This window comes from Oncorhynchus kisutch, unplaced genomic scaffold (assembly GCF_002021735.2).
Source record: "Oncorhynchus kisutch isolate 150728-3 unplaced genomic scaffold, Okis_V2 Okis05a-Okis16b_hom, whole genome shotgun sequence".
NCBI classification, from domain to species: domain Eukaryota; kingdom Metazoa; phylum Chordata; class Actinopteri; order Salmoniformes; family Salmonidae; genus Oncorhynchus; species Oncorhynchus kisutch.
In genome coordinates this window covers 6,497,855-6,621,057 of record NW_022261982.1, presented here as the reverse complement: position 1 = coordinate 6,621,057, position 123,203 = coordinate 6,497,855, and the positions used below count along the sequence as shown (strand labels likewise).

Here is a 123,203-nt window from a genome sequence, read left to right as displayed (position 1 = left end):
TAGCAGATGTCTTCATCTCCTTCCCTGGCCACAGAAGACTCTGCGACATCAAAGAGGAGTTCTATAGGATTGCAGGTAAGAGGATCTACAAATTACAGGACAACTGTTAACACATAGTAGGATACTCATTACTTTGTGTGACAGGTTTCCCCAATGTCATTGGTGCAGTGGACTGCACACACATAAGTATAAAAGCCCCCTCAGGTGCCCATGAGGCTGATTTTGTGAATAGGAAATCCTTTCACAGCATTAATGTTCAGGTGAACATAACTTTTTGATATTGTCCATTGACGAACACTCTGCATTGCCAGTGATGTGCATTGATTGGTGTAATATTCCTCATCTTATGATTTCAGATGGTCTGCAATGCTGACTGTGTGATCAGCAATGTTGTGGCAAAATGGCCAGTCCATGACTCCAGAATCTTTCGGGCCTCTGAAATCTATCAGTGCCTATCACAAGGTAAGCCACACAACCCCTATTTATAACCATCATGGCTGTGTCAAGAATATCACTGTGTTTATGAGGTAGTAATGATGAGATTTTGTGTTGACAGGTGAATTCTCTGGTGTGTTGCTGGGAGACAGGGGGTATGGCTGCCAGCCTTTTCTCCTGACACCTTTCACAGACCCCCAGGAAGCACAGCAGGCCTACAACCATGCCCATGCCAGGACCAGGGCCAGAGTTGAAATGACCTTTGGCCTCCTGAAGGCACGCTTTCACTGCCTTCACAAATTAAGGGTCAGCCCTGTTAGGGCATGTGATATTACTGTGGCTTGTGCTGTCCTCCACAATGTGGCCTGCCTGAGGAAGGAGAGGGCCCCCAGAGTGCCACCAGCCATGGACTGGGACAATCCGGCAATCTTCCCTGATGACGACAGTGGTCGGCTGCTGAGGGACCAATATGTGTTGAATTATTTTAGTTAGTATGTGTGCTTTCAATTTTGGTTAAATATGTCCTGCGGTGGCAGAGGGATTAGGTTTTTTTTGGGTTCGTTTTTTGACGAATTTGGCCTCTTATGATGTTTGTGCGGTATACTGTGTGTAATACAAGGCTGCAGGGAGGCTACTGCATCCATTCATTTGTCTGTTCAGTTGATGTGTATGGATTTGTCCTGCATTTATTTTAGTGTGCAGACATGCAGGGTGTGTTATATACAGACCTTTGAATGTGTATGTATCATTTTGTATAATATGCTTGGATTCTGTGCTTTCCATCTTGTAGAGTCACTGTGACTTCAGTTTCGAAAGGAGCTGATGGTTTACCTGCTTTGTTTTGTCCTTATTCAATAAAGGAACATAATGTTACACATTGTGTTTTTATATTCATATGGAATGTGCATTTGTTTATATGACAGAGTACTAGGGCCACACTGAAGAAAAAGGATAAAGTCATAAATTTATGAGGCTGGTTCTTTCTGCAGAAAAGCTACATATTGTTTTTACAGTTTTAATACTTATGACAATGTGATACTTAATATTCTGGCACATCAGCATGTCTTTGTTTATGAAACCATACACAAGTACAATTTCACGAAATGCCCCACATCTGTCATTTTAACTGTCCTCCTTTAAAACTGGTTACAATATTATGACTTGTGTTTTTTTCCCCTCTGTGGCCCTAATATTCTATCATTTTACATAGTCTATGGGAAACTGTAAATTATCTAATGATAGCAACATCTAAAAATCATTTTTTTATCCAAAATCATTGAAATTAATGATCACAAACGTTTAAATAATAACAGTGGGTCTAGTTATGTGATAACAATGTATAGTGAGCAGTGAAATAACTATTGGTTTCCATTTGTGGTGACTGCTGACTGACATTAGGGATGAGATTAAATAGATCCTGGAATTTAGCCTGGTCTGGAGCAGGCTAGCTCCACAGAATAAATCTCCATGGTAATTTATACCATAACATATCCTCCTGCCCCCTATCCATCTTTAGTGCAACCGGATTACGGATCAATTGAGCCAGGATCACCAAGATATCCTGGCTTAATCCCTTATCCTAGTTTTGTGCAACAGGCCCCAGGACAGCGAGAAAACCCAACAAAACACTACCACCTCTCACAAATACAGAAGAACAAGCCCGCACAAACAGAAGCGGGCTAAACGAACTTAAATAACCCCACCCTAACAACCAAACAATGAACAGGTGAAACCAATTAGACAAAACCAAACGAACACGGAACAAAGGATCGGTGGCAGCTAGTAGACTGGCGACGACGACCGCCGAGCGCCACCCGAACAAGAAGGGGAGCCACCTTCGGTAATATTCGTGACACAGACCCTTTCCTCTGAGACTCAAAATTCAGCTCAAGTGCATCCTGTTTCCATTGATCATCCTTGAGATGTTTCTACAACTTGATTGGAGTCCACCTGTGGCAAATTCAAATGTATGGACATGATTGAAGAAAAGAGAAGAATACACAAGAACTCACTACTGTAATGGTCCAGGTTACAAAGTGGCTCAGTGACTCGTGTTTGCATCTCAATGTGAAAAAAACTGTTTGCATGTTCTTCACAAAGAGGGCAACAGATGCTACAAACAGCGAGCTGAGCCAGTTGAAAGTATTGACAACAGGGATATATTGTTTGTGACTGTGTGCTCCTTCATTAGTTTTGTGTTTATTATTATTTTACTTCTGGTACCCTCCTACCTGAGAGGCATGAGGCCTGAGAGGCGTTGCACTGTTAAAATCATCCCAGTGTGGAGATGAAACACCTGTGTGTTACAAAGCCACATGCTCTGTCCTCTCTGCTCTACCTAGGAGTTTTAATGTTGGTAATACAGAGATAATACTAATACAGAGATAACCACTGCTCTACCTAGGTGTTGTAATGTTGGTAATACTAATACAGAGATAATACTAAGAGATAACTATTACTCCATCTAGGTGATTTAATGTTGATAATACTAATACAAAGATAAGCATTGGACATGCATTTTCCATCATGCCATTGTCTTTACCACTATAGATCCAGGTTAGGGAGGGCTTGGCCGGTACATAAGAACCATTCATACTGTCAGATCTAATATGAAGAACTGAATACTAAAGAGAAGAAGAGGTTGACCAGTACATATTCATGTAACTTCATTTCTCATTGGCAGATCAATAAAGTTTGCTTCAATGCAGTTATCCAAACACATTCATGATCAGTAACTAAAATAACTCATCTAGTTTTAAAGACAATTAATAAACACATGGATTAATTTCATAAACTGTGTATCATTAAATAAAGTTGTAAAATAATCCCCCCAAACTAGTGGTGAAAAGTGATCATCACACCATCTCTATCTGATACATGTTAGGGGCGGAAGGTAGACTTGTGGTTAGAGCTTTGGGCCAGTAACCAAAAGGTCCCCGAGCTGACAAGGTAAAACTCGGTTGTTCTGCCTCTGAACAAGGCAGTTAACACACTGTTCCTAAGCCATCATTGTAAATAAGAAATTATTCTTAACAGACTTGCCTAGTTAAATAAAGGTTCAAAAGAAGTGTCTACTAGCTCATTCCCACAGAATACTGCAGAGGGACAACCTGGTCTCAGAGCAAAACGTATTATGTATTACAAAAACATCTGTGTCATTCCATTTAGTATGTTAGGTTACATTACAATACCAATATAAACTGAACTGAAATATAAAGTAAACATGTAAAGTGTTGGTTTCATGAGCTGAAATAAAACATTCCAGCAATGTTCCATGTGCAGAAAAAGCTAATTTCTCTCAAATGTTGTGCACAGCTTTGTTACTATCCCTGTTCGTGAGCATTTCAGCCTTTGTCAAGATAATCCATCCACCTGACAGGTGTGGCATATCAAGATAAAACAGCATTATCATTACACAAGTGCACCTTGTGCTGGGGGACAATGAAAGGCCACACAACACAATGTCAGATATCTCAAGTTCAGGGAATGTGCAATTGTCATGATGACTGCAGGAGAGATTTCAATATTTCTATCTCTACCATAAGTCACCTCTAACGTTCTTTTAGAGAATTTGGCAGTACATCCAACCGGCCTCACAACTGCAGATCACATGTAACCACGGCAGCCCAGGACCTCTTCACCTGCAGGATTGTCTGGGAGGGGGCTGAGTAGTATTTCTGTCTGTAATAAAGACCTTTTGTGGGGAAAAACTCATGCTGATTGGCTGGGCCTGGCTCCCAAGTGGGCCGATGCCCTCCCAAGTCCCACCCATGGCTGAGCCCCTGCCCAGTCATGTGATATCCATAGATTAGGGCCTCGTTTATTTAAAATGACTGATTTTCTTATACGAACTATAAATATTTGAAATTGTTGCGTTTAGATTGTTGTTCAGTATAATACGACTTGTAGGACGTATCGTATGTTAAGAATTACAATTCTTATGTTATTTTACGCATTGCTATTCATACAATATGTTACGAACTTGTAATATGTATGATATATTACGAATTCCATTTTGTTGTTGCTAATGTTAGCTAGGTTAGGGGTGAGGGGTTAAATGGTTTTAGGGGAAAGGTTAGCTAACATACTAAGTAGTTGCATGCTAAGCTAACATGCTAAGTAATAGCAAAAAATTATTAAGTAGTTGCAAAGTTGCTAATTAGCTAAAATGCTACAGTTAACCTTGATGAGATTCTAAACACAGCAGCCTTTGGCTAGAAGTTTGAGTTACACGCCCACCCGTCCACAGAGCAGGAGTATGGCTTCTCTCCTTAATGTATATGTTGGTGTGTTTTTAAGGTATAAAGTCGAGAGAAACTCACCCCACAGTCAGAACGGGAGTAAGACTTTTCTTCTGCACATGTTCTCTGATGAACTTTTATCTTAGTAGATGTTTTGAAGCATTTTCCACAGTCAGAGCAGGAGTATGGCTTCTCCCCTGTATGTATACGTTCATGTGATTTTAAGTTGGAAAGTTGCGAGAAACTAGTTCCACAGTCAGAGCAGACGTAAGGCTTCTCTCCTGTGTGTGTCCTCTGATGAACTTTAAGCTTATTTGATGTTTTAAAACATTTTCCACAGTCAGAGCAGGAATAAAGCTTCTCTCCTGTGTGTGTCCTCTGATGAACTTTAAGCTTATTTGATGTTTTAAAATATTTTCCACAGTCAGAGCAGGAATAAGGCTCCTCGCCTGTGTGTGTTCTCTGATGAACTTTTAACTGAGTTGATGTTTTAAAACATTTTCCACAGTCAGAGCAGGAATAAGGCTTCTCTCCTGTGTGTGTTCTCTGATGAACTTTTAGATCAGTTAACGTTGTGAAGCATTTTCCACAGTCAGAGCAAGAGTAAGGCTTCTCTCCTGTGTGTATACGTTGGTGTGTTTTTAAGGTGTCCAGACGAGAGAAACTTGCCCCACAGTCAGAGCAGACGTAAGGCTTCTCTCCTGTATGTATACGTTCATGTGATTTTAAGTTAGACAGATGAGAGAAACTCGTTCCACAGTCAGGGCAGAAGAAAGGCTTCTCTCCTGTGTGTGTTCTCTGGTGAAATTTTAGCTCATTTGATGTTTTAAAACATTTTCCACAGTCAGAGCAGGAGTATGGCTTCTCTCCTGTATGTATACGTTCATGATATTTTAAGTGGGAAAGATGAGAGAAACTAGTTCCACAGTCAGGGCAGAAGAAAGGCTTCTCACCTGTGTGCGTCTTCTGATGAACTTTAAACTTATTTAATGTCTTAAAACATTTTCCACAGTCAGAGCAGACGTAAGGCTTCTCTCCTGTGTGCGTCTTCTGATGAACTTTTAGCTGAGTTGATGTTTTAAAATGTTTTCCACAGTCAGAGCAGGAGTAAGGCTTCTCTCCTGTGTGTATTTTTAGGTGTATTTTTAGCTTTGATAGAAATGGGAAAATCTCTTCACAATGTGGGCAGTGATGAGACCTCTTAGCTCTCTGATCTTCCTGCTGATGCTGCTCTCTGGATGTAGAGAATGTCTCAACATGGTCTCCTGTGTGAACATCAGAAGAACCAGTCAGTTGGTGTGATATACATGTCAATCAAATGTATTTTATGAAGCCCTTTTACATTCTTAGGGATGAGACGGGCTGAAATCCTGTTAACGGTATTGATTTGACAACAGCCAGTGAAAGTGCAGGGCGCCAAATTCAAACAGAAATAATTAAAATTCCTCAAACATACAAGCATTATACACCATTTTAAAGATGAACTTTTTGTTAATCCCACCACAGTGTCCGATTTCAAAAAGGCTTCACGACGAGAGCATACCATGAGATCATGTTAGGTCAGCACCTAACATGAAAAACATTTTTCCAGCCAAAGAGAGGAGTCACAAAAAGCAGAAATAGAGATCAAATTAATCACTAACCTTTGATGATCTTCATCAGATGACACTCATAGGACTTCATGTTACACGTACATGTTTTGTTTGATAAAGTTCATATTTATATCCCAAAATCTCAGAAGATACAGTGGGGCAAAAAAGTATTTAGTCAACCACCAATTGTGCAAGTTCTCCCACTTAAAAAGATGAGAGAGGCCTGTAATTTTCATCATAGGGACACTTTAACTATGACAGACAAAATGAGGGGGAAAAAATCCAGAAAAATCACATTGTAGGATTTTTAATGAATTTATTTGCAAATTATGGTGGAAAATAAGTATTTGGTCAATAACAAAAGTTTATCTCAATACTTTGTTATATACCCTTTGTTGGCAATGACAGAGGTCAAACGTTTTCTGTAAGTCTTCACAAGGTTTTCACACACTGTTGCTGGTATGTTGGCCCATTCCTCCATGCAGATCTCCTCTAGAGCAGTGATGTTTTGGGTCTGTTGCTGGGCAACACGGACTTTCAACTCCATCCAAAGATTTTCTATGGGGTTGAGATCTGGAGACTGGCTAGGCCACTCCAGGACCTTGAAATGCTTCTTACGAAGCCACTCCTTCGTTGCCCGGGCGGTGTGTTTGGGATCATTGTCATGCTGAAAGACCCAGCCACGTTTCATCTTCAATGCCCTTGCTGATGGAAGGAGGGTTTCACTCAAAATCTCACGATACATGGCCCCATTCACGGGTCAGTCATCCTGGTCCCTTTGCAGAAAAACAGCCCCAAAGCATGATGTTTCCAACCCCATGCTTCACAGTAGGTATGGTGTTCTTTGGATGCAACTCAGCATTCTTTGTCCTCCAAACACGACGAGTTTAGTTTTTACCAAAAAGTCATTTTGGTTTCATCTGACCATATGACATTCTCCCAATCTTCTTCTGGATCATCCAAATGTTCTCTAGCAAACTTCAGACGGGCCTGGACATGTACTGGCTTAAGCAGGGGGACACGTCTGGCACTGCAGGATTTGAGTCCCTGGCGGCGTAGCGTGTTACTAATGGTAGGCTTTGTTACTTTGGTCCCAGCTCTCTGCAGGTCATTCACTAGGTCCCCCTGTGTGGTTCTGGGATTTTTGCTCACCGTTCTTGTGATCATGTTGACCCCACGGGGTGAGATCTTGCGTGGAGCCCCAGATAGAGGGAGATTATCAGTGGTCTTGTATGTCTTACATTTCCTAATAATTGCTCCCACCGTTGATTTCTTCAAACCAAGCTGCTTACCTATTGCAGATTCAGTCTTCCCAGCCTGGTGCTGGTCTACAATTTTGTTTCTGGTGTCCTTTGACAGCTCTTTGGTCTTGGCCATAGTGGAGTTTGGAGTGTGACAGTTTGAGGTTGTGGACAGGTGTCTTTTATACTGATAACAAGTTCAAACAGGTGCCATTAATACAAGTAACGAGTCGAGGACAGAGGAGCCTCTTAAAGAAGTAGTTACAGGTCTGTGAGAGCCAGAAATCTTGCTTGTTTGTAGGTGACCAAATATTTATTTCCACCATAATTTGCAAATAAATTCATTAAAAATCCTACAATGTGATTTTCTGGATATTTTTTTCCTAATTTTGTCCGTCATAGTTGAAGTGTACCTATGATGAAAATTACAGGCATCTCTCATCTTCTTAAGTGGGAGAACTTGCACAATTGGTGGATGACTAAATACTTTTTTGCCCCACTGTATGTAGATATCCATTTATTTTTAAATTTTCTGCTTCCAGCTACAATAGTAATTTACAATATTAACAACATCTACACTGTATAAATGGTCAATTAGATTTTATTTTAATGGACAATTTTTGTAAAAACGTTTCTTTCAAAAACAAGGACATTTCTAAGTGACCCGAAATGTTTCAACGGTAGTGTATGTATTCATTTCAGTAGACTGTATGGGAAGGGGAATCAAACTATTCTAAAACTGGGTAGGAGTCAAAAACTGATAAGAGTCAAAAGTCATGAAAATGATGAGCTATATCATCCTACACTCAATATCACAAGGGTTAGAAACTACACAGACTCATTTCATAGAACTTTAAAACACTGGCAGTTTGTCTACTCCACTTCCTTAGTCTACTCTCTAATCACTCCAGACAGCCCAGTTAATAAAACAAATGCTGGCAATACTGGTATCATCAGTATACAAGTGTCGGTAGCATGAAATAACATCTACATTCATAAAGTATTCAGACCCCTTGCTTTTTTCCCACATCTTCTTAAATTACAGCCTTATGCTAAAATGGATTCATTCGGGTTTTTTCCGTCTTCTCATCAATCTACAAAAAAATACCCCAATAATGACATCACAATACCACATAATGACATCACAATACCACATAATGGCATCACAATACCCCATAATGGCATCACAATACCAGATAAAGACATCACAATACCCCATAATGACATCACAATACCCCATAATGACATCACAATACCCCATAATGGCATCACAATACCCCATAATGGCATCACAATACCAGATAAAGACATCACAATACCCCATAATGACAAGGGCAAAAACAGGTTTTTAGAAATAACTGAAATATTACATTTACGTAAGTATTCAGACCCTTAACACAATAGTTAGTTGAAGCACCATAGGCAGCGATTACAGCCTTGAGTCTTGTTGGGTATGAAGCTACAAGCTTGAAACACCTGTATTTGGGAAGTTTCTCCCATTCTTCTCTGCAGATCCTCTCAAGCTCTGCCAAGTTGGATGGGGAGCGTCTCTGCAAAGCTATTTTCCGGTCTCTCCAGAGATGTTTGATCGGGTTCAAGTCCGGGCTCTGGCTGGGCCACTCAATGACATTCAGAGACTTGTACCGAAGCCACTCCCACGTTGTCTTGGCTGTGTGCTTAGGGTCATTGTCCTGTTGGAAGGTGAACCTTCACCCCAGTCTGAGGTCCCGACAGCTCTCAAGTTGGTTTTCATAAAGGATCTCTCTATACTTTGCTACGTTCATCTGTCCCTTGATCCTGACTAGTCACACAGTCCCTGCCACTGAAAATATCCCCACAGCATGCTGCTGCCACCACCATGCTTCGCCATAGGGATGGTGCCAGGTTTGCTCCAGACATGACGCTTGGCATTCAGGCCAAAGAGTTCAATCTTGGTTTCATCGGACCAGAGAATCTTGTTTCTCATGGTCAGAATCCTTTAGGTGCAATTTGACAAACTCCAGGCGGACTGTCCTGTGCCTTTTACTGATGAGTGGCTTCTGTCTGGGCACTCTACCATAAAGGCATGATTAGTGGAGTCCTGCAGAGATGGTTGTCCTTCTGGAAGATTCTCTCATCTCCATAGAGGAACTCTGGAGCTCTGTCGGAGTGACCATCGGGTTCTTGGCCACCTCCCTGACCAAGGCCCTTCTCCCCCGATTGCTCAGATTGGCCGGGTGGCCAGCTCTAGGAAGAGTCTTGGTGGTTCCAAACTTCTTCCATTGAAGAATGATGGAGGCCTCTGTGTTCTTGGGGACCTTCAATGCTGCAGAAAGATTTTGGTATCGGTCCCCATTTCTGTGCCGACACAATCCTGTCCCGAAGCTCGACGGACAAATCCTTCCACCTCATGACTTGGTTTTTAATTTGACATCCACTGTCAACTGTGGGACCTTACATAGACAGGTGTGTGCCTGTCTAAATCATGTCCAATCAATTGAATTTACCACAGGTGGACTGCAAGTTGTAGAAACATCTCAAGGATCATCTCATAGCAAAGGGTCTGAAAACTCACGTAAATAAGCAATTCTTATCATTGTTTTAGTTTTTTACATTTGCAAGAATTTCTAAAAACCTGTTTTGGCTTTGTCATTATGGGGTATTTTGTGTAGATTGACGAGGAAAAACATCAATTTTAGAAGAAGGCTGTAACGTACCAAAATGGGAGAAATGGGAAGGGGTCTGACAGTGCCCTCGGAAAGTATTCAGACCCCTTGACTTTTTCCACATTGATATGTTACAGCCTTATTCTAAAATTAAATAAAAACATATCCTCTGCAGACTACACACAATACCCCATAATGACAAAGCTAAAACAGGTTTAGAAATTTTGAATTTAAAAAAACTGAAAAACAAGATAGACTCAAAATTCAGTTCAGATGCATCCTGTTTCCATTGATCATCCTTGAGATGTTTCTACAACTTGACATATTAAATATATATGTATCAGATATAAATCATCAGGATGTGGTAGTCTACTGGTTATGTTCAACACTTCTCCAATCGTTGTTGAGATCTGATATTCTGTGCAGCAAACAAATTATAATTCAATATTGACAGTGATGATGCCATGGCCTATTTTGAAATGAGGTATGCCTAACTTGGTGATTGAGGGTATTAAACATGTTCAACGTTCTTGAGACAATGTGTGGGCAAAGGCAGGCGTTACAAGTTTTTAAATGTTTTGCTTCGCTGTGAAGTCTTGAGTTGTTCAGGGATGTGTGATGTCAGAATTACAGAATTCAACCTAGCAATAGACAGACTGGTCATAACTTATGGAGGTCTAATATATGAAGATAACTTATAGATAGAACCAGCTCTTACCATGACTAACAGCTGTCCTAATCTTCTCCTCCTCTTCTTCATCTTTAATGTTGACATTCAGCTCCAGTGTCTGACTGCAGTCTTCCAGCTTCACTGATGCCATCTCTGGATCCTGCAGTGCAAACTGGACTCCACTGTCATAATCAGGACCCAGTAACTGTAGGTTTGGACGGAGGAGAGTGGCAGGCTGGGTTTGTCCTCACTGTTGTCCTCACTGTTGACGTCAACGGCCTCAGACTTAATCTGAGTCGGTCTGTGGTAATAAAGACAAACGGACACAAAAGTAATTTTCTTGACAGTTCTGGAACTTTATTCTGTAAAAATATTTTTTCATGTTCAATTATCTAATTTCAGTCGATCGATCAGGTAGCTAATCCTTGACAAAACATTTATTCACGTTAGACACAAAGTACACATTTTAAATTGCACAACATAAATGCACTTAATCTATAGTAGATTTCCTAAATTCACATAAATGCATAAATGACTCAAAAACCATTCAGTACAAGATCACAGTATGTTTCAGGCAGCACTATGTACTATTTTCCTGAATAACCTCGTCTTCTCTGTATTATTTCACTCACAAAAACCAAATGTATTTCCCGTTCACACCATATTAAGAATTATCAGGGGTCGTACAGTAGCAAGTCAAATTCAAGGACTTTCAGGCACTAATATTTATTTACTTGAAGTCCCGTGTGAAAACCCTGAATTATAGATAAATATAGAAACAACTGAATATGTCTGAATATTAGTACACATGTAAAGAACTGATAATCATTACATTCAGCTTCAGAACTGTAGAGCAACTGAAATGTTCTCTCTCTGATGAGGCACTACCTGCACTGAAGTCCGTTGATGCAGACCTCCTATGGTATCATGGAGGTCCACAAACAAACATTTAAGGTGCATGTCTGTCTAATTCTGTACTAAGAAAATGAAACAATAAATCCCTATTAACTTCTACCACACCCTCCCCTTCCCCAAAAACCCTCCCACACCCCCCAATAAACTATATCAATAGATCCCTTTCTGTGTTTGCAAACATTGGGGTCTTTATCATGCTGAGACAATCCACCCCCAGATTATCCAGTTTATCAAAAACCATACCAACAGTAACATCTGTTACCCCCAACAACTCTGCTGCAGTTTACAAGATAACTTTCAACCTGGTATTTCTGCTTTACACAATCCAAGTTGTTGATAAGCTTACCAATGAAAGCTATGAAGTACATATTATTCACTATTAAAGTATCCTTTGTCACAGCATATTTATGGGCACAATATTTCTGAACAGGCCTCGAAACCATGTCAGGACTAGTAGAAAGACCAGTTCTGACAGTAGGTCCTCTTAATACGGGACCAGCCATGGAAGCTCCATCAGTCTGACAGTAGGTCCTCTTACTACGGGACCAGCCATGGAAGCTTCATCAGTCTGACAGTAGGTCCTCTTACTACGGGACCAGCCACGGAAGCTCCATCAGTCTGACAGTAGGTCCTCTTACTACGGGACCAGCCATGGAAGCTTCATCAGTCTGACAGTAGGTCCTCTTACTACAGGACCAGCCATGGAAGCTCCATCAGTCTGACAGTAGGTCCTCTTACTACGGGACCAGCCATGGAAGCTTCATCAGTCTGACAGTAGGTCCTCTTATTACGGGACCAGCCATGGAAGCTCTGTCTGCATTGTAGTTCCACCAGTCTGCCTTACAGCCTCTGCATATGATACATCATGACGGATTCTATATCTCTGAGCATCTCTCTGGACTGGCCATCCCTCATAGCCTGGTTCCTCTCAAGGTTTCTTCCTAGGTTCTGGCCTTTCTAGGGAGTTTTTCCTAGCCACTGTGCTTCTACACCTGCATTGCTTTCTGTTTGGGGTTTTAGGCTGCGTTTCTGTACAGCAATTTGTGACATCAGCTGATGTAAGAAGGGCTTTATAAATACATTTGATTGGTTGATTGATGAGGTTGGGTCAAAATCACTGACATTGAAGCTAAGGAATCCTATTCTGTACTTTTCCAGACAAAACCTTCTAACACCTCAACAGCAATGCTAAGCTTTCACTTCTTTAACCCTCTTTCCTACTGATCAACCTTTAGGCTTCAACCACTCTGTCTCCCTTCACATGTTCTTTAACAATATCATCCATGGACATTGATATTGGGACCTCAGAGATTATTACTCCCTTCAGTGTAGCATCAGCTCCAGGGTCATGGCTTCTGAGCTTTGTCCCATTATGATTTTCCAATTGAAGAATCTTCCCTTGCTGAACCTGACCAGCACAAGATATTAACAATCTACAACTTTCAATGTTTTATTTCACCTTTATTTAACCAGGTAGGCTAGTTCAGAACAAGTTCTCATTTACACGGCTGCATCCCAGTTTAACTACACCTCTCTTTTTATGGCCTTGGTTAATCAGGGTGTGAATGAGGCCCTGTGGTCTCCTCAAACACCATCCCAACTTTCCACTCTAACACATTATTACTCTAGCTCCCTACCGTGCGCCTCTGGAGTTTCTATACTACATGCGCCTCTGCTTCCAGTATCATTATCTCTGTTCTTCCTATGTCTTTCCACTACAGACCACTCACATACTAGGCCCTCATCCTCCCGCTCCATATCATCAGAACTGTCCCCCACATTGATCGCATAAATAAACTCCTAGGAAAAACGACCCAAACCGTTCCCGCCATTTAACTTGCTTCGTCCGAACCATCATGTTCTCGCGAGCTTTCATTAACGAAACAGTGCATGTAAACTCGCGAGAACAGGATGGTTCGGACGAGGCTATTTAACAGCTCATAAACAACATTTTACACAAAACCAAGAACATGTAAAAACGACCTCAAATAAGTGGAATCTTTATGAAATTACTTTGACGAAATGATGTACATACACTCAGATAAACCCAAAGTCTAGTTATGTGACTTGTAAAATATGTTTTAAACACGTTAAACGCTCATTCGGATTGACTCCAAAATAACACATACAATTAAAACCATTACCAAACGTGATAATACCTTGACTGATTTGTTACCTATCGTATTATATATTCTCTCGACATTAGCAAGTTTAAACATGCTATTACATACCTACAATGATACATTTGAAATGGACACAACCACTATCGACAAAACAACACAGTTCTGTCGTTTCGACCCGGAACTTCCTGTTCCCAACTACGACGGCGCATCAGCGTCATCTTGTTCTCTGGTATACTGACATATACACAAATATAAGGCGTCTGCCGCCACCTACTGTAAGGTTAGTAAACTGTAGAAGAAAATACGTTTCCTTTACGGAAAAGGGGAGGGGGAACAACGACCTCAAAACAAAATACATAAATAGATAAAGAACAACATCCCACTCGTTCAGTCACAGTCCTATTCAAATCACATCCCTACACAGTCTCATGGGCCTCGTAGGGAAGAACATCTTCAGTCAGTATTCTCTGCAATTAGTGGTGTAAAGTACTTAAGTATAGATAACTAAGTGCTCCATCAGTAGTTTTTGGGGGTAGCTGTACTTTACGTTTGATATTTTTTGACAACTTCTACTTTTACTCCACTACATTCCTAAAGAAAATAATGTACTTTCAACTCCATACATTTTCCCTGACACCCAAACGTTCTCGTTACATTTTGAATGATCAGCAGAAATTGTTCAGTTCACGCATCCCTACTGTGTCTAATTTGGAGGACTCACCAAATACAAAATACTTTATTTTTAAATTATGGATGTGATCTTAAATTCAATCTGGAGTGCCAGAGTACGCTTGGTCGTTCGTAAATTCAGACTGTCAGTTCGTATCGCTCTCGGAGCGTTCAGAGCCACACTGGACGCTCTGGCGGAGGAGGAGGGTTGATTCAAGCGTTCTGACCTCACAACAGCAGTCAAGCATCCAAGATAACTGGTTAACATTGGCTAGCTTGCTAGCTACTTCCAGTACAAATGAGAGAACTCTGACCATTTTACTCGCCTTAGCAGAGCTGGTTAGGATGTGTTCATGTTATCCAGAGCAATGCCATAGTCAGATTTTTTCCATCACTCACAGCCAAGGTTAACCATTCAGGTTCATGATATGAGGTGGGTGAGACTATATCACATGCAGATGCTGAAGGGAAAACACACCTCTTGATCTGCGTGTTTGTAATGTAGGTCAAGGAGCAGCCTCGTCTCATAGACTAGATGTGACGTAGTAAATATAAATCCGGGACTCTCAAAATAGTGTGATATGTTACGTTATGGTTACATAAGACAGATGGTTACTTAATAAATGGAATTTGGTGGTGCTGTGCTGTAACAGCGAGCTGAGCCAGTTGAAAGTATTAACAGGGACATATTGTTGGTGACTGTGTGCTCCTTCATTAGTTTTGTGTTTATTATTATTTTACTTCTGGTACCCTCCTACCTGAGAGGCATGAGGCCTGAGAGGCGTTGCACTGTTAAAATCATCCCAGTGTGGAGATGAAACACCTGTGTGTTACAAAGATACATGCTCTGTCCTCTCTGCTCTCCCTAGGTGTTTTAATGTTGGTAATACTAATATAGAGATAATACTAATAGAGATAACCACGGCTCTACCTAGGTGTTTTAATGTTAGTAATACTAATATAGAGATAATACTAATAGAGATAACCACTGCTCTCCCAATTGGCCCAGCATCGGTTGGGATTGGCTGGGGTAGGCCTTCTTTGTAAATAAGAATTTGTTCTTAACTGACTTACAAAATAAAAAAGTGGACGCATGCCAGCAAAGCCACTAAACAATACATTAATTGCACTATAACAGTGAGAAACGGTGCTCACAAACTGTTAGGACCAACAGCATAGTCTCAACACTGCTTCACCTGGCTATCAGCGGAGCCTTGTCTGGCAACGAAACAGTTCATTCAGCCTCATTTACTGTCTTTTAAAGTAACATGGCTGACTTACTTAAACAAATGTGGTTTCTCCTGACATTTGAGATGTACAAACTATGGCATAAGGAGACGACAAGCAGATAAGATGCAATCCGTAATTTCGATTAATACATTAATGAGCGAGCTAGGATGGACATAGTCAATATAACTATTTGTTCAGCACTTTTGAAATGTACAGCGACAGAATTCAGAACATGGGCCGTTCTTACAGTGTTCTCCTTGTACGCCAAGTCAGAACCGGTGGATAAATTAAGGAGCATATAAGCAGACAATGAAAATTCTTACAATATTCAATGATTACATTTCTCAAAAACATGTTATAGGCTTCATGTCAACCACCAAGTCAGAACAGTAGGCAAAATTAAGAGGTGAAACAAGACCAAAATATTAGGGTGAGGCACATGGGTTTATTTTGTCATCAAACTTCATCAAAGTCTGCCATTCTCTGGATTTGTGGTGCTTCAAGACAACTGGGAACTCAGGAAAAAAATGATGACGTCAGTGATCTTCAGGTCGTAGCTGTAGAAAGAGGCCCGAGTTCCCAATTTACAATTCCGAGTTGGATGAAAGTTCAAAATGTATTTTCCCAGTCGTAGCTTGCTATTCCCTGAGTTCCCAGTTGTCTTGAACTCACACAAGTCAGATTTTCAGTGAAGCAGAGTCTCTGCCCATCTGCCCGAAATGGTCTGAAACACCTACGTCTTTAAAGAGTACCCCCCCCCCCTAAAAAACCCCACAAATAATACAAATAATAATAATAATAATAATAATAATGTGAAACTGACTAATTGAGGAGAAATGTGTTTACTGTGACATGTGGTTGTCTCACCTGGCTATCTTAAGACGAATGTACTTAATGTGCTGGTGAAGTCACAGGGTCAGAGAGAACTCCTGACTGTAGTCATACAAAAACACTCCAGGCACTCAGCCCATAAGAACCATTCATACTGTCAGATCTAATATGAAGAACTGAATACAACCATAAGAACCATTCATACTGTCAGATCTAATATGAAGAACTGAATACAACCATAAGAACCATTCATACTGTCAGATCTAATATGAAGAACTGAATACTAAAGAGAAGAAGAGGTTGACCAGTACATATTCATGTAACTTTATTTTTCATTGGCAGATCAATAAAGTTTGCTTCAATGCAGTTTTCCAAACACATTCATGATCAGTAACTAAAATAACTAATCTAGTTTTAAAGACAATTATTAAACACACATATTCATTGCATAAACTGTGTATCATTAAATAAAGTTGTAAAATAATCCCCCCAAACTAATGGTGAAAAGTGATCATCACACCATCTCTATCTGATACACGTTAGGGGCGGAAGGTAGACTTGTGGTTAGAACATTGGGCCAGTAACCAAAAGGTCCCCGAGCTGACAAGGTAAAACTCTGTTGTTCTGCCAAGGCAGTTAACCCACTGTTCCTAGGCCATCATTGTAAATAAGAATTTGTTCTTAACAGACTTGCCTAGTTAAATAAAGGTTCAAAAAATGTTTTTTTTTTTTAAAGAAGTGTCTACTAGCTCATTCCCACAGAATACCTCAGAGGGACAACTTGGTCTCAGAGCAAAACGTATTATGTATTACAAAAACATCCGTGCCACTCCATTTAGTATGTTAGGTTACATTACATTGGCCTACCAATATAACCTGAACTGAAATATAAACTAAACATTTAAAGTGTTGGTTTCATGAGCTGAACTAAAACATTCCAGCAATGTTCCATGTGCAGAAAAAGCTAATTTCTCTCAAATGTTGTGCACAACTTTGTTACTATCCCTGTTCGTGAGCATTTCAGCCTTTGTCAAGATAATCCATCCACCTGACAGGTGTGGCATATCAAGATGTTGATAAAACAGCATTATCATTACACAACTGCACCTTGTGCTGGGGGACAATAAAAGGCCACACAAGACTGCAGGAGAGAATTCAATATGTATATCTCTACCATAAGCCACCTCTAACGTCCTTTTAGAGAATTTGGCAGTATATCCAACCGGCCTCACAACTGCAGATCACATGTAACCACGGCAGCCCAGGACCTCTTCACCTGCAGGATTGTCTGGGAGGGGGCTGAGTAGTATTTCGGCTGTAATCAAGACCATTTGTGGGGAAAAACTTATGCCGATTGAATGGGCCTGGCTCCCAAGTGGGCCGATGCCCTCCCAAGTCCCACCCATGGCGGAGCCCCTGCCCAGTCATGTGAAATCCATAGATTATGGCCTCTTATTTAAAATGACTGATTTCCTTATACAAACTGTAAATCTTTGAAATTGATACGTTTAGATTGTTGTTCAGTATAATACGACTTGAAGGACTTATCGTATGTTAAGAATTACAATTGTTATGTTATTTTACACATTGCTATTCATACAATATGTTACGAACTTGTAATATGTATGATATGCTAACATACTAAGTAATAGCTAAAAAGTAGTAAGTAGTTGCAAAGTTGCTGATTAGCTAAAATGCTTCAGTCCTCCTTGATGAGATTCTAAACACAGCAGCCTTTGGCTAGAAGTTTGAGTTACACGCCCACCCTTCCACAGAGCAGGAGTAAGACTTCTCTCCTGTGTGACTACATTGGTGTGTTAAGTTGCTATGGTGAGAGAAACTCACCCAAAAGTCAGAGCAGATGTAAGCAGGCTTCTCTCCTTTATGTATATGTTGGTGTGTGTTTAAGGTATCCAGTCAAGAGAAACTCACCCCACAGTCAGAACAGGAGTAAGGATTTTCTCCTGTACGTGTTCTCCGATGAACTTTTAGCTTTTAGCTTAGCAGAGACAGGCTTCTCTCCTGTGTGTGTTCTCTGGTGAACTTTTAGCTCATTTGATGTTTTAAAACATTTTCCACAGTCAGAGCAGGAATAAGGCTTCGCTCCTGTGTGTATACGTTGGTGTTTTTTTAAGGCGCCCAGCTGAGAGAAACTCGCCCCACAGTCAGAGCAGAAGAAAGGCTTCTCTCCTGTATGTACACGTTCATGTGATTGTAAACTGGAAAGTTGAGAGAAACTAGTTCCACAGTTAGAGCAGACGTATGGCTTCTCTCCTGTGTGTGTTCTCTGGTGAACTTTTAGCTCATTTGATGTTTTAAAACGTTTTCCACAGTCAGAGCAGGAGTATGGCTTCTCCCCTGTGTGTGTTCTCTGATGAACTTTTAGATGAGTTGATGATGTGAAGCATTTTCCACAGTCAGAGCAGACGTAAGGCTTCTCTCCTGTATGCATACGTTCATGTGATTGTAAATTGGAAAGTTGCGAGAAACTAGTTCCACAGTCAGAGCAGTAATACGGCTTGTCTCCTGTGTGTGTTCTCTGATGAACTTTTAGCTCAGTTGATGTTTTGAAGCATTTTCCACAGTCAGAGCAGAAGTAAGGCTTCTCACCAGTGTGTATAAGTTGGTGTGTTTTTAAGGTGACCAGATAAGAGAAACTCGCCCCACAGTCAGAGCAGAAGAAAGGCTTCTCTCCTGTATGTATACGTTCATGTGATTTTAAGTGGGAAAGCCGAGAGAAACGAGTTCCACAGTCAGGGCAGAAGAAAGGCTTCTCTCCTGTGTGTGTTCTCTGATGACGTTTTAGCACCGTTGATGTTTTGAAGCATTTTACACAAACAGAGCAGGAGTATGGCTTCTCCCCTGTATGTATACGTTCATGTGATTTTAAGCTGGAAAGTTGCGAGAAACTAGTTCCACACTCAGAGCAGTAATACGGCTTCTCTCCTGTGTGTGTTCTCTGGTGAACTTTTAGCTCATTTGAGGTTTTAAAACATTTTCCACAGTCAGAGCAGGAATAAGGCTTCGCTCCTGTGTGTATACGTTGGTGTGTTTTTAAGGTGCCCAGCTGAGAGAAACTCGCCCCACAGTCAGAGCAGAAGAAAGGCTTCTCTCCTGTATGTATACGTTCATGTGATTGTAAATGGGAAAGTTGAGAGAAACTAGTTCCACAGTTAGAGCAGACGTAAGGCTTCTCTCCTGTGTGTGTTCTCTGGTGAACTTTTAGCGCATTTGATGTTTTAAAACGTTTTCCACAGTCAGAGCAGGAGTATGGCTTCTCCCCTGTGTGTGTTCTCTGATGAACTTTTAGCCCAGTTGATGTTTTGAAGCATTTTCCACAGTCAGAGCAGACGTAAGGCTTCTCTCCTGTATGTATACGTTCATGTGATTGTAAATGGGAAAGTTGAGAGAAACTAGTTCCACAGTTAGAGCAGACGTAAGGCTTCTCTCCTGTGTGTGTTCTCTGGTGAACTTTTAGCTCAGTTGATGTTTTGAAGCATTTTCCACAGTCAGAGCAGACGTAAGGCTTCTCTCCTGTATGTATACGTTCATGTGTTTGTAAGATGGAAAATTTAGAGAAACTAGTTCCACACTCAGAGCAGTAATACGGCTTCTCCCCTGTGTGTGTTCTCTGATGAACTTTTAGCTCAGTTGATGTTTTGAAGCATTTTCCACAGTCAGAGCAGACGTAAGGCTTCTCTCCTGTATGTATACGTTCATGTGTTTGTAAGATGGAAAATTTAGAGAAACTAGTTCCACACTCAGAGCAGTAATACGGCTTCTCTCCTGTGTGTGTTCTCTGATGAACTTTTAGCTCAGTTGATGTTTTGAAGCATTTTCCACAGTCCAAGCAGAAGTAAGGCTTCACTCCTGTGTGTATAAGTTGGTGTGTTTTTAAGGTGCCCAGATGAGAGAAACTCGCCCCACAGTCAGAGCAGAAGAAAGGCTTCTCTCCTGTGTGAGTCTTCTGGTGAACCTTTAGCTCATTTGATGTTTTAAAACTTTTTCCACAGTCAGAGCAGTAATAAGGCTTCTCTCCTGAGTGTGTTCTCTGATGAACTTTTAGATGAGTTGATGATGTGAAGCATTTTTCACAGTCAGAGCAGACGTAAGGCTTCTCTCCTGTGTGTGTTCTCTGATGAACTTTTAGCTCATGTAATGTTTTAAAACATTTCCCACAGTCAGAGCAGGAGTATGGCTTCTCCCCTGTATGTATACGTTCATGTGATTTTAAGTGGGAAAGCTGAGAGAAACTAGTTCCACAGTCAGGGCAGAAGAAAGGCTTCTCTCCTGTGTGTGTTCTCTTATGAAGTTTTAGCACCGTTGATGTTTTGAAGCATTTTCCACAGTCAGAGCAGGAGTAAGGCTTCTCTCCTGTGTGTATTTTTAGGTGTATTCTTAGCTTTGATAGAAATGGGAAAATCTCTTTACAATGTGGGCAGTGATGAGACCTCTTAGCTCTCTGATCTTCCTGCTGTTGCTCTCTGGATGTGGAGAATGTCTCAACATGGTATCCTGTGTGAACATCAGAAAAAACAGTCAGTTGGTGTGATATACATGTTAATCAAATGTATTTTATGAAGCACTTTTTACATCAGTAGTTGTCACAAAGTGCTTAAATTGTGGTTAAAATGGTGTAAAATTATTTTACACCATTTTAAAAGATAAACTTCTTGTAAATCCAGCCACAGTGTTCGATTTCAAATAGGCTTTACGGCGAAAGCACACCAAACGATTATGTTAGGTCAGCACCTAGTCACAGAAAACCATACAGTCATTTTCCAGCCAAGGAGAGGTCTCATAAAAGTCAGAAATAGCGATTAAATTTATCACTAACCTTTGATGATCTTCATCTGGTGGCACTCCCAGGTCTCCATGTTAGACAACAAATGTTTGTTTTCTTCGATAAAGTTCATCTTTATGTCCAAATACCTCCGTTTTGTTGGTGCGTTTAGTTCAGAAATCCAAAGGCACAATAAGCACTCTCGAAAAGTCAAAAAACACAATAAAAGATAGTAGAAACATGTCAAACGATGTTTAAAATCAATCTTCAGGTTGCTTTAGTCATAAATAATCAATAATATTTCAACCGGACAAAAGCTTCGTCAATGGAAAAAGGTAAACAAGAAATGCGCGCTCCCGATCATGTGCCTGGCTCATGGATGGAAATGTCCACTGTCCTCTCATTGAAAGCGGTGTATCTCCCTCTTTTTTCAGAGTAAAACCCTCAAACAATGCCTAAAGACTGGTCACATGTTGAGGAAGACAGATTTCCACGGGGTCCTAAGTCTTTGTATGGTGGATAGGCTTTCAATGGAAAAACAGCCTTTCAAAATAATAGTACTCCTGGTTGGATTTTCCTTGGGTTTTCGCCTGCCATATCAGTTCTGTTATACTCAGACATTATTTTAACAGTGTTTTCTATCCAAATCGAGTAATTATATGCATATCCTAGCTTATGGGCCCAAGTAGCAGGCAGTTGAATTTGGGCACGCTTTTCATCCAAAATTCCAAATGCTGCCCCCTACCCTAGTGAAGTTAACTTCTTTGGGGTAGGGGGCAGTATTGGGTAGCTTGGATGAAAAAAGTGCCCAAATTAAGCTGCCTGCTACTCAGCCGAAAAAGCTAGAATATGCATATAAATAGAACATTTGGATAGAAAACAATCTGAAGTTTCTAAAACTGTTTGAATGATGTCTGTGAGTATAACAGAACTCATATGGCAGGTAAAATCCTGAGAAAAATCCTACCAGGAAGTGGGAAATCTGAGGTTTGTAGTTATTCAACTCAGCTCCTATTGAAGATACCGTGTGATGTTAGTTATTTTTAACTTCCCAAGGCTTCCACTAGATGTCAACAGTATTTAGAACCTGTTTTGAGGATTCTACTCTAAAGGAGGGGCTCATAAGGGCTCTATGAGTGAGTGGTCTGGCAGAGTGCCACAGCCTCGGTCTGGCGCGCTCACGTGAAAGGTAGCTACGTTCCACTTAATTTGTACAGACAAAGGAATTGTCCGGTTGGAAGATTTATGTTAAAAGCGCCCTAAAGATTGATTCTAAACATCGTTTGACATGTTGCTACGGACTGTAACTGAACTTTTTTCTAGTTAACGCGCTTGGTGAGTTTAGATTGTGTACTGAACGCGCCAACAAAAGGAGCTATTTTGAAATAAATGATGTACATTATCGAACAAAACAAGCACTTATTGTGGACCTGGGATTCCTGGGAGTGGCCACAAAATAAACTCCCTAGAAAGCAGGAAGAAACCGAGAGAGGAACCAGGCTCAGAGTGGTGACCAGTCCTCTTCTGGCCATACCGGGGGACAGAGCAGAGTGGTTTGAGCAACCGAAAGGTTGCAAGATCGAATCCCCGAGCTGACAAGGTAAAAATCTGTCGTTATGCCCCTGAACAAGGAAGTTAACCCAATGTTCCGAGGCCATCATTGAAAATAAGAATTTGTTCTTAACTGACTTGCCTATGTACAAACGCTAGCAGGACACCGACGACAACATCCGGTGAAATTGCAGAGCGCGAAATTCGAAATACAAAAATCGGAATATTAAAAATTCATGAAAATACAAGTGTCTTACATAATTTAAGAGTCTTATTAATCCAACTGCGTTGTCAAATTTGAAAAAGGATTTACGGAGAAAGCATACCAAGCGATTATCTGAGGACAGCTCCCCACATCAAAATACTTTTTCAACCAGCACAGGCGTCACAAAATCACAGACAGCAATTAAATAAATCACTTACCTTTGAAGATCTTCCTCTGATTGCAATCCCAAGGGCCCCAGCTACACAATGAATGGTCGTTTTGTTCGATAATGTCCTTCATTATTTCCCAAAAATATCAGTTCAGATGGCGCGCTTGATTCAGTAGGTCACTCGTTCAACATGCACACAAACGAATCCTAAAGATTACCGGTAAAGATCGGCCAAAAAATTCAAACGAAGTTTCCAATTAATCCTCAGGTATTCTAATATGTAAATAAACAATAATATTTAAGACGGAGAATAGTGTGTTCAATAGCAAAGATAAATAACGAAGAGCGTATTCTCGTTGATGCGTGCAACATGACTACTTTTCTAATGGGGGACATCTTGGAAAAACTACAATTACTAATTTTTCAAAAAACAAGCATGAAACCCTTAAAGACTGTTGACATCTAGTGGAAGCCAAAGGTACTGCAAAATGGGTCCTATCAATTTGAATATCCCATAGGCAAGCATTGAAATATTCCGGATCGATTTTACTCAAGGTTTTCGCCTGTCATATCAGTTCTGTTATATCCACAGACATTATTTTTACAGTTTTAGAAACTTCAGAGTGTTTTCTATCCAATGCTACCAAGTATATGCATATCCTAGCTTCTGGGCAGTTTACTTTGGGCACGTCAGTCATCGGAAATTCCGGACAATAACCAGTATGCTCAGAAAGTTAAAGGTTAAAAAAATATATATATTTTTTAAATACACTACCATTAGTGGTGAAATAAATGAATAAATTCTAAAGTTACAAATGTCCATGTTTTTGAAAGAATAGCACATTTTTTGTCCAATCAAATAATGTCAAAGTGATCAGAAATACAGTGTAAACATTGTTAATGTTGTAAATGACTATTGTAGCTGGAAACGGCTGAAGATCTCGTACAACGCTGTGTACTACTCTTCACAGAACAATGCAAACAGTCTCTAACCAGAATAGTGTCTAGAAGGCCAGCATCCCGGAGTTGCCTCTTCACTGTTGACATTGAGATTGGTGTTTTGCGGGTACTATTTAATGAAGCTGCCAGTTGAGGACTTGTGAGAAGTCTGTTTCTCTAGACACTCTAAAATACTTGTCCTCTTGCCCAGTTGTGCACAGGGGCTTCCCACTCCTCTTTATATTCTGGTTAGAGCCAGTTTGCACTGTTCTGTGAAGGGAGTAGGACACAGAACTGCACGAGATCTTCAGTTTCTTGGAAATTTCTCACATGGAATAGCCTTCATTTGTCAGAACAAGAATAGACTGACGACTTTCAGAAGAAAGGTCTTTGTTTCTGGCCATTTTGAGCCTGTAATCGAACCGACAAATGACCCAGATACTCAACTAATCTAAAAAAGGACCGTTTTATTGCTTCTTTAATCAGCACCACAGTTTTCAGCTGTGCTAACATAATTGCAAAAGGGTTTTGTAATGATCAATTAGCCCTTTAAAATGATAAACTTGTATTAGCTAACACAACATGCCATTGGATCACAGGAGTGATGGTTGCTGATAATGGGCCTCTGTACACCTATGTAGATATTCCATTTAAATCATCCGTTTCCAGCTACAAGTCATTTACAACATTAACAACGTCTCCACTGTATTAATGGTCAATTTGAGGTTATTTTAATGGACAAATAAACATACTTTTCTTTCAAAAACAAGGACATTTCTAAGTGACCCTAAACTTTTCAACGGTAGTGTATGTATTCATTTCAGTAGGCTTTATGGGAAGGGGAATAAAACTATTCTAAAACTGGGGTGGAGTCAAAAACTAAGAGGAAAAGTGGTGAAAATGATGAGCTATATCATCTTCCACTCAACATCACAAGGGTTATAGTAGAATTTGTGTTTAAAGTAATGACAAAAATATTTCACCCTGAAACTGTATCACTGTGTGAAATCCATTAGACACATAAGACTATACGTTGGTAATATGTGCAGCGTTGGCAGGATAGAATTACAACATTATGTTCCTTACAGGACATTCTGTCCCCACCCGGAGTGGAGAAACTGTTAGACTTGTCTATCATGAAACATGTTGCAGAATATGATAAACAATGTAAGTGTACAGTGGAACAATACAGCCATCCTAAAGCAGGGTGGGGTTCTCGACTGATGTGTGTATAAAAGATGGGCTCTGAACTTGAGAGGGCAGAGCTCTCTGAATAAAGAACTGATCATTTGTATGCTGGGACTCTGTTTATTAAACCTTAGAGCCTTACAACCTCTAGGATACAGATGGAGTTATAAAATAGTTCAGGTGGAACATTGGGATAGAAATTCTCGTGACAAAGGGGGTTAGTAACTACACAGACTCATTTCATAGAACTTCAAAAACACTGGCAGTTTGTCTCCTTCACTTCTTTAGTCTACACTCTGATCACTCCAGATAGCCCAGTGAATAAAACAAATGCTGACAATACTGGAGTCATCCATACAAGTCTTAGCAGCATGAAATAACGTCTATAATGCATTCCAAAAGTATTCAGACCCCTTGGCTTTTTGGTTTTGTTACATTACAGTCTTATTCTAATTCTCATCAGTCGACACACAATACCCATAATGGCAAGGGCAAAAACAGGTTTTTAGAAATAACATGAAATTTATGTAAGTATTCAGACCCTTTACACAATAGTCAGTTGAAGCACCTTTGGCATCGATTACAGCCTTGAGTCTTGTTGGGTATGAAGCTACAAGCTTGGCACAATTGTATTTGGGGAGTTTCTCCCATTCTTCTCTGCAGATCCTCTCAAGCTCATGGTCAGAGTCCTTTAGGTACCTTTTGGCAAATTACAAGTGGACTGTCATGTGCCTTTTACTGAGGAGTGGCTTCCGTCTGGGCACTCGACCATAAAGACATGATTAGTGGAGTCCTGCCGAGATGATTGTCCTTCTGGAAGATTCTCTCGTCTCCATAGAGGAACTCTGGAGCTCTGTCAGAGTGACCATCAGGGTTCTTGGCCACCTCCCTGACCAAGGCCCTTCTCCCCCGATTGCTCAGTTTGGCCAGGTGGACAGCTCTCGGAAGAGTCTTGGTGGTTACAAACTTCTTCCATTGAAGAATAATGGAGGCCTCTGTGTTCTTGGGACCTTTAATGCTGCAGAAATGTTTTGGTACCGGTCTCCAGATCTGTGCCGACACAATCCTGTCACGGAGCTCCACGGACAAATCATTCCACCTCATGACTTGGTTTTAACTCTGACATGCAGTGTCAAATGTGGGACCTGACATAGACAGGTGTGTGCCTGTCCAAATCATGTCCAATCAATTTAATTTACCACAGGTGGACTCCAAGTTGAAAAAACATCTCAAGGATAATCTCATAGCAAAGGGTCTGAAAACGTATGTAAATAAGCAAAACAATTTTTTTTTTAAATTGCATTTGCAAGACTTTCTAAAAACCTGTTTTGGCTTTGTCATTATGGGGTATTGTGTGTAGATTGACGAGGAAAAACATGGAATCAATTTTAGAAGAAGGCTGTAACGTACCAAAATGGGAGAAATGGGAAGGGGTCTGACAGTGCCCTCGGAAAGTATTCAGACCCCTTGACTTTTCCACATTGTTATGTTCAAGCCTAATTCTATAATTAAATAAAAATATATCCTCAGCAATTTACACACAATACCCCATATTGACAAAGTGAAAACAGGATTAGACATTTTTGCAAATGTATAAAAATAAAAATTTAAACAAGAGACTCAAAATTGAGTTCAGATGCTTCCTGTTTCCAATGATCATCCTTGAGATATTTCTACAACTTGATATATACAAAATATTAAATATCCACTACTGTTCAAATGTTTGGGGTCACTTAGAAATGTCCTTGTTTTGAAAGAAAAGCACATTGTTTGTCCATTAAAATAACATAAAATTGATCAGAAATACAGTGAAGACATTGTTATTGTTGTAAATGACTATTGTAGCTGGAAACGGCAGATATTTTATGGAATATCTACATAGGTGTACAGAGGCCCATTATCAGCAACCATCACTCCTGTGATCCAATGGCACGTTGTGTTAGCTAATCCAAGTTGATCATTTTAAAAGGCAGTGGTTAAGGGCGCTGTACTGCAGCGCCAGCTGTGCCACAAGAGACTCTGTGTTAAGAAGCAGTGCGGCTTGTTTGGGTTGTGTATAGGAGGACGCATGACGTTCAACTGTGGTTCAGACTAAAGAAGCAATAAAACTGGCCTTTACAACTCTGCCTAGAAGGCCAGCATCCCGGAGTCGCTTCTTCACTGTTGACGTTGAGACTGGTGTTAAGTGACCCCAAACTTTTGAATTGAACTCAGGTGCATCCTGTTTCCATTGATCATCCTTGATATGTTTCTACAACTTGACATATTAAATATATATGTATCAGATATAAATCACCAGGATGTGGTAGTCTACTGGTTATGTTCAACACTTCTCCAATCGTTGTTGAGATCTGATATTCTGTGCAGCAAACAAATCAAAATTCAATATTGACAGTGATGATGCCATGGCCTATTTTGAAATGAGGTATGCCTAACTTGCTGATTGAGGGTATTAAACATTTTCAACGTTCTTGAGACAATGTGTGGGCAAAGGCAGGCGTTACAAGTTTAAAGTGTTTTTGCTTCACTGTGAAGTCTTGAGTTGTTCAGGGATGTGAGATGTCAGAATTACAGAATTCAACCTAGCAATAGACTGGTCATAACTTATGGAGGTCTAATATATGAAGATAACTTATAGATAGAAACAGCTCTTACCATGACTAACAGTTGTCCTAATCTTCTCCTCTTCTTCATCTTTAAGGTTGACATTCAGCTCCAGTGTTTGACTGCAGTCTTCCAGCTTCACGGATGCCATCTCTGGATCCTGCAGAGCAAACTGGGCTCCACTGTCACAATCAGGACCCAGTGACTGTAGGTTTCTACTCAGTGTGGAAGGAGAGAGGCAGGCTGTGTTTGTCCTCACTGTTGATGTTACTGGCCTCAGACTTAATCTGAGTCGGTCTGTAGTAATAAAGACAAAAGGACGCAAAAGTTATTTTCTTGACAGTTCTGGCACTTTATTCTGTTCAATTATCTCATTTCAGTCGATCAGGTAGATAATCCCTGACAAAACATTCATTCACATTAGACACAAAGTACACATTTTAAATTGCACAACATAAGTGCACTTAATCTATAGTAGATTTCCTAAATTCACATAAATGCATAAATGACTCAAAATCCATTTAGTACAAGATCGCAGTATGTTTCAGGCAGCACTATGTACTATTTACCTGAATCACCTTGTCTTCACTGTATTATTTCACTCACAAAAACCAATTGTATTTCCCGTTCACACCATATTAAGAATTATCAGGGGTCGTACAGTGGCAAGTCAAATTCAAGGACTTTCAGGCACTAATATTTATTTACTTGAAGTCCCGTGTGAAAACCCTGAATTATAGATAAATATAGAAACAACTGAATGTGTCTGAATATTAGAAAACATGTAAAGAACTGATAATCATTACATTCAGCTTCAAAACTGTAGAGCAACTGAAATGTTCTCTCTCTGATGAGGCACTATCCAAGTTGTTGATAACCTCACCAATGAAAGCTATGAAGTACATATCATTCACTATTAAAGTATCCTTTGTCACAGCACATTTATGGACGCAAGATTTCTGAACAGGCCTCGAAACCATGTCAGGACTAGTAGAAAGACCAGTTCTGACAGTAGGTCCTCTTACTACAGGACCAGCCATAGAAGCTCCATCAGTCTGACAGCAGGTCCTCATACTACAGGACCAGCCATGGAAACTCCATCAGTCTGACAGTAGGTCCTCTTACTACAGGACCAACCATGGAAGCTCCATCAGTCTGACAGTAGGTCCTCTTACTACGGGACCAGCCATGGAAGCTCCATCAGTCTGCACTGTAGTTCCACCAGTCTAACTTACAGCCTCTGCATATGATACATCATGACAGATTCTATATCTCTGAGCATCTCTCTGCACCTGGCATCCACCAAATGCTGCTGTGTCCTCCCCACAATTGCAACACTTAACCGTCACATTGCTCCAACATTCACCGTGATCATGTTCCCCACCACACTTTGCACATTTTTTCACTCAACAGCTACATGTCCCATTCTTCGGCATTTAAAAACACTGATGATTCACGGTTGCTGCTCCAGTTTCAACTGTTCTGCTATGGAATCCTGACCTGTTCACCAGACGTGCTACCTGTCCCAGACCTGCTGTTTTCAACTCTCTAGAGACAGCAGGAGCGGTAGAGATACTCACAATGATCGGTGATGAAAAGTCAACTGACATTTACTCCTGAGGGGCTGACCTGTCGCACCCTCGACAACCACTGTGATTATTATTATTTGACAATGCTGGTCATCTATGAACATTTGAACATCTTGGCCATGTTCTGTTATAATCTCCACCCAGCACAGGCAGAAGAGGACTGGCCACCCCTCATAGCCTGGTTCCTCTCTAGGTTTCTTCCTAGGTTCTGGCCTTTCTAGGTAGTTTTTCCTAGCCACTGTGCTTCTACACCTGCATTGTTTGCTGTTTGGGGTTTTAGGCTGGGGTTCTGTACAGCACTTTGTGACATCAGCTGATGTAAGAAGGGCTTTATAAATACATTTGATTGATTGATTGATGAGGCTGGGTCAAAATCACTGACATTGAAGCTAAGGAATCTTATTCTGTACTTTTCCAGACAAAACCTTCTAACACCTCAACAACACTGATAAGCTTTCACTTCTTTCACCCTCTTTCCTACTGATCAACCTTTAGGCTTCAACCACTCTGTCTCCCTTCACATGTTCTTTAACAATATCATCCATGGACATAGATATTATTGACTGTGTGTTTGTTTTTACTCCATGTGTAACTCTGTGTCGTTTTATCTGTCGAACTGCTTTGCTTTATCTTGGCCAGGTCGCAATTGTAAATGAGAACTTGTTCTCAACTTGCCTACCTGGTTAAATAAAGGTAAAATTAAAAAATTAAAAAAATATTGGGACCTCAGAGATTATTACTCCCTTCAATGTAGCATCAGCTCCAGGGTCATGGCTTCTGAGCTTTGTCCCATTATGATTTTCCAATTGAAGAATCTTCCCTTGCTGAACCTGACCAGCACAAGATATTAACAATCTACCATTTTCAATTGTTTATTTCACCTTTATTTAACCAGGTAGGCTAGTTCATTTACACGGCTGCATCCCAGTTTAACTTCACCTCTTTTTATGGCCTTGGTTAATCAGGGTGTAAATGAGGCCCTGTGGTCTCCTCAAACACCATACCAACTTTCCACTCTGACACATTATTACTTGCAGACACTTGGTCCTCCATGGAATGAGTTTGACACGTGCTCCGATTCATCCGCATTAATCGACGCCATTACATGCAGTTGGCCTCTCTCACCAAATGGTGAAGGATAACTTCAGTTAGCTTCCCTCTATTTTGACACTATCACACAGCCTCATGTCGCCATTTCACCACGAATAAACTCATAGAAAGACGACCGAAATCGTTCCCGCCATTTGACTTGCCTCGTCCGAAACATCCTGATCTCGCGAGCTTTCATTAACGAAACAGTGCATGTAAACTCGCGAGAACAGGATGGTTCGGACGAGGCTATTTTCCAGCTCATAAACATTTTTTCACAAAACCAATAACATGTAAAAACGACCTCAAATAAGTGGCATCTTTATGAAATGACTTTGACGAAATTATGTACATACACTCAGATAAACCCAAAGTCTAGTTATGTGACCCTTAAAAAAATTTATTAACACGTTCTTCACTCACTCGGTTTGACCCCAAAATAACACATACAATTAAAACCTTTACCAAACGTGATAATACATTGACGGATTTGTTACCTAGCGTGTTATATATTCTTTCGACATTAGAAAGTTTAAACATGCTATTACATACCTGCTATGATACATTTGAAACGGACACAACCACTATCGACACAACAGCACCGTTCTGTCGTTTCGACCCGGAACTTCCTGTTCCCCACTTGGACAGTGCAGCAGCGTCATCTTGTTCTCTGGTGTACTGACATTTGCACAACTATAACCTGTCTGCAGCCACCTACTGTAAGGTTAGTAAACTGTAGAAGAAAATACATTTCCTTTGCGGAAAAGGGGAGGGGGAACAACGACCTCAAAACCAAATACATAAATAGATAAATAACAACATCCCACTCGTTCAGTCACAGTCCTATTCAAATCACATCCCTACACAGTCTCATGGGCCTCGTAGGGAGGAACATCTTCAGTCAGTATTCTCTGCAATTAGTGGTGTAAAGTACATTAGTACAAATATTTTAAGTACTTTTTGGTGTCAGGGAAAATGTATGGAGTTTTAGGAGTATCTGTACTTTACTTTTGATATTTTTTGACAACTTCCACTTTTTCTCCACTACATTCCTAAAGAAAATAATGTACTTTCAACTCCATACATGTTCCCTGACACCCAAAAGTACTCGTTAGATTTTGAATGATTAGCAGAACAGGAAAATTGTTAAATTCGCTCATCCCTACTGCATCTGATCTGTCGGACTCACTAAACACAAATACTTTATTTTTAAATTACTGATGTGGTCTTAAATTCAATCTGGAGTGCCAGAGTGCGCTTTGTCGTTCGTAAATTCAGAGCGTTGTCAGACTGTCAGTTCGTATCGCTCTCGGAGCGTTCAGAGCCACACTGGACGCTCTGGCGGAGGAGGAGGGTTGATTCAAGCGTTCTGACCTCACAACGGCAGTCAAGCATCCAAGATAACTGGTTAACATTGACTAGCTTGCTAGCTACTTCCAGTACAAATGAGAGAACTCTGACATTTCACTCGCCTTAGCAGAGCTGGTTAGGCTGTGTTCATGTTATCCAGAGCATTGGTGACTTTAACTGTGCTTCAGGCAACAATTTAATAACGCATTTTTTTGCCGACGCTTACTGACACCGGCCGTATTCAAAGGACGTTGAGCGTTTGTTTTTCATCAATTATTCTGTCCTCTGGCACTCAGACGAGAGTGGTCTGAAATCGGAGTATATAGCCAGAGCGAATTTAGGAACGCAGGCTATGTCTGAGTGTTGGAGTGTGCCCCTTACAGGTTAGGATAATTAACGTGGCAGGTTAGGTGAATTACCGTGGCAGGTTAGGAGACTAGGATTGGGGTTAGCTACAATGTAACAGATGTCAACAACTGTTGTCCCAACGCAAAAGAAACGGCCACGGACCAATGGGGAGCATCAATTGGTGTAAAGTAGATATCATGAAACACCCGATATCAGAGAACGCCCCTAATTGCGGTCTGCAATTACACCTCTTACGGATCATGGGGCCAGGCTTCCAGTCTGTAAGCATGCTTTCCACTGTGCTCAGAGGGCATTTTCCGTACTGCAGTTCGGCTGAAGCACGGCCCAATTCCTATTGATGGCCCCATTGCGAAGTCACGTTTTTTTTTAAAAATAAGACAATTTACTCATCAAGTCTGTAAACAAAACATCCATTGAATTATTCAAGTAATTGCCGTAGTCAGATTTTTTCCCATCACTCACAGCCAAGGTTAACCATTTTAGATTCATGCTGTGAGGTGGGTGAGCTTATGCCACATGCAGATGCTGAAGGGAAAACACACCTCTTGACCTGCTGTTTATAATGTAGGTGCAGCCTCGTCTCATAGACTAGGTGTACCATAGTACATATAAATCAAGGACTCTCAAAACAGTATTATGTTACGTTTTTCTGGTTACAACAGACAGATGGTTACTCAATACATGGAATTTGGTGGTGCTGTGCTGTAACAGCGAGCTGAGCCAGTTGAAAGTATTGACAACAGGGATATATTGTTGGTGACTGTGTGCTCCTTCATTAGTTTTGTGTTTATTATTATTTTACTTCTGGTACCCTCCTACCTGAGAGGCATGAGGCCTGAGAGGCGTTGCACTGTTAAAATCATCCCAGTGTGGAGATGAAACACCTGTGTGTTGCAAAGATACATGCTCTGTCCTCTCTGCTCTACCTAGGTGTTTTAATGTGGGTAATACAGAGATAATGCTAATACCGAGAGAACCACTGCTCTACCTAGGTGTTTTAATGTGGGTAATACAGAGATAATACTAATACCGAGAGAACCACTGCTCTACCTAGGTGTTTTTATGTTGGTAATACTAATACAGATAACCACTGCCCTACCTAGTGTTTTAATGTGACTCATACAGAGATAACCGTTGGACATGCATTTTCCATTATGCCATTGTGTTTACCACTTCAGATCCTTAAATTGTAGTTTGAAGCATATACAGGGCATTATACAAGACCCCTTGACTTTTTCCACATATTGTTACATTACAGGCTTATACAAAAATTCATTAAATGCATGTTTTACCACTCATCAATATACACATAAATTTATACAAATGAATACCTTATTTGCATACATTTTCAGACTGTAACGCTCAATGAGTGAATGGGTGTGGAGTCAGGCGCAGAGAGCGGGATGCAGGGAAAAACACGCTTTAATGTCCAAAATCAAAGGAACAAAATAGTTATACCCAACACAGGAGTAACTATAAAAACAAAATAGTACCCTTAGGTAAAATACCAGGACAGCGAGAAAACCCAACAAAACACTAACACCTCTCACAAGTACAGAAGAACAAGCCCGCACAAACAGAAGCGGGCTACACGAACTTAAATAACCCCACCCTAACAACCAAACAATGAACAGGTGAAACCAATTAGACAAAACCAAACGAACACGGAACAAAGGATCGGTAGCAGCTAGTAGACCGGCGACGACGACCGCCGAGCGACCACCCGAACACGAAGGGGAGCCACCTTCGGTAATATTCGTGACACAGACCCTTTCCTCTGAGACTCAAAATTCAGCTCAAGTGCATCCTGTTTCCATTGATCATCCTTGAGATGTTTCTACAACTTGATTGGAGTCCACCTGTGGCAAATTCAAATGTATGGACATGATTGGAAAAGGATCACACCTGTCTTTTTAAGGTCCCACAGTTGACAGTGCAAGTCAGAGCAAAAACCAAGCAATGAGGTCGAAGAAATTTTCCGTTTTGCTCCGAGACAGATTTGTGGTGAGGCACAGATCTGGGGAAGAGTACCAAAACATTTCTCAATTCTTTGTTGGCTGGGCTCCCCGCTTGTGCCTTCAAACTCCTGCCCTACATTGGGCGCAAACCTTTTAAGGGCTCCCGAGTGGCGCAGCAGTCTAAGGCACCTCATCTCAGTGCAAGAGACATCACTACAGTCCCTGGTTTGAATCCTAGCTGAATCACATCTGGCCATGATTGGGAGTCCCATAGGGAAGCGCACAATTGGCCCAGCATCGGTAAGGATTGGCTGGGGTAGGCCTTCATTCTAAATAAGAATTTGTTCTTTACTGACTTACCTAGTAAAATAAAAAATTTAAAAATTGGACGCATGCCAGCAAAGCCACGAAACAATACATGAATTGCACTATAACAGTGAGAAACGGTGCCCACAAACTGTTAGGACCAACAGCATAGTCTCAACAACTTACCACGGCTTCACCTGGCTATCAGCGGAGTCTGGCAACGAAACATTTCATTCAGCCTCATTTACTGCCTTTTAAAATAAAATGGCTGACTTACTTAAACAAATGTGGTTTCTACTGACAATTGAGATGTACAAACTATGGCATAAGGGGACGATAAGAGGCAATCCGTAATTTCGATTAAGACATTAATGAGCGAGCTAGGACGGACGTAGTCAATGTAACTATTTGTTCAGCTACATGTGAAACACCAAGTCAGAACAGTAGGCAAAATTAAGATGTGAAACTAGATAAAATTATTAGGGTGAGGCACATGGGCTACTAACATCTTACTACACAACATACACTTAGTATTACTTTCTTAGCTACAGTATACATATCTTCCTGGCATATTACATAATTTATGCAGTAGCATACAAGACATTTTTGGACTCACTTTGTTGTGCTGTGATCACTTGAACAGGAAGGTGGCGCGGCAGTAATTTATGGGCATATTTTGTCATCAAACTTCGTCAACAAATTATGGCATTCTCTGGATTTGTGGTGCTTCCAAGACAACTGGGAACTCGAAGAAGAAAAAAAGGAATCATGATGACGTCAGTGATCTTCAGGTCGTAGCTGTAGAAAGACCCCGAGTTCCCAATTTACAATTCTGAGTTGGATGAAAGTTCAAAACGTATTTTCTCAGTCGTAGCTTGTTTTTCCCCAAGTTCCCAGTTGTTTTGAACTCACACAAGTCAGATTTTGCAGTACAGAGTTAAGTTGATTTGAGCGTGGCACAAATCAAGCTTCATTGACAGCACGGCCAATGTTGAATGTTTACAGTTTTAAACTAGGAAAAGAGCCCCTTAATCTTAGACTTGGGACCACACAGCCACTCCACTGAATAGCAGGCTAATGATTGCTTTGCAATGCTTGCAGTTAGCCACTGATTCCTTCCAAACCACTCATTGTTGAATTGCAATTTGTTGTGATGTTTATGTCCAACGGCCGATGAGCACCGACACAAGGTAAAAAACTCTGTTGTTCTGCCTCTGAACAAGGCAGTTAACCCACTGTTCCTAGGCCATCATTGTAAATAAGAATTTGTTCTTAATTAACAGACTTGCCTAGTTTTTTTTTTTTTAAAGAAGTGTCTACTAGCTCATTCCCACAGAATACTGCAGAGGGACAACCTGGTCTCAGAGCAAAACGTATTATGTATTACAAAAACATCTGTGTCATTCCATTTAGTATGTTAGGTTACATTACAATACCAATATAAACTGAACTGAAATATAAAGTAAACATGTAAAGTGTTGGTTTCATGAGCTGAAATAAAACATTCCAGCAATGTTCCATGTGCAGAAAAAGCTAATTTCTCTCAAATGTTGTGCACAGCTTTGTTACTATCCCTGTTCGTGAGCATTTCAGCCTTTGTCAAGATAATCCATCCACCTGACAGGTGTGGCATATCAAGATAAAACAGCATTATCATTACACAAGTGCACCTTGTGCTGGGGGACAATGAAAGGCCACACAACACAATGTCAGATATCTCAAGTTCAGGGAATGTGCAATTGTCATGATGACTGCAGGAGAGATTTCAATATTTATATCTCTACCATAAGTCACCTCTAACGTTCTTTTAGAGAATTTGGCAGTACATCCAACCGGCCTCACAACTGCAGATCACATGTAACCACGGCAGCCCAGGACTTCTTCACCTGCAGGATTGTCTGGGAGGGGGCTGAGTAGTATTTCGGCTGTAATCAAGACCTGTTGTGGGGAAAAACTCATGCCGATTGAATGGGCCTGGCTCCCAAGTGGGCCTGTGCTCTCCCAAGTCCCACCCATGGCGGAGCAGTAAGGTACTTCATTTTTACCCAGAAATTACTTGATAAGAGATAAAAACAGCTGTCATGTGATATCCATAGATTATGGACGCTTATTTAAAATGACTGATTTCCTTATACAAACTATAAATCTTTGAAATTGTTACGTTTAGATTGTTGTTCAGTATAATACGACTTCTAGGATGTATCGTATGTTACGAATTACAATTCTTACGTTATTTTACGCATTGCTATTCATACAATATGTTACGAACTTGTAATATGTTTATTTTTTTTATTTTTTATTTCACCTTTATTTAACCAGGTAGGCTAGTTGAGAACACCTTTATTTAACCAGGTAGGCTAGTTGAGAACACCTTTATTTAACCAGGTAGGCTAGTTGAGAACACCTTTATTTAACCAGGTAGGCTAGTTGAGAACAAGTTCTCATTTGCAACTGCGACCTGGCCAAGATAAAGCATAGCAGTGTGAGCATACAACAAAGAGTTACACATGGAGTAAACAATTAACAAGTCAATAACACAGTAGAAAACAAAGGGGGGGTCTATATACAATGTGTGCAAAAGGCATGAGGAGGTAGGCAAATAATTACAATTTTGCAGATTAACACTGGAGTGATAAAAGATCAGATGGTCATGTACAGGTAGAGATATTGGTGTGCAGAAGAGCAGAAAAGTAAATAAATAAAAACAGTACGGGGATGAGGTAGGTGAAAAGGGTGGGCTATTTACCAATAGACTATGTACAGCTGCAGCGATCGGTTAGCTGCTCAGATAGCTGATGTTTGAAGTTGGTGAGGGAGATGAAAGTCTCCAACTTCAGCGATTTTTGCAATTCGTTCCAGTCACAGGCAGCAGAGTACTGGAACGAAAGGCGGCCAAATGAGGTGTTGGCTTTAGGGATGATCAGTGAGATACACCTGCTGGAGCGCGTGCTACGGATGGGTGTTGCCATCGTGACCAGTGAGCTGAGATAAGGCGGAGCTTTACCTAGCATAGACTTGTAGATGACCTGGAGCCAGTGGGTCTGGCGACGAATATGTAGCGAGGGCCAGCCGACTAGAGCATACAAGTCGCAGTGGTGGGTAGTATAAGGTGCTTTAGTGACAAAACGGATGGCACTGTGATAGACTGCATCCAGTTTGCTGAGTAGAGTGTTGGAAGCCATTTTGTAGATGACATCGCCGAAGTCGAGGATCGGTAGGATAGTCAGTTTTACTAGGGTAAGCTTGGCGGCTTGAGTGAAGGAGGCTTTGTTGCGGAATAGAAAGCCGACTCTTGATTTGATTTTCGATTGGAGATGTTTGATATGAGTCTGGAAGGAGAGTTTGCAGTCTAGCCAGACACCTAGGTACTTATAGACGTCCACATATTCTAGGTCGGAACCATCCAGGGTGGTGATGCTAGTCGGGCATGCAGGTGCAGGCAGCGACCGGTTGAAAAGCATGCATTTGGTTTTACTAGCGTTTAAGAGCAGTTGGAGGCCACGGAAGGAGTGTTGTATGGCATTGAAGCTTGTTTGGAGGTTAGATAGCACAGTGTCCAAAGACGGGCCGAAAGTATATAGAATGGTGTCGTCTGCGTAGAGGTGGATCAGGGAATCGCCCGCAGCAAGAGCAACATCATATGTATGATATGCTAACATACTAAGTAATAGCTAAAAAGTAGTAAGTAGTTGCAAAGTTGCTGATTAGCTAAAATGCTACAGTCCTCCTTGATGAGATTCTAAACACAGCAGCCTTTGCCTAAAAGTTTGAGTTACACGCCCACCCTTCCACAGAGCAGGAGTAAGACTTCTCTCCTGTGTGACTACATTGGTGTGTTAAGTTGCTATGGTGAGAGAAACTCACCCAAAAGTCAGAGCAGACGTAAGCAGGCTTCTCTCATGCGTGTGTTCTCTGATGAACTATTAGCTCGGTTGCTGTTTTGAAGCATTTTACACAAACAGAGCAGGAGTATGGCTTCTCCCCTGTATGTATACGTTCATGTGATTTTAAGCTGGAAAGTTGCGAGAAACTAGTTCCACACTCAGAGCAGTAATACGGCTTCTCTCCTGTGTGTGTTCTCTGGTGAACTTTTAGCTCATTTGAGGTTTTAAAACATTTTCCACAGTCAGAGCAGGAATAAGGCTTCGCTCCTGTGTGTATACGTTGGTGTGTTTTTAAGGTGCCCAGCTGAGAGAAACTCGCCCCACAGTCAGAGCAGAAGAAAGGCTTCTCTCCTGTATGTATACGTTCATGTGATTGTAAATGGGAAAGTTGAGAGAAACTAGTTCCACAGTTAGAGCAGACGTAAGGCTTCTCTCCTGTGTGTGTTCTCTGGTGAACTTTTAGCTCATTTGATGTTTTAAAACGTTTTCCACAGTCAGAGCAGGAGTATGGCTTCTCCCCTGTGTGTGTTCTCTGATGAACTTTTAGATGAGTTGATGTTGTGAAGTATTTTCCACAGTCAGAGCAGACGTAAGGCTTCTCTCCTGTATGTATACGTTCATGTGTTTGTAAGATGGAAAATTTAGAGAAACTAGTTCCACACTCAGAGCAGTAATACGGCTTCTCTCCTGTGTGTGTTCTCTGATGAACTTTTAGCTCAGTTGATGTTTTGAAGCATTTTTCACAGTCAAAGCAGAAGTAAGGCTTCACTCCTGTGTGTATAAGTTGGTGTGTTTTTAAGGTGCCCAGATGAGAGAAACTCGCCCCACAGTCAGAGCAGAAGAAAGGCTTCTCTCCTGTGTGAGTCTTCTGGTGAACCTTTAGCTCATTTGATGTTTTAAAACTTTTTCCACAGTCAGAGCAGTAATAAGGCTTCTCTCCTGAGTGTGTTCTCTGATGAACTTTTAGATGAGTTGATGATGTGAAGCATTTTTCACAGTCAGAGCAGACGTAAGGCTTCTCTCCTGTGTGTGTTCTCTGATGAACTTTTAGCTCATGTAATGTTTTAAAACATTTCCCACAGTCAGAGCAGGAGTATGGCTTCTCCCCTGTATGTATACGTTCATGTGATTTTAAGTGGGAAAGCTGAGAGAAACTAGTTCCACAGTCAGAGCAGACGTAAGGCTTCTCTCCTGTGTGTGTTCTCTGATGAAGTTTTAGCACCGTTGATGTTTTGAAGCATTTTCCACAGTCAGAGCAGGAGTAAGGCTTCTCTCCTGTGTGTATTTTTAGGTGTATTCTTAGCTTTGATAGAAATGGGAAAATCTCTTCACAATGTGGGCAGTGATGAGACCTCTTAGCTCTCTGATCTTCCTGCTGTTGCTCTCTGGATGTGGAGAATGTCTCAACATGGTATCCTGTGTGAACATCAGAAAAAACAGTCAGTTGGTGTGATATACATGTTAATCAAATGTATTTTATGAAGCACTTTTTACATCAGTAGTTGTCACAAAGTGCTTAACCTGTCTGGTTCAAATCCCATAATTAAAATTATTTTACACCATTTTAAAGATAAACTTATTGTAAATCCAGCCACAGTGTTCGATTTCAAATAGGCTTTACGGCGAAAGCACACTCTGCGATTATGTTAGTTCAGCGACTGGACACAGAAACCCATACAGCCATTTTCCAACCAAGGAGAGCTTCACAAAAGTCAGAAATAGCATTAAGATTAATCACTTACCTTTGATGATCTTCATCTGGTGGCACTCCCAGGTCTCCATGTTAGACAACAAATGTTTGTTTTCTTCGATAAAGTTCATCTTTATGTCCAAATACCTCCGTTTTGTTGGTGCGTTTAGTTCAGAAATCCAAAGGCACAATAAGCACTCTCGAAAAGTCAAAAAACACAATAAAATATAGTAGAAACATGTCAAACGATGTTTAAAATCAATCTTCAGGTTGCTTTTGTCATAAATAATCAATAATATTTCAACCGGACAATGGAAAATGGAAAAAGGTAAACAAGAAATGCGCGCTCCCGATCACGTGCCTGGCTCATGGATGGAAATTTCCACTGTCCTCTCATTGAAAGCGGTGTATCTCCCTCATTTTTCAGAGTAAAAGCCTGAAACAATGCCTAAAGACTGGTCACATGTTGAGGAAGCCATGGAGATCTGAAACAACAACAGTTTTGGAAACTTCAGAGTGCTTTCTATACAAATCTACTAATTATATGCATATCCTAGCTTATGGGCGTGCGCAGCAGGCAGTTTAATTTGGGCACGCTGTTCATCCAAAAATTCTAAATGCTGTCCCCTACCCAGTGAAGTTAACAGAAATCCAGCCTAAAATCCCCAAAGAGCAAGAAATGCAGATGTAGAAGCACAGTGGCCACAAAAAAAACTCCCTAGAAAGCAGGAACCTAGGAAGAGACCTAGAGAGGAACCAGGCTCAGAGTGGTGACCAGTCCTTTTCTGGCCATACCGGGTGACAGGTAGCCTAGTGGTTAGAGCAACCGAAAGGTTGCAAGATCGAATCCCTGAGCTGACAAGGTAAAAATCTGTCGTTCTGCCCCTGAACAAGGCAGTTAACCCACTGTTCCTAGGCTGCCATTAAAAATAAGAATTTGATCTTAACTGACTTGCCTAGTTAACCTGTTTGGGTGCATGTCCAAACGCTAGTGGGACACCTACGACAACATCTGGTGAAATTGCAGAGCGCAAAATTCAAAATACACTCAACATCACAAGGGTTAGTAACTACATAGACTCATTTCATATCATCCTCCACTCAACACCACAAGGGTTAGTAACTACACAGACTCATTTCATATCATCCTCCACTCAACACCACAAGGGTTAGTAACTACATAGACTCATTTCATATCATCCTCCACTCAACATCACAAGGGTTAGTAACTACATAGACTCATTTCATATCATCCTCCACTCAACATCACAAGGGTTAGTAACTACATAGACTCATTTCATATCATCCTCCACTCAACATCACAAGGGTTAGTAACTACATAGACTCATTTCATATCATCCTCCACTCAACATCACAAGGGTTAGTAACTACACAGACTCATTTCATATCATCCTCCACTCAACATCACAAGGGTTAGTAACTACACAGACTAATTTCATATCATCCTCCACTCACTAGAACAAGGGTTAGTAACTACACAGACTCATTTCATAGAACTTTAAAACACTGGCAGTTTGTCTGCTTCACTTCTTTAGTCTACACTCTGATCACTCCAGATAGACCAGTGAATAAAACAAATGCTGGCAATACTGGTGTCATCCATACAAGTCTCAGTAGCATGAAATAACATCTACACTGCATTCAAAAAGTAAATAGACCCCTTGATTTTTTTCAACATCTTGTTACATTACAGCCTTATTCTAAAATTGATTAAATCATTTTTTCCCCCTTCACATCAATCTACAAACAATACCCCATAATGACATCACAATACCCCATAATGACAAGGGCAAAAACAGGTTTTTAGAAATAACTGAAATATTACATTTACGTAAGTATTCAGACCCTTTATACAATAGTTAGTTGAAGCACCTCTGGCAGCAATTACAGCCTTGAGTCCTGTTGGGTATGAAGCTACAAGCTTGGCATACTTGTATTTGGGGAGTTTCTCCCATTCTTCTCTGCAGAAGCTCTCAAGCTCTGTCAGGTTGGATGGGGATCGTCTCTGCAAAGCTATTTTCAGGTCTCTCCAGAGATGTTTGATCGGGTTCAAGTCCGGGCTCTGGCTGGGCCACTCAATGACATTCAGAGACTTGTAACGAAGCCACTCCCACGTTGTCTTGGCTGTGTGCTTCGGGTCGTTGTCCTGTTGGAAGGTGAATCTTCACCCCAGTCTGAGGTCCCGAGTGCTCTCAAGTTGGTTTTCATAAAGGATCTCTCTATACTTTGCTATGTTCATCTGTCATTTGATCCTGACTAGTCACCCAGTCCCTGCCGCTGAAAAATATCCCCACAGCATGCTGCTACCACAACTATGCTTCACTGTAGGGATGGTGCCAGGTTTTCTCCAGACATGACGCTTGGCATTCAGGCCAAAGAATTCAATCTTGGTTTCATCAGACCAGAGAATCTTGTTTCTCATGGTCAGAGTCCTTTAGGTGCCTTTTGGCAAACTCCAAGTGGACTGTCATGTGCATTTTACGGAGGAGTGGCTTCCGTCTGGGCTCTCTACCATAAAGGCCTGATTAGTGGAGTCCTGCAGAGATGGTTGTCCTTCTGGAAGATTCTCTCATCTCCATAGAGGAACTCTGGAGCTCTGACAGAGAAGAACCATCGGGTTCTTGGCCACCTCCCTGACCAAGGCCCTTATCCCCCGATTGCTCGGTTTGTCCGGGTGGCCAGCTCTAGGAAGAGTCTTGGTGGTTGCAAACTTCTTCCATTGAAGAATAATGGAGGCCTCTGTGTTCTTGCGACCTTTAATGCTGCAGAAATGGTTTGGTACTGGTCTCCAGATCTGTGCCGACACAATCCTGTCACGGAGCTCTACAGACAAATCCTTCCACCTCATGACTTGGTTTTAACTCTGACATGCAGTGTCAAATGTGGGACCTGACATAGACAGGTGTGTGCCTGTCCAAATCATGTCCAATCAATTGCATTTACCACAGGTGGACTCCAAGTTGTAGAAACATCTCAAGGATCATCTCATAGCAAAGGGTCTGAAAAGTTATGTAAATAAGCAATTTTTTTATTTTTTTTATTACATTTGCAAGAATTTCTAAAAACCTGTTTTGGCTTTGTCATTATGGGGTATTGTGATGTCATTATGGGGTATTGTGATGTCATTATGGGATATTGTGATGTCATTATGGGATATTGTGTGTAGATTGACGAGGAAAAACATGTAAATCAATTTTAGAAGAAGGCTGTAACGTACCAAAATGGGAGAAATGGGAAGGGGTCTGACAGTGCCCTCGGAAAGCATTCAGACCTTGACTTTTTCCACATTGTTATGTTACAGCCTAATTCTATAATTAAATACAAAAATATCCTCAGCAATCTACACACAATACCCCATAATGACAAAGTGAAAACAGGTTTAGACATTTTTGCAAATGTATTAAAAAATTAAAACAAGAGACTCAAAATTGAGTTCAGATGCTTCCTGTTTCCAATGATCATCATTGAGATGTTTCTACAACTTAATATATACAAAATATTAAATATCCACTACTGTTCAAACGTTTGGGTCACTTAGAAATGTCCTTGTTTTGAAAGAAAAGCACATTGATTGTCCATTAAAATAACATCAAATTGATCAGAAATACAGTGTAGACATTGTTATTGTTGTAAATGACTATTGTAACTGGAAACGGCAGATATTTTATGGAATATCTACATACAGTGCCTTGCGAAAGTATTCGGCCACCTTGAACTTTGCGACCTTTTGCCACAGTTCAGGCTTCAAACATAAAGATATAAAAGTGTATTTTTTTGTGAAGAATCAACAACAAATGGGACACAATCATGAAGTGGAAGGACATTTATTGGATATTTCAAACTTTTTTAACAAATCAAAAACTGAAAAATTGGGCGTGCAAAATTATTCAGCCCCTTTACTTTCAGTGCAGCAAACTCTCTCCAGAAGTTCAGTGAGGATCTCTGAATGATCCAATGTTGACCTAAATGACTAATGATGATAAATACAATCCACCTGTGTGTAATCAAGTCTCCGTATAAATGCACCTGCACTGTGATAGTCTCAGAGGTCCGTTAAAAGCGCAGAGAGCATCATGAAGAACAAGGAACACACCAGGCAGGTCCGAGATACTGTTGTGAAGAAGTTTAAAGCCGGATTTGGATACAAAAATATTTCCCAAGCTTTAAACATCCCAAGGAGCACTGTGCAAGCGATAATATTGAAATGAAGGGGTATCAGACAACTGCAAATCTACCAAGACCTGGCCGTCCCTCTAAACTTTCAGCTCATACAAGGAGAAGACTGATCAGAGATGCAGCCAAGAGGCCCATGATCACTCTGGATGAACTGCAGAGATCTACAGCTGAGGTGGGAGACTCTGTCCATAGGACAACAATCAGTCGTATATTGCACAAATCTGGCCTTTATGGAAGAGTGGCAAGAAGAAAGCCATTTCTTAAAGATATCCATAAAAAAGTGTAGTTTAAAGTTTGCCACAAGCCACCTGGGAGACACACCAAACATGTGGAAGAAGGTGCTCTGGTCAGATGAAACCAAAATTGAACTTTTTGGCAACAATGCAAAACGTTATGTTTGGCGTAAAAGCAACACAGCTTATCACCCTGAACACACCATCCCCACTGTCAAACATGGTGGTGGCAGCATCATGGTTTGGGCCTGCTTTTCTTCAGCAGGGACAGGGAAGATGGTTCAAATTGATGGGAAGATGTATGGAGCCAAATACAGGACCATTCTGGAAGAAAACCCGATAGAGTCTGCAAAAGACCTGAGACTGGGATGGAGATTTGTCTTCCAACAAGACAATGATCCAAAACATAAAGCAAAATCTACAATGGAATGGTTCAAAAATAAACATATCCAGGTGTTAGAATGGCCAAGTCAAAGTCCAGACCTGAATCCAATCGAGAATCTGTGGAAAGAACTGAAAACTGCTGTTCACAAATGCTCTCCATCCAACCTCACTGAGCTAGAGCTGTTTTGCAAGGAGGAATGGGGAAAAATGTCAGTCTCTCAATGTGCAAAACTGATAGAGACATACCCCAAGCGACTTACAGCTGTAATCGCAGCAAAAGGTGGCGCTACAAAGTATTAACTTAAGGGGGCTGAATAATTTTGCACACCCAATTTTTTATTTTTTATTTGTTAAAAAAGTTAAAAATATCCAATAAATGTCGTTCCACTTCATGATTGTGTCCCACTTGTTGTTGATTCCTCACAAAAAAATACAGTTTTATGTCTTTATGTTTGAAGCCTGAAATGTGGCAAAAGGTCGCAAAGTTCAAGGGGGCCGAATACTTTTGCAAGGCACTGTAGGCGAACAGAGGCCCATTATCAGCAACCATCACTCCTGTGATCCAATGGCATGTTGTGTTAGCTTATCCAAGTTGATCATTTTAAAAGGCTAATTCATCATTAGAAAACCCTTTTGAGGGCCTCCCGGGTGGCGCAGTGGTTAAGGGCTGCGCACAATTGGCCTAGCGGATATCCTCATTGCGCACCAGCGACTCCTGTGGCGGACCGGGCGCAGTGCACGCAAACCAAGGTTGCACAGTGTTTCCTCCGACACATTGGTGCGGCTGGCTTCCGGGTTATATGCGCGCTGTGTTAAGAAGCAGTGTGGCTTGGTTGGTTTGTGTATCGGAGGACGCATGACATTCAACCTTCGTCTCTGTCGCTGAAAACTGTGGTTCAGACTAAAGAAGCAATAAAACTGGCCAACTCTGCCTAGAAGGCCAGCATCCCGGAGTTGCTTCTTCACGGTTGACGTTGAGACTGGTGTTAAGTGACCCCAAACTTTTGAATTGAGCTCAGGTGCATCCTGTTTCCATTGATCATCCTTGAGATTAAATATAAAATATTAAATATATATGTATCAGATATAAATCATCAGGATGTGGTAGTCTACTGGTTATGTTCAACACTTCTCCAATCGTTGTTGAGATCTGATATTCTGTGCAGCAAACAAATCATAATTCAATATTGACAGTGATGATGCCATGGCCTATTTTGAAATGAGGTATGCCTAACTTGGTGATTGAGGGTATTAAACATTTTCAACGTTCTTGAGACAATGTGTGGGCAAAGGCAGGCGTTACAAGTTTAAAGTGTTTTTGCTTCACTGTGAAGTCTTGAGTTGTTCAGGGATGTGTGATGTCAGAATTACAGAATTCAACCTAGCAATAGACTGGTCATAACTTATGGAGGTCTAATATATGAAGATAACTTATAGATAGAAACAGCTCTTACCATGACTAACAGTTGTCCTAATCTTCTCCTCCTCTTCGTCATCTTTAATGTTTACATTCAGCTCCAGTGTTTGACTGCAGTCTTCCAGCTTCACTGATGCCATCTCTGGATCCTGCAGTGCAAACTGGGCTCCACTGTCACAATCAGGACCCAGTGACTGTAGGTTTGGACTCAGTGTGGAAGGAGAGTGACAGGCTGGGTTTGTCCTCACTATTGATGTTAACGGCCTCAGAGTTAATCTGAGTCGGTCTGTAGTAATAAAGACAAACAGACACAAAAGTTATTTTCTTGACAGTTCTGGCACTTTATTCTGTAAAAATATTTTCTCTTTTTTCTTGTTCAATTATCTAATTTCAGTAGATCAGGTAGATAATCCCTGACAAAACATTCATTCACATTAGACACAAAGTACACATTTTAAATTGCACAACATAAGTGCACTTAATCTATCGTAGATTTCCTAAATCCCACATAAATCCCTATTAACTTCTACCACACCCTCCCCTTCCCCCAAAACCCTCCCACACCCCGCAATAAACTTTATCAAGAGAACCCTTTCTGCATTTGTAAACATTGGGGTTTATATCATGCTGAGAGAACCCACCCCCAGGTTATCCAGCTTATCAAAAACCATACCGACAGTAACATCTGTTACCCCCAACAACTCTGCTGCAGTTTACAAGATAACTTTAAACCTGGTATTTCTGCTTTACACAATGCAAGTTGTTGATAAGCTTACCAATGAATGTAATGAAGTACATTTTATTCACAATTAAAGCATCCTTTGTCACAGCACATTTATGGGCACAAGATTTCTGAACAGACCACGAAACCATGTCAGGACTATTAGAAAGACCAGTTCTAACAGTAGGTCCTCTTACTACAGGACCAGCCATGGAAGCTCCATCAGTCTGACAGTAGGTCCTCTTACTATAGGACCAGCCATGGAAACTCCATCAGTCTGACAGTAGGTCCTCTTACTACGGGACCAGCCATGGAAGCTCCATCAGTCTGACAGTAGGTCATCTTACTACTGGACCAGCCATGGAAGCTCCATCAGTCTGACAGTAGGTCCTCTTACTACGTGACCAGCCATGGAAGCTCCATCAGTCTGACAGTAGGTCCTCTTACTACGGGACCAGCCATAGAAGCTCCATCAGTCTGACAGTAGGTCCTCTTACTACAGGACCAACCATGGAAGCTCCATCAGTCTGACAGTAGGTCATCTTACTACTGGACCAGCCATGGAAGCTCCATCAGTCTGACAGTAGGTCCTCTTACTACGGGACCAACAATGGAAGCTCCATCAGTCTGACAGTAGGTCATCTTACTACGGGACCAGCCATGGAAGCTCCATCAGTCTTACAGTAGGTCCTCTTACTACGGGACCAGCCATGGAAGCTCCATAAGTCTGACAGTAGGTCATCTTACTACGGGACCAGCCATGGAAGCTCCATCAGTCTGACAGTAGGTCCTCTTACTACAGGACCAACCATGGAAGCTCCATCAGTCTGACAGTAGGTCCTCTTACTACGGGACCAGCCATGGAAGCTCCATCAGTCTGACAGTAGGTCCTCTTACTACGGGACCAGCCATGGAATTTCCATCAGTCTGACAGTAGGTCCTCTTACTACAGGACCAACCATGGAAGCTCCATCAGTCTGACAGTAGGTCCTCTTACTACGGGACCAGCCATGGAAGCTCCATCAGTCTGACAGTAGGTCCTCTTACTACAGGACCAGCCATGGAAGCTCCATCAGTCTGACAGTAGGTCCTCTTACTACAGGACCAACCATGGAAGCTCCATCAGCCTGACAGTAGGTCATCTTACTACTGGACCAGCCATGGAAGCTCCATCAGTCTGACAGTAGGTCCTCTTACTACGGGACCAGCCATGGAAGCTCCATCAGTCTGCACTGGAGTTCCACCAGTCTGTCTTACAGCCTCTGCATATGATACATCATGACAGAGTCTATATCTCTGAGCATCTCTCTGCACCTGGCATCCACCAAATGCTGCTCTTTGTCCTCCACACAATTGCAACACTTAACTGTCACATTGCTCCAACATTCACTGTAATCATGTTCCCCACCACACTTGGCACATCTTTTCACTCAACAGCTACATGTCCCATTCTTTGGCATTTAAAAACACTGATGATTCACTGTTGCTGCTCCAGTTTCAACTGTTCTGCTATGGAACCCTGACCTGTTCACCGGACGTGCTACCTGTCCCAGACATGCAGTTTTCAACTCTCTAGAGACAGCAGGAGCGGTAGAGAAACTCAGGAGTAAAGCCAACTGACATTTACTCCTGAGGTGCTGACCTGTTGCACCCTCGACAACCACCATTATTATTTGACCCTGCTGGTCATCTATGAACATCTCCACCCAGCACAGGCAGAAGAGGACTGGCCACCCCTCATAGCCTGGTTCCTCTCAAAGTTTCTTCCTAGGTTCTGGCCTTTCTAGGGAGTTTTTCCTAGCCACTGTGCTTCTTCACCTGCATTGCTTGCTGTTTGGGGTTTTAGGCTGCGTTTCTGTACAGCACTTTGTGACATCAGCTGATGTAAGAAGGGCTTTATAAATACATTTGATTGGTTGATTGATGAGGCTGGGTCAAAATCACTGACATTGAAGCTAAGGAATCCTATTCTGTACTTTTCCAGACAAAACCTTCTAACACCTCAACAGCACTGATAAGCTTTCACTTCTTTAACCCTCTTTCCTACTGATCAACCTTAAGGCTTCAACCACTGTCTCCCTTCACATGTTCTTTAACAAGATCATCCATGGACATAGATATTGGGACCTCAGAGATTATTACTCCCTTCAATGTAGCATCAGCTCCAGGGTCATGGCTTCTGAGCTTCGTCCCATTATGATTTTCCAATTGAAGAATCTTCCCTTGCTGAACCTGACCAGCACAAGATATTAACAATCTACCACTTTCAATGTTTTATTTCACCTTTATTTAACCAGGTAGGCTAGTTCAGAACAAGTTCTCATTTACACAGCTGCGTCCCAGTTTAACTTCACCTCTTTTTATGGCCTTGGTTAATCAGGGTGTGAATGAGGCCCTGTGGTCTCCTCAAACACCATCCCAACTTTCCACTCTAACACATTATTACTCTAGCTCCCTACCTTGGGCCTCTAGTTACTATACTACATGCACCCCTGCTTCCAGTATCATTATCTCTGTTCTTCCTATGTCTTCCCACTACAGAACATTCACATACTAGGCCCTCATCCTCCCGCTCAATATCATCAGAACTGTCCCCCACATTGATCGCATTCCAGCACAGCTGTTGCTTCTCAAACTCTCAATTTCCATTGTTTCAGGGGCGTCAAACTCATTCTATTGAGGGCCAGTTTTCATCAGGTTTTCCTTTCAATTAAAACCTAGACAATCAGATGAGGGGAGTTCCTTTCTAAATAGTGACCTTAATTCGTTAATCAAGTACAGGTGTGGAGCGAAAACACGCAGACACTTGGTCCTCCATGGAATGGGTTTGATACGTGCTCCGATTCATCCGCATTAATCGATGCCATTCCATGCAGTTGGCCTCTCTCTCCAAATGGTGAAGGATAACTTCAGTTAGCTTCCCTCTATTTTGACACTATCACACAGCCTCATGTCGCCATTTCACCACGAGCAAACTCCTAGAAAGACGACCGAAACCGTTGAAGCCGCCATTTGACTTGATTCGTCCGAATCATCCTGATCTCGCGAGTTTACATTAACGAAACAGTGTATGTAAACTCGCGAGAACAGGATGGTTCGGACAAGGCTATTTACCAGCTCAAACATTTTACACAAAACCAAGAACATGTAAAAACGAACTTAAATAAATTGAATCTTTATTAAATTACTTTGACGAAATTATGTACATACACTCAAACAAACCCAAAGTCTATGTGACTTGTAAAATCGTTTTTAATCACGTTCTTCACTCACTCGTTTAGACTCCAAAATAACACATACAATTAAAACCATTACCAGGCGTGAAACGGATTTGTTACCTAGCATGTTATATATTCTTTCGACATTAGAAAGTTTAAACATGCTATTACATACCTACAATGATACATTTGAAACGGACACAACCACTATCGACACAACAGCACCGTTCTGTCGATTCGACCCGGAACTTCCTGTTCCCCACCTCGACAATGCAACAGCGTCATCTTCATCTCTGGTATACTGACATTTACACAAATATAACCTGTCTGCCGCCACCTACTGTAAGGTTAGTGAACTGTAGAAGAAAATACATTTCCTTTGCGGAAAAGGGGAGGGGGAACAACGACATCAAAACCAAATACATAAATTGATAAATAACAACACCCCACTCGTTCAGTCACAGTCCTATTCAAATCACATCCCTATACAGTCTCATGGGCCTCGTAGGGAGGAACATCTTCAGTCAGTATTCCCCGCAATCAGTGATGTAAAGTACTTAAGTACAAATATTTTAAGTACTTTTGGGTGTCAGGGAAAATGTATGCAGTTTTGGGGTATCTGTACTTTACTTTTGATATGTTTTGACAACTTCCACTTTTTCTCCACTACATTCCTAAATACAAGCATCCAAGATAACTGGTTAACATTGGCTAGCTTGCTAGCTACTTTCAGTACAAATGAGAGAACTCTGACCATTTCACTCGCCTTAGCAGAACTGGTTAGGCTGTGTTCATGTTATCCAGTGCTGTGCTACAGGCAACAATTTAATTACGCTTTTTTTGCCGACGTTTACTGACACCGGCCATATTCAAGGGGTGTTGAGCGTTTGTTTTTCATCAATTATTCTTCCCTCTGGCACTCAGACCAGAGTGGTCTGAAATCGGAGTATATAGCCAGAGCGAATTTAGGAACGCAGGCTATGTCTGAATGTTGGAGTGTGCCCCTTACAGGTTAGGATAATTAACGTTGCAGGTTAGGTGAATTACCGTGGCAGGTTAGGAGACTGAGGTTAAGGTTAGGAAAAGGGTGAGGGTTAGGTATTTGTTTACCATGCAGGTTAGGATAATTAACGTGGCAGGTTAGGTGAATTACCGTGGCAGGTTAGGAGACTAGGATTAGGGTTAGCTACAATGTAACAGATGTCAACAACTGTTGTCCCAACGCAAAAGAAACGGCCACGGACCAATGGGGAGCATCAATTGGTGTAAAGTAGATATCATGAAACACCCGATATCAGAGAACGCCCCTAATTGCGGTCTGCAATTACACCTCTTACGGATCATGGGGCCAGGCTTCCAGTCTGTAAGCATGCTTTCCACTGTGCTCAGAGGGCATTTTCCGTACTGCAGTTCGGCTGAAGCACGGCCCAATTCCTATTGATGGCCCCATTGCGAAGTCACGTTTTTTTTTAAACAAGACAATTTACTCATCAAGTCTGTAAACAAAACATCCATTGAATTATTCAAGTAATTGCCGTAGTCAGATTTTTTCCCATCACTCACAGCCAAGGTTAACCATTTTAGATTCATGCTGTGAGGTGGGTGAGCTTATGCCACATGCAGATGCTGAAGGGAAAACACACCTTGACCTGCTGTTTATAATGTAGGTTAAGGTGTAGCCTCGTCTCATAGACTAGGTGTAACATAGTAAATATAAATCAGGGACTCTCAAAACAGTATTATGTTACGTTTTTCTGGTTACAAAAGACAGATGGTTACTTATTAATACATGGAATTTGGTGGTGCTGTACTGTAACAGCGAGCTGAGCCAGTTGAAAGTATTGACAACAGGGATATATTGTTGGTGACTGTGTGCTCCTTCATTAGTTTTGTGTTTATTATTATTTTACTTCTGGTACCCTCCTACCTGAGAGGCTTGAGGCCTGAGAGGCGTTGCACTGTTAAAATCATCCCAGTGTGGAGATGAAACACCTGTGTGTTACAAAGCCACATGCTCTGTCCTCTCTGCTCTACCTAGGTGTTTTAATGTGGGTAATACAGAGATAATACTAATACCGAGAGAACCACTGCTCTACCTAGGTGTTTTAATGTGGGTAATACAGAGATAATACTAATACCGAGAGAACCACTGCTCTACCTAGGTGTTTTAATGTGGGTAATACAGAGATAATACTAATACAGAGATAACCACTGCTCTACCTAGGTGTTTTAATGTGGGTAATACAGAGATAATACTAATACAGATAACCACTGCCCTACCTAGTGTTTTAATGTGACTCATACAGAGATAACCGTTGGACATGCATTTTCCATTATGCCATTGTGTTTACCACTTCAGATCCTTAAATTGTAGTTTGAAGCATATACAGGGCATTATACAAGACCCCTTGACTTTTTCCACATATTGTTACATTACAGGCTTATACAAAAATTCATTAAATGCATGTTTTACCACTCATCAATATACACATAAATTTATACAATTGAATACCTTATTTGCATACATTTTCAGACTGTAACGCTCAATGAGTGAATGGGTGTGGAGTCAGGCGCAGAGAGCGGGATGCAGGGAAAAACACGCTTTAATGTCCAAAATCAAAGGAACAAAATAGTTATACCCAACACAGGAGTAACTATAAAAACAAAATAGTACCCTTAGGTAAAATACCAGGACAGCGAGAAAACCCAACAAAACACTAACACCTCTCACAAGTACAGAAGAACAAGCCCGCACAAACAGAAGCGAGCGACACGAACTTAAATAACCCCACCCTAACAACCAAACAATGAACAGGTGAAACCAATTAGACACAACCAAACGAACACGGAACAAAGGATCGGTGGCAGCTAGTAGACCGGCGACGACGACCGCCGAGCGCCACCCGAACAAGAAGGGGAGCCACCTTCGGTAATATTCGTGACACAGACCCTTTCCTCTGAGACTCAAAATTCAGCTCAAGTGCATCCTGTTTCCATTGATCATCCTTGAGATGTTTCTACAACTTGATTGGAGTCCACCTGTGGCAAATTCAAATGTATGGACATGATTGGAAAAGGATCACACCTGTCTTTTTAAGGTCCCACAGTTGACAGTGCAAGTCAGAGCAAAAACCAAGCAATGAGGTCGAAGAAATTTTCCGTTGAGCTCCGAGACAGATTTGTGGTGAGGCACAGATCTGGGGAAGAGTACCAAAACATTTCTCAATTCTTTGTTGGCTGGGCTCCCCGCTTGTGCCTTCAAACTCCTGCCCTACATTGGGCGCAAACCTTTTAAGGGCTCCCGAGTGGCGCAGCAGTCTAAGGCACCTCATCTCAGTGCAAGAGACATCACTACAGTCCCTGGTTTGAATCCTAGCTGAATCACATCTGGCCATGATTGGGAGTCCCATAGGGAAGCGCACAATTGGCCCAGCATCGGTAAGGATTGGCTGGGGTAGGCCTTCATTCTAAATAAGAATTTGTTCTTTACTGACTTACTTTACTGACTTAAAAATTGGACGCATGCCAGCAAAGCCACGAAACAATACATGAATTGCACTATAACAGTGAGAAACGGTGCCCACAAACTGTTAGGACCAACAGCATAGTCTCAACAACTTACCACTGCTTCACCTGGCTATCAGCGGAGTCTGGCAACGAAACATTTCATTCAGCCTCATTTACTGCCTTTTAAAATAACATGGCTGACTTACTTAAACAAATGTGGTTTCTACTGACAATTGAGATGTACAAACTATGGCATAAGGGGACGATAAGAGGCAATCCGTAATTTCGATTAAGACATTAATGAGCGAGCTAGGACGGACGTAGTCAATGTAACTATTTGTTCAGCACTTTGGAAATGTACAGCGACAGAATTCAGAACATGGGCCGTTCTTAGTGTTCTCCCTGTACGCCAAGTCAGAACCATAGGATAAATAAAGGGGCATATATGCAGACAATGAAAATTCTTACAATATTCAATGATTACATTTCTCAACAACAGGTTATAGGGTACATGTGAAACACCAAGTCAGAACAGTAGGCAAAATTAAGATGTGAAACTAGATAAAATTATTAGGGTGAGGCACATGGGCTACTAACATCTTACTACACAACATACACTTAGTATTACTTTCTTAGCTACAGTATACATATCTTCCTGGCATATTACATAATTTATGCAGTAGCATACAAGACATTTTTGGACTCACTTTGTTGTGCTGTGATCACTTGAACAGGAAGGTGGCGCGGCAGTAATTTATGGGCATATTTTGTCATCAAACTTCGTCAACAAATTATGGCATTCTCTGGATTTGTGGTGCTTCCAAGACAACTGGGAACTCGAAGAAGAAAAAAAAGGAATCATGATGACGTCAGTGATCTTCAGGTCGTAGCTGTAGAAAGACCCCGAGTTCCCAATTTACAATTCTGAGTTGGATGAAAGTTCAAAACGTATTTTCTCAGTCGTAGCTTGTTTTTCCCCAAGTTCCCAGTTGTTTTGAACTCACACAAGTCAGATTTTGCAGTACCGAGTTAAGTTGATTTGAGCGTGGCACAAATCAAGCTTCATTGACAGCACGGCCAATGTTGAATGTTTACAGTTTTAAACTAGGAAAAGAGCCCCTTAATCTTAGACTTGGGACCACACAGCCACTCCACTGAATAGCAGGCTAATGATTGCTTTGCAATGCTTGCAGTTAGCCACTGATTCCTTCCAAACCACTCATTGTTGAATTGCAATTTGTTGTGATGTTTATGTCCAACGGCCGATGAGCACCGACACAAGGTAAAAAACTCTGTTGTTCTGCCTCTGAACAAGGCAGTTAACCCACTGTTCCTAGGCCATCATTGTAAATAAGAATTTGTTCTTAATTAACAGACTTGCCTATTTTTTTTTTTTTTAAAGAAGTGTCTACTAGCTCATTCCCACAGAATACTGCAGAGGGACAACCTGGTCTCAGAGCAAAACGTATTATGTATTACAAAAACATCTGTGTCATTCCATTTAGTATGTTAGGTTACATTACAATACCAATATAAACTGAACTGAAATATAAAGTAAACATGTAAAGTGTTGGTTTCATGAGCTGAAATAAAACATTCCAGCAATGTTCCATGTGCAGAAAAAGCTAATTTCTCTCAAATGTTGTGCACAGCTTTGTTACTATCCCTGTTCGTGAGCATTTCAGCCTTTGTCAAGATAATCCATCCACCTGACAGGTGTGGCATATCAAGATAAAACAGCATTATCATTACACAAGTGCACCTTGTGCTGGGGGACAATAAAAGGCCACACAACACAATGTCACATATATCTCAAGTTCAGGGAATGTGCAATTGCATGATGACTGCAGGAGAGAATTCAATATGTATATCTCTACCATAAGCCACCTCTAACGTCCTTTTAGAGAATTTGGCAGTACATCCAACCGGCCTCACAACTGCAGATCACATGTAACCACGGCAGCCCAGGACCTCTTCACCTGCAGGATTGTCTGGGAGGGGGCTGAGTAGTATTTCGGCTGTAATCAAGACCTTTTGTGGGGAAAAACTCATGCCGATTGAATGGGCCTGGCTCCCAAGTGGGCCTATGCTCTCCCAAGTCCCACCCATGGCGGAGCAGTAAGGTACTTCATTTTTACCCAGAAATTACTTGATAAGAGATAAAAACAGCTGTCATGTGATATCCATAGATTATGGCCTCTTATTTAAAATGACTGATTTCCTTATACAAACTATAAATCTTTGAAATTGTTACGTTTAGATTGTTGTTCAGTATAATACGACTTCTAGGATGTATCGTATGTTACGAATTACAATTCTTACGTTATTTTACGCATTGCTATTCATACAATATGTTACGAACTTGTAATATGTATGATATGCTAACATACTAAGTAATAGCTAAAAAGTAGTAAGTAGTTGCAAAGTTGCTGATTAGCTAAAATGCTACAGTCCTCCTTGATGAGATTCTAAACACAGCAGCCTTTGCCTAAAAGTTTGAGTTACACGCCCACCCTTCCACAGAGCAGGAGTAAGACTTCTCTCCTGTGTGACTACATTGGTGTGTTAAGTTGCTATGGTGAGAGAAACTCACCCAAAAGTCAGAGCAGACGTAAGCAGGCTTCTCTCATGCGTGTGTTCTCTGATGAACTATTAGCTCGGTTGCTGTTTTGAAGCATTTTACACAAACAGAGCAGGAGTATGGCTTCTCTCCTGTACGTGTTCTGCGATGAACTTTTAGCTTAGTTGATGTTGTGAAGCATTTACACAGTCAGAGCAGGAATAAGGTTTCTCTCCTGTGTGTGTTCTCTGATGAACTGTTAGCACAGTTGATGTTTTGAAGCATTTTCCACAGTTAGAGCAGGAGTATGGCTTCTCCCCTGTATGTATACGTCCATGTGATTTTAAGTTGGAAAGTTGCGAGAAACTAGTTCCACAGTCAGAGCAGACGTAAGGCTTCTCTCCTGTGTGTGTTCTCTGGTGAACTTTAAGCTTATTTGATGTTTTAAAACCTTTTCCACAGTCAGAGCAGGAATAAGGCTTCTCTCCTGTGTGTGTTTTCTGGTGAAATTTTAGATCAGTTGATGTTGTGAAGCATTTTCCACAGTCAGAGCAGGAGTAAGGCTTCTCTCCTGTGTGTGTTCTCTGATGAACTTTTATCTCTTTTGATGTTTTAAAACATTTTCCACAGTCAGAGCAAGAATAAGGCTTCTCTCCTGTGTGTGTTCTCTGATGAACTTTTAGATCAGTTGACGTTGTGAAGTATTTTCCACAGTCAGTGCAGGAGTAAGGCTTCTCTCCTGTGTGTATACGTTGGTGTGTTTTTAAGGTGCCCAGACGAGAGAACCTCAACCCACAGTCAGAGCAGACGTAAGGCTTTTCACCTGTATGTATACGTTCATGTGATTTTAAGTGGGAGAGTTGAGAGAAACTAGTTCCACAGTCAGAGCAGACGTAAGGCTTCTCTCCTGTGTGTATTCTCTGGTGAGCTTTTAGCTCATTTGATGATTTAAAACTTTTTCCACAGTCAGAGCAGGAGTATGGCTTCTCTCCTGTGTGTGTTCTCTGGTGAGCTTTTAGCTCATTTGATGATTTAAAACATTTTCCACAGTCAGAGCAGGAATAAGGCTTCTCTCCTGTGTGTGTTCTCTGATGACGTTTTAGCACCGTTGATGTTTTGAAGCATTTTCCACAGTCAGAGCAGGAGTAAGGCTTCTCTCCTGTGTGTGTTCTCTGATGAAGTTTTAGCTGAGTTGTTGTTTTGAAACATTTTCCACAGTTGGAGCAGGAGTAAGGCTTCTCTCCTGTGTGTATTTTTAGGTGTATTTTTAGCTTTGATAGAAATGGGAAAATCTCTTCACAATGTGGGCAGTGATGAGACCTCTTAGCTCTCTGATCTTCCTGCTTTTGCTCTCTGGATGTAGAGAATGTCTCCAGATGGTCTCCTGTGTGAACAACAAAAGAACCAGTCAGTTGGTGTGATATACATGCCAATCAAATGTATTTTATGAAGCCCTTTTTACATCAGTAGTTGTTACTAAGTGCTTAACAGAAACCCAGCCTAAAATCCCCAAAGAGCAATAAATGCAGATGTAGAAGCACAGTAGCCACAAACAACTCCCTAGAAAGCAGGAACCTTGGAAGAAACCGAGAGAGGAACCAGGCTCAGAGCGGTGACCAGTCCTCTTCTTGCCATAACGGGTGACAGGTAGCCTAGTGGTTAGAGCAACCGAAAGGTTGCAAAATCAAATCCCCGAGCTGACAAGGTAAAAATCTGTCGTTCTGCCCCTGAACAAGGCAGTTAACCCACTGTTCCTAGGCCTTCATTGAAAATAAGAATTTGTTCCTAACTGACTTGCCTAGTTAACCTGTTTGGGCGCATGTCCAAACGCTAGCAGGACACCTACGACAACATCTGGTGAAAATGCAGAGCGCGAAATTCAAAATACAAAAATTTTAATATTAAACATTCATGAAAATAGAAGTGTCTTACATAATTTAAAAGCTTCTTGTTAATCCAACTGCGTTGTCAGATTTCAAAAAGGCTTTACGGAGAAAGCATACCAAGCGATTATCAGCACCCCACAGATGTCACAGGCGTCACAAAATCACAGACAGCCTTCTTTAAAAATCACTTACCTCTGAAGATCTGAAGCTACACAATGAATGGTCGTTTAAATGTCAGTTTAGATGGCGCGCTTGATTCAGTAATTCACTCGTTCAACATGCACAAACTAATCCAAAAAGTTACCGGTAAAGTTTGTCCAAACAAGTCAAACAATGTTTTTAATTAATCCTCAAGTATTCTAATATGTAAATAAACAATAATATTTAAGACAGAGAATAGTGTGTTTAATAGCGAAGATAAATAACGAAGAGCGCACTGCGCGCAACATGACTACTTTTCAAAATGGGAGACACTTTGGAAAAACTACAAATACAAATTTTTCAAAAAACAAGCCTGAAACCCTTTCTAAAGACTGTTGACATCTAGTGGAAGCCATAGGAACTGCAATCTGGGTCCTATCGATTTGCATATCCCATAGGCAAGCATTGAAAAAACCTGTGACTGTTTTTGCCTGACATATCAGTCCTGTTATACTCACAGACAGTGTTTTCTATCCAATGCGATCAAGTATATGCATATCCTGGGCAGTTTATAGGCAGTTTACTTTGGGCACGTCCAAAATTCAGGGACAATAACAGGTATGCTAAGAAAGTTAAATAACGATTAAAAAAATATAAATACACTACCATTAGTGGTGAAATAAATGAATACATTCTCAAGTTTGGGGTCACTTACAAATGTCCATGTTTTTGAAAGAAAAGCACAATTTTTGTCCATTCAAATAATGTCAAAGTGATCAGAAATACAGTGTTGACATTGTTAATGTTGTAAATGACTATTGTAGCTGGAAATGGCTGAAGATCTCATACAGCGCTGTGTTTTACTCCCTTCACAGAACAGCGCAAACTGGCCCTAACCAGAATAGAAAGAGGAGTGGGAGGCCCCGGTGCACAACTGGGCAAGAGGACAAGTATTTTAGAGTGTCTAGAGAAACAGACGTCTCACAAGTCCTCAACTGGCAGCTTCATTAAATAGTACCCGCAAAACACCAATCTCAATGTCAACAGTGAAGAGGCGACTCCGGGATGCTGGCCTTCGAGACACTATTCTGGTTAGAGCCAGTTTGCGCTGTTCTGTGAAGGGAGTAGTACACAGCGTTGTACAAGATCTTCAGTTTCTTGGCAATTTCTCACCTGGAAGAGCCTTCATTTCTCAGAACAAGAATAGACTGACGACTTTCAGAAGAAGGTCTTTGTTTCTGGCCATTTTGAGCCTGTAATCGAACCGACAAATGACCCAGATACTCAACTAGTCTAAAGAAGGACCATTTTTATTGCTTCTTTTATCAGCACCACAGTTTTCAGCTGTGCTAACATAATTGCAAAAGAGTTTTGTAATGATCAATTAGCCTTTTAAAATCATAAACTTGGATTAGCTAACACAACATGCCATTGGATCACAGGAGTGATGGTTGCTGATAATGGGCCTCTGTACACCTATGTAGATATTCCATTTTCTTTAAATCATCCGTTTCCAGCTACAATAGTCATTCTGTGCAGCGCATAATGAGACGTAGGCCTATATCATATTTCTCAAATCCTTTTCAGGCTAAATTCCAGCCGACCATGGAGAAAACAGTAATGCCTAACTACACCGAAAACAATATATAAATGCAACATGTAAAGTGTTGGTCCCATGTTTCATGAGCTGAAATAAAATCTCTGAAATTTTATAACAAACATAAAAACCTTATTTCTCTAAAATTGTGTGCACAAATATGTTTACATCCCTGTTAGTGAGCATTTCTCCTTTGCCAAGATAATCCATCCACCTGACAGGTGTGGCATATCAAGAAACTGATTAAACGGCATAGTCATTACACAGTTGCACCTTGTGCTGGGGACAATAAAAGGACACTTTAAAATGTACAGTTTTGTTACACAACGCCACAGATGTCTCAAGTTTTGAGGGAGCGTGCAATTGGCGTGCTGACTGCAAGAATGTCGACCAGAGCTGTTGCCAAAGAATTCAACGTTCATTTCTCTACCATAAGCTGCCCCCAACGTCGTATTTGAGTATTTGGCAGTACATCCAACCAGCCTCACAACTGTAGACCACGTGTAACAACGTCAGCCCAGGACCTGAGGTGGGTCTGGCTGCCAAGTGGGTGGGGCCTATGCCTTCCAAGGCCCACCCATGGCTGCATCCCTGCCCAGTCATATGAACTCTACAGGTTAGGGCCTAATTAATTTCAATTGACTGATGTCCATATTATATATATAAAAACAGCCAAACATGTTCTCTTGTTTCACCAAATGTTGAACGAGACAAAAGAGAAGGCTAGGTGAGCATCAATCACTAGTTCGGTGCAGCAGACTGCAGGGGTGTAGTGCTGCAAGTGATGAGCCGCCACAATGGTGTTTTTTAATAAAGTTAGATCAATGTCTTGGACGATCACCTAATGATTAATTAGTAGTCCACATAACCAAATATTATAGCATAACATTACTGTTACAACAAAAACCTAATTTCTTAGGAGATTTTAGGATGGTTTGCTGAATCGTCCCAAACTCAACAGCGCGCCATTAGGCAGAATGTGCTTTGATTAAAACAAAATACAGGAAGTCTATTTAATTTAACACCATCTGCTCTAATTTGCTCACCAAACAGTAATTCAAGAAGATTTAAATGCATATTCCCATGAAACTGATTGAGATCAAACGATTGGCATGCAGACGCAGCTTGGTCATTTCACTGGTAAAACGTGAAGAATTATAATTCAATATTGACAGTGATGATGCCATGGCCTATTTTGAAATGAGGTATGCCTAACTTGGTGATTGAGGGTATTAAACATTGTCTCAAGAATGTTGAAAATGTGTGGGCAAAGGCAGGCGTTACAAGTTTAAATAGTTCTTACTTCGCTGGGAAGTCTTGAGTTGTTCAGGGATGTGTGATGTCAGAATGACAGAATTCAACCTATCAATAGACTGGTCATAACTTATAGAGGTCTAATTTAGAGGTCGACCGATTAATCAGAATGGCCGATTAATCGGCCGATTTCAAGTTTTCATAACACCGATTTTTTTTAATATTGTTTTTTATCTTACTTAACTTTATTTTATTTCATGGAGGTCACAGAGTTGGTCACAGGTACAGTGAGCCTATGACAGAATTCCTGTATGAACATCTCTGCAATGGTCATGAGTCACTTTTTTTTAAACCTTTTTTACTTAACTTTATTTTTAATGTATTTTTAAATTCACCTTTATTTAACCAGGTAGGCCAGTTGAGAACACCTTTATTTAACCAGGTAGGCTAGTTGAGAACACCTTTATTTAACCAGGTAGGCCAGTTGAGAACACCTTTATTTAACCAGGTAGGCCAGTTGAGAACACCTTTATTTAACCAGGTAGGCCAGTTGAGAACACCTTTATTTAACCAGGTAGGCTAGTGGAGAACACCTTTATTTAACCAGGTAGGCTAGTTGAGAACACCTTTATTTAACCAGGTAGGCTAGTTGAGAACACCTTTATTTAACCAGGTAGGCCAGTTGAGAACACCTTTATTTAACCAGGTAGGCTAGTTGAGAACACCTTTATTTAACCAGGTAGGCTAGTTGAGAACACCTTTATTTAACCAGGTAGGCCTAGTTGAGAACACCTTTATTTAACCAGGTAGGCTAGTTGAGAACACCTTTATTTAACCAGGTAGGCTAGTAGAGAACACCTTTATTTAACCAGGTAGGCCAGTTGAGAACACCTTTATTTAACCAGGTAGGCTAGTTGAGAACACCTTTATTTAACCAGGTAGGCCTAGTTGAGAACACCTTTATTTAACCAGGTAGGCCAGTTGAGAACACCTTTATTTAACCAGGTAGGCTAGTTGAGAACACCTTTATTTAACCAGGTAGGCTAGTGGAGAACACCTTTATTTAACCAGGTAGGCTAGTTGAGAACACCTTTATTTAACCAGGTAGGCTAGTTGAGAACACCTTTATTTAACCAGGTAGGCCAGTTGAGAACACCTTTATTTAACCAGGTAGGCTAGTTGAGAACACCTTTATTTAACCAGGTAGGCTAGTTGAGAACACCTTTATTTAACCAGGTAGGCTAGTTGAGAACACCTTTATTTAACCAGGTAGGCCAGTTGAGAACACCTTTATTTAACCAGGTAGGCTAGTTGAGAACACCTTTATTTAACCAGGTAGGCTAGTTGAGAACACCTTTATTTAACCAGGTAGGCTAGTTGAGAACACCTTTATTTAACCAGGTAGGCTAGTTGAGAACACCTTTATTTAACCAGGTAGGCTAGTTGAGAACACCTTTATTTAACCAGGTAGGCTAGTTGAGAACACCTTTATTTAACCAGGTAGGCTAGTTGAGAACACCTTTATTTAACCAGGTAGGCTAGTTGAGAACACCTTTATTTAACCAGGTAGGCTAGTTGAGAACACCTTTATTTAACCAGGTAGGCTAGTTGAGAACACCTTTATTTAACCAGGTAGGCTAGTTGAGAACACCTTTATTTAACCAGGTAGGCTAGTTGAGAACACCTTTATTTAACCAGGTAGGCTAGTTGAGAACACCTTTATTTAACCAGGTAGGCTAGTTGAGAACACCTTTATTTAACCAGGTAGGCTAGTTGAGAACACCTTTATTTAACCAGGTAGGCTAGTTGAGAACACCTTTATTTAACCAGGTAGGCTAGTTGAGAACACCTTTATTTAACCAGGTAGGCTAGTTGAGAACACCTTTATTTAACCAGGTAGGCTAGTTGAGAACACCTTTATTTAACCAGGTAGGCTAGTTGAGAACACCTTTATTTAACCAGGTAGGCTAGTTGAGAACACCTTTATTTAACCAGGTAGGCAAGTTGAGAACACCTTTATTTAACCAGGTAGGCTAGTTGAGAACACCTTTATTTAACCAGGTAGGCTAGTTGAGAACACCTTTATTTAACCAGGTAGGCAAGTTGAGAACACCTTTATTTAACCAGGTAGGCAAGTTGAGAACACCTTTATTTAACCAGGTAGGCAAGTTGAGAACACCTTTATTTAACCAGGTAGGCCAGTTGAGAACACCTTTATTTAACCAGGTAGGCTAGTTGAGAACACCTTTATTTAACCAGGTAGGCTAGTTGAGAACACCTTTATTTAACCAGGTAGGCTAGTTGAGAACACCTTATTTAACCAGGTAGGCTAGTTGAGAACACCTTTATTTAACCAGGTAGGCCAGTTGAGAACACCTTTATTTAACCAGGTAGGCCAGTTGAGAACACCTTTATTTAACCAGGTAGGCCAGTTGAGAACACCTTTATTTAACCAGGTAGGCCAGTTGAGAACACCTTTATTTAACCAGGTAGGCCAGTTGAGAACACCTTTATTTAACCAGGTAGGCTAGTTGAGAACACCTTTATTTAACCAGGTAGGCCAGTTGAGAACACCTTTATTTAACCAGGTAGGCCAGTTGAGAACACCTTTATTTAACCAGGTAGGCTAGTTGAGAACACCTTTATTTAACCAGGTAGGCTAGTTGAGAACACCTTTATTTAACCAGGTAGGCTAGTTGAGAACACCTTTATTTAACCAGGTAGGCTAGTTGAGAACACCTTTATTTAACCAGGTAGGCTAGTTGATAACACCTTTATTTAACCAGGTAGGCAAGTTGAGAACACCTTTATTTAACCAGGTAGGCTAGTTGAGAACACCTTTATTTAACCAGGTAGGCCAGTTGAGAACACCTTTATTTAACCAGGTAGGCTAGTTGAGAACACCTTTATTTAACGAGGTAGGCAAGTTGAGAACAAGTTCTCATTTACAATTGCGACCTGGCCAAGATAAAGCATAGCAGTTCGACAGATACAAGAGTTACACATGGAGTAAAACAAATATACAGTCAATAATACAGTATAAACAAGTCTATATACGATGTGAGCAAATGAGGTGAGATAAGGGAGGTAAAGGCAAAAAAAAAAGGCCATGGTGGCGAAGTGAATACAATATAGCAAGTAAAACACTGGAATGGTAGATTTGCAGTGGAAGAATGTGAAAAGTAGAAATAAAAATAATCGGTTGCAAAGGAGGAAAATAAATTGTTGTTTGGGCTAAATTATAGGTGGTCTATGTACAGGTGCAGTAATCTGTGAGCTGCTCTGACAGCTGGTGCTTAAGAGGGAGATAAATGTTTCCAGTTTCAGAGATGTTTGCTCCAGTCATTGGCAGCAGAGAACTGGAAGGAGAGGCGGCCAAAGAAAGAATTGGTTTTGGGGGTGACCAGAGAGATATACCTGCTGGAGCGCGTGCTACAGGTGGGTGATGCTATGGTGACCAGCGAGCTGAGATAAGGGGGGACTTTACCTAGCAGCGTCTTGTAGATGACATGGAGCCAGTGGGTTTGGCGACGAGTATGAAGCGAGGGCCAGCCAACGAGAGCGTACAGGTCGCAATGGTGGGTAGTATATGGGGCTTTGGTGACAAAACGGATGGCACTGTGATAGACTGCATCCAATTTGTTGAGTAGGTTATTGGAGGCTATTTTGTAAATGACATCGCCAAAGTCGAGGATTAGTAGGATGGTCAGTTTTACAAGGGTATGTTTGGCAGCATGAGTGAAGGATGCTTTGTTGCAAAATAGGAAGCCAATTCTAGATGTTTGATGTGGGTCTGGAAGGAGAGTTTACAGTCTAACCAGACACCTAGGTATTTGTAGTTGTCCACGTATTCTAAGTCAGAGCCGTCCAGATGTCAACTGGTTGCTGCGGAAAAGGAGGAGGTCAAAAGGGGGGTGAGTGTAGCCGATGTGAAACGGCTAGCTAGTTAGAGGTGGTGCGCACTAATAGCGTTTCAATCAGTGACGTCACTTACTCTGAGACCTTGAAGTAGTGGTTCCCCTTGCTCTGCAAGGGCTGCGGCTTTTGTGGAGCGATGGGTAACGATGCTTCGAGGGTGACTGTTGACTGTGTGCAGAGGGTCCTGGTTCACGCCTGGGTAGGGGCGAGGGGACGGACTTAAGTTATACTGTTAAAAATCCAGAGCCGATGTCAACTAGGCAAGTCAGTTAAGAACGCATTCTTATTTTCAATGACGGCCTAGGAACAGTGGGTTAACTGCCTTGTTCAGGGGCAGAACGACAGATGTTTACCTTGTCAACACGGGGATTCGTTTTTGCAACCTTCCGGTTACTAGTCCAATGCTCTAACCACCTGCCTTATAGTGCACTCCACGAGGAGCCTGCAGGCTGACTACCTGTTACGCGAGGGCAGCTAGAAGCCAAGGTAAGATGCTAGCTAGCATTAAACTTATAAAAAAACAATCAATCTTCACATAATCTCTAGTTAACTACACATGGTTGATGATATTACTAATTTATCTAGTGTGTCCTGCGTTGCATATAATCGATGCGGTGCCCATTGATTTCTCATCGAATCACAGCCTACTTCGCCAAACGGGTGATGATTTAGCACTGTCGTTGCACCAAACCTAACCATAAATATCAATGCGTTTCTTTAAAATCAATACACAATTATATATTTTTAAACCTGCATATTTAGTTAATATTGCCTGCTAACATGAATTTCTTATAACTAGGGAAATTGTGTCACTTCTCTTGCGTTCCGTGCAGTCAGGGTATATGCAGCAGTTTGGGCCGCCTGGCTCGTTGTGAACTGTGTGAAGTCCATTTATTCCTAACAAAGACCGTAATTAATTTGCCAGAATATACATAATTATGACATAACATTGAAGGTTGTACAATGTAACAGCAATATTTAGACTTAGGGATGCCACCCGTTAGATAAAATACGGAACGGTTCCGTATTTCACTGAAAGAATAAACGTTTTGTTTTCAAAATGATTGTTTCCGGATTCGACCATATTAATGACCAAAGGCTCATATTTCTGTGTGTAATTATGTTATAATTAAGTCTATGATTTGATGTTTGATAGAGCAGTCTGTCTGAGCGATGGTAGGCAGCAGCAGGCTCGTACACACTCATTCAAACAGCACTGTCGTGCGTTTTGCCAGCAGCTCGCTCTGAGACTTGGAGTAGTTGTTCCCCTTGCTCTGCAACGACCGCAGATTTTGTGGAGCAATGGGTAACGATGCTTCGAGGGTGGCAGTTGTCGATGTGTTCCTGGTTCGAGCCCAGGTAGGGGTGAGGAGAGGGACGGAAGCTATACTGTTACACTGGCAATACTAAAGTGCCTATAAGAACATCCAATAGTCAAAGGTATACGAAATACAAATGGTATAGAGAGAAATAGTCCTATAATTACTATAATAACTACAACCTAAAACTTCTTACCTGGGAATATTGAAGACTCATGTTAATTGGAACCACCAGCTTTCATATGTTCTCATGTTCTGAGCAAGGAACTTAAACGTTGGCTTTTTTTACATGGCACATATTGCACTTTTACTTTCTTCTCCAACACTTTGTTTTTGCATTATTTCAACCAAATTGAACATGTTTCATTATTTGAGGCTAAATAATTTTTATTGATGATTTTTATTGATTATTTTAAGTTAAAATAAGTGTTCATTCAGTATTGTTGTAATTGTCATTATTACAAATAAATAAATAAAATTGGCCGATTAATCGGTATCGGCTTTTTTGGTTCTCCAATAATCGGTATCAGCGTTGAAAAATCATAATCGGTTGACCTCTAATTTATAAAGATAGAACCAGCTCTTACCATGACTAACAGTTGTCCTAATCTTCTTCTCCTCTTCTTCTTCTTCATCTTTAATGTTGACATTCAGCTCCAGTGTTTGACTGCAGTCCTCCAACTTCACTGATACCATCTCTAGATCCTGCAGCGCAAACTGGGCTCCACTGTCAAAATCAGGACCCAGTGACTGTGGGTTTGCACTCAGTGTGAAAGGAGAGAGGCAGGTTGGGTTTGTCCTCACTGTTGATGTTACTGGCCTCAGACTTGATCGGAGTCAGCCTGTAGTAATAAAGAGAAACATACAAAAGTTATTGTCTTCACAGTTCTGCCGCTTTCTTTATTCTCTATTAATTATGTAATTTCAATAGATCAGGTAGCTAAGCATTGACAGAACATTAAATCATTTCCCATTAGACAAAGTGCACACTTTAAATTACACTTAACCTATAGATTTCCTGAATTAAAATAAATGACTCAAAAACCATTTAGTACAAGGTTGCAGTATGTTTCAGGCAGCACTATGTACTATTTTCCTGAATAACCTTGTCTTCACTGTATTATTTCAATCAGAAACCAATTGTATTTCCCGTTCACACCACAGCAACATTTATAGATAAAGATAAATACAACTGAATGTGTCTGAATATTAGTACACATGTAGACAACTGATACATTCAGCACCAAGTCAAGTCTGGGACCAAAAGGCTCCTGAACAGCTTCAACTCCCAAGACATCAGACTGCTGAACAGTTAATCAAATGGCCACCCAGACTACTTGTATTGACCCCGTTAATTACTTATCTGTTTGCACTGGCTATATGGACACTCACATATTCTACACTGACACTCCAACACACACACACACACAGTAGTGCAACAGTGAAATTGTCTCCCTCTCTCATGCACCCGCACTGCTTGCACTGAAGTCCGTTGACGCCAATGACGTCGATACAAAACCAATAACACGTCAAACGAACTCAGAAATCTCAAAGAAATGTGGTTTATTTAGTTATCTTGACGAGATATCGTACATTCACTCAGACAAACCCAAAGTATCTAGCTAACTTATGTGACTTGTAAAATAGTTTTATCACGTTCTTCACTCACTCGGTTTGACAGAAAAACAACACATACAATTAAAACCTTTACCAAACGTGATGATACCGATTTGTTAGCTAGAATTTGATGACATGTTCTTTCCAACGTTTGAACACGCTATTACATACCTGTAGCCATACATTTAAAACGGAGACAAAGAGTATCATATTAACATCAAGAGTTCTGACGCTTTCTTTATTCTGAAGAATGGCGTGCGCTTGCCCGGAAGTTCCTGTTTCGTTCACACAAATGTAATGTGTATGTGTCCACCTACTGTACAGTTAGTGAACTGCGGGGGAAAAAGTAATGTCCATTCCAGAAAAGCGGGTAAAACGACATCAGACAAAATACGAAAATGGATCAATCAAAAAACCCTCTCACTCCTTCTGTCACAGTCCAAATCACACCCCTACACAGTCTCAGGGGCCCAATGCTTTGGCAGTTAATTACAAAAACCTTTCAGCCGCACATACAATTATATCCAGTTTCTTAAACGTCTTGTTCGTTTGGGCAGGACAATTAATCACCTGCGTAATAAATGCCACAAAATCCACCTTCGTTACAATCAGTGTATCAGTATCCCTCAACTGGTGAACGACATTCTGAATCTCTACAGGCTGCGGGGCATCCACTGCCATAGCTTCCACAGCTCCCGTCGCTCCTTCAACTACTTCCCGTCCTGTAGGAGACCTGCTGTACAGCCCAGATCCTCGCTCCTTCAACTACTTCCCGTCCTGTAGGAGACCAACTGTACAGCCCAGATCCTCGATCCTTCAACTACTTCCCGTCCTTTAGGAGACCTACTGTACAGCCCAGATCCTTGCTCCTTCAACTACTTCCCGTCCTTTAGGAGACTTGCTGTACAGCCCAGATCCTCGCTCCTTCAACTACTTCCCATCCTTTAGGAGACCTACTGTACAGCAGAGATCTTCAAACTCCTTGACCCTAGCAGGGCACTCTGGGAATTCGTCAACTTGAATTCTACCTCAATTGCTACACAACACATCATCAGATACTTCAATTACACACACTTGGCCATACATGACCATGCTTTTCTCAATGTCATCACGGAACCGGCTTATACACCAAACTCTCACTAGGTATATTATGTATCCCAGCATCTCATGAGTAGCATTATCGAGCGGTGCGTGGGTCAAATCACTGAGGAAGTATATTACAAACTGTTAGACATAATGATTCATAGATCATACCACATAATGATTAATAGATTATGACAACATAATGATTCCAAGTTGACCGGTACTATACTTTCTAGACGTATAGTTAGGTAGTCGATTAAATGTATTATGCGAGAAATGGCGATGTAAACGGATGTATGTACAAATATTGCTATAATAACCATGATATGGAAGTAAACTTGGAGTCACCCGATGATACTTTATTGTTATTGTTATTGTTTACTCCATGTGTAACTCTGTGTTGTTTACTCCATGTGTAACTCTGTGTTGTTGTCTGTTCACACTGCTATGCTTTATCTTGGCCAGGTCGCAGTTGCAAATGAGAACTTGTTCTCAACTAGCCTACCTGGTTAAATAAAGGTGAGAATTTTTTTTTTTATAAAGAAATACGGTGTGTGGTGGTCCTCCCACCACCGCTCGGGAAACCATGCAGTTTACTACAGATTAACTTCACAGTTTGGTGAAAGTGCAAGGTTATCTTGATACTCCTTTCCAATAAATATCGAGGGTCTTAATCTGGTGACATTGTGATCGATGCTTGACTGCTGTTTGACAAATAAAAATATTATCTTATCCATAATAACCAAACAAAAACATAATTACTTTCACGAAACGTGTTTGTGCCGTCATGTGCGTTAGTAGCGCAAGTCCCAATTTAAAGTGCATTCGGTAAGTATTCAGACCCCTTTACTTTTTCCACACGTTGCAGTCTTATTCTAAAACAGATTAAATAGAACAAATCCTTATCAATCTACACAGAATAGCCCATAATGTCAAAGCGAAAACAGGTTTTTAAGAAAATGTTTGCAAATGTATTAAATATAAACAAACAGAAATACCTTATGTAAGTATTCAGACCATTTGCTATGAGATTCGAAATTGAGCTCAGGTGCATCCTGTTTCCATTGATCATCCTTGAGCTGTTTCTACAACTTGATTGGAGTCCACCAGTGGTACGTTAAATTGATTAGACATGATTTGAAAAAGCTCACACCTGTCTATATATGGTCCCACAGTTGACAGTGCATGTTAGAGCAAAAACCAAGCCATGAGGTCGAAGGAATTTTACTGTAGAGCTCCGAGACAGGATTCATTCAAGGCACAGATCTGGGGATGGGTACCAAAACATTTCTGCAGCATTGAAGGTCCCCAAGAACACAGTGGACTCCATCATTCTTCAATGGAAGAAGTTTGGAACCACCAAGACTCTTCCTAGAGCTGGCCTTCCAGCCAAACTGAGCAATCGGGGGAGAAGGGCCATGGTCAGGGAGGTGGCCAAGAACCTGATGGTCACTGACAGAGCGCCAGAGTTCCTCTGTGGAGATGAGAGAATCTTCCAGAAAAATATATACATTTGAAAAAAATATCTAAAAACCTGTTTTTGCTGCTTTGTCATTATGGGGTATTGTGTGTAGATTGTTGTTTTTTTCGCTCATCAATTTAATTGAATCAGAACGTGGAAAAGTCAAGGGGTCTGAATACTTTCCGAATGCACTGTATTTCCGTTAGTTTTCGCCATATTGATGTTGGTTTTAAGTTTTAGGAGACTTTTCTTAGCGGATGTACAATCATCGTGAATTGAATTATGGGTGGTTTCAGGCCCCGCGGAGTGAACAGGCCCTGGTGTGAACAGGCCCTGGTGTGAACACACTCGTTCAGAAACGAGGGCTGAGGGGGCTTACATTGACAACTTCTCTTGATTGGCTAATGGGTTTCGACTGACGGCAAAGATGGCCGTGGGGATTCCCCCAAAGATGGCCGTGGGGATTCCCCCAAGGGCATAAGGCGAGGGTAAATGGAGGCTGTGTTTTACGTGTTTGTAACACAGCCATAGATAAGGGTGTGAAGAGGACAGGGCTGTTTAAACTAACATGTGACGACAAACACTATGTCTACATTATGTGCGAGAGTCACATGACCTGAACACGTCGGCAGTTTGTCGCCTTACAAAAAAAAATGTTTTTTTGTCTCCATTGACAGTCCATGATGGGAAGTGGGCAGGAGGGCATGGGACAGAGGATTGTGTAGTTTCAGGTGTATAAAGTGGTGTGCCAACTGTAGGGGGTGATCATGTTGCGGGGGATCAGAAGTGTCCGGTACAAGAGAAGTAGGTCGAGGTGGTCAGAGTATGGGATGTGATGTGAATTGGACATTACATTTTGTGTGAATCTCATTATACCAGAGAAGAAGTTAGTGCATTAGTCCAGAGACAGAGTAGTGCAGTAGGTGTCATATGCCGAGGCAGTGAAGAAAGTAGAGGATGTATCAAGGGTGAGGGATTCTGAGAGGAGCCCTGTGAGTAGTAGATCTGTACCAGTACAGAGGGATACTGAGAGAAGCCCTGTGAGTAGTAGATCTGTACCAGTACAGAGGGATACTGAGAGGAGCCCTGTGAGTAGTAGATCTGCACCAGTACAGAGGAATACTGAGAGGAGCCCTGGGAGTAGTAGATCTGTACCAGTACAGAGGGATACTGTAGGTCAATGAGGGGTACTGTAGGTCAATGAGTGATACTGTAGGTCAATGAGTGATACTGTAGGTCAATGAGTGACACTGTAGGTCAATGAGTGAAACTGTAGGTCAATGAGGGGTACTGTAGGTCAATGAGGGGTACTGTAGGTCAATGAGGGGTACTGTAGGTCAATGAGTGATACTGTAGGTCAATGAGTGATACTGTAGGTCAATGAGTGATACGTTTCAGTAAGGTTGGCTTAGTGTTCATAGCAAATGGTTATCAACTGTACAGCAGAAATGGAATGTAAATCACAGACAATAGATGTGGCAGCAGCGGAGAAGTACTTCAACGTACGAGACTGGAGATCAGAGGAGTTACAGGGTGGTGTCCTGTTCTCCCAGGTCATCGGCATGATGCAGGAGCAGATAGGGTCACAGTAGCAATGTCCCTCTTGGAGGGAACGCAACACCCTGCTACACTCAACTCTCCATAGAGTGAAAGAGGTATGCGATTGTAGGTGCAGGTAAGGATGACAGAGGCAGAGAATATGACCATTTACTGGGAATTTATTTCCTTAACAGGGGCTAGATGGAACCAAAGCAAAGAAAGTAGAAGTTAAAGAGCCCCCTCTCCTACCCTTACCTACCCATCTTAGCACCACCTTGCGCGCTAACCAAAACACAGGGGGTGGTCCGCCCAGGTCTTACCTAGTGCACATAGACATCGTAAATACTAGGGATATGTATGTCCGCAGGCCTCTTGCCTAAGCACTCCCAAGGAGCCTTCCCTTCCCCCCCCCCTTCCCCCCCCATAAAAAACGAAGTCCTATGGCATACACAGACCTCTGCAGGACCGGCTACAAACCACTGACAACATATTATACAGGCCATACCACGACGCTCTCTCTTCCTAACAAAGGAACACTTGCTTTTAAAGCTATGAAGGAGTCGGTAATTGCCAACAGCTGTATCCCCTAACGAGAGGGCGGGGTTAGAGTGCCACTCTGCAATGGGGCCGACCAATCAGCTGCTTTGGACTTCAGGAAGCCATTTCCTGAAATACACACATACAAACAAACCCACAACACAGAAACTGGGGAACGTAACAAGCATGGTGCAGATAGGGTCACAGTAGTATGGAGCAGGAGTAGATAGGGTCACAGTAGTATGATGCAGGAGTAGATAGGGTCACAGTAGTATGATGCAGGAGTAGTATGGAGCAGGAGTAGTATGATGCAGGAGCAGATAGGGTCACAGTAGTATGGAGCAGGAGTAGATAGGGTCACAGTAGTATGATGCAGGAGTAGATAGGGTCACAGTAGTATGATGCAGGAGTAGTATGGAGCAGGAGTAGTATGATGCAGGAGCAGATAGGGTCACAGTAGCATGGAGCAGGAGTAGTATGGAGCAGGAGTAGTATGATGCAGGAGTAGATAGGGTCACAGTAGTATGATGTAGGAGTAGATAGGGTCACAGTAGTATGATGTAGGAGTAGATAGGGTCACAGTAGCATGGAGTAGGAGTAGATAGGGTCACAGTAGCATGGAGCAGGAGTAGATAGGGTCACAGTAGTATGGAGCAGGAGTAGATAGGGTCACAGTAGCATGGAGCAGGAGTAGATAGGGTCACAGTAGCATGGAGTAGATAGGGTCACAGTAGTATGGAGCAGGATTAGGTAGGGTCACAATAGTATGATGCAGGAGTAGATAGGGTCACAGTAGTATGGAGCAGGAGCAGATAGGGTCACAGTAGCATGGAGTAGGAGTAGATAGGGTCACAGTAGCATGGAGCAGGAGTAGATAGAGTAGATAGGGTCACAGTAGTATGATGTAAGAGTAGATAGGGTCACAGTAGTATGATGTAAGAGTAGATAGGGTCACAGTAGTATGATGTAGGAGTAGATAGGGTCACAGTAGCATGGAGCAGGAGTAGATAGGGTCACAATAGTATGATGATCTCCTGACCCCTCCTGTCTCAGCCTCCAGTATTTATGCTGCAGTAGTTTGTGTCGGGGGGCTAGGGTCAGTTTGTTATACCTGGAGTACTTCTCCTGTCCTATTCGGTGTCCTGTGTGAATTTAAGTGTGCTCTCTCTAATTCTCTCTTTCTCTCTTTCTTTTTCTCTCTCGGAGGACCTGGGCCCTTGGACCATGCCTCAGGACTACCTGACATGATGACTCCTTGCTGTCCCCAGTCCACCTGGCTGTGCTGCTGCTCCAGTTTCAAGTGTTCTGCCTTATTATTATTGGACCATGCTGGTCATTTATGAACATTTGAACATCTTGGCCATGTTCTGTTATAATCTCCACCCGGCACAGCCAGAAGAGGACTGGCCACCCCACATAGCCTGGTTCCTCTCTAGGTTTCTTCCTAGGTTTTGGCCTTTCTAGGGAGTTTTTCCTAGCCACCGTGCTTCTACAACTGCATTGCTTGCTGTTTGGGGTTTTAGGCTGGGTTTCTGTACAGCACTTTGAGATATCAGCTGATGTACGAAGGGCTATATAAATACATTTGAATTGAATGATGTAGGAGTAGATAGGGTCACAGTGGTGGGTATTTAATAAGTGTACGGTTAGTTGGAAGGTGTTTTTTCCCCTTTCCCATTGTCCCGTTTTGCTTCACAAAGTATAATGGATTTATACGCTAGTCCAGTTGGGGGTGGTAATGCAACATATTGTATGCCAACCTCCGTTAAACCCCACTGAAGAAGAAGAAGAAGAAGAACGACGACGAGTCACTGTTGTGCTGTCAATATGCTCACCTTTGTGTCCGTTTCAAATGTATTACTACAGGTATGTAATAGCACGTTTACACTTTATAATATCGAAAGAACGTGTCATAATACGTTAGGTAACAAACCTGTCAAGGTGTTATGACGTGTTATTTTTGTGTCAAGCCGAATGCGTGAAAAACGTGCTAAAAACATATCTAACGTTAGACTTTGGGTTTGATTTAATAAATATACAGTTCGACAATGTAATTTTCATAAAGATTCAATTCATTTGAGATTTCTGAGTTCGTTTTTATACGTTATTGGTTTTCTGTAAAATGTTGTTCACAAGCTTGTAAAATGGCGTCGCATACTCGGTCAACAGCCTAAAGTGCAGGCAGTGCCGAAGCCTCTTCGCTCTAGGAGACGGTAATGTGATGTCTAGAAGGGATACAGCTTTTGTCAAATTAACTTCATATTTTACTTTTAGTAGCAGTTTAGGATAATTAACATAACAGGTTAGGATAATTCGGTTTGGGTTAGCTAAAATGTTAGGGTTAGCGAAAATGCAAAGAAAATCAACCTTTTGACTGTAATTTGACAAAAGCTGTATCCCTTCTAGCCATGACCCCGAAGTCCCGGGGCCTCGTTGATAAACTGCGTACATACAAAATATGCCACTAAACACGCGTGAGCCAGTTTTCACTCAAATGATGGCACTTAGAAAAACTGAACTTGACGTGAGAATGTGGGTTCTCCAACCCTGTTCCTGCAAGGCTACTGTCCTGTAGGTTTTAACTCCAACCCTGTTCCTGCAAGGCTACTGTCCTGTAGGTTATAACTCCAACCCTGTTCCTGCAAGGCTACTGTCCTGTAGGTTTTAACTCCAACCCTGTTCATGCAAGGCTACTGTCCTGTAGGTTTTAACTCCAACCCTGTTCATGCAAGGCTACTGTCCTGTAGGTTTTAACTCCAACCCTGTTCCTGCAAGGCTACTGTCCTGTAGGTTTTAACTCCAACCCTGTTCCTGCAAGGCTACTGTCCTGTAGGTTTTAACTCCAACCCTGTTCCTGCAAGGCTACTGTCCTGTAGGTTTTAACTCCAACCCTGTTCCTGCAAGGCTACTGTCCTGTAGGTTTTTATCTCCAACCCTGTTCCTGCAAGGCTACTGTCCTGTAGGTTTTAACTCCAACCCTGTTCCTGCAAGGCTACTGTCCTGTAGGTTTTAACTCCAACCCTGTTCCTGCAAGGCTACTGTCCTGTAGGTTTTAACTCCAACCCTGTTCCTGCAAGGCTACTGTCCTGTAGGTTTTTATCTCCAACCCTGTTCCTGCAAGGCTACTGTCCTGTAGATTTTAACTCCAAACCTGTTCCTGCAAGGCTACTGTCCTGTAGGTTTTAACTCCAACCCTGTTCCTGCAAGGCTACTGTCCTGTAGGTTTTTATCTCCAACCCTGTTCCTGCAAGGCTACTGTCCTGTAGGTTTTAACTCCAACCCTGTTCCTGCAAGGCTACTGTCCTGTAGGTTTTTATCTCCAACCCTGTTCCTGCAAGGCTACTGTCCTGTAGATTTTATCTCCAACCCTGTTCCTGCAAGGCTTACTGTCCTGTAGGTTTAAACTCCAACCCTGTTCCTGCAAGGCTACTGTCCTGTAGGTTTTAACTCCAACCCTGTTCCTGCAAGGCTACTATCCTGTAGCGAAAACAAAAACCTACAGTAGGGTAGCTCTCCAGGAACAGGGTTGGAGCAAAAAACCTACTGGCGATTTAAGACTGAGACTCTTAGGGCCTCCCGAGTGGTGCAGTGGTCTAAGGCAGTGCTAGCTGTGCCACTAGAGATTCTGGGTTTGAGTCCAGGCTCAGTCGCAGCCGGCCGCAACCGGGAGACTCGTGGGGAGGCGCACAATTGGCCCAGCGTCATCCGGTTTAGGGGAGGGTTTGACCAGCAGGGATGTCCTTGTCCCATTGGGCACTAGCGACTGCTGTGGCGGGCCGGGAGCAGACTTGCCTTCGCTGCTGGAAAAAGTTTCTGGGAAATAGGTCAACCAGAGGGCTGGTAAATATATTTATTCTAGGTACGGGATGTCTCCTTCAGTGACGGGAGATCAATGTGTTGTGTGACAGGTGTTAGGTTCTAACATGAACCGAGTACAACTCACGGACGATTAGTAAAGCTCAAACTAAATGAATTCACCCAAAGGATCAAACCGCTGAACAGACAGACATTGTTCCACCAGTGGTTGTGTGTGTATAAATAAATAAATATAAATACACTAGAGGTCGACCAATTATGATTTTTCAATGCCGATACCGATTAATCGGCTGTTTTTAAAAAATTTAAAAATAATATATATTTTTAAATGCGTGTGTATGTATGTATATGTATGTATGTATGTATGTACATTTGTAATAATGACAATTACAACAATACTAAATGAACAATGAACACTTTTATTTTAACTTAATATAATACATCAATAAAATCAATTTAGTCTCAAATAAATTATGAAACATGTTCAATTTGGTTTAAATAAATGCAAACACAAAGTGTTGGAGAATAAAGTAAAAGTGCAATATGTGCCATGTAAAAAAGCGAACGTTTCAGTTCCTTGCTCAGAACATGAGAACATATGAAAGCTGGTGGTTCCTTTTAACATGAGTCTTCAATATTCCCAGGTAAGACGTTTTAGGTTGTAGTTATTATAGGACTATTTCTCTCTATACCATTTGTATTTCATATACCTTTGACTATTGGATGTTCTAATAGGCACTTTAGTATTGCCTGCCTAATCTCAGGAGTTGATAGGCTTGATGTCATTAACAGCGCAATACTTGAAGCATTGCGAAGAGCTGCTGGCAAACGCAGTAAAGTGCTGTTTGAATGAATGCTTACGAGCCTGCTGCTGCCTACCACCACTCAGTCAGACTGCTCTATCAAATCATAGACTTCATTATAATATAATAACACACAGAAATATGAGCCTTTGGTCATTAATATGGTAGAATCTGGAAACTATCATTCCCGAAAACAAAACGTTTAATCTTTCAGTGAAATACGGAACCGTTCCGTATTTTATCTAACGGGTGGCATCCATAAGTCTAAATATTCCTGTTATATTGCACAACCTTCAATGTTATGTCATAATTACCTAAAATTCTGGCAAATTAGTTCGCAATGATCCAGGCAGCCCCAACTGTTGCATATACCCTGACTCTGCGTGCAATGAACGCAAGAGAAGTGACACAATTTCACCTGGTTAATATTGCCTGCTAACATGATTTTCTTTTAGCTAAATATGCAGGTTTAAAAATATAAACTTCTGTGTATTGATTTTAAGAAAGGCATTGATGTTTATGGTTAGGTACATTCGTGCAACGATTGTGCTTTTTTCACAAATGTGTTTTTGTTAAATCATCCCCCGTTTGGCGAAGTCGGCTGTCTTTGTTAGGAAGAAATAGTCTTCACACAGTTCACAACGAGCCAGGCGGCCCAAACTGCTGCATATACCCTGACTCTGTTGCACAGAACGCAAGAGAAGTGACACGATTTCCCTAGTTAAAAGAAATTCATGTTAGCAGGCAATATTAACTAAATACGCAGGTTTAAAGATATATACTTGTGTATTGATTTCAAGGAGTTGTTGTTTATGGTTAGGTACATTGGTGAAATGACATGCTTTTTTTCGCGACTGCGCTTGTTAAATCACCCGTTTTGCGAAGTCGGCTGTGATTCAATGATAAATTAACAGGCACCGCATCGATTATATACAATGCAGTACAAGCTAGATAATCTAGTAATATCATCAGCCATGTGTAGTTAACTAGTGATTATGTTAAGATTGATTGTTTTTGTTATAAGATACGTTTAATGCTAGCTAGCACCTTACCTTAATGCTAGTTAGCACCTTACCTTAATGCTAGTTAGCACCTTACCTTAATGCTAGTTAGCACCTTACCTTAATGCTAGTTAGCACCTTACCTTAATGCTAGTTAGCACCTTAACTTAATGCTAGTTACAGTGCCTTGCGAAAGTATTCGGCCCCCTTGAACTTTGCGACCTTTTGCCACATTTCAGGCTTCAAACATAAAGATATAAAACTGTATTTTTTTTGTGAAGAATCAACAACAAGTGGGACACAATCATGAAGTGGAACGACATTTATTGGATATTTCAAACTTTTTTAACAAATCAAAAACTGAAAAATTGGGCGTGCTAAATTATTCAGCCCCATTAAGTTAATACTTTGTAGCGCCACCTTTTGCTGCGATTACAGCTGTAAGTCGCTTGGGGTATGTCTCTATCAGTTTTGCACATCGAGAGACTGACATTTTTTCCCATTCCTCCTTGCAAAACAGCTCGAGCTCAGTGAGGTTGGATGGAGAGCATTTGTGAACAGCAGTTTTCAGTTCTTTCCACAGATTCTCGATTGGATTCAGGTCTGGACTTTGACTTGGCCATTCTAACACCTGGATATGTTTATTTTTGAACCATTCCATTGTAGATTTTGCTTTATGTTTTGGATCATTGTCTTGTTGGAAGACAAATCTCTGTCCCAGTCTCAGGTCTTTTGCAGACTCCATCAGGTTTTCTTCCAGAATGGTCCTGTATTTGGCTCCATCCATCTTCCCATCAATTTTAACCATCTTCCCTGTCCCTGCTGAAGAAAAGCAGGCCCAAACCATGATCCTGCCACCACCATGTTTGACAGTGGGGATGGTGTGTTCAAGGTGATGAGCTGTGTTGCTTTTACGCCAAACATAACGTTTTGCATTGTTGCCAAAAAGTTCAATTTTGGTTTCATCTGACCAGAGCACCTTCTTCCACATGTTTGGTGTGTCTCCCAGGTGGCTTGTGGCAAACTTTAAACAACTCTTTTTATGGATATCTTTAAGAAATGGCTTTCTTCTTGCCACTCTTCCATAAAGGCCAGATTTGTGCAATATACGACTGATTGTTGTCCTATGGACAGAGTCTCCCACCTCAGCTGTAGATCTCTGCAGTTCATCCAGAGTGATCATGGGCCTCTTGGCTGCATCTCTGATCAGTCTTCTCCTTGTATGAGCTGAAAGTTTAGAGGGACGGCCAGGTCTTGGTAGATTTGCAGTGGTCTGATACCCCTTCCATTTCAATATTATCGCTTGCACAGTGCTCCTTGGGATGTTTAAAGCTTGGGAAATATTTTTGTATCCAAATCCGGCTTTAAACTTCTTCACAACAGTATCTCGGACCTGCCTGGTGTGTTCCTTGTTCTTCATGATGCTCTCTGCGCTTTTAACGGACCTCTGAGACTATCACAGTGCAGGTGCATTTATACGGAGACTTGATTACACACAGGTGGATTGTATTTATCATCATTAGTCATTTAGGTCAACATTGGATCATTCAGAGATCCTCACTGAACTTCTGGAGAGAGTTTGCTGCACTGAAAGTAAAGGGGCTGAATAATTTTGCATGCCCAATTTTTCAGTTTTTGATTTGTTAAAAAAGTTAGAAATATCCAATAAATGTCGTTCCACTTCATGATTGTGTCCCACTTGTTATTGATTCTTCACAAAAAAATACAGTTTTATATCTTTATGTTTGAAGCCTGAAATGTGGCAAAAGGTTGCAAAGGGGGCCGAATACTTTCGCAAGGCACTGTAAATTCCTCCTACAGAGAACCATTAACTTCTGGCGTAGAAAACAGACTATGGCACTCTACGTCTGCATTGCTTGCTGTTTGTGGGGTTTTAGGCTGAGGGTTTCTGTACAGCACTTTGTGACATCGGCTGATGTAAGAAGGGCTTTATAAATATATTTGATTGTACTATTTTCCTGAATATCAATCATAGTGCTGCCTAAAACATACTGCAACCTTGTACTAAATGTTTTCTTGTTGTCATTTTATGCATTTAATTCAATTTCAGAAATGTATTATAGGTTATGTGCACCTAGTGTGCAGTTGTCTAATGGGAATCAGTGAATGTTTTGTTGTCGAAGCTTAGCTACCTGATCTATTGAAATTAGATGATTTGAACGAGAACAAATATAATATATTTTTAGAGAATAAAGAAAAGTTCCAGAACTGTCAAGACAGCAACCTTTTGTGTCCGTTTGTCTTTATTACTACAGACCGACTCCGATTAAGTCTGAGGCCGGTAACATCAACAGTGAGGACAATCCCAGCCTGCCTCTCTCCTTCCACACTGAGTCCAAACCTACAGTTACTGGGTCCTGATTGTGACAGTGGAGCCCAATTTGCACTGCAGGGTCCAGAGATGGCATCAGTGAAGCTGGAAGACTGCAGTCAAACACTGGAGCTGAATGTCAACATTAAAGAGGAAGAAGAAGAGGAGGAGATTGGTACATCTGTTTCTCATGGTAAGAGCAGGTTCTATCTACAGCATTTTATATTGAAAGTACAGTGTTTCTTGCTTCAATAGAACGATCAGGGTTGTGCAACTACAGTGTGTTTTCCTTCAACAGAAAACACATTAGGCAGAAAATAGCTTCATTTTCATCCGCTGACAACAGAACTGCAACACTCATTGGCTGGCAGCCACACAAGTAAATGAGCTTACGATGCAAAAAGCAAGGTATATTATTTATGTTGTTGCTAAAACGATGCATGGTCATCATATTTCTAATGTTTATCATAGAAAGAATGTAGCCAGCTATATTTCCTGATCTAATGTGTTGATTGAAGTGAATCTGGCATTTTTTACTGGAGAAAAGTGGTCTGGCTACACCAAGATCAGTACCAGAGTAGCTCCACATCAGTCAGAGTGCTTTCTGCTGATAGAATGATGGAGAACAGTAGCTCCACATCAGTCAGAGTGCTTTCTGCTGATAGAATGATGGAGAACAGTAGCTCCACATCACGTCAGTGCTGCCTGCTGATAGAATGATGGAGAACAGTAGCTCCACATCAGTCAAGTCTGCTGATAGAATGATGGAGAACAGTAGCTCCACATCAGTCAAGTCTGCTGATAGAATGATGGAGAACAGTAGCTCCACATCAGTCAGGTCTGCTGATAGAATGATGGAGAACAGTAGCTCCACATCAGTCAGGTCTGCTGATAGAATGATGGAGAACAGTAGCTCCACATCAGTCAGGTCTGCTGATAGAATGATGGAGAACAGCAGCTCCACATCAGTCAGAGCGCTGTCTGCTGATAGAATGATGAACAGTAGCTCCACATCAGTCAGAGTGCTGTCTGCTGATAGAATGATGGAGAACAGTAGCTCCACATCAGTCAGAGCGCTGTCTGCTGATAGAATGATGGAGAACAGTAGCTCCACATCAGTCAGAGCGCTGTCTGCTGATAGAATGATGGAGAACAGTAGCTCCACATCAGTCAGAGCGCTGTCTGCTGATAGAATGATGGAGAACAGTAGCTCCACATCAGTGCTTTCTGCTGATAGAATGATGGAGAACAGTAGCTCCACATCAGTCAGAGTGCTGCCTGCTGATAGAATGATGGAGAACAGTAGCTCCACATCAGTCAGGTCTGCTGATAGAATGATGGAGAACAGCAGCTCCACATCAGAGTGCTGTCTGCTGATAGAATGATGGAGAACAGCAGCTCCACATCAGAGTGCTGTCTGCTGATAGAATGATGGAGAACAGTAGCTCCACATCAGTCAGGTCTGCTGATAGAATGATGGAGAACAGCAGCTCCACATCAGTCAGAGCGCTGTCTGCTGATAGAATGATGAACAGTAGCTCCACATCAGTCAGAGTGCTGTCTGCTGATAGAATGATGGAGAACAGTAGCTCCACATCAGTCAGAGCGCTGTCTGCTGATAGAATGATGGAGAACAGTAGCTCCACATCAGTCAGAGCGCTGTCTGCTGATAGAATGATGGAGAACAGTAGCTCCACATCAGTCAGAGCGCTGTCTGCTGATAGAATGATGGAGAACAGTAGCTCCACATCAGTGCTTTCTGCTGATAGAATGATGGAGAACAGTAGCTCCACATCAGTCAGAGTGCTGCCTGCTGATAGAATGATGGAGAACAGTAGCTCCACATCAGTCAGGTCTGCTGATAGAATGATGGAGAACAGCAGCTCCACATCAGAGTGCTGTCTGCTGATAGAATGATGGAGAACAGCAGCTCCACATCAGAGTGCTGTCTGCTGATAGAATGATGGAGAACAGTAGCTCCACATCAAATCAAATCACATTTATTTATATAGCCCTTCGTACATCAGCTGATATCTCAAAGTGCTGTACAGAAACCCAGCCTAAAACCCCAAACAGCAAGCAATGCAGGTGTAGAAGCACGGTGGCTACGAAAAACTCCCTAGAAAGGCCAAAACCTAGGAAGAAACCTAGAGAGGAACCAGGCTATGTGGGGTGGCCAGTCCTCTTCTGGCTGTGCCGGGTGGAGATTATAACAGAACATGGCCAAGATGTTCAAATGTTCATAAATGACCAGCATGGTCGAATAATAATAAGGCAGAACAGTTGAAACTGGAGCAGCACATGGCCAGGTGGACTGGGGACAGCAAGGAGTCATCATGTCAGGTAGTCCTGGGGCATGGTCCTAGGTCTCAGGTCCTCCGAGAGAGAGAAAGAAAGAGAGAAGGAGAGAATTAGAGAACGCACACAGATTCACACAGGACACCGAATAGGACAGGAGAAGTACTCCAGATATAACAAACTGACCCTAGCCCCCCGACACATAAACTACTGCAGCATAAATACTGGAGGCTGAGACAGGAGGGGTCAGGAGACACTGTGGCCCCATCCGAGGACAACCCCGGACAGGGCCAAACAGGAAGGATATAACCCCACCCACTTTGCCAAAGCACAGCCCCCACACCACTAGAGGGATATCTTCAACCACCAACATACCATCCTGAGACAATGCTGAGTATAGCCCACAAAGATCTCCGCCACGGCACAACCCAAGGGGGGGGCGCCAACCCAGACAGGAAGATCACATCAGTGACTCAACCCACTAAGGTGATGCACCCCTTCCAGGGACGGCATGAGAGAGCCCCAGTAAGCCAGTGACTCAGCCCCTGTAATAGGGTTAGAGGCAGAGAATCCCAGTGGAAAGAGGGGAACCCGGCCAGGCAGAGACAGCAAGGGTGGTTCGTTGCTCCAGAGCCTTTCCGTTCACCCTCCCACTCCTGGGCCAGACTACACTCAATCATATGACCCACTGAAGAGATGAGTCTTCAGTAAAGACTTAAAGGTTGAGACCGAGTTTGCTTCTCTGACATGGGTAGGCAGACCGTTCCATAAAAATGGAGCTCTATAGGAGAAAGCCCTGCCTCCAGCTGTTTGCTTAGAAATTCTAGGGACAATTAGGAGGCCTGCGTCTTGTGACCGTAGCGTACGTGTAGGTATGTACGGCAGGACCAAATCAGAGAGATAGGTAGGAGCAAGCCCATGTAATGCTTTGTAGGTTAGCAGTAAAACCTTGAAAACAGCCCTTGCTTTGACAGGAAGCCAGTGTAGGGAGGCTAGTTTTTTGGGGTTCTAGTCAGGATTCTAGCAGCCGTATTTAGCACTAACTGAAGTTTATTTAGTGCTTTATCCGGGTAGCCGGAAAGTAGAGCATTGCAGTAGTCTAACCTAGAAGTGACAAAAGCATGGATACATTTTTCTGCATCATTTTTGGACAGAAAGTTTCTGATTTTTGCAATGTTACGTAGATGGAAAAAAGCTGTCCTTGAAATGGTCTTGATATGTTCTTCAAAAGAGAGATCAGGGTCCAGAGTAACGCCAAGGTCCTTCACAGTTTTATTTGAGACGACTTTACAACCATTAAGATTAATTGTCAGATTCAACAGAAGATCTCTTTGTTTCTTGGGACCTAGAACAAGCATCTCTGTTTTGTCCGAGTTTAATAGTAGAACGTTTTCAGCCATCCACTTCCTTATGTCTGAAACACATGCTTCTAGCGAGGGCAATTTTGGGGCTTCACCATGTTTAATTGAAATGTACAGCTGTGTGTCATCCGCATAGCAGTGAAAGTTAACATTATGTTTGCGAATAACATCCCCAAGAGGTAAAATATATAGTGAAAACAATAGTGGTCCTAAAACGGAACCTTGAGGAACACCGAAATTTACAGTTGATTTGTCAGAGGACAAACCATTCACAGAGACAAACTGATATCTTTCCGACAGATAAGATCTAAACCAGGCCAGAACTTGTCCGTGTAGACCAATTTGGGTTTCCAATCTCTCCAAAAGAATGTGGTGATCGATGGTATCAAAAGCAGCACTAAGGTCTAGGAGCACGAGGACAGATGCAGAGCCTCGGTCCGATGCCATTAAAATGTCATTTACCACCTTCACAAGTGCCGTCTCAGTGCTATGATGGGGTCTAAAACCAGACTGAAGCATTTCGTATACATTGTTTGTCTTCAGGAAGGCAGTGAGTTGCTGCGCAACAGCCTTCTGTAAAAATGTTGAGAGGAATGGAAGATTCGATATAGGCCGATAGTTTTTTATATTTTCTGGGTCAAGGTTTGGCTTTTTCAAGAGAGGCTTTATTACTGCCACTTTTAGTGAGTTTGGTTCACATCCGGTGGATAGAGAGCCGTTTATTATGTTCAACATAGGAAGCAGGAAGCAGCTCTTTCAGAGTGCTGTCAGTCAGAGTGCTGTCAGTCAGAGTGCTGTCAGTCAGAGTGCTGTCAGTCAGAGTGCTGTCTGCTGATTGAATGATGGAGAACAGTAGCTCCACATCAGTCAGAGTGCTGTCTGCTGATAGAATGATGGAGAACAGTAGCTCCACATCAGTGCTGTCTGCTGATAGAATGATGGAGAACAGTAGCTGAGTGGAGGATGATATGAAATGAGTCTGTGTAGTGACTAACCCTTGTGATAGTGAGTGGAGGATGATATGAAATGAGTCTGTGTAGTTACTAACCCTTGTGATAGTGAGTGGAGGATGATATGAAATGAGTCTGTAGTTACTAACCCTTGTGATAGTGAGTGGAGGATGATATGAAATGAGTCTGTAGTTACTAACCCTTGTGATACTGAGTGGAGGATGATATAGGTCAAAATTGTCATGACTTTTACCCCTTCTTTAGATTTCAACTGTGACCCACTTTTAGAATAGTTGTATTCTCCTTTGTATTGTACTGTATTGTACTGTATTGTACTGTATTGTACTGTATTGTACTGTATTGCATTGTACTGTATTGTATTCTCCTTTGTATTGTACTGTATTGTATTGTACTGTACTGTATTGTATTGTATTGTACTGATACACCTCCGGTCAAAAGTTGTAGAACACCTACAAGAGTGTGTAAAGCTGTCATCAAGGCAAAGGGTGGCTGTTTGAAGAATCCTAAATATATTTTATATTTTGATTTGTTTAACCTTTTATTTATTTTGGTTACTACATGATTCCATACGTGTTATTTCATAGTGTTGATGACATCACTATTATTCTACAACGTAGAAAATAGTACAAATAAAGAAAAACCTTTGAATGAGTAGGTGTTCTAAACCTTTGAATGAGTAGGTGTTCTAAACCTTTGAATGAGTAGGTGTTCTAAACCTTTGAATGAGTAGGTGTTCTAAACCTTTGAATGAGTAGGTGTTCTAAACCTTTGAATGAGTAGGTGTTCTAAACCTTTGAATGAGTAGGTGTTCTAAACCTTTGAATGAGTAGGTGTTCTAAACCTTTGAATGAGTAGGTGTTCTAAACCTTTGAATGAGTAGGTGTTCTAAACCTTTTGACTGGTAGTCGCCCAGTACAGGCAGAAGAGGATATGATGTCATGTGTTTATCACACCAACTGACTGGTTCTTCTGTTGTTGTTCACACAGGGGACCTTGTTGAGACATTCTCTACATCCAGAGAGCAACAGCAGGGAGATCACAGACCTAAGAGATCTCACCACTGCCCACATTGTGAGGAGGTTTTCCCATTTCTATCAGGACTAAAAATACACCTACAAATACACACAGGAGATAATCCGTATTCCCCCTCTGACTATGGGAAGAGATTCACAACATCACATTCTCTGACAGTTCACCAGAGTGTGCACTCTGGAGAGAAGCCTTACTCCTGCTCTGACTGTGGGAAGAGTTTCTCTCGACTGAGCCATTTAAAAAGACACCAAAGTATACATAAAGGAGAGAAGCCTTACTCCTGCTCTGACTGTGGGGAGAGTTTCGCTCAACTGGGGACTTTAAAAAAACACCAACGTATTCACACAGGCGAGAAGCCTTACTTCTGTTCTGACTGTGGGAAGAATTTCTCCCGATTGGATACCTTAAAAACACATGAACGTATACATACAGGAGAGAAGCTTTACTCCTGCTCTCATTGTGGCAAATGCTTCACAACATCAACTGAGCTAAAAGTTCATCAGAGAACACACACAGGAGAGAAGCCTTACTCCTGTTCTGACTGTGGAGTGAGTTTCTCTCGACTGGGCCACTTAAAAACTCATGAAAGTATACACACAGGAGAGAAGCCTTACTACTGCTCTGACTGTGTGAAATTCTTCACAACATCAACTGAGCTAAAGGTTCATCAGAGAACACACACAGGAGAGAAGCCCTACTCCTGCTCTGACTGCGGGGCGAGTTTCTCACAGCTGGGCAACTTAAAAACACATGAACGTATACATACAGGAGAGAAGCCTTATTACTGCTCTGACTGTGGAAAATGTTTTAAAACATCAACTGGGCTAAAAGTTCACCAGAGAACACACACAGGAGAGAAGCCTTACACCTGCTCTCACTGTGGTGTGAGTTTCTCTCGATTGGGACACTTAAAAACACATGAACATATACATACAAGAGAGAAGCCTTAAACATGCTCTTGACTGTGGGGCAAGTTTCTCTCGACTGGGCAACTTAAAAACCCATAAAAGTATACACACAGGAGAGAAGCCTTATTACTAGAGCTGTGGCGGCCATGACGTTGTGTCAGCCGGTGATTGTCATATAAATAATTACCGGTCTCATGGTAATTGACCTAAACATGTTTAGCATGTCTTGGCTTCCACGCATAGCCTACAAGCCACTGATGTGGACCTTTTTGAAACATCTACATTGTAAAAAATATAATGAATCCATATAATATAATACACCTTCACAATAAATCCATAATTTATTTTATACAGGTCTAAAAGAAACACGATATAAAGAAAATGTAGCCTATTTCAGAAGAACAAAATAGCATATTCTGAGTTGTCCTTACAGTATGTTAGGTCCTGATCTGGCTTGGCCATATGGCTGTGGGCAACACTAGTTCATTTAACACACAATTGAGCATAGCTGGAATAAAACACATATTCCCCAATGAATTTCAGAGGAAGTGTGCACTATTCTGTGTTAACAGGTCCTCCTAATATGCTTACTTTACATTGTGTTTTATAACTTTAGTTGGGATCCAAACGTATGTTTTTGATTTTTAAGACATTGTAAAGGCTGCATGGTGCAACTCTAATGATGATTTGAAAAAAAAGTTGGATGAAAGGCCTGCGCTCTGCTCTGTTTCTTTTACGCAGGCTGCACACACTTCATCAGTCTCTCATTCACAATTTGACAAGCACTTGATCATGTTCTCAACCATCAGACTGTTCATCGTTTAATCTAGTCTTTACATACAGCCTATTAATAAATGTGTAGAATTATTTTTCAATTAAAAAGTCATCCGTAGCATGCCGTCGATTAGCGAATGAAGGTTACGACGCATCCATAAGGTTAGAGGAAGCTGAAAGTTAATTGAAATAAATTGTACTTCGCTGTACCTGTACACTTCGCTGTATCTTCGCTGTACCTATAATAACCCGGGCCGTACCTGTTATACCCCAGGCCGTACCTGTTATACCCCAGGCCGTACCTGTTATACTCCAGGCCGTACCTGTTATAGCCCAGGCCGTACCTGTTATAGCCCAGGCCGTACCTGTTATACCCCAGGCCGTACCTGTTATACCCCAGGCCGTACCTGTTATAGCCCAGGCCGTACCTGTTATAGCCCAGGCCGTACCTGTTATAGCCCAGGCCGTACCTGTTATAGCCCAGGCCGTACCTGTTATACCCCAGGCCGTACCTGTTATAGCCCAGGCCGTACCTGTTATAGCCCAGGCCGTACCTGTACAGCCCAGGCCGTACCTGTTATACCCCAGGCCGTACCTGTTATAGCCCAGGCCGTACCTGTTATACCCCAGGCCGTACCTGTTATAGCCCAGGCCGTACCTGTTATACCCCAGGCCGTACCTGTTATAGCCCAGGCCGTACCTGTTATAGCCCAGGCCGTACCTGTTATAGCCCAGGCCGTACCTGTTATACCCCAGGCCGTACCTGTTATAGCCCAGGCCGTACCTGTTATACCCCAGGCCGTACCTGTTATAGCCCAGGCCGTACCTGTTATAGCCCAGGCCGTACCTGTTATAGCCCATGCCGTACCTGTTATACCCCAGGCCGTACCTGTTATAGCCCAGGCCGTACCTGTTATACCCCAGGCCGTACCTGTTATAGCCCAGGCCGTACCTGTTATAGCCCAGGCCTACTCTACGCTATACGCGCTCAGCCATGCATTGAATGGTCTTTTTTGCCAGCAGTGATTGAGTGATATTATTAGTCAGAATTATGACTATCCAATCTACTCATAGCATTACGAATAATAAGCTATTTTACATAAGTCTACAAATGTAATAATGCATAGAATGCTTTAATACGAAGGTGCATTTTTACGGTGAAAATCGGCTTCCTCAAAGTTGGAAGTCACCTATGTATGTCTGATAGGCTACACCGGTTAGGAAATAGGATTCATGTCCTAGAGACAGCTGGGATCCTCTTTAACATAGTGGCCTAAGAACATGTTTTCACTAGGCTCTGTAGGCTCAATGACTGGGCTTATAAGAACACGTTTTCACTAGGCTCTGTAGGCTCAATGACTTGGCTTTAAAGAACACGTTTTCACTAGGCTCTGTAGGCTCAATGACTGGGCTTTAAAGAACACGTTTTCACTAGGCTCTGTGCTCTCTAACCGTGTTCCAGGGGTCCTAGTCTATAGGCTACGTTTGGTGTTATTTGGACATTTTTAGTTATGATATAAACCTTATTAAAACATATAGGGCTATGAGCTATGCTATATGATGCGTGCGACTATGATTTGGGAAAAAAAGGCATGCGCTGATTCTTGCTTTAGACTGTATACTCTGGGCACCATTCACAAGTGATAATACATTGTTCACAAGTGACAATATTGTCAAACCAATAGACATTTTCTGAAGTTAATCTTGTCTTTTACATATACTAAATAACGTTTGAATTATATGTCATGTTTTTCCCGCAGTTCATTTTCATGCCAGCCGTGTAAGTAGGCTACTCCTGTTGTAAAGCGAAGCAATCTACTTAATATTAGGAACGTTGATAAATAAACAAACTGCATTGGAAAGTATTCAGACCCCTTCCTTCCTCCACTTCCTGTTACATTACAGACTTATTCTAAAATGGATTCAATTGTTTTTTTTTTTTACTCATCAGTCTACACACAACACCCCATAATGACATCACAATACCCCATAATGACATCACAATACCCCATAATGACATCACAATACCCCATAATGACAAAGCAAAAACAGGTTTTACAACATTTTTCCAATTTATTATTATTAAATTGTGTTTACTTGATAGCTACCTACACAAATAGCTAGCTAGAACAAAGTGTTCAAATAAATTCATTAAAAAGATTAAAAGCAATACAAATAAGTTATCCAGAGTTATTTACAGAACTCCACCATTCAGGCCTTTATGGTTGAGTGGCCGAAGGAATCCACTCCTCAGTAAAAGGCACATGACAGCCCGCTTGAAGTTTGCCAAAAGGCACCTAAAGGACTCTCAGACCATTTAGAAACACAATTATCTGGTCTGATGAAACCAAGATTGAGCTCTTTGGCCTGAATGCCAAGTGTCACGTCTGGAGCAAACCTGGAATCATCCCTACGGTGAAGCATGGTGGTGGCAGCATGCTGTGGGGATGTTTTTCAGCGGCAGGGACTGGGTGATTAGTCAGGATCAAGGGACAGATGAATGGGGAGCAAAGAACATTGAGATACTTGATAAAAACCTGCTCAGGACCTCAGACTGGGGCGAAGGTTCAACTTCCAACATGACAACGACCCTAAACACACAGCCAAGACAATGCAGTAGTGGCTTCGGGACATGTCTCTGAATGTCCTTGAGTGGCCCAGCCAGAGGCCGGACTTGAACCCGATTGAGCATCTCTGGAGACACCTGAAAAAAGCTGTGCAGCGATGCTCCCCATCCCAACCTGACAAAACTTGAGCGCATCTGCAGAGAAGAAATGGGAGAAACTCCCCAAATACAGGTGTGCCAAGCTTGTAGTGTCAAACCCAAGAAGATGCGAGGCTGTAATCGCTGCCAAAAGGTGCTTCAACAAAGTACGGAGTAAAGGGTCTGAATACTTATGTAAATGTGATGTTTTTGTCTTGTCATTATGGGGTATTGTGATGTCATTATGGGGTATTGTGATGTCATTATGGGGTATTGTGATGTCATTATGGGGTGTTGTGTGGAGATTGGTGAGGGGGGAAAAAAACTTGGAAAATGTCAAGGAGTCTGAATACTTTACTAATGCACTATATATGGTATTTTGTATTGTATTGTATTGTATTACATGGTTGGGATACGACTGAAGTGTTGTTGTCTCGCCTGGCTATCTTAAGATGAATCCACAAGCTGTGGGTAGCTCTTGATGGGAGTGTCTGCTCAATCAGGGTTTTATAAACTTGGTCCTGGGTGGATCATTTGTTTTACTACTAAATTACTTTTGTTTAATGACACACAGGCTATGAAAGGACTACATGTGTTTTAATACTAGATGTATTTATGTTAGCCATTGATGATTTGTGTATTTGGATAACTTCAATGAACTTAATTGATCTGCTAATAAAAAATATGCTTTTTTTTGGTGGGGGGGGGTTTATCTATACAGAAAATACAATGTTTTTGTTTAATTCATGGCATTCAAAATAATGTTTATTTATCTAGTCAAAACATGTCACTAGATCTCTACACATCACCATTGGAAGAGGCCCATTTATCTAGTCAAAACATGTCACTAGATCTCTACACATCACCTTTGGAAGAGGCCCATTTATCTAGGCACCAGTATTGTCTACAATCCATACAAATATATGTTTATCAGTATAAAGGATTTACATAAGGTTTCTTATTAAATAACAGTTAAATAAATGTATTTGTCATTTTTTTATATGGTGCTACAGTCCAGGGACAGCATGACATTCACCATCCAATAATGACCCAGTTACTATTGGGGGAATGGAACCAGAGAGGAAGCTTGTGTTACCTTTCTCACACCACTACAGTATTCATTTCAACAGACCTTTTCCACGACCCCTTTGTTAGAGATCAACAGAACCAGTCAAAAGTTTGGACACACCTACTCATTCAAGGGGTTTTAGAACACCTACTCATTCAAAGGTTTAGAACACCTACTCATTCAAAGGTTTAGAACACCTACTCATTCAAAGGTTTAGAACACCTACTCATTCAAAGGTTTAGAACACCTACTCATTCAAAGGTTTAGAACACCTACTCATTCAAAGGTTTAGAACACCTACTCATTCAAAGGTTTAGAACACCTACTCATTCAAAGGTTTAGAACACCTACTCATTCAAAGGTTTAGAACACCTACTCATTCAAAGGGGTTTTCTTTATTTGTACTATGTTCTACATTGTAGAATAATGGTGAAGACATCAACACTATGAAATAACACATATGGAACCAAACAAGTGTTGAATCAAAATATATTCTTTAGGGAATAGGGAGCTATTTGGAACTCAGAGCAAGAGAATTAGCATTGGCTGTCTCACTAAAACATGCTGCATTGTGGTATAGTTGGAGTGATTCCACATGAAACCAGGGTAAAGTTCATAATGGCCTTGGAGTGATTCCACCTTAAACCAGGGTAAAGTTCATAATGGCCTTGGAGTGATTCCACCTTAAACCAGGGTAAAGTTCATAATGGCCTTGGAGTGATTCCACCTTAAACCAGGGTAAAGTTCATAATGGCCTTGGAGTGATTCCACCTTAAACCAGGGTAAAGTTCATACTGCTGTTGGAGTGATTCCACCTTAAACCAGGGTAAAGTTCATAATGGCCTTGGAGTGATTCCACCTTAAACCAGGGTAAAGTTCATAATGGCCTTGGAGTGATTCCACCTTAAACCAGGGTAAAGTTCATACTGGTCTAATGCCATTTATATGTTTACATACCCTACATTACTCATCTCATATGTATATACTGTACTCTATACCATCTACTGCATCTTTGCCTATGCCGTTCTGCACCATCACTCATTCATATTTGTTTTGTATGTACATATTCTTATTCATTCCTTTACACTTGTGTGTATAAAGGTAGTTGTTGTGAATCTGTTAGGTTAGATTACTCGTTGGATATTCCTGCATTAGTTGGAACTAGAAGCACAAGCATTTCGCTACACTCTCATTAACATCTGCTAACCAGGTGTATGTGACAAATAACATTGGATTTGATTTTAATGCCTTGGAAGGATTCCACATGAAACCAGGGTAAAGTTCATAATGCCTTGGAGTGATTCCACATTTATTTATTTGTTCCTTTATTTAGCAAAGCTAGTCAGTTAAGAACAAATTGTTATTTACAATGACGGCCTCCCAAAAGGTAAAAGGCCTCCTGCAGGGACGGGGGCTGAGATTAAAGATATATTTCATAAAAATAGAGAACAAAACACACATCAGGACAAGAGAGACAACACAACACTACATAAAGAGAGACAACACAACACTACATACAGAGAGACAACACTACACTACATAAAGAGAGACAACACAACACTACATACAGAGAGACAACACAACACTACATAAAGAGAGACAACACAACACTACATAAAGAGAGACAACACAACACTACATAAAGAGAGACAACACTACACTACATAAAGAGAGACAACACAACACTACATAAAGAGAGACAACACTACACTACATACAGAGAGACAACACAACACTACATAAAGAGAGACAACACAACACTACATAAAGAGAGACAACACAACACTACATAAAGAGAGACAACACTACACTACATAAAGAGAGACAACACAACACTACATAAAGAGAGACAACACAACACTACATAAAGAGAGACAACACAACACTACATAAAGAGAGACAACACAACACTACATAAAGAGAGACAACACAACACTACATAAAGAGAGACAACACAACACTACATAAAGAGAGACAACACAACACTACATAAAGAGAGACAACACTACACTACATACAGAGAGACAACACAACACTACATAAAGAGAGACACCACAACACTACATAAAGAGAGACAACACAACACTACATAAAGAGAGACAACACAACACTACATAAAGAGAGACAACACAACACTACATAAAGAGAGACAACACTACACTACATACAGAGAGACAACACAACACTACATAAAGAGAGACAACACAACACTACATAAAGAGAGACAACACAACACTACATAAAGAGAGACAACACAACACTACATAAAGAGAGACAACACTACACTACATACAGAGAGACAACACAACACTACATAAAGAGAGACAACACAACACTACATAAAGAGAGACAACACAACACTACATAAAGAGAGACAACACTACACTACATAAAGAGAGACAACACAACACTACATAAAGAGAGACAACACAACACTACATAAAGAGAGACAACACAACACTACATAAAGAGAGACAACACAACACTACATAAAGAGAGACACCACAACACTACATAAAGAGAGACAACACAACACTACATAAAGAGAGACAACACAACACTACATAAAGAGAGACAACACAACACTACATAAAGAGAGACAATACAACACTACATAAAGAGAGACAACACAACACTACATAAAGAGAGACAACACAACACTACATAAAGAGAGACAACACAACACTACATAAAGAGAGACAACACAACACTACATAAAGATAGACAACACAACACTACATAAAGAGAGACAACACAACACTACATAAAGAGAGACAACACTACACTACATAAAGAGAGACAACACAACACTACATACAGAGAGACAACACAACACTACATAAAGAGAGACAACACAACACTACATAAAGAGAGACAACACTACACTACATAAAGAGAGACAACACAACACTACATACAGAGAGACAACACTACACTACATAAAGAGAGACAACACAACACTACATACAGAGAGACAACACTACACTACATAAAGAGAGACAACACAACACTACATACAGAGAGACAACACAACACTACATAAAGAGAGACAACACAACACTACATAAAGAGAGACAACACAACACTACATAAAGAGAGACAACACTACACTACATAAAGAGAGACAACACAACACTACATAAAGAGAGACAACACAACACTACATAGAGAGACAACACTACACTACATAAAGAGAGACAACACAACACTACATAGAGAGACAACACTACACTACATAAAGAGAGACAACACAACACTACATAAAGAGAGACAACACAACACTACATAAAGAGAGACAACACAACACTACATAAAGAGAGACAACACAACACTACAAAGAGAGACAACACAACACTACATAAAGAGAGACAACACAACACTACATAAAGAGAGACAACACAACACTACATAAAGAGAGACAACACAACACTACATAAAGAGAGACAACACAACACAACATAAAGAGAGACACCCCAACACTACATAAAGAGACCTAAGACAACACAACACTACATAAAGAGAGACAACACAACACTACATAAAGACACCACAACACTACATAAAGAGAGACAACACAACACTACATAAAGAGACCTAAGACAACACAACACTACATAAAGAGAGACAACACAGCACTACATAAAGAGAGACAACACAACACTACATAAAGAGAGACAACACAACACTACATAAAGACACCACAACACTACATAAAGAGAGACAACACAACACTACATAAAGAGACCTAAGACAACACAACACTACATAAAGAGAGACAACACAACACTACATAAAGACACCACAACACTACATAAAGAGAGACAACACAACACTACATAAAGAGAGACAACACAACACTACATACAGAGAGACAACACAACACTACATAAAGAGAGACAACACAACACTACATACAGAGAGACAACACAACACTACATAAAGAGACCTAAGACAACACAACACTACATACAGAGAGACAACACAACACTACATAAAGAGAGACAACACAACACTACATACAGAGAGACAACACAACACTACATAAAGAGACCTAAGACAACACAACACTACATACAGAGAGACAACACAACACTACATAAAGAGAGACAACACAACACTACATACAGAGAGACAACACAACACTACATAAAGAGAGACAACACAACACTACATACAGAGAGACAACACAACACTACATAAAGAGACAACACAACACTACATAAAGAGACCTAAGACAACACAACACTACATAAAGAGACCTAAGACAACACAACACTACATAAAGAGAGACAACACAACACTACATAAAGAGACAACACAACACTACATAAAGAGAGACAACACAACACTACATACAGAGAGACAACACAACACTACATACAGAGAGACAACACAACACTACATACAGAGAGACAACACAACACTACATAAAGAGAGACAACACTACACTACATACAGAGAGACAACACAACACTACATAAAGAGAGACAACACAACACTACATAAAGAGACCTAAGACAACAACATAGCACGGCAGCAACACAACATGACAACAACACAACATGGCAGCAGCACAACATGGTAGCAACACAACATGGCAGCAGCACAACATGGTAGCAACACAACATGGCAGCAGCACAACATGGTAGCAACACAACATGGCAGCAGCACAACATGGTGGCAACACAACATGGCAGCAGCACAACATGGTAGCAACACAACATGGCAGCAGCACAACATGGTAGCAACACAACATGGCAGCAGCACAACATGGTAGCAACACAACATGGTAGGAGCACAACATGGTAGCAACACAACATGGCAGCAGCACAACATGGTAGCAGCACAAAACAGGGTACAAACATTGTTGAGCACAGACAACAGCACAAAGGGCAAGAAGGTAGAGACAACAGTACATCACACGAAGCAGCCACAACTGTCAGTAAGCGTGTCCATGATGGAGTCTTTGAATGAAGAGATGGAGATAAAACTGTCCAGTTTGAGTGTTTGTTGCAGCTCGTTCCAGTCGCTAGCTGCAGCGAACTGAAAAGACGAGCGACCCAGGGATGTGTGTGCTTTGGGGACCTTTAACAGAAGGTGACTGGCAGAACGGGTGTTGTATGTGGAGGATGAGGAACATTGGTGGCAAATCTGATGGCCAATCTATAAAGTACGTCTTCATAATCTAGCATGGGCAGGATGGTCATATGAATCAGGGTTAGTTTGGCAGCTGGGGTGAAAGAGGAGCGATTACGATAGAGGAAACCAAGTCTAGATTTCACCTTATCCTGCAGCTTTGATATGTGCTGAGAGAAGGACAGTGTACTGTCTAGCCGCACTCCCAAGTACTTGTATAAGGTGACTACCTCAAGCTCTAAATGCGCAGAGGTATTAATCACAATCTGTGGGGAGAGGGGCATTCTTCTTACCAATGAAACCTGGACAAAAATGAAAGACCATGACTTTTGGGATTTTCACAAAATTTAATGGGGAATGGATTTCACAGGAGGTTGGTGGCACTTTAATTGGGGAGGACAGGCCCGTGGTATTGACTGGAGCGGAACTTTAACTGGGGAGGACAGGCTCGTGGTAATGACTGGAGCGGAACTTTAATTGGGGAGGACAGGCTCGTGGTAATGACTGGAGCGGAACTTTAATTGGGGAGGACAGGCTCGTGGTAATGACTGGAGCGGAACTTTAATTGGGGAGGACAGGCTCGTGGTAATGACTGGAGCGGAACTTTAACTGGGGAGGACAGGCTCGTGGTAATGACTTGAGCGGAACTTTAATTGGGGAGGACAGGCTCGTGGTATTGACTGGAGCGGAATCCACGGAATGGTATCAAATACATCAAACACATGGTTTCCATGGTTTCCAGGTGTTTGATGCCGTTCCATTCGCTCCGTTCCAGACATTATTATGAGCCGTCCTCCTCTCAGCAGCCTCCACTGGTAGGATTGTTGACATATTATTGACATCTGTATCTAAAAGCACAATTGATAAATAATTGAAAGAAGTCTGTATATTCAGGACATTTCAGCCTTACCCAGGCTCCTCCTCTTGAGACCATATTTCATCTGTAGGTGCTACAAAGTTCAACTTGGTGTCGTCCGAAGCTTTTACCCCTCTGTAATATGAGTAGAGACCCTTTTTGTTATACTTTTGCATTTTTTAAATAGTTCTGTGTGTTATTTTATTTTGTTGGTGGACAGTAAGTCCATTTGTAATGTATCCAATGGCATGAATGTAATCTAAGTAACTATTAACCAGTTAAATGTAACTAAATGTAATAGAAAATGTAATCTAAGTAACTATTAACCAGTTAAATGAATTGCATTCCTTTGAACTTTACCCTGGTTTGAGCAACTGAAAGCTCAACAGGAGCTGGCAGAGGAATGCAGTTCACTGTCATTACACAATAGATAGGTAGGTTCTCATGGGTACTACACATCAATACACAGACCATTCCGTTTATCATGCATCTCTATCTCGCCAAGGCATCAAGAAAAAGACAGATTTAATGTTGACCCGTGGCTGTGGGGACCGAATTTAGGTTGTTTGGACTGCTGATTGGTCAGTGGTTTGGGGTTTAGGGAAGTGGCCTTGGCTCCACTTTGGGCCCTCCCACCGATACCCAGGAAGTGGAGTCTGAAGGTCGTCCACTCCCCGAAGGTCATCTGCAGCAGCTGTTTGAGGTCGTCGGGATCACCGAAGACCAGCGCCTGGCCGGTGAGGTCATTGCTACGGACGATGTCTGCGTACTTCTTAGGGAGGTTCATCCTCGCCAGCTTTTGGGGAATTTGGAAAGATGCAGAACATAGAAAGTACATTTCAGTTTAACATGTTTGGGGAGGCAGGTAGCCTAGTGGTTGGAGCGTTGGACTAGTAACCAAAAGGTTGCTAGATCAAATCCCTGAGCTGACAAGGTAAAAATCTGTCATTCTGCCCCTGAACAAGGCAGTTAACGCACTGCTCATAGAAAGTCATTGTAAATAAGAATTTGTTTTTAACTGATTTGCCTAGTTAAATACAAAAATAAAACATCTTTATTGTATTTATCTGAGGTCTAAAGGTGGCTATGGACCCTGGTCTAATGGAGTGCACTATATAGGGTGCCATGTGGGACACAACCAACCCCCTACCGCTTTGCAGACGTCCTCAGAGGTCATGTTGATAACAGTCCTGATGTTGAGAGGAGCCAGGTTCCTCCCCCACCCAGAATTCTTCAGTCCGGTGGTCCCTCTGATCCGGGCCAGTTCCCTCTTGATAGAATGATCCAGGTTAACCGTGGTCAGCTTGAACCTCTCCGCGTCCCTCACCCTGAACTGGAAATGCACCTTGAGGATTGGAAGATGAAGATGAAGTGTTGGAGAGATGCACACACAAACACAGGTCGCTGGTTCAAATCTGTCCCGGAGGAGCGTAAACGCAACACACACCTTGAGGAACATCTCAAACATCTCTGGATCTCCGTCCTGCTCCAGCAGGTCTTCGATCTCCTCCCTCATCATGTGAAGCTCCATCCTCGAGTCGCTGAACACCTATTATAATGTATATAATAATGCATTAATAATATATAAAATAATAATGTAGAATTTAATTATAATAATATATGCCATTTAGCAGACCTCCCACAAAGCCTTGGACTCGTCGACGACTGTCGCCGCCCCGACGGCGTCATCGATCTCTGCTCTCTGCTGCTCGTCCTCCAGACACTGTAGGATCCAGCTGAGACGACAGGGCCAATGGTTGGCAAGAACGACCTGTAATGTGGTGAACATTACTGTTAATCCAGTCCATGTTTTCATTACACTACAAACTGTCGCTTAGAATTCCATTCCACGTTTTACTCTAATGTTGTGATCATTACAGTTAGTCCATGTTTTCTATCTCCACAATGCTTTCAGTAAAGGCCAACAAACATATCAGACGCCCCAACCGACTTACGTTTTTCTAACTCACTCACTCACTCACTCACTCACTCACTCACTCACTCACTCACTCACTCCCTCATTCTCCCTCCCTCCCTCCCTCCCTCCCTCCCTCCCTCCCTCCCTCCCTCCTCCCTCCCTCCCTCCCTCCCTCCCTCCCTCCCTCCCTCCCTCCCTCCCTCCCTCCCTCACTCACTCACTCACTCACTCACTCACTCACTCACTCACTCCCTCACTCACTCACTCACTCACTCACTCACTCACTCACTCACTCACTCCCTCATTCTCCCTCCCTCCCTCACCCTCATTCTCCCTCCCTCCCTCACTCCCTCCCTCCCTCCCTCCCTCCCTCCCTCCCTCCCTCCCTCCCTCCCTCCCTCCCTCCCTCCCTCCCTCCCTCTCCACAACATAAAGAGGGGTGTTACAGTACCCAGGCAGCGATGTTCTCTGGCGGAGGCAGCTCAGTCTTCAGAGCCTCCATGAGCACCACGGTGACCCTGATGGAGTTGATGACCCGTCTCATGAACATGGTGTCATCAGAGATGTAGTGGTGGAGGTTCCCTCTGTTACTGGACAGGATGCTCTCCAGCGCTGATTCTATCGCCTTGTCCACCTCATCCTCACTCAGATCAAACGCCACATGCGCCTCCTTGATGTGGTTGTTGTCTATCAAAGGAATACTGGCCTCCGTCAGAATACTTGATGTCTCCTTTGTTTGGGGGGTGCTCTCGATCCAGGAGAGGGATGACTTCGGGCTGCCCAGGTCCAGCTCTCTCAGCTCGATCCCCTTTGACCCATGACCCTTGGCTTCTTCCGTGATCTCTGATTGGCCGCTAACGATATTGTAGAACACCTTGGGAGAGAGATGGAGAGAAACAGAGAGCAGAAGAGAGAGAGAGAGAGAGAGAGAGAGAGAGAGAGAGAATAGATTTGTGTTTTTACACATTTTGGAAGAATTACAGATTATGAATGGCAGCAAACTCTTGATTTATTTGATACAATGTATCCATTTCATATAGAACACCTTGTGCTTGGAGGTGTGGCAGAGCGGTGGTATGGTGAAGGCCAGGGTCACGATGCGGTTCAGGAAGGCATAGGCTCTGTCTTCTTTACTGAAGCACCCGTCTGCATAGTTCACCTGTTGGAGAGAAACAAACTGTGTTCTTTAGTAATGAAAGGCATTATTGGGGGTAGTGGAGGACTGGAGGGAACCACTGGAGTACTGGAACCACTGGAGGACTGGAAGACTGGAGTTGGGAACCACTGGAGGACTGGAGTTGGGAACCACTGGAGGACTGGAGTTGGGAACCACTGGAGGACTGGAGTTGGGAACCACTGGAGGACTGGAGTTGGGAACCACTGGAGGACTGGAGTTGGGAACCACTGGAGGACTGGAAGACTGGAGTTGGGAACCACTGGAGGACTGGAGTTGGGAACCACTGGACGACTGGAGTTGGGAACCACTGGAGGACTGGAGTTGGGAACCACTGGAGGACTGGAGTTGGGAACCACTGGAGGACTGGAGTTGGGAACCACTGTTGGGGTACTGAAGGACTGGAGTTGGGAACCACTGTTGGGGTACTGGAAGACTGGAGTTGGGAACCACTGTTGGGGTACTGGAAGACTGGAGTTGGGAACCACTGTTATAGGGGATATACTTTACTGTGTGTGACTTATTCTTATCATGAGGGTCCCAACAGTTACCCAGATTGTATTATGATTATTATTATTATTATTATTACTACTACTGTATATACATATTTCTGTTTAGTACTGAACTCAACCCTGGAATTTAAAAAGCGTCTTCCACAGGGCTTAATTCTGTGACCGCTGTTGTTGATTAAAACTGTAGAAATCTGTCTGCATATTTCAAGACATGGCATATGGGGTGTAGGGAGATACCCAACGGGCTGGACCATTCTCTTCTCATCACTCATCTTGAAAAAAAAACGACTCAAAAGAACGTGGAAATCAAATGATCCTCCATCATTAACACAATGAAAACATCTAATGATTTATTATTGAAATAGAATGGGTGACGAGAAAACAAATTGGCACAATTTGAGGCCAAGTGGCAAACAATGATACAGGCACTAGGGATGGGGGTGTGGTCAGGGATGGGGGTGTGGTCATGGATGGGGGTGTGGTCAGGGGTGGGGGTGTGGTCAGGGATGGGGGTGTGTTGAGGGATGGGGGTGTGGTCAGGGATGGAGGTGTGGTCCGGGATGGGAGTGTGGTCAGGGATGGGGGTGTGGTCAGGGATGGGGGTGAGGTCAGGGATGGGGGTGGGAGCCTGCGGGTCTGACCATTGTTTGTAAGTTGTTGTTCGTATGTATAGAAATCAATCGACTCTTAGTCTACCTGTTGAACCGGGACCTCAGGGTTGACTGATAATACAATATGTACCTGTAGAACCAGGACCTCAGGGTTGACTGATAATACAATATGTACCTGTTGAACCGGGACCTCAGGGTTGACTGATAATACAATATGTACCTGTTGAACCATGACCTCAGGGTTGACTGATAATAAAATATGTACCTGTTGAACCAGGACCTCAGGGTTGACTGATAATACAATATGTACCTGTTGAACCAGGACCTCAGGGTTGACTGATAATACAATATGTAGCTGTTGAACCAGGACCTCAGGGTTGACTGATAACACAATATGTACCTGTTGAACCAGGACCTCAGGGTTGACTGCCAGCAGAGAGATAAAGGGGGACTCCTCATCAGAGAGCAGTATACTGATAGCATCCAGGACACCAACGATCTTCTTAGGAGCACATCGGTCCAGGTTAGTGATCTCCAGAACCACGCGGATCCTCCTCTGCTCAAATACCTCCATGAACAGGATGAACCTGGACAACAGCCACATCTCCTTCCTCACCTGGGAGAGGAAGGGAGAGAGAGACAAACAGAGACAGAGAAACAGAGAGAGAGAGGTGAGAGAGAGAGTAAAAGAGAAAGAAAGATAAAAAGTTGGAGAAAGCAGGTTAGGGAGCTGATTCATTGGTCAAAAGTTGGTGAATTTATCTAAAATAGTGCATTCTGTAGGGAATAGGGTGCAATTATATCCTCCCTCACCTCGTTCATGAACCCCAGTTGGCCGCTGACCCTCTCGTTGTCCAGCGCCTTACGGACGTTCAGGTCCTGGTTGAAGATCAGGTTCTTTCCCATCTGGAAGATGAATCTCATAGCTGCTGCTGCAGGAAGCCCGAAGACAGCGAACGCCAGGCCCTCCAACACCCCGGCCCCTCTTTGGGCTTCACTCGGACCTTCTTCTCCTCCTGTTCCGTTTCCGGATCCCAGTCCGTCCAGTTCAGGTGCGTCTGGAACCTCTGGGAAGCCATACTTCACCTATAGGTGCAGGAACACAAGGTCAGGACAACGTCCTACTCCATGTTCACTGACTTGTTCGCTGAAATTCACAATTAATGTGTTATTTTTCCATCTTAATGCTGATTGGTGAAATTTTTCATGCTGCCAAAGATTCCCTCACTCGTCGTCATATTGTATCACCTTGCTTCACTGGTCCCTTTGTTTACAATTCTTCCTCGTTTATGCTAAACATATTATGGGATACTAGAACATGAATGGACTTGTTACTATGGTTCTATCCCAGGTTGGAACCCCGTTCCCTACATAGTGCACTACTTTTACTCCAAGGTAGTGCACATTGAAGGCAAAAGAGTGTCATTTGGGAAGCAGCCTCTAACAACCTTCTGATTCTCACCAGAAAGACGAGGACTATGAGAGCAGCCAGCAGCACGGCCAGGACCAGGGACCAGAGGGGGAAACAGCAGAACTTCTTAGATCTCCACTCTGACGATGTGTTTTCAATCACCTTCTTCTTCACCTCATCCTCCTCGTTGTGCTGCGCCACGCGGTACAGGCCCAGCTGAAGAACAACAAGAAGACTTTGTTGTCCGTTATCTTGATGTTTCCAGTCAGAACTGGGTTTGGAACTGACAAAGCTCTCACCTCTTATTGGATTTAACCATTAGTTTATACAGGAAGTCCTGTTGAGGTCAAAGGACCTATTTTATGAGGGAGAACGCTAACCTCTAGGTTACCTACCGGAAGTGAACCTCTAGGTCACCTACCTGAAGTATACCTCTAACCTCTAGGTCACCTACCTGAAGTCAACCTCTAGCCTCTAGGTTACCTACCTGAAGTCAACCTCTAGGTTACCTACCTGAAGTCAACCTGTAACCTCTAGTTCACCGACCTGAAGTTAACCTCTAACCTCTAGGCTACCTACCTGAAGTTAACCTCTAATCTCTAGGTTACTTACCTGAAGTTAACCTCTAACCTCTAGGTTACCTACCTGAAGTTAACCTATAACCTCTAGACTACCTACCTGAAGTTAACCTCTAACCTCTAGGCTACCTACCTGAAGTTAACCTCTAACCTCTAGGTTACCTACCTGAAGTTAACCTCTAACCTCTAGACTACCTACCTGAAGTTAACCTCTAACCTCTAGGTTACTTACCTGAAGTTAACCTCTAACCTCTAGACTACCTACCTGAAGTTAACCTCTAACCTCTAGGCTACCTACCAGAAGTTAACCTCTAACCTCTAGACTACCTACCTGAAGTTAATCTCTAACCTCTAGGTTACTTACCTGAAGTTAACCTCTAACCTCTAGGCTACCTACCTGAAGTTAACCTCTAACCTCTAGGTTACCTACCTGAAGTTAACCTCTAACCTCTAGACTACCTACCTGAAGTTAACCTCTAACCTCTAGGCTACCTACCAGAAGTTAACCTCTAACCTCAAGACTACCTACCTGAAGTTAATCTCTAACCTCTAGGTTACTTACCTGAAGTTAACCTCTAACCTCTAGGCTACCTACCTGAAGTTAACCTCTAACCTCTAGGTTACCTACCTGAAGTTAACCTCTAACCTCTAGACTACCTACCTGAAGTTAACCTCTAGCCTCTAGGCTACCTACCTGTAGTTAACCTCTAACCTCTAGGCTACCTACCTGAAGTTAACCTCTAACCTCTAGGTTACCTACCTGAAGTTAACCTCTAACCTCTAGACTACCTACCTGAAGTTAACCTCTAACCTCTAGGTTACTTAACTGAAGTTAACCTCTAACCTCTAGACTACCTACCTGAAGTTAACCTCTAACCTCTAGGCTACCTACCTGAAGTTAACCTCTAACCTCTAGACTACCTACCTGAAGTTAATCTCTAACCTCTAGGTTACTTACCTGAAGTTAACCTCTAACCTCTAGGCTACCTACCTGAAGTTAACCTCTAACCTCTAGGCTACCTACCTGAAGTTAATCTCTAACCTCTAGGGTAACCCACCTGAAGTTTCCCGAAGCTCTCCTGCAGTGCCAGGCACAGTCTCATCACCAGCCCCGCCCAGAGGAGGTCACTCCCGGCGAAGTGCCATGCGGAGAACCGAACATAGATGAACCGGACATTCTTCCGCCGCTGGTTCTCCTCGGTCCAGACGGGTCGGTAGAACAGCAGCCTGCAGATCAGAGCTAGGAGACCAGTGATGGAGGCTTTGACGGAACGAGGCTTGGACCTGCCCTGGTAACTCCGCTCCCTCCTCTCTGCCTCCTGCTCCATATGGACTAGTCAAGGAGCGAGCGAGCAAGAGAGAGAGAGAGAGAGAGAAAGAGAACAGTGAGATAAGGATATATTCATTCTAGCTCTGGGCGTTAGGGCTACTTTCTAACGCTGAGCATCCTGCGTAGATGAATATCGTCAACACTCTATATGACAGGATCATGTTGTATCTACCCTCTATGAGACAGGATCATGTGGTGTCTACCTACCCTCTATAAGACAGGATCATGTGGTCTCTACCTACCCTCTATAAGAAAGGATCATGTTGTGGTCACCTACCCTCTATGAGACAGGATCATGTGGTGTCTACCTACCCTCTATAAGACAGGATCATGTGGTGTCTACCTACCCTCTATGAGACAGGATCATGTGGTGTCTACCTACCCTCTATGAGACAGGATCATGTGGGGTCTACCTACCCTCTATAAGACAGGATCATGTGGTGTCTACCTACCCTCTATAAGACAGGATCATGTGGTGTCTACCTACCCTCTATAAGACAGGATCATGTGTTGTCTACCTACCCTCTATATATCTGAGGATCATGTGGTGTCTACCTACCCTCTATAAGACAGGATCATGTGGTGTCTACCTACCCTCTATAAGACAGGATCATGTGGTGTCCACCTACCCTCTATAAGACAGGATCATGTTGTGTGTAACTACCCTCTATAAGACAGGATCATGTTGTGTGTAACTACCCTCTATGAGACAGGATCATGTGGTGTCTACCTACACTCTATAAGACAGGATCATGTTGTGTGTAACTACCCTCTATATGACAGGATCATGTTGTGTGCAACTACCCTCTATAAGACAGGATCATGTGGTGTCTACCATACCCTCTATGAGACAGGATTATGTTGTGTCTACCTACTCTCTATGAGACAGGATCATGTGGTGTCTACCTACCCTCTATGAGACAGGATCATGTGGTGTCTACCTACCCTCTATAAGACAGGATCATGTAGTGTTCACCTACCCTCTATAAGACAGGATCATGTGGTGTCTACTTACCCTCTATGAGACAGGATTATGTGGTGTCTACCTACCCTCTATAACACAGGATAATGTGGTGTCTACCTACCCTCTATGAGACAGGATCATGTGGTGTCTACCTACCCTCTATAAGACAGGATCATGTGGTGTCTACCTACCCTCTATAAGACAGGATCATGTTGTGTGTAACTACCCTCTATAAGACAGGATCATGTTGTGTGTAACTACCCTCTATGAGACAGGATCATGTTGTGTGTAACTACCCTCTATGAGACAGGATCATGTGGTGTCTACCTACACTCTATAAGACAGGATCATGTTGTGTGTAACTACCCTCTATATGACAGGATCATGTTGTGTGAAACTACCCTCTATAAGACAGGATCATGTTGTGTGTAACTACCCTCTATGAGACAGGATCATGTGGTGTCTACCTACCCTCTATGAGACAGGATCATGTGGTGTCTACCTACCCTCTATAAGACAGGATCATGTAGTGTTCACCTACCCTCTATAAGACAGGATCATGTGGTGTCTACCTACCCTCTATGAGACAGGATTATGTTGTGTCTACCTACTCTCTATGAGACAGGATCATGTGGTGTCTACCTACCCTCTATGAGACAGGATCATGTGGTGTCTACCTACCCTCTATAAGACAGGATCATGTAGTGTTCACCTACCCTCTATAAGACAGGATAATGTGGTGTCTACCTACCCTCTATGAGACAGGATCATGTGGTGTCTACCTACCCTCTATGAGACAGGATCATGTGGTGTCTACCTACCCTCTATAAGACAGGATCATGTAGTGTTCACCTACCCTCTATAAGACAGGATCATGTGGTGTCTACCTACCCTCTATGAGACAGGATTATGTTGTGTCTACCTACTCTCTATGAGACAGGATCATGTGGTCTCTACCTACCCTCTATGAGACAGGATCATGTGGTGTCTACCTACCCTCTATAAGACAGGATCATGTGGTCTCTACCTACCCTCTATAAGAAAGGATCATGTTGTGGTCACCTACCCTCTATGAGACAGGATCATGTGGTGTCTACCTACCCTCTATAAGACAGGATCATGTGGTGTCTACCTACCCTCTATGAGACAGGATCATGTGGTGTCTACCTACCCTCTATGAGACAGGATCATGTGGGGTCTACCTACCCTCTATAAGACAGGATCATGTGGTGTCTACCTACCCTCTATAAGACAGGATCATGTGGTGTCTACCCTCTAAGACAGGATCATGTGGTGTCTACCTACCCTCTATGAGACAGGATCATGTGGTGTCTACCTACCCTCTATGAGACAGGATCATGTGGTGTCTACCTACCCTCTATAAGACAGGATCATGTAGTGTTCACCTACCCTCTATAAGACAGGATCATGTGGTGTCTACCTACCCTCTATGAGACAGGATTATGTTGTGTCTACCTACTCTCTATGAGACAGGATCATGTGGTCTCTACCTACCCTCTATGAGACAGGATCATGTGGTGTCTACCTACCCTCTATAAGACAGGATCATGTGGTCTCTACCTACCCTCTATAAGAAAGGATCATGTTGTGGTCACCTACCCTCTATGAGACAGGATCATGTGGTGTCTACCTACCCTCTATAAGACAGGATCATGTGGTGTCTACCTACCCTCTATGAGACAGGATCATGTGGTGTCTACCTACCCTCTATGAGACAGGATCATGTGGGGTCTACCTACCCTCTATAAGACAGGATCATGTGGTGTCTACCTACCCTCTATAAGACAGGATCATGTGGTGTCTACCCACCCTCTATAAGACAGGATCATGTGTTGTCTACCTACCCTCTATATATCTGAGGATCATGTGGTGTCTACCTACCCTCTATAAGACAGGATCATGTGGTGTCTACCTACCCTCTATAAGACAGGATCATGTGGTGTCTACCTACCCTCTATAAGACAGGATCATGTTGTGTGTAACTACCCTCTATAAGACAGGATCATGTTGTGTGTAACTACCCTCTATGAGACAGGATCATGTGGTGTCTACCTACACTCTATAAGACAGGATCATGTTGTGTGTAACTACCCTCTATATGACAGGATCATGTTGTGTGCAACTACCCTCTATAAGACAGGATCATGTGGTGTCTACCATACCCTCTATGAGACAGGATTATGTTGTGTCTACCTACTTTCTATGAGACAGGATCATGTGGTGTCTACCTACCCTCTATGAGACAGGATCATGTGGTGTCTACCTACCCTCTATAAGACAGGATCATGTAGTGTTCACCTACCCTCTATAAGACAGGATCATGTGGTGTCTACTTACCCTCTATGAGACAGGATTATGTGGTGTCTACCTACCCTCTATAACACAGGATAATGTGGTGTCTACCTACCCTCTATGAGACAGGATCATGTGGTGTCTACCTACCCTCTATGAGACAGGATCGTGTGGTGTCTACCTACCCTCTATAAGACAGGATCATGTGGTGTCTACCTACCCTCTATAAGACAGGATCATGTTGTGTGTAACTACCCTCTATAAGACAGGATCATGTTGTGTGTAACTACCCTCTATGAGACAGGATCATGTTGTGTGTAACTACCCTCTATGAGACAGGATCATGTGGTGTCTACCTACACTCTATAAGACAGGATCATGTTGTGTGTAACTACCCTCTATATGACAGGATCATGTTGTGTGAAACTACCCTCTATAAGACAGGATCATGTTGTGTGTAACTACCTTCTATGAGACAGGATCATGTGGTGTCTACCTACCCTCTATAAGACAGGATCATGTAGTGTTCACCTACCCTCTATAAGACAGGATCATGTGGTGTCTACCTACCCTCTATGAGACAGGATTATGTTGTGTCTACCTACTCTCTATGAGACAGGATCATGTGGTGTCTACCTACCCTCTATGAGACAGGATCATGTGGTGTCTACCTACCCTCTATAAGACAGGATCATGTAGTGTTCACCTACCCTCTATAAGACAGGATAATGTGGTGTCTACCTACCCTCTATGAGACAGGATCATGTGGTGTCTACCTACCCTCTATAAGACAGGATCATGTGGTGTCTACCTACCCTCTATGAGACAGGATCATGTGGTGTCTACCTACCCTCTATAAGACAGGATCATGTGGTGTCTACCTACCCTCTATGAGACAGGATCATGTGGTGTCTACCTACCCTCTATGAGACAGGATCATGTGGTGTCTACCTACCCTCTATAAGACAGGATCATGTAGTGTTCACCTACCCTCTATAAGACAGGATCATGTGGTGTCTACCTACCCTCTATGAGACAGGATTATGTTGTGTCTACCTACTCTCTATGAGACAGGATCATGTGGTGTCTACCTACCCTCTATGAGACAGGATCATGTAGTGTTCACCTACCCTCTATAAGACAGGATAATGTGGTGTCTACCTACCCTCTATGAGACAGGATCATGTGGTGTCTACCTACCCTCTATAAGACAGGATCATGTGGTGTCTACCTACCCTCTATATGACAGGATCATGTGGTGTCTACCTACCCTCTATAAGACAGGATCATGTAGTGTTCACCTACCCTCTATAACACAGGATAATGTGGTGTCTACCTACCCTCTATGAGACAGGATCATGTGGTGTCTACCTACCCTCTATAAGACAGGATCATGTGGTGTCTACCTACCCTCTATATGACAGGATCATGTGGTGTCTACCTAACCTCTATAAGACAGGATCATGTGGTGTCTACCCTCTAAGACAGGATCATGTGGTGTCTACCTACCCTCTATGAGACAGGATCATGTGGTGTCTACCTACCCTCTATGAGACAGGATCATGTTGTGTTCACCTACCCTCTATAAGACAGGATCATGTGGTGTCTACCTACTCTCTATAACACAGGATCATGTGGTGTCTACCTACCCTCTATGAGACAGGATCATGTGGGGTCTACCTACCCTCTATAAGACAGGATCATGTGGTGTCTACCTACCCTCTATATGACAGGATCATGTGGTGTCTACCTACCCTCTATAAGACAGGATCATGTAGTGTTCACCTACCCTCTATAACACAGGATAATGTGGTGTCTACCTACCCTCTATGAGACAGGATCATGTGGTGTCTACCTACCCTCTATAAGACAGGATCATGTGGTGTCTACCTACCCTCTATATGACAGGATCATGTGGTGTCTACCTAACCTCTATAAGACAGGATCATGTGGTGTCTACCCTCTAAGACAGGATCATGTGGTGTCTACCTACCCTCTATGAGACAGGATCATGTGGTGTCTACCTACCCTCTATGAGACAGGATCATGTTGTGTTCACCTACCCTCTATAAGACAGGATCATGTGGTGTCTACCTACTCTCTATAACACAGGATCATGTGGTGTCTACCTACCCTCTATGAGACAGGATCATGTGGTGTCTACCTACCCTCTATAAGACAGGATCATGTGGTGTCTACCTACCCTCTATAAGACAGGATCATGTGGTGTCTACCTAACCTCTATAAGACAGGATCATGTGGTGTCTACCCTCTATAAGACAGGATCATGTGGTGTCTACCTACCCTCTATGAGACAGGATCATGTGGTGTGTAACTAACCTCTATAAGACAGGATCATGTGGTGTCTACCCTCTATGAGACAGGATCATGTGGTGTCTACCTACCCTCTATGAGACAGGATCATGTGGTGTCTACCTACCCTCTATGAGACAGGATCATGTGGTGTTTACCTACCCTCTATGAGACAGGATCATGTGGTGTCTACCTACCCTCTATAAGACAGGATCAGGTAGTGTCTACCTACCCTCTATAAGACAGGATCATGTGGTGTCTACCTACCCTCTATAAGACAGGATCATGTGGTGTCTACCTACCCTCTATAAGACAGGATCACGTGGTGTCTACCTACCCTCTATATATCTGAGGATCATGTTGATGCGGTTCTGACATGATGAGTAGAGGCCCACTGTAGCAGGAGAGGACACTTTAATCAGAGTCTTGGACAGAGCGTACGCATAGATGTGATCCGACAGCAAATCTATAGAATCAAGAGAGATAAATGTAACACAGGACGTTCCTTCCAGGCACTTTGATAGGTTCGGTTAAGTAGTTAAAATGTAGTGGGAAACTACAAACAAAACATCTACAAGATAAAAATAAAGGGACCAAAATACCGGCTGTATTTCTGCATTTTGAAAGTTATATATCTTGGAAATTTGATTGAATATTACAGGCCTCTCTCATCTTTTTAAGTGGGAGAACTTGCACAATTGTTGGCTGACTAAATACTTTTTTGCCCCAGTGTATATTTTTAAAATTTGATTGCTGACCTGCAAAACATTTTGGGGACTATATCAACAATGGACTAATGAATCATATACCAAAGGATATTTCTTTAATGATTGACAGTGTTTTCTGAATGATGGGAGTGACCTCCACTGTATGACTGCATCTGAAATGGCTCCCTATTCCCTATGTAGTGCAAAACATTTTGGGGACTATATCAACAATGGACTAATGAATCATATACCAAAGGATATTTCTTTAATGATTGACAGTGTTTTCTGAATGATGGGAGTGACCTCCACAGTATGACTGCATCTGAAATGGCTCCCTATTCCCTATGTAGTGCACTACTTTGGACCTGGGCCCTATTCCCTATGTAGTGCACTACTTTTGACCAGAACCCTATGGGGGAATAGGGCCCTGGTCCAAAGTAGTGCACTACATAGGGAATAGGGTCCTGGTCCAAAGAGGTGCACTACATAGTGAATAGGGCTCTGGTCCAAAGTAGTGCACTACATAGGGAATAGGGCTCTGGTCCAAATAGGTGCACTACATAGGGAATAGGGCCCTGGTCCAAAGTAGTGCACTACATAGGGAATAGGGCTCTGGTCCAAAGAGGTGCACTACATAGGGAATAGGGCCCTGGTCCAAAGTAATGCACTACATAGGGAATAGGGCCCTGGTCCAAAGTAGTGCACTACATAGGGAATAGGGCCCTGGTCCAAAGTAGTGCACTACATAGGGAATAGGGCCCTGGTCCAAAGTAGTGCACTACATAGGGAATAGGGTGCCATTTGGGACACTGTCCTGTGTTTGTGAATTCCAGCTCAGGTGCTGTTCTGTTCTATTCTGTTCACACAGCCATAATTGGGCTAGGGTAACTCAGAGATGGGTTGAGAGTGAGGGACCCTAGAAACTAACAATTTGGAGGAGGAAATGGAATCTGGAATCTCAATGATCTCTCTCAAGAGAGAGCTCACCTTTTGTTATCATTGTATTGGTTGTTGCCAACGGTACCCAGAGAATAATGGTAATGTATGGCTGTTTGTGATCTGTGAATGACAAGAATAACACTTACAAATCCTCAGGTGAAAGAGAGGGAGGGAGAGAGAGAGAGAAACAGAGAGAGAGAGAAACAGAGACAGAGAGAGAGAGAGAGAGAGAGAGAGAGAGAGAGAGAGAGAGAAGGGACACAGAGTGGGAGAGAGGTAGAGAGAGACAGAGAGAGACAGAGAGAAACAGAGAGAGAGAGGGTGGAGGTGAATGAGAAGGAGGAGGAGGAGGAGGAGGGAAAAAGAGAGGGAGAGAGAAGGGACACAGAGTGGGAGAGAGGTAGAGAGAGAGACAGAGAGACAGAGAGAAACAGAGAGAGATAGGGAGGGTGGAGGTGAATGAGAAGGAGGAGGGAAAAAGAGAGGGAGAGAGAGAAACAGAGAGAGAGAGAAACAGAGACAGAGAGAGAGAGAGAGAGAGAGAGAGAGAAGGGACACAGAGTGGGAGAGAGGTAGAGAGAGAGACAGAGAGAGACAGAGAGAGACAGAGAGAGACAGAGAGAAACAGGGAGAGAGAGAGAGAGAGAGAGAGAGAGAGAGAGAGAGAGAGAGAGAGAAGGGACACAGAGTGGGAGAGAGGTAGAGAGAGAGACAGAGAGATACAGAGAGAGACAGAGAGAAACAGGGAGAGAGAGAGAGACAGAGAGAGAGAGAGAGAGAGAGAGAGAAGGGACACAGAGTGGGAGAGAGGTAGAGAGAGAGAAACAGAGACAGAGAGAGAGAGAGAGAGAGAGAGAGAGAGAGAGAGAGAGAGAGAGAGAGAGAGAGAAGGGACACAGAGTGGGAGAGAGGTAGAGAGAGAGACAGAGAGAGACAGAGAGAGACAGAGAGAAACAGGGAGAGACAGAGAGAGACAGAGAGAGAGAGAGAGAGAGAGACAGAGAGAGAGAGAGACAGAGAGAAACAGGGAGAGACAGAGAGAAACAGGGAGAGAGACAGAGAGAGACAGGGAGAAACAGGGAGAGAGAGAGAGACAGAGAGAAACAGGGAGAGAGAGGGAGAGACAGAGAGAAACAGGGAGAGAGACAGAGAGAGACAGAGAGAAACAGGGAGAGAGAGGGAGAGACAGAGAGAGACAGGGAGAGACAGAGAGAAACAGGGAGAGAGACAGAGAGAGACAGAGAGAAACAGGGAGAGAGAGGGAGAGACAGAGAGAGACAGGGAGAGACAGAGAGAAACAGGGAGAGAGAGAGAGAAACAGGGAGAGAGAGACAGAGAGAGACAGGGAGAGAGAGGGAGAGACAGAGAGAGACAGAGAGAAACAGGGAGAGAGAGAGGGAGAGAGAGAAACAGGGAGAGAGGGAGAGAGAGGGAGAGACAGGGAGAAACAGGGAGAGACAGGGAGAGACAGAGAAACAGGGAGAGACAGGGAGAGAGGGAGAGAGAGGGAGAGAGAGGGAGAGAGAGGGAGAGAGAGGGAGAGGGAGAGACAGGGAGAAACAGGGAGAGACAGGGAGAGACAGAGAAACAGGGAGAGACAGGGAGAGAGGAAGAGAGAGGGAGAGACAGGGAGAGAGAGAGAGGGAGAGAGAGGGAGAGAGAGGGAGAGACAGGGAGAGAGAGAGAGGGAGAGAGAGGGAGAGAGAGGGAGAGACAGGGAGAGACAGGGAGAGACAGGGAGAGAGAGAGAGGGAGAGAGAGGGAGAGAGAGGGAGAGAGAGGGAGAGACAGGGAGAGAGAGAGAGGGAGAGAGAGGGAGAGAGGGAGAGACAGGGAGAGAGAGAGAGGAGAGAGAGGGAGAGAGAGGGAGAGACAGGGAGAGACAGGGAGAGAGAGAGAGGGAGAGAGAGGAGAGGAGAGAGGGAGAGAGAGGGAGAGACAGGGAGAGAGAGAGAGGGAGAGAGAGGGAGAGAGAGGGAGAGGAGAGGGAGAGAGAGGGAGAGAGAGGGAGAGACAGGGAGAGACAGGGAGAGAGACAGGGAGAGACAGGGAGAGGGAGAGAGGGAGAGAGAGGGAGAGAGAGGGAGAGAGGGAGAGAGAGAGAGAGAGGGAGAGAGAGGGAGAGAGGGAGAGAGGGAGAGAGAGAGAGAGAGGGAGAGAGAGGGAGAGAGAGGGAGAGAGAGGGAGAGAGGGAGACAGAGGGAGAGACAGGGGGAGAGAGGGAGAAGAGGGAGAGAGAGGGAGAGAGAGAGACAGAGAGAGAGAGGGTGGGTGGGGGGAATTGAATACTAATATAACAGCAGGGTTATATAGAAAGTGCAGCAGTCGATAATATAGAAATAAAATGACTTGGTGACAAAATACACCTCAATGTATACAGAGTCTGTCATTCTGGTGCTATTTAGACTTACTATACATCCAGTGAGTTACTATACATCCAGTGAGTTACTGAGTTCCTATACATCCAGTGAGTTACTGAGTTACTATACATCCAGTGAGTTACTGAGTTACTATACATCCAGTGAGTTACTGAGTTACTATACATCCAGTGAGTTACTGAGTTACTATACATCCAGTGAGTTTACTGAGTTACTATACATCCAGTGAGTTACTGAGTTACTATACATCCAGTGAGTTACTGAGTTACTATACATCCAGTGAGTTACTGAGTTACTATACATCCAGTGAGTTACTGAGTTACTATACATCCAGTGAGTTACTGAGTTACTATACATCCAATGAGTTTACTATACATCCAGTGAGTTACTATACATCCAGTAGTTACTATACATCCAGTGAGTTACTATACATCCAGTGAGTTACTATACATCCAGTGAGTTACTGACGTTCCTACTACATCAGTGAGTGTACTGAGTTACTATACATCCAGTGAGTTACTGAGTTTACTATACATCCAGTGAGTTACTGAGTTACTATACATCCAGTGGTTACTGAGTTACTACATCCAGTGAGTACTGAGTTACTATACATCCAGTACATCCAGTGAGTTACTAGAGTTCCTATACATCACTGAGTTACTGATTGCCTATTACATCCCAGTGATTTACTGAGTACTAATACATCCAGTGAGTTACTTGAGTTCCATATACATACAGTGAGTTCCTGAAGTTACATATGACATCCAGTGAGTTACTTGAGGTTCACTACTACATCCAGTGAGTTTACGAGTTGACTACATCAGTGAGTTACTGAGTACTATACTCAGTGAGTTACTGAAGTCTACTATACATCCAATGAGTTACTATACATCCAGCTGAGTTACATCATACTCAGTTGAGTACTATACATCCAGTGAGTTACTATACATCCAGTGAGTTTACTATACATCCATTGAGTTACTGAGGTCCTATACATCCAGTGAGTTACTGAGTTACTAATCCATCCAATAGGCTATGTGTAGTGTACATGCAGTTAGTAGGACTTGCCAGGATAAAGTGGGTGTATCCAGGATAAGGTGGGTGTGTCCAGGATAAGGTGGGTGTGTCCAGGATAAGGTGGGTGTGTTCTTTATAAGATAGCATAGTGCTTACTGACCATGAGCAACCACTTAGAATTCAGCTATCTGAGGTACACTACAATGCCCTGTATCCAATCAAAACCCATCAGATGAAACAGAGGTCTTACCTTTCAGTTGGAAGTCTCAGAACCCACTCCTCCTCCTAACACGGATCAGGAACAGGATCAATAGATGTTGTCTTGTTGTGACTGAGAGAGGGATCCACAGAGAGAATGCTGCTACCCACCTCTACAATGGCTAAGGTGTGGTGAACTTTACACCCCTAGCCCAGGGCCTGCCTGGCTAACTTCCTGCCCGCTGTACAGCTTTACAATGCCGATATCAGCTAAAAGCTAATTATTCACTAGATCATTTCTCCTTCTGTCTATAGGGCTCTCTCTCTCTCTCTCCCTATTTGGTCTGTCTGTAGGGTTCTCTCTCTCTCTCTATTTGGTCTGTCTGTAGGGCTCTCTCTCTATTCGGTCTGTCTGTAGGGCTCTCTCTCTCTCTCTCTATTCAGTCTGTCTGTAGGGCTCTCTCTCTCTATTTGGTCTGTCTGTAGGGCTCTCTCGCTATTCGGTCTGTCTGTAGGGCCCTCTCTCTATTCTGTCTGTCTTTAGGGCTCTCTCTCTCTCTATTCGGTCTGTCTGTAGGGCTCTCTCTCTATTCGGTCTGTCTGTAGGGCTCTCTCTCTATTCGGTCTGTCTGTAGGGCTCTCTCTATTCGGTCTGTCTGTAGGGCTCTCTCTCTATTCGGTCTGTCTGTAGGGCTCTCTCTCTCTTTCTATTCTGTCTATCTGCTGGGTTGAGTCTCTCTCTCTATTCGGTCTGTCTGTAGGGCTTAATTAGCTAGACTACGAGTCTCTTTAGCTAACAATCCACTCCTTGCCACTCCTTGTCATTGCCAAAGAGACTGGCCTTTCTTAAAACCTGTTAAGGAGGCTGCTAATTTTCGCAGCTTTTTGTTAAAAATCGCGCAACATTTCAGCGTCCTGCTACTCATGCCAGGAATATAGTATATGCATATGATAAGTATGTGTGTATAGAAAACACTCTGAAGTCTCTAAAACTGGTTAAATCGTGTCTGTGGCTATAACAGAACCTGTTTAGGAGTGAAAATCCCTTGAAAAACTGTTCACCAAAAACACAAAAAAAATATTAATCCGCCAGTCAATGTATTGTCTAAGGCGACCGAAAATAAATGAGGATCCCCTGTAAACGACTACAGCTTCCACACGATGTCGCCAGTACTGGCATTTTGTGTCTGCTTTATCCTTGGTTAGATGACATATAGGCCCTTCCTGTCTTTTGGCGCACCACAGGATGTTGTGAAATTGAAAACATGGACGATGATTTCAAGGCTTGCTACTATCGAATACAGATCGCCCCGTGATCAATTTTATAGATTATTAGCGTTTATTAATACCTAAAGTTGGTTTATAAAAGTCGTTTGAAGTGATTTGTAAAAGTTTATAGGCAACGTTTGTAATTTTAAAAAGTGACTTGTAAAGGGTCATTTTCCTGGATCAGAACGGTCTTCAGCAAATCACATTTTGGGTATACAATGACGGATTTAATCGGGAAAAAGACCCAATTGTGATGTTTATGTGACATATAGGAGTGCCAACAAAGAAGCTCGTCAAAGGTAATGAATGTTTTATATTTTATTTCTGCGTTTTGGGTAGCGCCGGCTACCGCAAAATCTGTTGTTTAGGTGGCGGTCTGGTATTTTGGGGGGAGCATGCTATCAGATAATAGCTTCTCATGCTTTCGCCGAAAAGCATTTTACAAATCTGACTTGGTGGCTAGATTCACAACGAGTGTAGCTTTAATTCAGTACCTTGCATGTGTGTTTTAATGAAAGTTTGAGTTTTATCGAAAACTATAGGTGGCGCTCTGAAATTTCCGCTGATCTAATCCCTCCACAGGAACACTGCTCCATAAGAAGTTGAACGTTTTCTTTTCTTTCTAAACAGCCCCCTGTAATTCTTAACTGTATTTCTTCCATTCAGTTGAGTCTATGACGGAAGCCTGGCGGGAAGATATTACATCATCATGTCCAGACAATAAAAGGCTACAATGATCACTCGTGCCTGGCAGCCAAACGTATAGGTGCCCCCATAGGTCTGATATTTAAATGGAGGAAATGTGATCCTAATCATTGTTTTGAGCCTCCACGGTAGACATCCCTCCTAATGAACAGACTCCACATCCTGCTGCTGTGAGCTGCAGAGGACGGTGAAGTTGCACTTGATACTGTATGTGTTTATGGATGAGAAAGGTGAACTTGCCCATTTCGCAGGGAATGGGGATTCCCTGCTTTGCAATCTGTTTCCTACGTCAACAGCCAGGGTTTCATTGAATAGGCCTAGGCACTATACTTTTATTTCTTTTTTAAAATGTAATTAAACCGATTTAATTTTGTAATTTTGCCGGTTTTCAACTTCAATTCACAGGAACGAAATGTGATTAAGACAAAAAAAACATTGTTTAAATTAACTAAAATGTATGGTGTTTTTGTTTTATGTCAGTTTCATTGTTTTTTATGCTATAAATGGCTTTTTTTATGGTTATAAGTGATTACATTTACTGGAAAATGTTGTCTTTTTTTGCAATTCTGAGTAATTAAGGATATACACTTTATTCAGTACTACTGCAGTTGCTAAATAATTCCAATAGATGGCAGCATAAGGCCACAAATGAAATGTTCTCCCTGGATACACCACTCCCCTCACATGACAAATCCTGCGTCAGACAAAGATATTGTTTTGTCTCTGGCTTACAGGTCGCCTGAATTCACTGTAGGCTAGCATACGAATTGTGTATTAATAGCCCAGGCTTTTTCTTTTGTCTCATCGCTTCAACTCGGGAAGGTCGAGAGCCGTGCGTCCCCCGAAACACGACCCGACCAAGCCGCACTGCTTCTTGGCACCAATGTGTCAGAGGAAACACCATACACCTGGTGACTGTGTCAGCATGCACTGCACCCGGCCCGCCACAGGAGTCGCTGGTGCGCAATGGGACAAGGACATCCCTCCCCTAACCCGGACGACGCTGGGACAATTGTGCGCCGCCCCATGGGTCCTTCGGTCGTGGCCAGCTGGATTCGAACCCAGAATCTCTAATGGCACAGATAGCACTGTGATGCAGTGCCTTAGACCACTGCGCCACTCGGGAGGCCAACCTACACAACTCTGTCTTCACTATTCCCTTCTTGAGCAATTCTCTATATTATATTATATTATATTATAGCCTAGCCCAATGTGTCCCAGAAGTAGCGATATAGTTTGGTCTCTTACTTTGAACAATATATATTTGAGGAAAGAAGCACCTTGCTTGAATGAATGGCGAGAGCTTCTCTGATGTGCTCCCATTGGCTGTGCCCAATGTTGATGTTTATAATGAAATGTATTGCGTCAGAATGCCCAATGTTACAATTAAGAATTAAGGAACGTTTTCCTGTCAGTCTAATTTGCATAAATATTGTGATTGGATGATAGCGGCGAGGGTTATTTAAATCAGGATTAAATTCTCTGATCTCCTTGAGCTCATTATTGAGGAAAATGTTCATATTTGAAGAGTGATGAAAGGCTAGTCTTTTTAGTAAATGACAAGGAGTGGCTAGGAATGTGGAATGTTAGACTGGGTATAAGTCTCTTTAGCTATGGTTCAATGACTCTCACCAGGAAGGGAGGTAGCAGTAGAACTTTAAGAACCGTTGCCTTGGATACATCTATCATTACCTGATTCTAGATTCCATTTCAGACCTCAGCTCCCTCCCCCTCCCTAGACCCCGCCTCCTCAGGGGGAACTGAAAGGAATACATGAAAGACCTGGGTCAAAGCAACATGGCGGAGGTTCCACACACCACACAGCCTATTGATTGGTGTTTCCGCCTATTGATTGGTGTTTCCACCTATCCTGTCCTTTCAGATCTGTGAACTGATAGAAGAGGGCGGGGCTAAGGGGCATGGAGGGGAGGGGGCTGCAGTTTAAAGTTCCTGAATTCTTGATCTACTGATGGTATGTCTGCTATGACAACGGGCTGTTCAGACTGTACTCGGGCCTGTACTGACATGTACTGGCTGTAGCTGTAGGGTTGCTTGAAGCCACAAGTTCCTCCACAGAGCAAGACTGATGACAGAACACTGTGGATATACAGTATCAGTCAAACATTTTAGAACACTTACTCTTTCAACGGTTTTTATTTAATTTTTTACTATTTTCTACATTGTAGGATAATAGTGAAGGCATCAAAACAATGAAATAACACATATGGAATCATGTAGTAACCAAAAAAGTGTTAAACAAATATATTTTAGATTCTTTAAAGTAGCCACCCTTTGCCTTGATGACAGCTTTGCACACTCTTGGAATTCTCTCAACCAGCTTCACGAGGAAGTCACCTGGAATGCATTTCCATTAACAGGTGTGCCTTGTTAAAAGTTAATTTGTGGAATTTCTTTCCTTCTTAATGCATTTGAGTCAATCAGTTGTGTTGTAACAAGGTAGGGGTGGGATACAGAAATAGCCCTATTTGGTAAAATACCAAGTCCATATTATGACAAGAACAGCTCAAATAAGCAAAGAGAAACGACAGTCCGTCATTACTTTAAGACATGAAGGTCAGTCAATCCGGAACATTTCAAGAACTTCTAAAGTTTCTTAAAGTGCAGTCACAAAAACCATCAAGCGCTTTGACGAAACTGGCTCTCATGAGGACAGCCACAGGAAAGGAAGACCCAGAGTGACCTCTGCTCTAGAGGATAAGTTCCTTAGAGGTAACTGCAGCTCAGATTGCAGGCCAAATAAATGTTTCACAGAGTTCAAGTAACAGACACATCTCCAACATCAACTGTTCAGAGGAGACTGCGTGAATCAGGCCTTCATGGTCAAATTGCTGCAAAGAAACCACTACTAAAGGACACCAATAATAAGAAGAGACTTGATTGGGCCAAGAAACACGAGCAATGGACATTATACCGGTGGAAATCTGTCCTTTGGTCTGATGAGTCCAAATTTCAGATTTTTGCTTCCAGCCGCTGCCTCTTTGTGAGACGCAGAGTAGGTGAACGGATGATCTCCGTGGTTCCCACCATGAAGCATGGAGGAGGTGGTGTGCTGGTGACACTGTCTGGGATTTATTTAGAATTCAAGGCACACTTAACCAGCATGGCTACAACAGCAAGGGATATTTGACCAAGAAGGGATATTTGACCAAGAAGGAGAATGGTGGAGTGCTGCATCAGATGACCTGGCCTCCACAATCACCCGACCTCAACCCAATTGAGATGGTTTGGGATAAATTGGACTACAGAGTGAAGGAAAAGCACCCAACAAGTGCTCAGCATATGTGGGAACTCATTCCAAGACTGTTGGAAAAGCATTCCTCATGAAGCTGGTTGAGAGAATGCCAAGAGTGAGCAAAGCTGTCCTCAAGGTAGGAGGTGGCTACTTTGAAGAATCTAAAATCTATTTTGATTTGTTTAACACTTTTTTGGTTACCGCATGTGTTATTTCATAGTTATGATGTCTTCACTATTATTCTACAAAGTACTAAATAGTAAAAAAAAAAAAAATACAGATGTTTTTAATGAGTAGGTGTGTCCAAACCTTTGACTGGTACTGTATATATGTAGACATGTAACCGGTGCTGTGCTGCACCGCTGTAGCTCTGCGTTGTGTGTGGTTGATTGACACTATAGACGTGGACTTTGGAGATCAGGTAGTTTTAATTCAACATAATTCACTCTCTGCATCCTGCATCCAAAAAGGAAATAAAAACATTTGTAGAGCCACATTATGTTCTGCGAATCGTCACCTCTTTCTCTCATAGTGCATCAAAATGATTTTCGAATACAAAAATTAGTACAGCCTCTCCTTATTATGCATCAACACATGACATATTTTACATAGATAAAACCACATACCTGCATCCAAAAGGAACTAAAACATTTGTAGAGCACATATGTTCTGAGAATCGTCACCTCTTTCTACAACAGATGCACAATAGGAGGGACTGGGATCATTCGAGGAGCTAGCCATCGTTCACACATACAATACCTTAGCTAGCTATTAACCACATGTTGAATTCAGAATGTTGATATCATCCTAAAAAGTACAATTACAAGTGCATCTATAAATACCATCCACTTATGAGTAACCTCTAAATATACACCATTATTCATGAATAAAACACTATGTGTATGACTTTGTGCTTAAAAGAATCAAACGTTTCTGAAGACAGAAAAGGCGTGCCTACCTCTCATAGTGCATCAAAATGATTTGAGCACGCAGGGAAAAACGTAAGTACACGCTCCCCTTCTCCCAGGATGCAGGCATGCATAATAACAGATCAACATGACATATTAATATATGAACCTGGTGAAATTCACATAGTACTTTAACAACTTTAACAACTGTTACATACACAAATATATATATTATACACTACACTACATTAAATAAATATTTATATTTGGTAAATTTTGAATGCATAGCAGGACAGAATTATTTTTTTTGTCCAATTCACGCACTCATCATGAGAAAATCCCTGGTCATCCCTATTGCCTCTGATCTGGCGGGCTCACTAAACACAAATGTTTCGTTTGTAAATCATGTCTGAGTGTTGGAGCCCCTGGCTATGCGTAAATGTAAAAAAAAAAAATGGTGCCTTCTGGTTTGTTTAATATATGGAATTTGAAATTATTTATACTTTTACTTTCCATACTTAAGTATATTTTATCAAATACATTTACTTTTGATACTTAAGTATATTTAAAATCAAACACTTTTAGACTTGAACTCAAGTAGTATTTTACTGGGTGACTTCCCCTTGAGAAAGGTTCTATTAAGGTATCTTTACTTTTACTCACAACTGGGTACCTGTTCCACCACTTCCTGGTTCGAATCCCGAGCTGACAAGGTAAACATATCTCTCTCTGCCCCTGAACAAGGCAGTTAACCCACTGTTCCCCCGTAGGCCGTCAGTGTAAATAAG

The 123,203-nt window shown here is 42.2% G+C and overlaps 5 protein-coding genes, 1 long non-coding RNA gene and 1 pseudogene across 15 annotated transcripts; 1 reads left to right on the top strand and 6 right to left on the bottom strand.

Annotated features, from left to right (window-relative positions):
* Positions 1-2,193: 2,193 nt before the first annotated feature.
* Positions 2,194-14,351, bottom strand: LOC109885286 (zinc finger protein OZF-like). Of its 2 annotated transcripts, XM_020477133.2 has the most exons (4): positions 13,971-14,351; positions 10,873-11,125; positions 4,758-5,941; positions 2,194-2,385 (listed from the first exon to the last, which is right to left on the bottom strand). In XM_020477133.2, exons 2-4 carry the CDS (start codon positions 10,973-10,975, stop codon positions 2,347-2,349), a joined length of 1,326 nt encoding a protein of 441 aa, XP_020332722.1. In that variant the 5' UTR covers positions 10,976-11,125; positions 13,971-14,351; the 3' UTR covers positions 2,194-2,346. The 2 variants fall into 2 exon arrangements, with proteins under 2 accessions (XP_020332722.1, XP_020332721.1); XM_020477132.2 differs by lacking the exon at positions 2,194-2,385 and having other exon boundaries at positions 3,497-5,941.
* Positions 14,352-16,900: 2,549 nt separating this feature from the next.
* On the bottom strand, positions 16,901-52,964 carry LOC116359801 (oocyte zinc finger protein XlCOF6-like). Of its 5 annotated transcripts, XM_031813538.1 has the most exons (4): positions 50,612-52,964; positions 46,535-46,783; positions 19,959-21,107; positions 16,901-19,706 (listed from the first exon to the last, which is right to left on the bottom strand). In XM_031813538.1, exons 2-4 carry the CDS (start codon positions 46,635-46,637, stop codon positions 18,532-18,534), a joined length of 2,427 nt encoding a protein of 808 aa, XP_031669398.1. In that variant the 5' UTR covers positions 46,638-46,783; positions 50,612-52,964; the 3' UTR covers positions 16,901-18,531. The 5 variants fall into 5 exon arrangements, with proteins under 5 accessions (XP_031669398.1, XP_031669394.1, XP_031669399.1 ...); XM_031813534.1 differs by having other exon boundaries at positions 16,901-21,107; XM_031813539.1 differs by lacking the exon at positions 46,535-46,783 and adding an exon at positions 28,083-28,328 and having other exon boundaries at positions 16,901-21,107; positions 50,612-50,697.
* LOC116359811 (zinc finger protein 135-like) lies at positions 38,232-40,041 on the bottom strand (annotated as a pseudogene).
* A 146-nt stretch (positions 52,965-53,110) lies between the features above and the next one.
* Positions 53,111-67,333, bottom strand: LOC116359809 (oocyte zinc finger protein XlCOF6.1-like). The gene is made up of 2 exons (XM_031813562.1): positions 67,206-67,333; positions 53,111-57,887 (listed from the first exon to the last, which is right to left on the bottom strand). The coding sequence occupies exons 1-2, from the start codon at positions 67,312-67,314 to the stop codon at positions 56,680-56,682; spliced, it is 1,317 nt and encodes a 438-aa protein (XP_031669422.1). The 5' UTR covers positions 67,315-67,333; the 3' UTR covers positions 53,111-56,679.
* A 7,270-nt stretch (positions 67,334-74,603) lies between these two features.
* LOC109877265 (zinc finger protein 239-like) lies at positions 74,604-91,837 on the top strand. 3 transcript variants are annotated; one of them, XR_004206760.1, is made up of 4 exons: positions 74,604-74,722; positions 80,753-81,001; positions 81,107-81,216; positions 86,426-90,017. XR_004206760.1 is itself a non-coding variant. In XM_031813354.1 (3 exons), exons 2-3 carry the CDS (start codon positions 80,899-80,901, stop codon positions 87,418-87,420), a joined length of 1,098 nt encoding a protein of 365 aa, XP_031669214.1. In that variant the 5' UTR covers positions 74,604-74,722; positions 80,753-80,898; the 3' UTR covers positions 87,421-91,837. The 3 variants fall into 3 exon arrangements, 2 of the variants coding, with proteins under 2 accessions (XP_031669214.1, XP_020325148.2); XM_031813354.1 differs by lacking the exon at positions 81,107-81,216 and having other exon boundaries at positions 86,426-91,837; XM_020469559.2 differs by lacking the exon at positions 74,604-74,722 and having other exon boundaries at positions 80,958-81,001.
* A 561-nt stretch (positions 91,838-92,398) lies between these two features.
* Positions 92,399-92,965, bottom strand: LOC116359783 (uncharacterized). Its single transcript, XR_004206761.1, has 2 exons — positions 92,741-92,965; positions 92,399-92,696 (listed from the first exon to the last, which is right to left on the bottom strand). It is a non-coding gene; the product is annotated as an uncharacterized LOC116359783 (long non-coding RNA).
* A 4,815-nt stretch (positions 92,966-97,780) lies between these two features.
* On the bottom strand, positions 97,781-116,632 carry LOC116359781 (NTPase KAP family P-loop domain-containing protein 1-like). 3 transcript variants are annotated; one of them, XM_031813350.1, is made up of 13 exons: positions 116,333-116,632; positions 112,736-112,807; positions 111,379-111,507; positions 105,180-105,454; positions 103,595-103,759; positions 102,946-103,218; positions 102,398-102,748; positions 100,881-100,994; positions 100,287-100,709; positions 99,554-99,688; positions 99,365-99,466; positions 99,068-99,262; positions 97,781-98,713 (listed from the first exon to the last, which is right to left on the bottom strand). In XM_031813350.1, exons 2-13 carry the CDS (start codon positions 112,746-112,748, stop codon positions 98,426-98,428), a joined length of 2,463 nt encoding a protein of 820 aa, XP_031669210.1. In that variant the 5' UTR covers positions 112,749-112,807; positions 116,333-116,632; the 3' UTR covers positions 97,781-98,425. The 3 variants fall into 3 exon arrangements, with proteins under 3 accessions (XP_031669210.1, XP_031669211.1, XP_031669212.1); XM_031813351.1 differs by having other exon boundaries at positions 102,533-102,748; positions 116,333-116,631; XM_031813352.1 differs by lacking the exons at positions 111,379-111,507; positions 112,736-112,807; positions 116,333-116,632 and adding an exon at positions 105,974-105,990.
* Positions 116,633-123,203: the final 6,571 nt, after the last annotated feature.

Excerpts from the sequence above, each read along its gene's own strand:
- LOC109885286 (XM_020477132.2), bottom strand. The coding sequence starts at position 10,975 with ATGGCATCAGTGAAGCTGGAAGACTGCAGTCAGACACTGGAGCTGAAT. Across the intron at positions 5,942-10,872 it reads TAGGACAGCTGTTAGTCATG|GAGACCATGTTGAGACATTC; the intron begins GTAAGAGCTGGT and ends ATGTTCACACAG.
- LOC116359801 (XM_031813534.1), bottom strand. The coding sequence starts at position 46,637 with ATGGCATCAGTGAAGCTGGAAGACTGCAGTCAAACACTGGAGCTGAAT. Across the intron at positions 21,108-46,534 it reads TAGGACAACTGTTAGTCATG|GATACCATGTTGAGACATTC; the intron begins GTAAGAGCTGTT and ends ATGTTCACACAG.
- LOC116359809 (XM_031813562.1), bottom strand. The coding sequence starts at position 67,314 with ATGGTATCAGTGAAGTTGGAGGACTGCAGTCAAACACTGGAGCTGAAT. Across the intron at positions 57,888-67,205 it reads TAGGACAACTGTTAGTCATG|GAGACCATCTGGAGACATTC; the intron begins GTAAGAGCTGGT and ends TTGTTCACACAG.
- LOC109877265 (XM_031813354.1), top strand. The coding sequence starts at position 80,899 with ATGGCATCAGTGAAGCTGGAAGACTGCAGTCAAACACTGGAGCTGAAT. Across the intron at positions 81,002-86,425 it reads TGGTACATCTGTTTCTCATG|GGGACCTTGTTGAGACATTC; the intron begins GTAAGAGCAGGT and ends TTGTTCACACAG.
- LOC116359781 (XM_031813350.1), bottom strand. Across the intron at positions 105,455-111,378 it reads GATCCTCAGATATATAGAGG|TCCATATGGAGCAGGAGGCA; the intron begins GTAGGTAGACAC and ends CTCCTTGACTAG. Across the intron at positions 103,219-103,594 it reads TCATAGTCCTCGTCTTTCTG|GTGAAGTATGGCTTCCCAGA; the intron begins GTGAGAATCAGA and ends CTGCACCTATAG.